This window comes from Tenrec ecaudatus, chromosome 6, assembly GCF_050624435.1.
Source record: "Tenrec ecaudatus isolate mTenEca1 chromosome 6, mTenEca1.hap1, whole genome shotgun sequence".
NCBI classification, from domain to species: Eukaryota; Metazoa; Chordata; class Mammalia; order Afrosoricida; family Tenrecidae; genus Tenrec; species Tenrec ecaudatus.
The window spans coordinates 11,050,302-11,181,024 of NC_134535.1; the positions used below are offsets into that span (position 1 = coordinate 11,050,302).

Consider the following 130,723-nt stretch of genomic DNA (forward strand, 5'->3'; position numbering starts at 1 on the left):
TGAAGGAAGAAGGCCAAGCCAGACTGAAGCATTGGTGACAAAGAAGATCCCAAGAATTGTCAAAATGCCAACTAAAATGTTTCAACAAATGGATGTGACGTTGAAAGCGAGTAGTCATTCATGACAAGGATTTTGGAAGATAGCCACCCGGCCTATTGACTGCCAGCGGTCACTATTCATGCCCACTCTAAAGAAAGGTGATGATGGAGTGCAGGAACTCTTGAACATCACCGTTCATATCACGTGCTAGCAGCATTTTGCCGAAGATGATTCATACATCAGCTAGGAACTTCCAGAAGTTCAAACTGGAGTAGAACACGTGCAATAAGGAATATTGTGACGGATGGCAGATGCGTCTGGGCCAAGAGCAAAGAATACCGGAAAGATATGCCCTGAATTTTATTTTCAACAGTGTGGGTCATAAAAAATGATGGACGCTATGAAGAATGGGAATTCCAGAACCCTTAAGTGTGCTCGTGTGGAAACCTGTACGTGAATTAAGCAAAAGTCCTTTGAACAGAACAAGGAGATCCTGAGTGGTGTGGAACCATCTGGAAAAGATGTGTTGTCGGGCTATATCCTTCTGCCTTACGTGTTCAGTCTGCGTACGGAACATATAATATATGGAATCGGACTGTGTGAAGACCCGGTTATGAGGAACAAAGGATGGTTCATCAGAAACCTATGATATGCATTTAACAGAACTTTGCCGCCGTCTTGAAACTCACTGATGAAGGTGAAAGACTATATAACCTTCAGTATTAATTATGCATCAATGCGAGGAGAGCAAAATACTCACGACTGGACGGAGACACAACATCATAACAAATGGAGAAAATGTTGACTTCAGATTTCTTTTCGAAACATTTTATTGTTAATTGGGAGTTAATACATATATCATTCCATAGTTCAATCGCATCAAGCAATATTGTATACTTGCTAACACAATCAGATTCCAAACCTTCTTTTTCTTTCTGGGCTCCTTGACATTATCTTCCTTTTAGCTCCCCCTTCCACCACTGTACCCCATGCCCCCCAAAACCCTTGTTTTATTTGCTGTCCCTAAAGGTGCATCAGTCCTGAGCTGCATATACAGAAAAACAGAACAGCATACAACACAACTTCAATTTTGATCTCCAGTGACGTAACAACTCTGAGGTACACCCTAATATGCACAAACAAAAGTACAGGAAATGCATCTTCATCTCTCCAAGGTTCTCTGTTTAGTACCCCCTTCCCCCCATCCCTAATTGTGGGTGGAGGGAGTTCACCAGAAGCTTATTTCCTATGTAGTTCCCACAAATGGCTCTTGGGCTCCCACTGCATCCATAGCCTTCGGCAAGTTACTCCTGTAACTATTTCTGACAGATTACCTATCTTGACTTTCGGTGTACCACACAATCTTAAATATATAAATGAACATACACAAATCTAACGTGATTAATGAGGTAAAAGAAATAGAAACCAAAATAGTAAGGGGAGGAGATATTTAGGAACTAGAGGATAGTTATGTAGTTCATCAGTACCAGACTGCACCCTGAATTTATCATCCGTTCCGTGTGGCCCTTCTGAGAGGGACTTCCCATTATCTTACAAGTGGGTTTGGAGTCTTCACTACGTCCACACCCGTTCACATTGATTCGGTTGCTTGTTTTTGAACTTCTGATACCTCTTCTTGTCGACACCTCAGGATTGCACAGGCTCGTGGGCTACGTTGCATCCCTGCTTGTTTAACTACAAGCCTTTAAGACCCCAGACACTCTATCTTTTGATAGCCGGGCACCATCAGCTTTCATCACTACATTTGCTCATGCACCCTTTTTGTCTTCAGGGATCATGTCAGGAAGATAAGTGTTATACAATGCCACAATATTAGAAGAAACCTTTCTTATACAGAGGCAAGATTTAAGTAGAATCCCAAAATCCACGTTCTTCCTTGCTGCATATGTATGTGAATACATGTATACATAAACATAAACATACATATATTTTTTATGCATAAACACATACTGATTTTCCTCCTACCCCACTATCATGTTTACTCGTCGTTCACCTCTCAATAGTTCCTCTCAGAGATCTATCAATTGAACAAACACAACCAGAAAAGCCCCACCTCCTCGCCATCAATTTTAGAACACTTACTATTCCCTTGTACCCATCACTGTTGTGTCCTTGCTCACCTCATGTCCAACCCACGCCACCTCGCACGCCCCCCTGGACCCATTGGTTCAGTTGTTGTCTCCATAAGATTGTTCATCTGCAAATCTTGTCCAAACAAACGCCAAACAGAAAGAAAAAACAAGTAGCAGCAATAAGACATACAGGAAGTCACAGGGCTGATAGGGGTCGCGACATAGAGCAGATGACTACCTATGTCATTTACAGAGAGGAACGTGTTGTGAACCATCTGTCCTGACCCCAAAGATTTCATTTTACTTGAATCTATGATTAGTGTCCATGGAAGCGGCACTTAAAAATTAAAAGGTTTTGAGGTTCTGGCTGGGAAATAGGCCCCCGGTGATTTCCCTCCATCCATAGTAGAGGGCTGGGAGGGAACTGCTTCCCAAACAGAGGGCACTGGAGAGCTGACTGTAGCCGATCAGAATGAAAACCTGACCTGAACAGTTAAAACCTTGTCAGTTGATTGCTCCCCCGATGCATGTCGGGCCTGATCTGGGTCTCAACATTTTTTGTGCTTTTATTTTGTTTGTTTGTTTGTTTGTTTTTCATATTGGGGCTCATCTCAGATATATGTTGCCATTCAGGGTAACCCTCTTGAGTTTCTGTTATATGTTTTTCAGTTTATGAAACCCAGGATTGTTGAACCTACAGAGACAGCAGTTAGACGAAGGGTTCCTGGGGGTACAATGGGGGTGTGGTGGGGGAGGGGAGCTGATGCCGAGGAGTTCAGGAAGGAAGAGAATGGTTTGAAACTGTACACGTACCCTTTGATGCGATTGAACTATGGAGTGAGATACTATCTGTATTGGCTCCCAATAAAATGGTTTTGGAAGAGGAAAAAAAGCACTTCAAGAAACAAGAAACAAAAAAGCCCCAGTCCTTTTAGGTGGTCCCGGTTCCCACTGTGTAAGAGAAATTGATGCAATTTGAAAGATAATATCCAGGAAATTGCTCTACAGAAACAAAACATCCAAAATCAATGAAAAAATATCAAAAGGTTTTCTTTAAAAATGTTAACTAGCAACGATATCACATCGAGAACCAGAGTGGGCCTGAATCAAAACATATTTTCTTCTTAAAATCATTTCATTGACGTATGGCTCACATAACATACACGTACGTCTATAGTTCAGTAGTATTACAAAGAACAATCATCACTACAGTCAGTTCCAGCACATTTTCTTCCCTCTTGTATTCATCATTAGCTCCCCATTTCCTACCAAACTCCCCCACCCCAATAAGCCCTTAGTTCAGCAGTGGCCTCTATAGCTTCACCATCCCAGACTTCATGAACTGGAAAATATACACACACTAAAAAGGACCAACAACAATAACAAAATAAGCCAGAGGCGGGGGGCGGGGGGAGGTACGGGTGGGGCACCCAATCAAGAAAAGCCAGGAAGTATTAAAAACCTAGAACAAATTTAAAATGGATCAAAAGGGAGATCACGTGATAGGTATCGCAGTTTAACCTAATTCCATGAGCTGTGGTCAGGTTTGTGATATTCTCGCCGAGAGCAAGGCTAGCGACATCCCTCAAGTGTGGTCAGCGGGCAACCATGGTATTTCAGCCACTTCGCATCCATGCCAAGCTGGACCCTGGCTGCGGAAGACTGAAGGAGAATTGCCGTCCTTGAATTAGGTCGTTGATGAAGAATGTGGAATGCCCCGTGAATCGCCAGAAGGGAAACCAGGTCTGTCTTTGAAGAAGTACAGCCAAAATGATTCTCAGAAATGAGTATGGCAAGGCTTCATCTTAGTACATCCTTTGGACCTGTTCTCAGGGGGAACCAGTCCCTGGAGAAGGACGGCATGCCTGGTAAAGTCGAGGGTGAGCAAAAACGAGGAAGGCCCTCCACAGGAGGATTGATGCAGGGGCTGCCACTACGGGCTTAGACACAGGAGGACGGGCGACAGTTTGTCATGCTACACACAGAAAGTCGCTGTGAGCAGGAATCGGATCAACAGTGCCTGGCAACAACTTTAAGAACTCCCCGACTGTCTCTTGTTTAATTTCCGAGGTTGCTTCAGACTTTATTTTCGGATCACAGTTACTTTTGACGGTCTGTTTTGGCGGGTATGTGGACAGAAACAGCATCAACAATCAACGCAGTTCCACTCATGTGACCGTTCTGGTAAATGGAGAGAAGGGTAAGAACGATTGTTGGGCTTTCCGTTCTCAGGCCAAGTCTTCGGACAGGTTGTTCTGGAGGAGAAGCCATGGCCCAATGCCCTATATTCCTCCTTAACCTTTTTTTAAGAACTCTCGGGTCACAAATCCATTAACCCTTTGCTTGCCAACCGAGGAGCCCATTCTACTCCTTTCTGATAACTTATCGTAGGTGCAGCAACAGTGACGTCATTGAACTTTTGGAGACTCTGTTTTCCTTACCAAGATCAGTGAGGCGGGCCAGAGCACAGAACTGAATAGAAGTTTGAGGATGGGAGAGAAAATTGATGTGAAATTTCTCTGACTTTGACTCAAGCCAGGAAGAGTTCAACAGTAAAGCAAAGGAGAAACCTGAAATGGGGCCGTTGGAGGAGGACAAACCCCCAAAGTCGACTCGACTCATAGTGACCTTATGAGCCAGGGTAGAACTGAACTGTAACATTTACATGGCTGTGATCTGACAGAGGCAGACTGCCACACCTTTCTCCCGCGGAGCAGCTAATGGTCCCATGGATATGAATCTCAAGGTCTCCGGTCTTAGCAGCCCATGTGGAATGAGACGTGGGTCATGTTGGAGGATTTGGCAGCTGTAGGGTCAGTGCTTTGTAGGCCTCATCACTCCAAACCAACCTGGAGCGATACTGTACCTTCAGTTACCCAGGAAGTCACATCCCTAGTGCTCACTGTCCAGGTCCTGGGCTTTGCGATGTGTGTTGTGCCAGCCCTGACCCCTCTCCCCTTACCCATGCCTGGACCAGAGAATCGGGGTGTTGTCCATTGTGTTCACATATGCATCTTCTTGTTTTCCAGATAACCACTCGGGCATCATTCAAGGTTCAGTCCCTATGCTCTCTCTTAGAGTGACAGAGTCTCTCCATCCCCTGGGTGTGAATTCCCAAACTAGCATTCCCTACAGAGTATTGTAGTTTATCCATTTCATGTGTATCTTTTTCACTAGATTGTAAGACATTCAAGGTTATGTCTTGGTTATCTAGGCCTGATGTAAGAAAAATACCACGAGAAAAAAAGCAGACATTTATCATTTCATCGTTTGGGAGACCAGACGTCCACGTGCATGCCATTAGCTCCAGGGGAAGGCTCTCTCAGCCAGCCACACTTTAACTAGCCCTCTCACTCCTAGGTTCCTTGGGGCTCCATCTTTTATGGCATTTATTTTTTTGCCGTTTTGCTTGCTTCTCTCTGTGTCTAAGCTGCTCTTTTATTATTTCTAAAGTCATTTGAGTTAAAACTGAACTACAAAAAGACAAACAATACAATTTTAAAATAGGCAGAGGACACAAACAGACACAGCACCAAGAGGACTTTCATGCAGCCAACAAACAGGCAGACATTAAGGTCAAGTGATATAAAAGAGTCCATAGACCATGTTATACATCTTGCTTTGCGGAGTAACAACTGGGGCCTTAACAGCTCATGAGCCATTTAAGATGCAACTCTTGGTCTCTCCCCACCTACAGGAAAGAGGGGTGAAGAAAACTGAAAAATGATTTGTGCTGTAAATCTCCACCAAATTCACAATGAAAAGGTGTGTGTGTGTGTGTGTGTGTGTGTGTGTGTGTAAGTAAGTCATTAGGGTTAAGACTTCAATAACAAAAAGACAAGTAACCCAATTTAAAAAGAGGAAAAGGATACAAACAGACACTTCACTAAAGACAGCCAAGAAAATATATGGAGAGAGTCTCACACTCAGTTTTAGAGAGATGCCAAATATGAACGACAAGGAGATCTCATTCCACCCTAACATTAATAATAAAGGGTTTTTTAAAAATCTTTGTATTGGGGGCTCATACAACTCTTATCACAATCCATACATCCATCCATTGTGTCAAGCACATTTGTACATTTGTTGCCATCGTTCTCAAAATATTTTCTTTCTACTTGAGCCCTTGGTATCAGTTCCTGGTCCCAACCCCCTTTCCCACCCTCGCTCTCTCACAAACCCTTGATAATTTATAAATTATTATGATTGTTTTTTCCTGTCTTACACCATCTGACGTCTCCCTTCACCACTTTTCTGTTGCCTGTCCTCCAGGGAGGGGGTTATCGGTTATAGATCCACAAACAACAAATGCCGGTGAAGGTGTGGAGAGATTGGAACCCTACATTGCTGGCAGGACGGTCACATGTGGTGCAACCCCTGTGGAAAAGTATATGGTGGTACCTTAAAATGTTGGAAATAGAAATACCATATGATCCAATAACCTCGCTTCTTGGTATGTATCCTATGAATTAAGAGCTGATACATGAATAGATTGAGGCACACTCTCATTCCTCACAACACTCTTCACCATAGAATTATGATGGAAACCACCTAAATGTCTATCAATGTATGTATATCTGTGTGTAGAATACATACATATTATGTATATGTATATATATACAGACATATACACACATGAGTAGTATGCAACATTAAAGGAATCCTGGTGGCCCTGTGGGATAATAAGTGTTGGATTTCTTCTTTAAGAATGGTGGTTCAAAACCACCATTAGCTCCTTGGGAGACAGCTGAGGCTCTCTGCTCCCAGAAACATGTCCAGTCTTGGAAACCCTACACAGGCCACTATGAGTCAGAATCAACGCAAAGGTACTGGGTGCGATGTTAAAGGCTAAGGATGAATCTTCGCAATGCCTCCTACTATGGATGAGCCTGGAGGGCATTATGTGGAGTGAACTCAGTCTATCACAGAAGGACAAACATTGTATGAGAGCACTATAGTAAAAAGTCAGGAAAAGGTTTTTCACGCCCAAAGAAACATGATTAATGGTGATGGGAGGAGAAATGAGGTTGAATTGCAAATTAAGAGGGTAGACCCGTGTTAACCGGAGTGAAAGAGAAAGCAATATACAACGAGGCCAGCCAAAAAATGATAGTGGCAGAAGGAGGTACTGGGAAGAGAGTAAGAGTTAAAGGCAAAAACAAAACAGAGTTCAAGGCAACAGAAGTAAATGTTGTTCCATACACATACTGCAATAACTGTGGTCTATGAGAGGATGCATGGATAGACAGCCAGGAAGGAGCAGGTATGGAAGGGAGAATGTGACTATACCTATGCATGTATTTTTTACATGAGACAGGCAATATTTCTACATGTATATTTACCTATGCTACAAATATATCCATAAATGTGAGGGAGCACACAGGAGGCAAAGTTATGAAAACTTAGATATAACCAAACACCTTGAGAGATTGGCACTGGGCCTGGGGGCGTTCATAAGCATGTTCTTGGGGGACACCGAGGTCAATTAGCATAGCGCAGTCCACACCGACAACATTCTACATCCTACTTTGGTGAGTTGCAAGTGAGATCTTAAATGCTCATGAGTGGCCATCTAAGGTGCAATCATTGGTCTTTCTATGTTTGTAGGAAAAAGGAGTGAAGACAATAAAAGATAGATGGAAATCAACAGTCTAATAGATGAATGGATCAAGCAAGCATCAGCCCCATTCACCTTGAGACCAGAAGAACAAGATGGTGTCTGGCTACCAATACCCACTGCCCCAGAAGATCCTAGATAGAGTGGAAGAAAAATGTAGAACAAAACTCGGAATTAAAAAAAATTAAGCCCAGACTTCCCAGTCGGATAGAGATTGGTGAAACCCCCGAGACTAGGGCCCTTGTCACATCCTTCAGTCTAGAGCTAAACTCACTTCCCTGACTCAATTATCATTAAACATGAGACAGGTCTCTTAGGGGAATAGTCACACTAGAGCGGAATGTGTGTCTTAGAACAATCAACCATTTGAAATCAAAAGGGCAGCATGTTCCCAAGAAAAAGTTTAGGAGGATCAGGAATGGAGCGGGGAGACACTCAGGAAGTAAGCAGAATAGGGGCTGTTACAGTGTGGAGATTGTGGTCAATGAGATGAAACAAAATGCATATGAATAGAATGGAAAATGGATTTGTTCTGTAAATCTTCACCCAATTCACAATAAAAAAGGTGTTCTTAGTATGAAGATGCACCCTACACAGATATGATCTTATGAACATAAAGAAAATCCTGTTCCTCGCAAGGGTTACATCCACGGGGCTGACCCCTTTACCATTGTTGAGTCTGACTCATACTAACCTTATAGGACAGGGTTGTCATTTTTACGCACGCAAACAGCCATGTCTTTCTCCAGCAGAGGGGCTGGTGGGTTTGAATGGCTGACCTTCCAGTTCGCAGCCAAGCACTTAACCACTGCACCACCAGGTCTCCCCCTCCTGCTGCCTAGCAGTTAATAAACAGTCATTGAACTGACTAGGATGTTGGCATCTTCCTTACCAGGGACCATGCGGTACCCAGAAGTTGCTGAGAACACGTTCACTACAGTAGGCTCCAGAAGAGATGCTATTGCAAAGCCTGCCCTCCTCCCCCGCCCTCCAGCAGGCTTGGATTAACACTGAGAGCCAAGAGTTGGTCACATAGCAACAATAGTAAAGAAGGAGCAGCCGCCGAATGGAGCAGAAGCTTGCTTGCCGCAGAGAGCAGAGCTATTTTGAGATGCTTAGGCAGAGCTGCAGTCTGATAGGTCCACACACTGAGGCTAGAGTCACCACATGCTATCAGCTTTAGGACTATCCGGCACGGAGGAAATGCCTCATTGGCAAAGCAGTTGCTTTTACCATCCCTTGGAGCACCCCTTGAGAATATAAAGGACCCAATTTTAGGTCCGTTTTTCTTATTTTGAAACCAATCAGATTTCGTTGTTGTTGTTATTGTTGTAACATTACCAAGATATGTTGGTAATCAGTTGTGCAGATGTGCTAATTCACACTCAGTCACTGTCTTCGAGTCAATTCAGTCTCCTAGCAACCACTACAGGACAAGGTAGAACTGGCCCCATGAGTTTCCAAGACTGTAATTCTTTACGAAAGTAGAAATCCTCATCTTTCTCCCAAGGAACAGCTGGAGGTTTCAAACTGCTGACCTCGTAGTTAGCAGCCCAACTTCTAACCACTACGTCACCCGGGATTGTTGACTATATATCCCAGCTAGAAAGTAGGACCCAGGCCTGAGCCGTGGTGGAGGAAGAGTTTAGGGCTCAGCTGCTAACCAAAGAATTGGTGGTTTGAACACACCTGGGAAAGCCCTGGTGATCTGCTCCCACAAAGATTAGGACACAGAAAACCTAGGGAGCAGTCTGACTCTGCCACATGGGGTTGCTATGAGTCAAAAACGGACACCAGGGCATTTATGCAGAACAATAGGCCCAATTTCCTAGCACACACATGAACCTCTGGTCTGGCCAGGGCTTCCTTTCCCAGTATCCTTTCCTCCCTGGGGACCCTCCCTCTCTAGTATGTGCTTCACCCTTGGGAATGGCCTCGAGACATCCAGGAGTTAAGTGCTTCTCACAAATTGTCCAACTTTGTTTGCTTTGAGGGAACCTCAACCACTCTGTCTGGTAACTCTTCACCTCTAAGTGTTTTGCCCCAAATAAATAGCACGCCATGGGAATAGAAGTGTCTTTTTTGAATCTGCAGTACCCAGCACGGCACAGTGGCACACAGATAATGCACAGGAAAGGTGGGTCTTGTGGATCAAGTGTGAAAGCCCCGTGCTTACTTTGGGTTCTGGTGGCACAATTCGACCCTGACAGTGGGACGCCGTGACTAGCCATGTGGAAAGGTGCAAGTTTTGTGGCTGCTTTTGTAGCTTGGGAACTCTGTATTTTAAGATTATAAGAACGATGGCGTGTGCTTATGTATACCATTTCCCTCTTCATTTATTCTTGTTTTCATTCATTCATCCATCCATTCTTTCAACAAACACTCATTGGCGCTGCATTCTGTGCCAGTTTCAGTAGTAGGTGCCAGAGACTCGAAGAAGCTTAAGATCTCCTTCCTATCCTAAGACCTAAAGGGTCAGTAGTATGGGGCCTATGTGTGTGATGAAAACATCTGGGCTCAAGTCTTTCCTATAGTTCATTTTAGGGTTTAATGAGGGACATCTCATTTGCTTTAGAAGACCCCTGGGTTTCCAGACCATTACTGAATACAAACATTTATTTCCATTTTTGAGCAATTTATGCAGAATCTGAGTCATGAAAGCCAAGATTTTCAGAGAGGGAAGTTGGTTGCCACGCTGTGGAACCACCACCACCACCTTGTCCTTCTCAGAGTCAGAAAGCCCTGGTGGTAGTAAAATAGATGAGCTTGAAGTGGTCCATGAGACCCATTTGTTTAAGAACTTTGAGTTGACTCCCTGCTATGTGCCGGGTCTTGAGTTAGGGGATGGGGAAGGATCTTCATCTCAGTTATCACAGGGAAAGAAAGACAACTTCCTTTCACTTCCTATAACTCAAACAGTTATAAGTAAAATGATGTGTTGTTCGGGAACAAAGGGTACTTGCCATAGAAGAGTATGAAACCAAAGCCGGACCAAACCCATTGAGTTGATTCCATGTCATAGCAAGCCTGCAGGACAGAGCAGAACTGCCCCTGGTGTTTCCACAGTGGTAACCTTTAGGTGAGCCAACTGCCTGATCTTTCTTTGATGGAATGGTCAGTGGATTTGAAGTGTCAACCTTTTGGTTAGTGGTTGAACACCTGTTTGCACTACTAAGGTTTCTTGAGGGAATGCTGCTGCTGCTGTTGTTGCTAGATGTCCATGTCAGCTCACAGTGACCCCATGTATGAAAGAACATGACACTGTTCAGTGAATCAGAGACCGTTCCCCTACTACATATGAATAAGGGTTTGTGGCCAAGTTTTCCAGAAGTTCACCAGATCCTCCATCCTCGTCTATAGTCTCTCTTAGTCTGGAAACTCCACTGAAACCCCTCCACTGTGGGTGATCTTAATTGTATATGAAGTCCTAGAGGCATAGCTTCCAGCATCAACCCAATTGGCGAGCCTCCACAGTCCACTGATAGATGAGTGGTGGGAGCAGCTATAAACAGGGCATAGGGAAACCAGGGAGGGTGTATTAGTCACCTAGTGCTGCTGTAACACAAATACCTCAAGTGGGTGGCTTTAAAGAATGAACATTTGTTTTCTCACAGTTCTGAAGCTGAAAGCCCTCATTGGAATTGGCCATCTCAATTCCTCAGTACTCTTTGGTTCCTCAGTAGTCCTTGTCTTGCAGACACTCTTCCCTTGACATGTCTCCTATCTCTGTAACCAATCCATTCTTTTTGTAACTCAGAAGTGATTAGGTTTAGAGCCCAACCTATGTGGGTATGATCCAATGATCATAACAAAGAAGATCCTATTTCCAAACAGGGTTACATCCATAGGAACAAGGGTTACAAGTTGAACACATTTTGGAGGGGGACACTGTTTAATTGACAGCAGAGGGTTTTACAGAAAAGGAATGTCTACACCAATATTGGAAGGGAGACTGGGAATTAGGCGGGTTGAAGATTTAGGATCAGTGAATGTTTCTGGCCGAAGGAATGTATGTGGGAATGTCCCAAGGACTGAGACAGCAAGGCACAAGCCGAAGAGAAATAATTCCACTTGAGATAAATGAGGTCGGTAGGTAGGAACCATTTTCAGCACATAGAACTTTATCCCAACAGCAAAGGGGAATCATTGAAGGTTAAAACAAAAGAAAACATCCTTTTATCATGTAGTATGAAAACTCCCCATAATACTCCTCTCTCTCCATCATTGTTAAAGGTTTGTTACATATTACTTCATCTTCTAATTATTTTTTTCTATTTACATTCTTTTTTTAAACAATTTTATTGGCACATGATCCACATATCATGCATTCAATAGTTTAATCATATCGAGAAGAATTGCACAATCATTATCACACTCAATTTTAGGACATTTTTCTTTTTCATGGTTAAATTGCTTTTAAAATTAGTTGTGCAATCACAATCAATTCCAGTGCTTCCTCCTCCCTTCCATCTACATTGCTTGCTCCCCAAATCCCCTCACCCTCCCTATCTCTGACCCCCCCACCCCCATATCCCAGATAAACCATTTTATCAGTTATCATGTCTATGCATCCACTCCTGTGCTTCACAAAGTGGGAAACCCAACAGGAACAATTAAAAAACTAAAATAATAATAATATAAAGATTAAAAATATAAGTAATGAGTATAAAAGAAAAGACTACCATCAATAGTTTCAAAGCCAGGGAAGAAATTTTTGTCATGGAACAAGCAAGAAATACTTGCACCTAGAACAAATTCAGATGGGGTCAAGAGGGAGGTCAATTAACCAAGTGTCAAGTTCGGTCCATCATAATCAAGAAGACAATGAGCTCATCTGATAGTTGAGCTATTTGAGACCCTTGCCTGTAGCCAGAGGTAATCTATTATCATTTATTGCAAGAATGCCTGCCATTCTGAAAGTTCCTTTCGGCCATCAGCAAGATGTGGCTGTCTCTGTGTTGTGGCGTGGCGCTGAGTCTGTTCCCACTTTCCGTGATCCTGTGCGGTGCCATTTTATTGGGTGCTCTTACAGTTCTTATAATGATCCATGCATCAATGGTGTCAAGTACATTTGTACATAAATTGCCCTCATCATTTCCAAAAATGTGTTCTTTCTACTTGATCCCTTGGTATCAGCTCCTCTTTAGTCCCCTCCATTCTCCCACCCTCCCGTCTTCATGAACCCTTGATAATTTATAAATTATTTTTATTTTCATATTTGACACTGTCCGCTGTCTCCCTCCACCCACGTTTCTGTTGTTCATTCCCCTGCATGGGTGTGTGTTTGTGTTGTACATAGATTGTTGCCATTGGTTCCCTCTTTCTCCCCCTTCTCCCCAGCCCCCTTCCCTCTACACTCATAGTATTGCTACTCTCATTATTGGTCCTGAGGGGTTTATCTGCCCTGGATTCTGTGTGTTGAGAGTTCTTACCTATATCAGTGTACATGCTCTGGTCTAGACAGATTTGCAAGACAGAACTGGGGTCACAGTAGTGGAGAGGAGCATTAAAGAACTAGAGGAATGTTGTGTGTTTCATCACTGCTATACTGCACCCTGGTTGGCTTATCCCTTCCTTGTGACCCTTCTGTGAGGGGATGTCTAATTGTCTACAGATGGGCTTTGGGTTTCCACTCTGATCCTGCTCGTTCGAGTTGAAATGGTTGTTTGTTTGGGAGTCTTCTGATGCCTGATACCTGAGCCCATCGAAACCTCATGATCACACAGGTTGGTGTGCTTCCTCCAGGTGAACTTTGTTGCTTCCCTGCTAGATAACCGCTTATTTAACTTCAAGCCTTTAAGACCCTAGACACTATATCTAATAATAGGGGGCGCCATCAGCTTTCTTCACCACATTAGCTTATACACCCATTTTGTCTTCAGCAATCGTATTGGAAAGGTGAGCATCACAGAATGCCAGGTTATTAGAACAAAGTGTTCTTGCGCTGAGGGAGGACTTGAGTAGAGGCCCAATGCCCATCTGCTACCTTAATACTTAACCTATAAACATATGTACATAGGCCTATATCCCTATTGTTAAATATTAATATATAACATATGTACACGCCTATATTTAGACCTCTATAAATGTCCTTTACCTTCTAGTTCTTTCCTCTATTTCCTTTTACTTTCTTCCTGTCCCACTCTCATGTTTGACCTTCATTTAGCTCTCTATACTTCCTCTCGGCTACATTGCACTTGGTCAAACCCCACCAAGCAGTCTATGCCCTCCTGGCCATCAATTTTAGATCTCTTATTGTTCCCTTGTCCCTGAGTTTGTTGGCCCCCCTCCTTTTCCCTCACCTCCTTTTCTCCCCTGTCCCCCCAGAAATATTGGTCCCATTGTTTTCTCCTTGGGATTGTTTATCCTGTCTTATATAGACAGACATGAAAAAAAGGGGGGAAACAGCCTATGAATACTTCCAGATTTGTCTGCTGACCCTTGTGTATGTTTTCCATTCGAGTCTGATGAGGTGCCAAGCCCTGCCCTCCAAGTCTGAAGTCTATTTTCAGGATCCCTCAGGAACTTTGTTGCTTTGCTCCCCTTGCTGCTCTGCTGAACTATCTTCATGTTATGCCCTGGTGCTTGGGGGGTTGACCGGGCACAATTCGCACACTATGACTCCAGTGCTGCCCCCCACCATAGTGCTGTGGTGGGGCCAACTCTACGGTTCTCTATGTACATTGGCTGCTCAAAGTGGGAATGTTGTCCTCAAAGCTTTGTGGGCCAGGATGCTGTCTACTCTTACTCTCTCTCTCCCTCTTAGTTTGCTCCTGTGTGGTCTGGGAAGAGCAGGTCCTTTCTTCCAAGGAGCCGCTCGTGGGTTCTAAGAGACAGCCTTTAGATTAGTAGTGGCCAAATGCTTAATTTCTGTCCCACCATACCTTTCAATGGCAGTCCATTTTATCTAGTCCTTTTAAATGACTGCCTAGTATTCCACCACTAGGCCATTCCACAGTCTTCTACCCATTCCCTTACAGATGGGCTGCTGGCTTGCTTCCATTTTTACAATCTTTTTCTTTGTAAGACATGACTGTGCTTCAGGGAGCATTCGCATCTGCACCTCTGTGCACTTGTAGGATGTGTCCTAATTCCGGGAATTTCAAAAGCTAGAACCATTTGGTGTGGACGTCACAGTTTGTATCATTTTCTGGTTCCACTAACTGTGTACGAAAGCACTACTTCTCTACAATCTTGCCAATGTTGGCTATTGAAGACATTTGGGGGAATATATTTTATTAAATGTGTGATCTAAATAAAGGCAGTGACGATCATTCTTACCAACGCTGATGCCATTCGGATGGGGAGAACAGTCGCTGTTTGCTCGTCATGGCTGTACAGTCACTTCCCCAACCCCAAGCACAGTCACAGGGCCACCTGACTGCAGAGCCATTCTTTTCTTGACGACAAGGGCCCGGGTCAAAATATTGCTGAGGCTAGATCTGTGTGAGTCCATTTTCTTATTTCCACATCGTTCAAAATCCATTTGATTGGAGGCAGACTCCATATTGGGTGTGAGGAGGAAGGACAGGGTGGATTAAGTGGATTCATGGAAGGCTCCCAGGTTTCCAGCTGGACAAGTAAGATAAACAGTGGAATTAGTCGTTCAAATCAGGACTACCAAACAAAAGGTAGCGATCCCGGAAGAAGGTCCTAGAGATGAATTAAGACTCTAGTACCTAGGGGGACGGACAACAGAATAATGGGTGAGGGTCAGTGTAAGACATGGGGGAAAAAAAGATAAATTATCAAGGGTTCATGAGGGAGGGAGTGGGGGAGGGGAAATAAGCTGATACCAAGGGTTCAAGTAGAAAGCAAATGTTTTGAAAATGATGACTGCAACCTAAGTACAAATGTGCTTGACACAATGGATGGGTGTATGGATTGTGATCAGAGTTGTATGAGCCCCCAATAAAATGATTTTTTTCAAAAAGATTCCAGTGCCTGTGGATCCTGTGAGTAGTACTTTGACTAGATGTAATTGATGGATTCACCAAAAGAGTAATACTTTTCACACAAAAAATAAAGAGTAATACTTTTCTTTATTCTCATGTCCACTATCCAAGGATCTCCTCCGGCAATCCTGGCACCTGAGAAGCCGGATTGATCATCAGAAGATTGCAGGATAATGTTGCTCTTAAAAGAAGTGTGAGGGCCCTTAGATAACGATGCTCTTAAAAGAAGTAGGAGAGTCCTTTAGGATATTTTAGATCCTGGAGAAGCCAGTGTGGTAGCTCACACTGCGAAATACAAGACACCATTACTTTCCGTTTAATTCTTCTAGCAACTGTCAGAAGAACAAACAAATTATTCTTGGAAAAAAATACAACTAGAATGCTCCTAAAACTTGAGAGTAGTGAGTCTTTAGCTTGCTGACTGAACCCCTCAAAAGCAATCATTCTACAGGGACATCTTGTTGGTAGAGAGTGAGAAAAAATGAGAGAAATCCTCAATTGGATTGACATAATAGTCACAGCAGTGGACCCAACTACATCAACAATCACAAAGATAACACAGGAATCGGCAATGTTTTGTTCTGCTACATATAGAATCACCATGAATCAGAACCAACACTGTGGCAACTAACAACAATAAGTCTTCAAGTTAGGTCCGATCCTTTCTATTTCAGAATGAATGAATTGTAAAAGCTAAAATCTAGTGAGGGTTTACTATGTGCCCAACACCATGGTAAACATTACTCACAAATTATCATGTCCAATTTCCACAATAATACATTACTTGTAAATTATCGTGTTTGATTTTCTAATCATGACACATGGTTTACAGATAATGAGCTTACTCAAATCACACAGCTGAAAGAGCCAGACTTTAAACCCTGGGCCGTCTATCTTCAGCACTTTTTATCTCACCTGCTCATCTCTGTAAGATTGTGTATTCCCCAGAGAATGAATAAATTTGAGTTCTTTTGGCTAGCTACAAACAGTTTGTTCTTCATGAATACATTTTTTAAATTGTTGTAAAAAATATACATAAATAAAACACAACTTTTGCCAAATTAACATTTTTCAGGCACAGAAGTTAGTGAAATCACTTTCATTAGTCATGCTGTGAAACTTCCACCCATAATTGTTGCCAACTTTCCCATCATGATAAACTAACACTCACTGCTTACTAAACAATGCTCCCCCGCCCTTTACTCTTCCCTTTTACCACTGGCCACACGTTAACTCTGGTCTTTATACATTTAATAGCTGTCCTTTTGTGGTTGATTGATTTCACTGAAGGTTTAAGGTTTATTCGTGTTGTAGCATGGATCACAATTCTCTGTCTGAGTCGTATTCCATTGTATGAATATGTCAAAATTTGCTTATGAACTCATGCATTGATGAGTACATAAGCTGTTCCCAACTTTTGATTAGTGTGACTAGTGCTGCAGTCAGCATCGGTGTACATGTGTCTGTCTATGTTATTGTTCTCAGATTTCCTAGGTATTGTGTTAGTTTGGGGCGCTGGAGAACCAAATTGATAGACACTCATGTCTATAATAAGAAAGAGCTTTCTATACAAGAGCAATTGAATATTGAGAAAACATCCCAACCCAGTCCAGTTCAAGTCCATAAGTCCGATATTAGCCCACATGTCTGATACCAATCTATAAATTCCTCTTCAGACTCATGCAACCCATGCAATGACTCCGAATGCAGGAAGGTCACAGGAAAATCTTGTGGGTCTAGTGGCAGTGGCAGCATCTCAGTGCTGGCAGGGGTCTCCACGTGGCTCCTTCAGCTCCAGGGCTCTAGCATAGCTCCATGTATCTTCTCAACAAGAATGTCTCCCAGGAAGTGTGCTTGTGTCCCGCCTCCAGGGAGCTATTTATCTCCTCAGCACCTCCAAATGAGGTCATCAAGCGATGACCTGATTGGCAGGCTACACTCCACCCCTTCACTCTGAAGTTTCAAATTGACAACAGATTATGTATGTAACTACCACAAGTATATACTGAGAAGTGGAATTCCTGGGTCACCTCGTTGTTCTGAAGCCATTCTTAACCTACATTTAATACCCCACGATCAATCAAATTTTAATGTAAGTTATATATAACCCCACCACCTGTCTGCCAGTTTGTCATACTATATGGTTTATATGTAGGTATAATACTGAAAGGAATGCCATCAGTACTTCGAATTCTAGCAGGTTTACCTGTGATGGGCAGGTTTTAGCAGAACGTCCAGACTGAGAGATACCAAGAAGGCTATGGCAACCTATTGTTAAAAAACAATTGGTCAATGAAAACCTTACCAATTGCAGTAGGACATTGTCTATGGAGTGCCCGAAGATGAGCCCCTCAAACTATGACTGGGGAAGAGCTGCTCCCTAAAGTTTAGTTGAACTTCATTACTTGGATGGAAGAGAGCGTTGGGGGCCTTCATTTGCTGGTGCGGCATGATGCAGAGTGAAAAGACACAGCTGCAAACATCCAATAGTAATCAGATGGTGGAATAGAGGAAATGTGACTCTAGCAAAGTTGGAAGTTGTCAAGAATGAAATGGAATGTTTGAAGATTCACATCCCAGGCATTGGTGAGCTGAGACAAGTGCTGGCCATTTTGAATAGGACAATCCTGTGGTTTACTGTGCTCAAAATGACACATTAAAGACTCTACATATAACCTCCTCTCTGGGGGATGGGCAACAGGAAAGTGAGTGAAGGGAGATGCCGGGCAGTGTAAGATAAGGTAAAATAATAATTTATAAATTATTGAGGGTTTATGAGAGGTGAGCGGGGAGGGAGGGGAAAGAAAAAAGGGAAATGAGGAGCTGATTCCAGGAACCCAAGCAGAAGGCGGATTTTGAGAATGACGAGGGCAATGAATGTATAAGTGTGCTTTACACAATTGATGTATATATGGATTGTGATAAGAGTTATATGAGCCCCAATAAAAAGATTTAAATTTAAAAAAGAACAGCATCACATTCATTGTCAAAAAGAACATTTCAAGCTCTATCACTGTCTATAAAAGGATATTATCCATATAATAATATCTGCCCACCGACAAGGAAGACCTGTAAATACGCTTATTATTCAAATGTATGTGCCCAGCGCTAATGCCAAAGCTGAAGAAACTGAAGATTTTACCAACTTCTGCAGTCTTAAATTGATCAAACATGCAACTATGATGCATTGGAGATTGGAATTTGAAAGTTGGAAACAAAGAAGGTTCAGTAATTGGAAATCGTGGCCTTGGTAAGAGAACTAGGCCAGAAGTCGCACGATAGAATTTTGTGAGACCAGCAACTTCTGCCTTGGAAATACCTTTTTTCAACAACAAAAATTGTAACTATACACCTGGGCCACTTGTCTCACATACAAATGAAAGCTGGTCAGTGAATGAGGAAGCCTTAAGAATTGGTGTCTTTCAATTAAGTATGTCATGGGCTTCCCAAAGAACAAACAAGTCTGTGTTGTAATAAGTAGACAGAATGCTCTTTAGAGGTGAGAATGATAAGCCTTTATCTCATGTATTTTGGACATGTCATCAGGGGGTGTCATCAGGCTGGAGAAGGACATCAGGCTTAATAGAGGATGAATGACAAATGGGAAGACACTTAACCAGGTCGACTGACTCAATGATTGCCACAATGAGCTCATTGAGGCAGGACCAGGCAGTGTTTCGTACTGTTGTACATAGGGTCGCTCTGAGTGGGCAGTGATTGAACAGCAGCTAACAGCAATCTATTTGTGGACCTTACCAGGGAGAATGCGCAGGAATCAAATCAACAACATCTGTGGAAAGAGATGATGAAGAAGCTCAGCGTCACCAGTTAGAACAAGGCCAGGTACCAACTGTGGAATAGACCATCAATTGCGCATATGCTAGTTCAAGCTGAAGCTGAAAGCAAGTTAAACATTCACATGGCAGCCAAAGTATCTCCTTGAGTCTATCCCACTTGAAGTTAGAGGCTATCTCAAGAATAGTGAGATATTATGACAATTAATGATTGAAAGAAAAGAGCAAAACATGTGTCAGAAGAATTCTGAACCTTGCTTTGGAATGTTGCGTAGCTAAAGTCCCATAAACAGACAAAATGAAAAAGTAAAAGAGCTGAATAGAAGATTTCAAAGGGCAGCTTGAGAAGGTAAAGGACTGTAATGAAATGTGCAGCGACCTGGAGTTAGAAAACCAAAAGGGAAGAACGTGCTTGGCATTCCTCAAGCTGAGAAAACGGCAAGAATAAATGAAACCTTAAGTTGTGATATCAAAGTATTCTATAGAAACTATTTTTATCAACTCAGGAAGCAGCAGCAGAAGATGGGAGGGATACAAAGTCACTGTAACAAAAAAAGAATTAGTCGATGCTCAATCATTTCAGGACAGCATATGATAAAGAACCATTGGTATTGAAGGAAGAAGTCCAAGCTACACCAGAGGCATTGGAGAAAACCAAGGATCCAGGAATTGATGGAACAACCATTGAGATGTTTCAACAAAAGGATACTACCCTGTGAGTACTTACTGGTCTGTGTTAAAATTTTTGGAAGGCAGCTACCTGACTAACTAACTGGAAGAAATCTGTTTATGTGCCCATTCCAAAGGAAGGTGATGTGACAGAGTTGGGAATTTCAAGACAATATAATTGATATCACACATAAGTAAAACTTTGTTGACGATAGTTCAAAAACAATTGTAGCAGTAAAACAAGGAACTGACAGGAATTCCAGCCAGATTCAGAAGAGGACACGGAATGAGGGATAGCATGGCTGATATTAGATGTAGGCTAAACGCAAAGAATTCCAGAAAGATATTTATTATATTTTATTGATTATGCAAAGGCAATTATTGACTGTGTGGGTTATCATAAAGCATGGATAACATTGCAAAGGATAAGACTATCAGAACAGTTCATTGTGCTCATGTGGAACCTGTACACAGACCAAGAGGCAGTCATTTGAACAGAACAAGCTGATACTTCGTTGTTTCGTATTAGGAAAAAAGGGAGTCAGAGTTCTGTCCTTTCGCCATATCTATTCAATCTGTGTGGTGAACAAACCATTCAAGAAGGGGGCATATATGAACAAGGCTGTGGAATCAGGATAGGAGGAAAGTCATGAACAACATACAGATGACACAGCCCTGCTCACTGAAAGGGGAGAGGACTCCAAGCACTTACTGGTGAAGATTAAAAAAGAAAAATCCTACAGCCTTCAGTATTGATTACATCTCAACATAAACAGAAGTCTTTACAACGGGACCAATAAGCATCATCATGGTAAATAGAGGAAAAACTGAAGTAGTCAAGGATTTCATTTTACTGGAATCTATAATCAATGCCCATAGAAGCAACAGTTAAGAAATCAAACAGTGTATTATCACAGGGTCAAATTTGCTGCCAAAGGCCTTGTAAAAGTGTTGAAAAGCAAACGTGTTCCTTTGAGGATGAAGGTGAACCTGACCCGCAGACTGCCAGAAGAAGGAACCAGTCTGTCTCGGAAGAAGCCAGGTTGGTGAGACTTCTTCTCATGTGCTTTGGACATGTTATCACGAGGGAACTGTCTTCCTGGAGAATTAGAGAAACCCTCAGGGAGATGAACTGACACAGGCTACAGTAATGGGCTCACAGAGAGAGGATTGGGAGGACGGTGAAGGATCCTGTCCTGTGTTTGGTGAGGTTGTACACAGGGTCGCTGTAAATGAAAACCAACTAGATGACAGCTAACAACAACATATGTAATCCAGGTTGATGATTCAGTCTTTGTATTATTTTTATCTAAAGCCTCACTTCTATAGTATTTACGTGATCCTCATTTTCCTAGCCATTCCCAACATGCCTGACTTTAGGCCAGAGGAACAAATTCCAGGGAAAGTCCCCGGATGTCCTGAATTACCATTGACAGTGGAGTCTTCTCTCTTGGGTAGGACCCTAACTCCTCTCTTTATAGGGTTTTCTCTTGTGATCTTCCTAAGATTTCCTTAAATAAATTCCTGTATCCGGTCCCACAGTTTCGCCAGGGCAATCAGATGCTTGAATGCTACTTCGACTCAAGCTTGGTCATTTGTAAAACTAGGCAAATCCCTTCGCCTTCCTAAGGTCAGAAGAATCAACACATTTGAATTGTGGTGCTGGTGAAGAATATTGATGCTAAAAAGAACACAGATCTATCTTGGAAGAAGTACAGCCAGAATGCTCCTTAGAGACAAGGATGGGGAGACTTCATCTCATGTGCTTTGGGCATGTTGTCAGGAGAGAACAGTCCCTGGAGGAGGACATCAAGCTTGATAAAGCAGAGGGAGAAGGAAAAGAGGAAGGTCCTGAAGTGGCTGGGTGGACACAACGGCTGCAACAATGGGCTCAGACATAGGTCCAATTGTGAGGATGGCGCAGGACCAAGGAGCATTTCCTTATGTTGTACATCGGCTCGCTATGATCGAAAGTGACTCGATGGCACCTAACAATAAGAAGAAAGGTCAGAAGCCCCTCAAAACACAAGGTGAGCAACCTCCCATGTGTCTACGTGTCTTTTCTGCCTTCTCCACTATAAATGTGAATTTCAAACTGTTGGAAAAGTAACCAAATCATTCCAGGATGTCAATCTAGACCATACTCCTAAATGATAACTCCACCTGGAAACCATTTCTTTTTTTTTTTGTTTTGTTTTGTTTGAAACCATTTCTTTTTAAATTTAATTTTTTGTTGCCACCGGGGGACAAAGTCACTATCATTTTCCATTCATCTGCTTTGCACCGCAGTTTGGGTAACTGAGGCCTGGCACCACACCCTGGAATCCACACTTGGGGGGTGACCAAGTTCATTAGAATCATCATGTCCTTGGTTCTTAACTGATTTTAAATGAAAAAGTGGCATAGGGGAAAAAGCTACTGTATACAAACATTTTTGGGGTGAAGACTATGTAGTATGGCAGAGACCAGGCCAAAACCAGGGATGCACATTGTAGACAGTGGTGGAGGAGGTGGGGAAAGGAAAACAAAAGGATGAATATAAGGAAGAAAAGGGGAGCGGGGGGTGGGGGTGGCATGGGGCACTAATCCACCCAAGGGGAGGGTATTGTTTATATCTCCACAGGGAAAGTGGGACCAGACTTCAACCCAGTGCCGCAAGGTGTGAATGCAATATCCCGGCGTGGAGTAGGGAACCGGTGGAGAGGACTGGGAGGCTGGCCCCAGCACCAGAAATTAAGTGGATTCCTGCCTCTCCCCCGAAAAGAATTTGTTTCAAAGGATGACATTGATTCTGCAGCTCCGGGAGATGGACATATCTGATCAGAGCACACGGGAGCAGATGAAGGGGCAGGAGGAGAGAGTGGAACATAGCCTGGCCCACCAGGCCGTGAGGATGATGTTCCTGAGTAGAACAGCCAGTCCACAGAGAGAACAACATGGCTGGCCCCACTATGAGACATGATGCCAATCAGTGACTAAGGGCGATACAGGGGACTGCACCGGAGACACAGTGTGGGAATTGCACCTGACCTGATCCCACCACACCGAGGCAAATCACTGGGGGAGTGCAGCGGAACAGCAAGGGAATGGAGTGGCAAGGTCCCCAGGGAATGCTGAAAGTGGACTTTGGGGCCAGGGCGTGGTGCCCCAACAGACTGGACTGGAAAACGCTCCTAAGGGCCAGCAAACGATCCCTGAACTAACTACAAGCTTTTCTCTTGTGAACTGTTTTGTTCTGTTCTTTGTCAGTGGTTTGTTTTTGTTGTTTTGTTGTCTGGTTGTATACTGTTGCTTTGTTTTCCTCTGTCTTGTTTTCGTGCATGTTAGTGTCTCCACAGGTCTGTCTGAATAGGACAGGCTGGATGAACTATCTGGAGGAAAAACAACGGGACCGACAGTTCCGGGGGGACTTGGGGTGGGGTAGGGGTAGGGGGGTCAAGAAGTGGTGTTAACAAACACAGGGACAAGGGAACAACACGGGACCCAAAATGGTAGTGAGGGGGTAGTGGCAGGCCTGGTGGGGAATGATCAAGGGTAAGGTTGCGTAGAGAAGAGGTATAGCTGTATCCCAGGTGGGGACGGAGCATAGTAGTGGGGCAGGAGGAAAGTCAAGGGAGATGGAGGAAGGAGCTGGGAGTCAAGGGGCATTTATGGAGGTCTAGACAAAGACATGTACATGCAAACATATATATGAGGAGGGGGAAATAGATCTAAGTGTCTAAATTTATAGGTTTAGTATTAAGGTGGTGGAAGGACCTTGGGCCTCTACTCAAGCACTCCCTCAATGCATGAATACTTTCTTTTATTAAATTGGCACTCTATGATGCTCACTCTCCTGACACCACTGCTGAAGCCAAAGCGGGTGAACAAGTAAATGTGGTGAAGAAAGCTGGTGGTGCCCGGCTATCAAAAGAGATAGTGACTGGGGTCTTAAAGGCTTGAAGATAAACAAGCGGCCATCTAGCTCAGAAGCAACAAAGTCCACATGGAAGAACACACCAGCCTGTGTGATCGCGTGGTCCCGAAGGGATCAGTTATCAGGCATCAAAGAACAAAAAATCATATCATTGGCTGCACACCTCCATGATAGGATCACTGAAGACAAATGGGTGCATAAGCAAATGTGGTGAAGAAAGCTGATGGTGCCCGGCTATCAAAAGAGATAGTGTCTGGGGTCTTAAAGGCTTGAAGGTGAACAAGCGGCCATCTAGCTCAGAAGCAAAAAAGCCCACAAGGAAGAAGCACACCAGCCGGTGCGATCACGAGGTGCCAAAGGGACCAGGTATAAGGTATCATGCAAAAAGAAAAAAAGATATGTATATGTATATATATATGTGTGTGTGTATATGTATATATATATACCATATTGAATGAAGGGGGATGAGCAGAGTGGAGACCCAAGGCTCAAGTGTCGGCCACTGGAGATCTCCTCATAGAGGGGTTTAGGAGAGGAGATGGGTCAGCCAGGGTGCGAGGTAGTTCCGATGAAGAACACAGCTTTCCCCCAGATCCTGGATGCTTCCTCCCCCCAACTACCATGATCCGAATTCTACCTTGCAGGACTGGATAGGGCAGAGGTTGTACGCTGGTGCATATGGGGGCTGGAAGCACAGGGAATCCAGGGTGGATGATACCTTCAGGACCAAGGGTGTGAGGGGCGATACTGGGAGGGTAGAGGGTGAGTGGGTTGGAGATAGGGAACTGATTACAAGGATCCACAAGTGACCTCCTCCCTGGGAGATGGATGGCAGGGAAGGGAGACTCCAGATAGGGCAAGATATGACAAAATAACAATGTATAAATTACCGGGGGCACATGAGGGAGGGGGGAGCGGGAAGGGAAGGGAAAAAAAAAGAGGACCTGATGCAGGGGGCTTGGGTGGAGAGCAAATGCTTTGAGAATGATTGGGGCAGGGAATGTGCGGATGTGTTTTATACAATTGATGTATGTATATGTATGGATTGTGATAAGAGTTGTATGAGCCCCTAATAAAATGTAAAAAAAGAAAGGAAAAAAAAAGAAAATGATTAGGGAAAGGAATGTACAGATGTGCTTTATACAATTGATGTATGTATATGTATGGATTGTGATAAGAGTTGGATGAGCCCCTAATAAAATGTTTAAAAAATCATACACAGAAAAACCGAATTTCATATTCATTTATTCATTTAAAAAACGAACAAAAATCACACACACATAAAAAACCAAAGTGAGCCCAGTAGTAAGGGAACATCAAGTGAAGAACATGGAATTTGGAAGATTTGAAAAGGCCTTTATCCCTCTCGGGAGATACAAGTTTGGGGGTTCCTTTGGAAACTTACAAATCCTTGCCACTTCCTCAAGCACCGACTTTCCCAAAGCCAAACACTGGGGTTTTTACATTGTGGGAATGTGAGATCTTGCTCAAATCCCTGCGCTACAAAACTGCTCTGTCACACAGTGTAATTCATGTTCACCCGTTCGCCCCCTCCCTGCTTACATTCATTACCTTCTGTGGAGTCTTTGCTGTTTTCCAGAATTACATGATCTTTAAGGCACCGCCTAATTGAATGTGCTCTTTTATTAAGCGAGTCCATTGGGAGTGGGTGAAAAGAAATACTCAAAAATATCCTCAGGTCCCAGGTGAACTCAGAAGAATTCAAGGCTCCCTGACAGTGCTACCTGGTAGTGGCATGTGGACACGTGGTGGGCAAGAAATAAATCTGCGTCTGGTTTTAAAACATCGTCCCACTGTTGTGATTTTGATTTTGACTATAAATAATGCTCACTGTAAAAATAATTCAGTAACATAAAGGGCTCCGAAGAGACCAGAGTTAAATGAGAAGGGCTCCGCATCAGTGTGGCTTTGGAAGCTAACTGTTCCCTTCGGGAAGACGATGGAGCAAAGAGGGGACGCTCGGGTCTTTGGAGTATCCCTTTGCCTGGAGGATTCTCCCGGGTACGCCCTCCTGGCCGCACAAGGGCCCAGGGCCCACAGCGCAGGACTGCCCCACAAGCGCTTCTACTCAGCCACCTGTACGGTGACTTGGCGCCTTCCCAGGCGTGGTTCCTGGGCTCCGTCACTCCCGGTTCCCACCGTTCCGACGCACAGACCCAGCCCAGGCACCTTCCCCGTAACTATCCACCGACTGAAAATAGATGCCGACTCCGCCCTCTCACTACCCACCCTCCACTTAAAATCCTCCCCTTTAAAGGGAGCCACCGGGTGACGCCGGGGGAGTTTGCGGAAGCGCCCAGCGCGTTGAGCCTCTGGGCGGGTCCCGTGATTGAAAGTAGCCCCGCCCCCGGCTCCTCTTCCCCCATTGTGAGCCGCTGGGGCCCTGGCCCCGCCTCTCGCCGCCTCCTTCCCGGGCCCCGCCCCGCCCCCTTTTTCACCCCCGCCCCCCCTTGGCTCATTTCCGGCCCGCCGCTGCTACCGCTAGCCTGTAAGGAGGATTCGGCAGAGGGGAAGAAACAACAGCCGCCATCTTGTTTGTGTGCTAGGCTCGGGGGGGGAGAGAGGGCGAGAGGGAGCGGGCGAGAGTGGGAAAGCGGGACGCCAGGCTGAGTGCGAGCTGCGGGAGTGTGGGAGTACGGAGAGCAGTTGGGCCGGAGAGAAGCGGCAGGGCCGAGACAGTGGCCGGGGGCCCGGGGCGCACAGGCTGAGGCGACCCCCAGCCCCCTCCCGCCCGCACACACCCCCACCGCGGCCGGAGCCGGGCCGGCGTCGACGCCTAGGGGGGACCATTACATAACCCCGCGCCCCGCGGCGCCTTCGCCCGCCGCCCAGAGCGGCCTGAGTGCAGCCTCGGGGGGGGCGGGCGCTCCCGGCCTCTGGCCGCCGGGGGTGAGTGCCGTCGCGGCGGCCCTATTTATCTGTCTGTCGAGGGAGGGGAGGTCGGAGGAGGCGAGCGAGCGCGAGGAGAGGCCGCCTGCGCCGCCCTCCGGAGCGGGCCTCCTCGGCGCACTCAGCGTCGGCGCGGGCGGGCGGGCGGGCGGACGCCGCGGCTCAGCCCGGCCCCCTCGGCTCCCTGCGCCGGCAGCTCCGCGCCCGGCGTCCTAGCCGCGCCTCCGCCGCACGGCCGCCAGCGCTGCCGCGCGATGTGAAGCGGTGGCGCCAGCCTGGCTTTCGGCTCGGGCGGGCTCTGTGCGGCCATTAGGGGCCGGTGCGGCGGCGGCGGCGCGGAGCGCAGCGGCAGGAGGAGGAGGAGGGCTCGCAGGGTGGGGGCGCAGGCCCGGGAGGGGGCACCGGGAGGAGGTGAGTGTCTCTCGTCGCCTCCTCCTCTCCCCCCTTTTCGCCCCCGCCTCCTTGTGGCGATGAGAAGGAGGAGGACAGCGCCGAGGAGGAAGAGGCTGATGGCGGCGGTGGCGCTCCGAGAGACCTCGGCTGGGCAAGGGCCGGCCGCGGCGGGCCGAGGACTGCGCCTCTAGAGCCCGAGTTGTCGGGACCTCGTCGCGGCGGACGCGCTCGGCGGCTTCGTGCGCTGCGCCCTCCTCCGGGCTGGGCCAGGCCCGGCCCCTCGCACTTGTCCCTACCTTTTCTGTCGAGTCCACCTCCCTTCCCAGTCGCCGCGACCCGGCGACGCGAAAAAGGAACTCCCCCCACCCCCACCCCCTCGGCCGCCGGCACAGGCCCCCAAGCCCACCCCGGGGAGCAGGGCGGGGGCCCGGGGCCGAAGAGGAGACCGCCCGAGCCTTCACCTTTTCCTCGCCCGTCGCTTCGAAAGAATTAAAAATGGCCGAGAATGTGGTGGAACCCGGGCCGCCTTCAGCCAAGCGGCCTAAACTCTCGTCCCCGGCCCTCTCGGCGTCGGCCAGCGACGGCACAGGTTAGTCCCGGCCCCGCGCACCTTCCTCCTCCCAATTGGCTCCCTTTCTCTCCCCGGGGCTCCCCCACTGCTCCCTCGAATGCCTGCCTTCGCGAGGTGTCTGAATGAGCTGCCGCCGGCGCCCCGCAGCCCTACCATTTTCTCGGCCTCCCGAGCCCTGCGTTTCAACACTGTCACCTCGCTGTGTGTTCTGGAATTAGGGCTCGGAAGTGGCTGCCGTGGAGACTTGGCCTTTATTGTGGCGGCCGGGCCGGTTAATCGGGGGGAAACGAGGGCCAGGGCCGGGGTCTGCCAGGGCCTTTTCTGCGCTGTGAGTTTTCATTTTGGGGGGAGGCGAGGGGTGGGGGAGGGTTGGTCCTAAAGGAGGAGTCGCCAGTGTTTCCCCCTACTTTCCACGCTTACCGCCTCTCTTGCACAAAGATTCCCTGCGGAGGGTTTGGGGCGCTATTTATTTATTTATTTATTTATAAAATCGTGGTTTCATTTCTTTTTAATTCTGTGAGTGCGAGCCAGGATTTCGAGTTAGACGTGAGGTCTGTACAAATTTGGTTTTACCTACCCTTCTTAGGTTTTTTGTTGGGTTTTTTTTTTTACCCCCTCCATCACCCCCTCTCCTTTAAAATTTTTTTTATTTGCTTTAGGAATCAATATGGAGCGCAGTTCATTTTACGTCTCCCAGGTCTTTGCTGCGAGACGAAAATGTCTGAAACCCTGGGATTCCAGGAGGGGAGGGACGCAGGTTTTGCACAGTTTGTATTATCTTTTTATTTGGTGGTTGTAGAGTGGGCAGGGAAAAATCAGTACGTGACTCCGCGGCGGGTATTGGTAAATTGAGGATAGAAGTTGGGAGAATCCCCAACTGCACCATGAAGAGATTATAGAAAAGTTTAAAAATGTGTGTGGGGGGTGTGTGCGCGCGCGCGTGCGTTGGGATGAAAGTAGGCTTGGTTTTTTGGATTTTTTTTTGTTTTATTCTTGTTAGCATTTAAGTATATTTGGAGATGGTGGATTTTTGTTTGAAAATCCTCCAGTTCTGTACTTCGTTCAATTGTGGACAGGCCCTTTTGTAAGGACAAATGCCGGAGACTTGGTCCCTGGTTTCCCCTTTCCCTTCTCACAGCTCTTGGTGGCCACCGACCTCCCTGTTGTAGTTGTTTGAGATGCCAGGATAATGAAAAGGAAGAATGGCTGGCCATCTGACAGTCCCCACGATGTTCCCCTTACTACAGAGCATCTCTTTTAAAAACTCCCCAGAACAGGCTCAACGTCATCCCTCCATCTGCCAGTGAGAGTGCATAATGGAGTTAAATGTACCCTTGGAGTTTGTGCACAACTTCTCCAGCAGGTTTTGAAGGCGGTTGCATTTCAGAGGGCAAAAAATGTGAAGAAAATGGCAAATGTTTTGAATGTCTTTGTTCGGTGGAGAAAAGATGATGAGTTGATAGATTGAAATTTGAAGAAAAAATTACTTTTAGTAGAAATCATACTTTACCTATGGCTTGTGACATAGGTTATGTATGAACTTCGATCTCTTCTGCCTGGAAGTTTCTGTAGTCTTCAGGGTTTTTTTTTTTTAAGCTGTTTGCTTTTCTTCAGAATTTATCCATGTACACACTGAATATTGCATTTCTGCACTTATTGAAGTGCCATTCCGGAGAATTTTGCAGAGCCCCACAGATGCATTTTCAGGTGTAGATTATTTCTGTGTTGTCTCTTGAGTGATTTTGCCCTGAAATTTGTGTATGATGTGGTGATGGAGTCTGCATCCGAGTCTGCTAAGTGACTTGGATCTTCTCCTGGAAACTTTGTTTTATTACAGTGCATCTGAATTGAGCCGCATACTCTTGGAGTAAAGGCAAGGCTTGCACCAAGGGTGTGTTCTGATGTTCTGCCCAGGTGTACGCCTGCATGCTGCCTATGGCCCGGTCTAGCTCTTTCTCCTGGTGTCTCACATGGCTAACACACACTCTTTTGGAATATTATGAAGTTCAGAGTGTATCAAATGGCCTTTAAAAAGTTTTATATGTGTATATACACATAGACATTTTATACATATATGTATAAAATTTTAATAAAAATAAACCCTTATTCAGACACTTTTAGTCCTAACAGTCTATTTTAACATTACTTAGAAATTTCGTAGTGGGTACGATTCCTCCCCCCTCCCCCTTTCCTATCTGTTCTTAGATTCTATTCCAGGAATTCTTTGGGATAAAAATTTTAATCCTAACTACGCAATCAGGAGTTTTTGTGGAGGATGCGATGAATCTAAAGAAAATATTGTTATCTGTAAATTTACTTCAAGTAGGGCGTGATGGTACTTTTTTTTTTTTGCTTCCAGCAGTCTTGCATAAAAGTTGTAGGCAATGTTTAATGGAGGTACCTCACTTTTTAAAACTGTAAATTTCAAACTTTTAAAACCTTTAACTGGAATTTGAGTTTTCGCCTGAATTTTCTTTATAAGTGTGAAAGATGTTGCTTTGGAACCAAGTATGGTTTTTATCTAAAGGTAGTTCAAATAAGACAACAGATCTGCACACCAGAAACTTTTTTTAATGATCGAAGCTTGCAACTTTTGTAGTGAATGTATGTGTACCTCTTAAGTGTGGAGTATGCCAACTTTATAGGAAAGAAAAGTGGAATCCAATTGGACTGAAACGGACAGGTTAAATGGTTACAAAACAAACCATGCTTAATTCCTGTCTTCTGAATTTCTAAGCTCTTCATTAGGTACTGATGCAGAATTAAAATGATATTTAAAACTCCTAAGATTTTTTTAAAGACATTTCCACGCTGATTCAAAGAACTTGAGTTAAGTTCTGGTTTATGATTTGGGATAAGAGGATGGGGCGCTACTTGTTGGCTTTTGCACCTATATGTTCCTATTTGAATTTGTCCATTTTATTTCATATGGTATGGCTAAGTCAAAGCAAATCATTTGTTAAAAGAATTAACTTCCTAACTTCTCCATAAAAGCTATTTATTTTGTAAAAAAAACTGGCCAGAAGAGATTAAAACAGGTAAATCTTGCATTATCCTATTTTTAATAACCTGTGATAGAAATAGGAAAGAAAACATGTTACCTTCATTGCTTAGTGGACATGTTCTGTCTTTGATTTTAACTAGTTCATGCAATAGGCACTTACAGAACAAACTAGAACGATGTGTTAAGTGTTAGGGTCTATCATGTGTCTGAATTACCTGCTTGGTTTTATGCCAATTTTTGGTTTTCATCTCAAAGGCACAAAAGAGAATATATAATGGTCCTGTATATTACTTTGTGTGCCTGGTGGACAACTAGATTAATGTACATAGTAGAAAAATGACAAAGATTTTTCAGTGTTTTACTTTATCAAAATACCAGTGAATGCTAGTGGTCCAGCAGCCTAAGGAGAACATTTTGGTGTGGAGACCGCTCCTTTTTCAGCTGTGAAACCTGTGCTGTAGGTAAAAACACACTGACTGCCATGGAGTCAATTTCCATGTGTAGCCCACTGTGCACCTGGGCTTTGGCTCCCTTTCAGATGTTAAGTGTGGCCCTGGTCTTGGAGTCTTTGAGATGTGGCTGCTTGGTTCAGTGTACTGGACCTGCGTATTAAATTGCAAAGCATATTACTGAGTTCCTTGAATATCTTTGGGTCATTGCTTGTTCTTGCATGTTCATTTAAGGGCTTCTTGAGAATGATTTGTGGTTGATTATGAAAGAAAATGTCTTTTGTTCATTTATTAAGTTGTAAATCTTACAGATGTTACAGTGGGGGTGTTCGTGTCCTCTTAGCTAGAGTTCATCATCTTTTACAGAGGCAAGGGATGTGTGGTCATGTCCATTGACTGGTCATTTGGCATGGTCTCTCAGTTTTACTTTGCTTGTCTGCCTTCTCTAGTTTACAGGACAACAAGGGGAGGCAAAATGAAACAAGGAGCTGAGAATAAAAGTGTTTGTAAGGCATTAAGTGGTAAATAGGAAAGGAGAGTGGGAAGAATGTTGCAGATATAAGTGGGAGTGTAAAATACTACTTACGATGTATTTATAAAAATGATTCAGAAGTTGTTCTGCCAATTCATGTACCCAACAAGTAATGAAAATATACAATATATGTATATGTCCAGATTTTAGATTCTTCTGAGAATTTTTTGGAATTGGATTTTTTTCAATGTTGGGAACATTAGTAAAATTCATGATCAGGTGAAGTGTATGTTATGCCAAATGTAAAAAAATTTAACATTGAATGTAGCAGGTGATTTTTTTAGTGTGGTAATGAGTTTTTAGTCCTTTGAAATTGCTCAATTCTAATATTTTTTAAAAGGTGTAAAAAGAATGGTAATTATTCTCTGGAGCAATTTGGATAGTGTTTACGTGGTAGGTTTTTTTTTCTTTGTTTTTAATGCTCCTTTCCCCCTCAACCCAAGGGGGGGGGTAATTAAGAACGTGTAGTTTATATGAGAGAAAAGGTAAAGTAGAAACAACTGGGAAAAAGTGCTTCAGAGAATGCATTTTGTAGTCAAGCTAGAGGTTAGATCCCAGACCTGCTTTTATTAACTGTGAACCTGGGTCCGCATTCTTTGCTCTCCCTGACTCCGCTCTCTTGCCCCTGTAAACCCTCCCTTACAGGGTTAATGGCAAGGAATCACATGAGAAACATGTTCATTGAGGCCTAACTATTCTTAACCTTACTTACTGATAAGTACTGGAAGGAACATGGTTGTGGTTGTTTCTGGGTTCTTTTTTGACTCGAATAAAGAGAAAGCCAAGTGCACAAAGCTGAGAGAGTAAAGTCTTACTGAAAATCCTGATGCAGAGTTGCCTGTGTATATGAAATTTGGTGGGGGTGGGTGCCATAAAAGGACACGAGAGCAGAAACAGGTAATACGGATAAAATGCTGCACGTGGGCAAAAACGTTTTTGGGAAAAGTCCATTATCCCACATCTTTGTCTGTAATGACACACTTTGGGTGTCTTGTACATGTGTAAATAAGTAAAATGAAAAGATAGGGCACGAGAATTCAGAAAGCAAAATGTTCTTCTGGAGAGGTTCAAAAGCGAAGGAATGGGTTTGTGCTAAAGAAGTGTGTGGTTCAGTGCTCTTTTTATTGCTGACCTAGCTAGCATGGGGGCCTTCTTATAAAGGACGAAGAAAAAAATGGGATCGTACAATACCTCTGAAAGCCTTGACCACACCCAAGTAAGGCCCCTCCTCACAAGTGAACCACACTTCCCCTGAAGACTTGTGTGCACTCTTGAGTGTTTTTATTGCACTTTTAGGTGCTCACTGTGACTCTGTGTATTGATTTTTGTGACCCACCTCTGGCTTATGATCCACAGTTTAAAAAACACTGACTTAAAAAGGGATCGGGAAACTAGTGGTTGCCCTGTATTGGGCCAATGTTTTCTGTAATCCATGCACTAGTCTTAGGTACAGAAATGCTCTCCCAGTCCAAACAGACTTGGTGACTTCTTGCAAGAAGTTTATAGACAAGGGGAGAAAAATCGACATTCAACAAGTCTGATGTGACCAGCAATATAATTGGGCGATACGATCAGTGTCCAAGGGGACCTAGCCTAATAGTTAGGCCCTCAAGCCTGGCTTGAAGAATAGGAATCTGGTCTTGAGATCTGAAGGCTAAGGGGCTTAAAAGTAAACCAGAGTGTGGCCTGCTCAGGGAGCCTGTTAGTTTCAGAAGACGGGGATAATAAAGACCACTAGAGGCGAGCAAGGGGCCATTCCTGCAGGACTTAGCGTTTTAGGTGTTGTAAATGGATGGTACAGCATTGAACAACAAAAGTGAAGAATAGCTTGGAAGGTAGCAGGAAAAGTATGGAGGCCTTTTAAAGATATTTTAAGGTTGTGCAGGTCTCCTGAATTAAGTAATCACTGCTTTCATTTTAGTGTGCCTTTAACAATTTTATTCAGCAAACATAAATGCCCGAGCAAGTGAATCAAGATGCCATTTCTGCTCCCAAAGCCTCTGCTTATGTACACCATTGTTCATTGCAGCACTACTCATGATAGCCAGAAGGGGGAACTAGCATGTCTGTCAACAGTTGAATGGATAGACAAAATGTGGTACATGCACACACTCACCCATAAAGACAAAGGAAGTGCTGGTGCAGACCCTTGTGTTGACCCAGGAAGGCATGATAGAGAGGAGACTGGAGAAGACTCATTGTATGGGGGACACTGAGCTTCTGCTAAGAGTGGTTTGAGAAATCTGGAAACAGATAATGGTGGTTGAAAGACATGTTGATTGAATGTAATCAATGTCACTGAATTGTACATACATGAAATGTTAGAATGGCAAATATTTTGTTTGCCATAATGCAAAAAGAAAAGATGTACTCTTAAGTTTGAGAAAATGCTCCGGCTAAAGGCAGAAGGTAGGGATCATCTCTGACCCGGTGAGTGTGGAGAGTTGAGGGAAACGTCACTGAGAAAATGTGTGTTTCATTGGTGCTCTAAAGGTAACTTACTTTTTCTTAGAAATAGGAAAGGTCGAGAGCATTCCAGGTAGAATAAATTTAAGTAGTTGTCTGATGTGGCTGGAACCTAGGCAGTGTGGTGGCAGTTTACATAGGAGACAGGTAGGAAAGGCTGTTGGAGCCTTATTATGGAAAAGATGTAAATATCATGCTGAAGAATTTGATATTTTATCAGGATAAAGGTTTTTGGAAGAGAGTGTCAAGACTGGAATGCATCGTTTCTCATTTGAAATGAGGTTATCATTCACCTGAGAAGTAAGACCCAACATTTGGACATGAATTGTCAGAAGTGCAGAAAATACAACAGATAGCAACTTGGAAACCACTCACACGCCCTATTATTTAGAGGGTTGCAGTTATTGGGGGGAGTTTTTTCTTTTTCCTCGGGGGATGTTTTGATGCCATCTCCAAGGATTGCCTGTGGGCATTCCTTTATATAAATGCTAGTCAAGTGAATTAGTCCCAGCCTTATTGGAAAGCCGCTCATCAGATTATTCCTGCTGTGCTAAATGAAGACATGTTCAATGATGGTTAGTTGAGTTGCATGCAGTTCAGATTCCTGGGTGATGTTACTTGTTACTGAGTTGATGCTTAAGGTAAGATTTTACATACGTAAATGTATTCATCTTGTAAGTGTGTCACTAGATTAAGAAATTGGTAAGAACAGAGAGTCAGTGTAAAGCTTCTAGCAGGCTCCAGGCCTCATATTCTTGATCTGGTCTGACTCTGCCTCTGAATCTGGAGCCCTTCACTTAGAGATGTTCAGTTTTTAAAAGAAACTTCAAGCCAATCTAGTCCCAAAGTACCAGCACACATTTTGAGTTGTAATTGTAGGTAAAGTTAAGAGTACATATATTAAAATCTACTTATCCTTTTACCCTGTGGATCTATTGACCTTCAAAATGCAACAGCTGCCAACCTCCATAGTTTTTTATCTTATGTAACTTACGTTATCATCTTTGACCAAAACTTGTATAAAATACATAGGTTGTTTCTAAACGCTTTAGGAGACTGTAAGACTGTCTGTCTTACCAGCATGAATATTTCATTTTGTTTGTCCATCTTTCTCCGTTCAATAAATGGAGTTTTCCATGGTTATAGGTTAATTTTTGCTCCATCTACAGAGTTTTGAGATGCTGTTTTTGAAATAAAACACTTGAATGGAGGTTAGGAAAGTTGTTTTAATCTGGTAAACACAATTCATTTGCAAAATTGCCTTCATTTAGAACAGTGACCGTTTAATACAGTTCCTCATGTTGTGGTGAGTTCCCCCCACCATAAAATTGTTTTCGTTGCTACTTCATAACTGTAATTTTGCAACTGTTATGAATTGTAATGTAAATATCTGATATCCAGGATGTATTTTCATTGTTACAAATTGAACATAAAGCATAGTGATTAATCACAACAATATGTAATTATATATTGTGAAATATTTATGTGTTTTCCGATGGTCTTAGGTGATCCCTGTGAAAAGGTCTCTCCTCCCCCCAAAGGGGTTGCAACCCACAGGTTGAGAACTGCTGGTTTAGAAGTTGCAATGTTTTAAAATTCCATACTTTTTAAGCACCCCCAACAGCTGAGTTAATGAGAATAAGAGCATCCCCAAAACTAATAAGAACAGATCTTTGTGGTATTACCAGTTTCAAGGTTTAAATATACTGCTGACGTAATGTCGATATCTCTTTCATCATCTTTTTTCCTTTTCCTAGCCTGGACTAGGTCTCTGGGTGTTCTGACCTCTTGTCAACCGGGACCTCACTCCCTCTTTCTGTTCCCTACTTGAGTTTCTTTCAGTTGCTGAACTTTCTGTCCATCTTTAAGTTATTTACACATCCTGTTCATTCTCGCCACACTTGTAAGCTCCAACTTATCCTTTGGTGTTACCACAAGGTTGGGTGAAAGAAATAAAGGTTTTGAGATCTGGAAATACCCATTCTTTTTAAGGCATGTTAAGACCACACACAGTAAACTACCTGAAGGGAGAAGCAGTGGGTACATTTTGTGTTCTACTTGAGAACAGACTAGTTTTAAAATACTCTAAATTGGTATAGATATTTTGTTTAGTGACCACAGTTTAAGAGTATAATGTGAATTTGACTTCAGCTTATCTAAAGTACAAAAATGAGTCTGCCTAGTCAACAAATAATGTTTGAGATTCCTAAGTGGATCTTGATTTTGGGACCATGGTGGGTTTTATTTGCTTAATTTCTCATTATCATAGAATTATCTTGATATTTTGGCTTTTAGGACGGTTAGGTAAGTGGAGTGTGCATATTGTAAGGTATTATTACATGGTTAAGTATGCTGTAAGGACCACAAGTAATATAGAAGACTTGAAGGATAACCTAAAAGAATCAATATTTGACAATGAAAGTACGTTGTGGAAAAACATTTTACAAATGGTCATTATAATTTTTATATGAGAACTTGGAATGCTGATTTATTAGAAACTGAGTAGGAAATGTCTTCCTGAAGGGTGGGGTGTGAGTCCATTCATTTCAGTGGTCATTTGTGTACATCACAAAAAGCACCCCCAAAAAACATTGTAATATTTTCCATAGAATACTTCAAAAGTAAATTTCATGGTTTTTTTAGTTCTTAATAGAGGAAGGGAGAAATAGATGTAAGCAAATTAAAAATTATGTGCACATCCTTTATCTGGAAAACACTTCTACTTTCCTCTCAGTCCATTGCAGTCTACATTTTACCTTAACCGCTTCACTGAAATTACTCATCTGTTCTCAAGTTGATTCTAATTCCTATATCCTAATAACCCTTTAAGACAAAGTATAGTTACTCAACCTGGGCCAATAAGTACAAATTTGTTCACATTGGAACCCATAAAGTCCTATAGTAGATCAGCTTTCTCTCCAGAATAAAATCTAAAATTTTGTTGCACAGTCTTCTAGATAACTTCTTGTGTTTTGTTAATTGATCTGGTCTGATATTTATGCAAGTTAAGATGGAAGCCTGAGAAGGGGGTGATTTGGATGAATGCGTGCATGCACGCACATGCACGTGTGTGCACACACATTACCCACTCTTCTCTCCTTGAAAAGGTATGAAGTTGAGGGTGTGCCAGTGTTGAAATCAAGGATTTGTAGTAATTGTGGCACTTAAATTTTTAATTTCCCTTTTCTTGTATCTTCTTACACATTGCTCTTCATTTTAGCCTGCTTTTCAACTAGCTTTTGGCTGCCAGCTTTCATTTACTATTTACAGTAAACTTTGGCTAAAGTCAGTCTCATGCTTTAGTTGCCCTTTTTGCATTATGCAGTTCAATTCACTGTTTGTGATCTTGCCACCAGGATTATTTTTTCTAAGAAACCCTTGCAGAAATAACTTATAGGGAAGGAATGGAAATTAGATGGCTAAAATGAAATCTACCTAGTAGATTTTTTAGTGTTAGCACTGTAACAGTATAGAATTGACTGAGTTTGGATGATTTTTCTTAATCCAGAATTTTCATTCTCATTGCTACAAGTTCTCTGTTTAAAAACGTTTCTTAAATTGTTCAATACAACGGCTAAGCAGGAGGTTCCTCATAAAGAAAGCACTGGGTTAGGATCCAGGGGGCTTGAGTAGATTCCATATACAATCATGTTGTATTATCTTGGGGGCATTTGGTTTTTGTTCTTGTTATTGGATGTTTGGGCAGTTGATGTTAACTTCAGTTGCTGTTGTCTGTAAGACGAGTGAGTGAATCAGTAATTTTAAAATTTAGGTGCTCCCTGAGAAGGGGCAGTAAGATGTCAAGACCTGAGGAAGATGTATATTCTGCTTTTCATGTGTATCTACCTTCAAGTAAATTAGGAACTACTGAACTAGATAAGTTTAAATCTGTTCCATTTGGTATAAAAACTCTTAAAATAATCCTATGTAGAAAAAGTTTACTACCTTTTGATAGAAGAGATAAATTGAACTTTGGGGTTCAGTGCAAGCCTATAGACTCCATGAGCATTACTGACTGAGTTCAATACCAGTGATGGCTGATGGCATTTGGAGATTATAAATAAGAGTTGAAGAACTGGAGGAACAGTCCCAATGGTTTACAGGTAATAAAAGGGATCTTACCTTAACAGTTTGATAGTCATTATTATCCATCTGTTTGATCAGGGGTCCAGTGGATATTACTTTTTAACATCATCTTCTAAGTTGTTGCTATTAGGTGCCATTGAGTTGGCTCCAGCCCACAGCAACCCCATGCACAACAGAACGAAACACTACACGGTCCTATGCCGTCTTCACAATTGTTCCTATGTCTGAACCCGTTGATGTAATGCAGCAGCTACTGTCCATCTCATTGAGGGCCTTCCTCTTTTTAGCTGCCCTTTGACTTTACTTAAAAGCAGATGTCCTTCTCTAAGGACTGGTCTCTCCTGACAACACACCCAAAGTATGTAAGACAAAGTCTTTGCCTCTAAGAAACACTCTGGTCTTACCTCTTCCAATACTGATCTGTTTGACCTTTAGCAGTCCATGGTATTTTCAGTTCGTTCTCCAGCACCATAATTCAAATGCATCGATGCTTCTACAGTCTTCCTTAGGCAATATCCAATTTTCACATGCATATGATTGATGCAAAGAATACCATGGCTTGGGTCAGGCCCAACTTAGTCTTCAAAGTAAAATCCTTTTCAATATTCTAAAGAGGTCTTGTGCAGCAGATTTACTTAATGGAGTATGTTTTTTAACTTATAGAGCAATAGAAAATAAAAAGATTTTAAATAAGAGTAAATACCCAATCAGATATAAATAATTATGGCATAGAATTGCTTGAAATATTTAAGTACTATCTATTCATTCCATGAGTATTTATTTAGTGTAGATAATATGCAAGGGGGGGGTTTCAGAAAGTTCATGGGAAAATTCTATTAACTTCTGGTAAATAGTATGTGTAACTACCTCTGAGGTTAAGAGTTAATTATGAGAATAATACATCTGAGGTGCCTAAAACAATGTCTGAAAAATGTTGCTCTCATTGCAAAACATTGTCTCTTAATATGGTAAATATCCCACTGAGTAAGACAAATAGTATGTGTATGTATAGTGGTGGTGCAGCGGATTAGGTATTCAGTTATTTACTAGATGGGCAGAGTTTAAGCCCACAAAAGATGGGGGCAGTCTGCTTCTGTAAAGATTTACAGCCTTGGCATTTCTATGGAGCACCATGAGCTGAAATTGACTACCACAGTGGGTATGTAACTTGCTGTTAGGTGCCGTTGAGTCCATTTCGACTCATAATGGTCAACCCTATGGACCACAAAACAAACCACCACTTGGTCTTGTGCCATCTTCACAATTGTTCTTATGTTTGAGCCCATTCCTCCCTTTCACTATCCTGCTGCTTTACAAGCATGATGTCCTTTTTCAGGGACTGGTATCTTCTGATAGCATGTCCAAAGTATGTAAAACAATGTCTCTAAGAAACATTCCTGGCTGTACTTTCTCTTAAAACAGATTTGTTGGGGGGTTTTTTGGTAGTGCATGATGCTTTCAATATTTGCCAGCACCACAGTTCAAACGCGCACTAGTTTCTTTTCCTTATTCAGTCTCTGATTTTCACAGGCGTATGAGGCAATGAGAAATACCATGGTCTGGTCAGATTCACCTTAGTTCTCAAAGTAACATCTTTGCTTTTCAACACTGTAAAAAGAGGTCCTTTTACAGCAGATTTACCCCATGCAACACATCTTTTGATCTCCTGACTTATGCTTCCAATGAACATTAATTGTGGATCAAAGCAAGATAAAATCTTTTGAGAATTTCAATCTTTTCTCCATTTGTCATGATGCTACCCATTGGTCCAGTTGTGAGGATTTTTTTTTTCTTTATATTGGGTTGTAAATCCTACTGACCAAATAAACCATGCTTACTTCCATCCAATCAGTGACAGCTCACAGTGACCCTATTGGATGGGGTAGATCTGACCTTGTGGTTTCTGAGTCTGTAAATCCATACTGAAGGATGGCTTACTATGTAGCAGGTACAGTTCTAAGCACTTTACTTATATTAACTCATTTAATCCTCATAAGAAACCCCTTAATGTGTACTTTTTAAAAAATCTTTATTGGGGCTCATAAGGCTCTTATCACAATCTGTACATACATCAATTGAGCAAAGCACCCTTATACATTCGTTGTACTCGTCATTCTCATAATTCACCTTCCACTTGGGTTCCTGGAAAAGTGTACTTTTTTTTAATAATACAAAGGTAGAAACTAAGTTTTTGCTTGTGTACGTTTGAATCATCTTTGTGGTCTCCTGGGGAAACTCAGTATTTGATTGGCGTTGCATTGAATCTATCATTTAATATTGAAGAATAAATATCCCTGCATATCCAGGTGGTTAGGATATTATTCTACTTAGCTAGTCTTCGAAGGTTTAGAATTTTTCATGTTATAAGTTGTATTTAGAATTTTATTTTTAACCATTTGTTGCTGGTATACAGACACACAATTTTATATTTGTCTTAGATCCGGTTAGCTTGCTGAATTGTCAGTGTTTTTAAAATTTTGTTTTGAAATTTCTATGTTGACAGTTATATCTGCAACAATATTGTTTCTTCCTTTGTAGTTATTTTATTTGAAATTTTTCACACATTACCCTAGAGAAATACTCTAGTGTCATAGTGAATAGATGTGGTTGTCATGGGTATCTTTGTCTTATTCTGATATTAAAGAGACTCCATTTCTTCAAGTCATTTTATTGGGGGCTCGTACAACTCTTTATCACAAGCCATCCATCCGTCCATTGTGTCAAGCACATTTGCACATATGCTACCATCATCATTTTCAAAGCATTTTCTTCCTGCTTGAGCCCCTGATATATCAGCTCCCCAGTTGTCTTCCCCCTCCCTTCCCCGGAGATTTTCTAATATTAAACCTCCTCCATCTTTTTAGGAGGATTTCTGGGATTTTCCCAGTTTATGATATTTTAAAGACATTGATTCATTTGGTTTGCTTTTTTTAATTGCTAATGTGCTCATGAATAAGATTGGCTTGTTATTTTCTTATACTGGACATGTGTGGTTGAAATGACTGGATTTTGTTTGAGGGGATGTTTTGTATCTTCTAGTGGTAGTTGTGTAAGATTGCACTGGCTTTTCCCGAGAGTTTGGTCTGTCATTCCTGTATGGAAAGATTAATTAATGATGCCTTTACTTTAGTTTTCATTTTAATAGAGAAACTAGCATAAGGAATTCCCATATACTATTGTCCTGCTTCAAGTTGGCTAGTATTTTACCACCACCCCCCCTTTTTTTTTTTCTCTTTGCTTTGTTTTGGGTTGTTGCGAGTGAGTGTCTTACAGCAAATCCCAGACACATTATTTCACCAGAAATTATTTGGTACACATTCCTCAGTAAAAAGGGTTTATTTTTAACATCATATTCAACAAAATTAAGTCTCTTAATATTATCTATTACTCAGCCTGTATATCTATTCTGATTCTTTTTTACATAGTCTTTTAAAAGTAGCTTTGTTTAATCAAGACCCAAATAAGACTGATTGTTGAATCTCTTGTTTGATAACAGCCCCCTTTTCTTTCATCCTTCCCTGTTCACAGAAGCCATTGATTTGTTGGTCAAAGTCCATTGCAATGTTTAGCCTATATATTTTTTCTTTTTCCTGTTAATTAGGTGGGGTGTGTGTGTTACATTTCAGACCATCCACTTTGTATTCAACAATTTAAACTACTAGCCAGATCCCTCTATTTTACCTTTCTTTATAATTTCATTTCTATTAAGATTTGGTGAGTATTTTCTCAGAATTTTTCATTTGTCTTCTAAATTATTTAATTTTGGTTTGGGTAAAATCATATACAGCCAGTTAGTTTTCCATTCAATATTTCAACATTTTTTGTTTGGTGGCATTGTAATCCCTTCAATGTAGCAGCAGTTTTCCAACTTCGTCCTGGGTTTCCCTGTTTCTAGTCTCCTCACCCTTTTCCTGAGCTTTGCTTTTGGAAGAATGCGGCTTTTGGTTCGTGTGTGGTTGGTAGTATTGAGGTGACACAGGTATTGTTTATAAGTCAGTGCTGTTTTGCTAAAAGTGGGTTTTGTTCTAGATTTGGACGATGTCTAAGGGCAACAGTCTTAGAGGATTCCACTAGTCCTTCTCACACCAGTAACATCTGATTTTTAAAATTGTGTTTTACATATTTCTCACATTGCAGGGCCTTCTGTAGTGATCCCAAATATGGTCAGTTTGGAAACTGGGTCACCATCTAATTCTGGTCTCAGGGTAGAAGAGGCTTTGGTTTGCTTCATCCTTTAGTCTTTTGACTGCTTTACTGTTTTTATTCACTCTTCTTTACGCTCTGGGTATTTAGGCAGGTGGTGAGGCAGAGTGAGTGACCAATTGTTGCATCTTAGATAACTGTTCACAAGCTTTTACCACCTCCGTTGCTATTGTTTTCCTCTTTAATTTATAGCTTTTCCTTTGATCAGTAATTTTCTAACGTTGATGTTTAGCCTCATTTTCATAATATATGACTCAAGTCAGGAAATGCTGTATTTATATTATTACTTTCTTTTGTGATTTCCTCAGAAAAATTAGTTTTTCTGTGTATGTTATTTACTTTTCTAACTACATGGGGATTATCTTTTTTCCTGTATGGTTTCTACTAAAGGATATACACATGATGGAGATTCCAGGAAAAAAATAGAATGCAAAAATTACACATAAGTATGATGTGTCAGTTTTATAAACTGTATAAATAGGCTGAAATAATGAAGAAAATGTATTAGTAAGTTTATTAAGCTATAATCTATTGAGTAGTAGGGTCATAGGCATGTTTTTAGAATGAAACATAAGGTATTCATAATGGACATTTTTTAAATGGAGGAACCTACAGTAATTTTCAAAAGAAAAAAAATGATCCTATAAAAGTATGATCACTCAACCATGAGCCAAATCATGTTCATTTCAATTCAGATATTATGACAGGTGCGTACTGTGTTGGACATTGGACACAGAGTTGATGTGTGCACTGGTGAGACACGTCTTCTCCAGGAATACAGTGTGAGTACTCTAGTGGAGTGAAGAGAAGGGATGGTGACACACACCCAGGTCATTTCAGTGCCTTCAATAATATGGTAAAGAGCTCTAGTAGGTAGAGCAGGAGTTGTGCTCATTTACTCAGAGCTAAGTTCTGCTAGAACCAAGAACATAGCCCCAGCTTACAGCTGGGTTCAGTTCTGAAGACATCTTCAGAAGTCAGATACCTCTTTCCCCAACCCTCCTCTCCTTTTTGGTTTTTAATCATTATTGAGTTTTTAAATTATTATTACCCATAAAAGGAACCCTGGTCAGCATTTTGAACATACCAGCTGCTCCAAAGGACATCGATGAGGCTGTCTATTACTATAAAGATTTACAGTCTGGGAAACCTTATATAGGAATGATAAGAAAGGAGATTGACTCTATGGCAGTAGATTCGATTTTTCTTCAGTTTAATTCAAAGATTCAGTCTGTCTCTGGGTTAGAAACATGTGTAAACTTAACAGATATTCCACCTGCAACATTGTATTAAGTACATGTTACTGACAAAAATCAACTTAACAGCAACCCTATAAGACAGAATAGAACTGTTACTTTGGTTTTCCTAGACTGTACATGTAAATCTTTGTGTAAGTAGACAGCCTCATGTTTCTTCTGAGGAGCCAGCCTGGTGGGTCTGAACTGCTTGAAAGTGTAGATACTCCACTCAAAGCAATTGTAGGTTTAAGTGTACCTGGAGAGCATTACTAACATGGTTTTTTTGCTCTCTACTATTTTTTTAATTAGTTGTAGGTTTTAAGTATATATAGCTCTGAAGTAGCCACAGTTTCTTTTTATAATGTGAAAGGTACTAACGAAAGAAAATTCAAGCATCTCAATCTGTATAATAGGGTTAATACCGTGGCTGTCAAAGGGCTGTCCCCTTTAGGGGACATTCGGCAGTGCCTGGAGGCATTTTGGGGTCTCACTATTGGGATAAGTATGCTACTACCATTTTAGGGGCCCTGGTTCTGCAAAACCTCTTGCAATGCACAAGATAGCCTGTCTTCGCACAATAAAGAATTTTCTGCCCAAATGTCAATAATGCTGAGTTGACAATTCCTGGGTTCATCTATAATTGGCACCCAATTTTATGAACAGCTGTAGGTGGACTTGTATGTTGTTGAAGGAGCTAGAAGCTTGTTTTCTTTACCGTATTCTAACCTGGTTTTAGTTAAGACTATCGTAGGCTGTGGATCATTTGAAAGCAGCTTCACTTACTTGTGTCAGACAGTGTGATCAGAGTAGAGTGGTGGACAGCCTGGTCCTTAGGCACTCAGGGAAGATTTTACAACTGGTGGGTTATTTGTAATAGTTCTTTATATAGCATAGTATAATTGTTTTCTTGATTTTAATTTGTGAATTAACCTCCTCTTAGGAAAGATGGAATGTTAAATGGTTTAATTTTCTGTCTTTTCCCCCACGACCAACATAAACTTCAACAACTTACTTGTAATGGGTGCTGTAGTAAGAGTTGATCTTTCTTTAGGTACTGTTTCTTAAGGGTTTAAAAGTGTTGGTATAACTCCCAAATGTGCCTTTTAATATTGCATTTAAAACAGCAATATAAATAGCATTTAAGTTGTATTCCATGGAGTATGGATATGATAACTATTGCTCATCAAGGACAAGATGTAGATTGGTTTCTTATTTTGTTTTATTCAAACTTTAACCTTTTTCTTTCTTCCTTTTCTTTTAGATTTTGGCTCTCTATTTGACTTGGAGCATGACTTACCAGATGAATTAATCAACTCTACAGAATTGGGACTAACCAATGGTGGTGATATTAGTCAGCTTCAGACAAGTCTTGGCATGGTTCAAGATGCAGCCTCTAAACATAAACAGCTGTCAGAATTGCTGCGATCTGGTAGTTCCCCTAACCTCAATATGGGAGTTGGTGGCCCAGGCCAAGCCATGGCCAACCAGCCCCAACAGAATAGTCCTGGATTGGGTTTGATAAATAGCATGGTCAAAAGCCCAATGACACAGGCAGGCTTGACTTCTCCCAACATGGGAATGGGCACTGGTGGGCCCAATCAAGGTCCCACACAGCCTGCAACAGGTATGATGAACAGTCCAGTAAATCAGCCTGCCATGGGAATGAACACAGGGATGAATGCTGGCATGAATCCTGGAATGTTGGCTGCAGGCAATGGACAGGGGATGATGCCTAATCAAGTCATGAACGGTTCAATTGGAGGAGGCCGGGGGCGACCCAATATGCAGTACCCAAACCCAGGAATGGGAAATGCTGGCAACCTACTGACTGAGCCACTGCAGCAGGGCTCTCCCCAGATGGGAGGACAAGCTGGATTGAGAGGCCCCCAGCCTCTTAAGGTAAGCATGGCTTTGATTTGTGTTGTATCGCTAGTATGCATTTCAGTGCTCTGGTGGTGGTGGGAGGGCCTAAGGCCAGTTGTTCTTGTACTCCTAACTGTTCAAGCTTCATCTTCTCATGTAGATTATTCCCCAGATACTATAAGCCAAGGGTCTACTGTGTTGTCACAACCTTTAAAGAAACCTCACAACAATTTTAAGTAAATAGTTACTTGACAACTGGCTAATGTTCTATACCTGCATAGATTGTTCCAAATCATTGCCAGCTAATTCCTGTTTCTATTGACACAAGTTCAGGAATATTTTCATCTCACTACCAAGCCCAAGTTAACCTTCATGGGTTGTTTTAAAAATATATTTGTGAGATAGCTGGTTTGACACAAGTCTCCAGAAACTCAAGTTCTATCATAAGAGCTTTATTAGGTCCTAGTTCTATTATCAGGTAGAACTTAAGGTCTTCTCATTTACTATGAGACCATTCCATGTGTTCCAATTAACTAGATTTTAGTTATTTTTTAAAAGGCTTTTCTTTTTAAAAAGCCCACTTATACAACAAATACTAATGTGTTTTGAAACCATTAAAAATGTGCTTGTTGTAAATAATTAAAGCTTAATTATAATTCATATTTTGGTCCTTCTTTCTCTATAGTTTGTCTATGTATTCCTTTTTCTTTAAATGGTATCACACGTTGGTAGTGAGTGCCTTGCATGTAGTTGCACAGTGAGTACTTACTAAATGAAAGAGAAGGAGGTGTGAGAGGTGGGCTGTAAAGAGGGTATGGTAAGAGTTTTGCATGGTGTCAGGAACACGCTTTCCCTGAATCTGAGTGGTCATGTGGAATTCTGTGTTTCTGAGAAATGAGGGTAGGAGCAAGCTCAAGGGTGAATTTAAGACAAAGGAGAGAATTTAGGGTTTCGGGAACTGAGAACATGTGGCTATATGAAAGCCATTAAACTGTTTTTGTTATTCATTAAAAATACTGACTAAATGCTTAATACATCCTAATGGAGGAAAGGATTTTATTTCTTCTCCCGGCCCTGTAGAATATCCTTCTCTGACACTTTCATGTTGTATTATGAGTATGGTTTATTTAGGAATGTGGAGTGAAAGCCACTAAGATGGGGAAATGTTCAATACCACTTGTAGGTTTTAGGAACAAACCAGTGAAGAAGAGACAAAAGTCCCTGTCCTTCTGATGTCTGTATTCAGAGGAGGGGGGCAAGTGATAAGACAGTGCACGTTCATCAAGTGTTTACTAGACTTGACAGGGAATTTGTGTAGGGCCATTGATTAAAATATGAAAACTTGCTGCCATTGAGATTATTCCAATTGATAGCAACCCCGTAGAATAATATGGAACCAAATCCAGAGAGTTTCCAAGGCTGTGTAAGTTTTTACAGACGCGGACTGCCTCATCTTTCTCCCTTGGAGTAGCTGGTATTTCCGCTGCCAGTTTTCTTGTCAGTGTTTAACACAGTGCTCTACTAGGGTTCGTATTATTTATAACAGCATCCTATAAATAGATTATTACTATTATACAACTGAAAAGAACAAAGACCTATGGGGGTTACAGGTAGAATTAGAGGTCCTGGCACTAGAACTCTTTCTGATTTAAGTCTATGCTGATCCCTGCAGTATAATGTGATTCTATTGTTATATGTTGACAATAAAACCGGTTAGCTAAAAACTGGTACAAACTTTTATTGATTGCTGTAACTTGTATATGGGGGATCATTGCTTGACTGAGACCTGTCACAGGTCTGTTTCTGTAATGCTCACCGTGGCTCCAGGACGTCTCAGCATATTATTGCCTTTCTTTTCTCTATACTGTAGGATCTGAAGGGAAACAAATCTGTACCCCCATTCCTAATTCTAGCTACCTAGCATACGGTAAGGTGTGTGCTACCCGCATCCAGACATACTCAGAACCAAAATGTGGTATACTTCCTGCCTGATGAAATTGACTCTATAGTGATCAAACCCTGAACCTCGTTCCGTCATCTGAGTGTTGGCCTTCAGAGTAACTCCCTCTTTTTTATGGAGGAGGGAGGAGACCTGATGCTACTTGAATAGTTCCTTTAAAATGAATGGGAAGTGGGGGGGAAGTGTCTTGGGTAGATAAGTAGTTAAGAAAGACAACTTATTAGGGGACCATTAAATGTAAGGAGGGGGGAGTCTATTGGGAGGAGTCCCTCTTGGATGTTGTATTCTGTGTGTGTAAATAAGAGGGTGTTATGCTCAGTCTTCTCATTTGCATGGATATGGATTTGGGTCTGGTGTATCAGGTTAGGAGGAACAGGTCCCAGTAAGTGATTCAACCCTAACTCAAGGGGATGGTATAGGAATAAAAAGAACAAATTGGGAAAATAGGATAAAGGATTTGGTGTCGATTCTGATAGATCACTTGTACACTATTATATACCCATTGCTCCACATAGCACCTTGCATGTTTTCCTGGGCATCCATACATAATGTGGACATTTTTAAAATCCAGTAGGCAGTTGGGAATGCCTGACTACAATCTAATTTTCTTTTTATTCTTTGATCAAACTCCGAGGCCACACATACTGGTTTGGATTACTGGCATGCCTGAAGTCCTACCAAGATTGTCCCATGTTGAGTATTACTAAATTATATATGTATGTCCAGTTTTGTAAAAAGGAAGAGCTGCCGTCTCCTACAGGCCATGTTTGAAATTCTGTAGTAACTGCTAGGGCAGCTAATAATTTGTTTTTGGTGCCTATAGCTGTTAGTAGCCTCCTGGTCATCACATTTTCCATTTAGGTGGATAATCTGTATCATTGTGGTCCAGGTAGGTTGGCAGGTAGTTGAACATCAGGAGTGCATTAGCTGTGGAGAAGAGAACAAGGTCAAATAGCTAGTTAAACACCGCCTTGCAGAACTGAAGGGCAATATCATCCTTCCCTATCCTTTTTGATGTGGGAAGAGGCTTGGGTGGTGAAGGGATAGGGATGTGCTTGTATTTTACTTTCTAACTCTAGCAGCGGAACTCTGAGGGAGCCCAAAAAGCAAAGGCCCAAGTCTGTTGTTCAGAGTGACCAGAAATGTCAGAATGACTTACTGCCAGCTTGACGAGCTATCTGCACAGTCTGTGTGTGGTGGCATCTCTAGATGCCAGGGACCACATAGGTCAGAATAGGTTGGAACTCACTCAATATAGGCTGAGTCCATGTGGATAAACGGAAGTAATAGATTCTTTGCTTATTAACAGGAGCTGTCAAGGTAGGTTGTAGGTTCTAGCATTAATTTACTCAAAAAATGTCATCTTAATGGTTTATATCTATTGAGCTTTTTATATTCTATTGTGAATTTTCATCTTATGGTGATTGATGGAAAGATCAGTTAGGTGAAATTATGTTAATTATTGCCGGGCAGTATTTCAACTGACAGTGACCCCATGTGTTACATATAAAACCATAGAGTTTTCTAAGCTGTTTGCTTGATGGGAGCAGATTGCCAGAGAATGTAAATACTGTTTTAACTTTTTTCTCATTTTCATTACAGAAATCTTTGATGAAAGTATCAGAGATTGATAGAAATTTGGAGAGTACAAAGAGTGCAAGATTGAAAGAACTGAGTTTCATTTACTGTGCTACTCGATTTTTTTTTTTTTTAAAGCCCTTAGATCAGGTAGCTGGTGGTCAAGTTTAGGGTGTCTAAACTCTGAGAGTTCAAAGCAAGATGAATTGTGGTTCTTGCCCTTTTGTACATCGTCTGGGAAAGAAGAGACACAAATTTAACCATTGCCACCTTAAAGCTTTGTGTAAGGATCTAGGAGAGTGGAAAGATTCCCCAGATGCAGTAACATGGAAAATGTATTTTAAATGGTGCTGCTGCTACTGCTTCTCACTTGGAAGCTTCACCCATCAAGCACACAACTACAAATGAAAATTAAAATATCCTCAAAAGCAACAGAGCACATTTCTACTTGGAATTGTTGAGTCGATGTCAACTCAATAGCAGCTGGTGTTGGTTTTGCAAACCCAGCGCTTTTTATCTGTATGGGTTAGCCTGAGTCACGAAGGAAAGGCAGTGTACTTCCACTTAGTTTTAGGGCAAAGGAAAAACTTAAGGCAATTGCTGGGAAGTGAAAAAAGTACTCTGCTCAGTTTCACTAGTAATGGGCTTGTGAGGTAGAAGGACCCTCTGGAAAGAGATCTTTTGAAGATCATGAAGGGGCCCTAGTAGTAGTCCTGCTTCTTCTTTAAGAAAAAAAGAGGTGACACCCCCTTACAGAAGGGTTACCAGGGAGATAAGCCAGTTAGGGTGCAGTGTAGCAACAATGAAACATAACTTTCTTCTGGTTCTTAAGTACTTTCCCTCCCCACCCCCTACTATCACGATCCCAATTCTACCTTACTAATCCAGCTAGACCAGAGGATGTACACTGGTACAGATAGGAACTGGAAACACAGGGACTCCAGGAGAGATGATCCCTTAGGGATTAGTGGTGAGAGTGGCAATACCAGGAAGGTGGAGGGAAGGTGTGAGAGAAAGAGGGAACCGATCACAAGGATCTACCTATAACCCCTCCCTGGGGGACAGACAACAGAAAAGTGGGTGAAGGGAGATGTCGGACAGTGTAAGACATGATAAAATAATAATTTATAAATTACCATAAATATGGGTTCATGAGGGAGGGGAAAAGGAACTGATACCAAGGGCTCAAGTAGAAAGCAAATGTTTTGAGAATGATGGCAACAAATGTGCTTGACACAATGGATGCGTGTGTGTGTGTGTTGTGATAAGAGTTGTACGAGCCCCCAGTACAATGATTTGGGGGAAAAAATAAGAGGTAAAGACAAAAGGCAAGGAAACCAGGGGAGTGGCGAGGGACCGGGGGAAATGAGTTGATATTAAGGGCTCACGTAGAAAGCAAATGTTTTGAGAATGATGATGGCAACAAAAGTACAAATGTGCTTGACACAATGGATGGATATATGGAGTGTGATAAGAATTGTATGAGCCCCCAATAAAATGATTAGGAAAAAAATTCGCCTGAGCAACTTGCTAAGATACTATATATTATGTTTTGTCTTTGATCCAGAAACTTAATGTTTGTTATCAAGATGGAATAAATGTATAAAATTTATCAAGCAAACATAAAAATGTTTTATTTAATAATGATACTATATTTAAGCCATATTTTAATGAAAATATAATCATACCAGAAGTCCTGATGAATAAATGGTTAAAGTTTTTTTTATATAAAGGCAATGAAACCTGTTACACAGTCTACACAAGCAATGCTGAGGGTATTGAAGTAAGACTATGACAGTGAACATGAAGCTATGGAAAGGATTTTAGGGTGTTCGTTACATGTGAGATTTGATGGTCCCTTGACAGGATAGGATCTGACAGAGAATGTAGGATGGCTCCACTTACAGGAGCAGTAACCAAAGTGCTCTCACTTCCCCGTCTTAGTGTTTGCTGTGTTGTTTTCAATGGGTAGGTAATTGACTTTCTGTTGGGAGCCAATGAGAGAGAACAGAATTGGAAGGGGTTCTTCTAATTTTATATTTAGAGCATAAAATTGACCACTGTTTGAATTGTTCAAATACTTAGAGTTGTGTTTTTAAGATTATAACAGTAAATTTCATTGTTATCAGGAAGAGCTAATGTCTCCAAGTGGACCTACATAAATAATAGCAGAAAAGAAACTGCTTTTAAAAGTGCGTGGAGGCTGTAAACCGAGATTGTTTTAAGGGTCCAGCAGGCTACTAACTTAATGAATGTTGTTAGATGCTTTGAAGTCAGTTCCAACTCATAGCGACCCTATGATTGATGAAACCCCACCTGGTGCTGCACTGTCCTCACAATGAGCCCATTATTGGAGCCTCTGTGTCATGCCTTCTTGTCCCTGCTTTCTATTTTACCAGTCCTTTTCTAAGGACTAGTCTCTTGATAATATGTCCAAAGTACATTAGACAAATCTTGAAATCCTTGCTTCTAAGGAGCACCTCTTCTTCCAAGACACATTTGTTGGTTTCTTTTGGCAGTCCTTTGATAGTCTTCACCAGCACCATAATTCAAATGCAGCACTGTTCTTCCATTTTCCTTATTCAGTGCCCAGCTTTAACATGCATGTAAAGCTACTGAAAATACCCTAGCTTGGCTCAGGCGCACCTTAGTCCTCAAAGTGACATCCTTGCCCTTTCGGACTTTACAGAGATCTGTACCGAATGCAAAGTATTACTTGATTTCATGAGTTGATGGTGGATCCAACCAAGATAAACTCCTTGTCAGCTTTATTCTCTTTCTCTATTTATCTCGATGTTGCCAATTGGTTGAGTTGTGGGGATTTTCATTGTCTTCTGACTATAATCCATATGGAAGGCTGCAGTTATTTATCTTCATCAGCAAGTGCTTCAAGTCCTCACATCCAACAAGCTAGATTTTGTCTTCTGCGAATCAAAAGTTATGTTAATAAGGCTTCCTCCAATCCTGATAATACAGCCCTGACACACACCTTTCCTGATTTTAAACCATGTAGTTTCCTATGTTCTGTTAGCACAACTGCCTCTTGATCTCTGTACAAGTTCCACATGAATACAAGGCGTTCCTAGAATTCCCATTCTTCTCAAAGCTATTGATTGTTATGATCCACACAGACAAATGCCCCAAATGCCTTGGCATAGTCAATAAAGCACAAGTCAATAAACACATCTTTCAGCCTAGATCCATCTGACATCACAGTGAAATCCTTGTTCCATGGCCTCTTCTGAATCTGGTCTGGACCCCTGGCAGTTCCTGTGAGTGTAGTGCTTCACTAGTTGAATGGTCTTCATCAATATTTTACTTTCATGTGATATAATGATATTGTTGTGTAATTTGTACATTTGGTTGGGTCACTTTTCTTTGGAAGGGGTACAAATACATGTCTCTTCCAACCAGTTAGCCAAGTAGTTTGTCTTCCAAATGTCTTGGCATAGATGAGTGCTTGCAGCGCTTCATCAGCTTGTTGATGTCAGTTGGTGTTCTGTTAATTCCTTGGGCCCTGATTTTGGCAAATAGCTTGTAGTGCAGCTTGGACAACTTCACTACCATTAATTCTCGATCGTATGCTTTCTATTGAATTGGTTAAATGTCTACCAGCTCTTGGTAGACTAGTTTTTCCGTCTTGTTTTGATGCTTCCTGTGTTCAGTATGTTGTCCTTATAATCTTTCAATATTGTAATTTGAGGCATGAATTTTTTTCTTGAGTTCTTTTCAGTTTAAGATATGCTGAGCATGTTCTTGTTTGAATTCCTCATTTTGCACATTTTGTTACAATAATTTATTTTGTCTTGAGCTGACCTTTGAGCTTTTCTGCTTAGCTCTTTTTAGTCATTTCTTCCACATGCCCTAACTGCTGTAGGATCGTGAGCAAGTTTTGGAGTCTTTTCTGACATTCATGCTGATCTTTTTTCTTTCCTGTCTTTTAAATATCTTTTTTGCTTTCTTCATGTCTCATGATCTTGGTGTCTTCCCCACAGCTCATCAGCTCTTCTGTCATTGGTATTCAGTGCATCAAATCTGTACTTGAGATAGTCTTGAAACTCAGGTTATATAAACCACAGGGAATTAATTGAGTGGACTCTGGACTTTGTGTGTTTTTTCTTGGTCTTTAAAAAAGTTATTGGCTTCCCTATGTAGAAAAATATATGAATCAAGGACAAAGAATAGAACATTAAAAGCCTGCACAGTAATCATATAAACAATGAAAGATCTCAATCTAAGAAAAAGGCAAACAATATTTAAAATTTCAGATAAAGGGAAAGTGGGTGCAACAAGAGATCTAATGGAAAGGTATTATATTCCAGTTTAAGTGCAATTAATTAGATTTTCTTTATAATCTTTCTGTCATATTGGGGCTGTTCACATTCCTAGTCTACGGGCAGTGGGGATTCACCAGGGACTCAATCCATGTAGCTACCTTGCAAATTGATTTTTGGCTTTCACTATCCAAAGTGTTTTGTAAACCAGTTGTTTAGAATTTAGGTACTGGCAACATTCCCTTCTCCAGGATTGGATCTTATTGTTTACCGTCCTTGGATCACACATGTTGGTGTATTTCTGTGTGGAATTAGCTGACTTCTCAAGTCAGTGGCTGCTATTTTGAGACAAGTCTTTTAAGACCTTAAAACACTGGTTTTCCTGAAAGCCGTGCTCCATCTGATTTCTTCACCTGGCTTTGCTCTGGTGCTCTTATCTTCAGTGACCTCACATGGGAGACTACTGGCAGGGCCATTAGTCACACGAACTAAATTATTCTTATATTAGGTTTATAATCAAGTGAAAGCTCAAAATCCATGGATGTAGCAACTCTGGTTTAAGAAGAGGATTTTTAAATTACTATTTATCAGCCAGTGCAGTACAATGTTCTTCATAGTAAACTTTGATTTGATTCCCATCACTGCCACTTACTGGCTGTGATCTTGGAGAAGTAATTTTGAGCACATTGTGCCTTACTTTCCCTTGTTTTTTTACCGCCCGTAGAGCTGTAAAGTTAATGACCTCATACATAAATCAAATGTTTAGACAGACAAGTATTTAAATAACATTTTGCTTTTTCATTTTCTTGGTATAATAAGACGGGAAAAGGAATAATAATGCTGTCCCGGTAAGATGGGTGGTCAAACTTAATTTATTTTCTGTTTCTTATGCTTAGATGGGAATGATAAGCAACCCAAATCCTTATGGGTCACCGTACACCCAGAGTTCTGGCCAGCAGATTGCAGCTAGTGGCCTTGGTCTTCAGATGCAGACAAAGACTGTGCTACCAAATAACTTACCTCCATTTGCAATGGACAAAAAGGCAGTTCCTGGTGGAGGAATGCCCAACATGGTGGGTAGTAATTTATTACAAACGTCTCTTGAAATTAACATGTTAAAAATTTTAAGAAAACTACTTTAAAAGTTTTTTAAGAATGGTTTTATTTTCATGACTTCTACTCTACACATCCTTTAAATACACTAATGTGTATAATATACAGGATAACCCTTGTGAGCAAGGAAGTGGTTTTACTTGCTGTTTTGTTCAGGGATGGTGTTTATCAAAATAGGAGCAAGCTGTGTTTTATGGACGTGCCATCCAGTAGATTTTGCTTGTGCATACTTCAGTAGGATCAGGAAAGTGGGACCTCCGGCAAAAGATCTCAGCGCTCCGTGACCGTATCTATTGACTGTATCTGAGACCACCAGACAGTGTAACTTAACACTCAAAAGGTTTGGGACTGTTTCTTTTAGGTTGGCTTCTGCTATGGAGAAATTCCAGATCCTGTGAACAACACAGTGAAGCCATTTCCAGTCATGAGAAGTGATCTTACTTAACTTCAGAAAAACCTATGCGATGATTTCCCCCTTCACACGTTGTAGTCTTATGTCACCTGTTCACTGAATGTCCGCAAGTCCAGATACCATACTGTATACTGGAGATACAAAGATGACTAAAGCCTGACTTCCCTGTCACCAAAAAGTACTTCGTTTATATACCTGTTTTCAAATTGGGAAAACTAAATTTCATTCTGTGTATACAGAAACCCTTTTACCTACCCAAAAAGCCCCTCTGGGTCTGCCAGGCAGCTCCCTGTTCATTAAAACCTAGTGTGAACATGATCTTCACTCTTACTCCTCTCTGCCAGCAGAGTTCACTGTGTCCGTGTCTTTTCTCTCACTCACTTTGCCTACTTTGATCATATCACATGGTAATTAACTTGCTTTCTCATTTGATTGCCCTTCTTGAGGATGGGAGTCATACGTTATTGAATCTTTCATGTCAAAAAAGCAAGTGGAAGGTGTATTATGTAGTATAGTACCATAATGGTTTTAATAGAAAATGTCTAAGTCCTTGTTTTATTTAAAGAGCTAGCAAACCGTGACAACTAACATTAAATGTGTCTTTATTGTTCTGTCCCTAAGGGTCCTCAGCAGGCCCCACAGGTCCAGCAGCCAGGTCTGGTGACTCCAGTTGCCCACGGGATGGGTTCTGGAGCACACACAGCTGATCCGGAGAAGCGAAAGCTCATCCAGCAGCAGCTGGTTCTTCTTTTGCACGCTCACAAGTGCCAGCGCCGGGAGCAGGCCAATGGGGAAATGAGGCCATGCAACCTTCCCCACTGTCGCACTATGAAGAATGTCCTCAACCACATGACCCACTGTCAGTCAGGCAAGTCCTGCCAAGGTGAGTGGACCCACAGGGCCAGTGTGTTAGGCAGTTAATGTTTCTAGGTACAAATGCAGTCAAGGTATTTGAGCCCATTTTGGAATCTCTTGATAGGATCTTAGTCACCATGATTATTGTTAGTTACTTTCAGGTCAGTTTCAACCAAGGGACCCTGCTATATAATAAGCCTCTTATTATCTCACAGTCATCACTATCTTAAAGCCTGTTGTGTCAGTCCATCGCGTTGAGGGTCTTCCACTTTTTTGCTAACCCTCTACTTTACCAAACATGATGTTCTTACTCAAGCACTGGCGCTATGTGCCCCTCCCCCTTCACTTCCCATACTTAGGTGCAAAGTACATGCCATGTGTACTCGAGTATAAGCCAAGTTTTCCAGCACATTTTTAAAACTGTTTTTATGGTAAAATTGGGTGCCTCAGTGGATATTCAGATCGGATTATACTAGACAATGTTTTTCCCATGAAGCAGGTGGTGAGTTTGACTTACTAACCTTATGTCACTTAGGCTACATAGAGTTAGGATAAAAACAGGCTGACTGCCATTGAATCGATACTAGCTCATCTCAACACTATCCCTTCAGTTTTCAAGACTATTTACTGGAGTAGAAAGCTTCATCACCTAATTATTACTATACAAGGTATTTCTATACATCTTTAGTGAAGAAGAAAAAAAAAACCCAAACTATTTCTACTTTCCTTACTCCTGAAACCAAGAAAAGACCACAAGGTTTCCAGGGATCTAAGTCTGGATTTCCTTTTGTTGTTGTTATTGACCCAACCTTTATATATATATAAATGTGTAAAAGCAGAATGTCATTTGGAGGGCAAAGGTGCACCTGCCCCCCAAACCATGGTATTTTCAGTAACCTAATAACCATGTGAAATTTGGACAAGGAAAAAGGAAGGCAAAAGAATTGATGTCTTTGAATTAGGGTGTTGATGTAGAATATTGGATATTATTATGGACTGCCAGAACAAACATATCTATGTTGGAAGTACAGCCAAGAATGCCCTTTAAAAGCAAGGATGGTGAGATTACATTTCACATACTTTGGACATACTCTCAGGAGAGACATTTCCCTGGAGTAGGACATCATGCGTGGTCTAGGAGAGGCTCCATGGAAGATGGCAACAGCTGTGAGGATAGTGCAGCAATAGGCGGTGTTTTGTTCTGTTGTACATAGGATTGCTGACTTAGAAGTCAGGTAATAGCACCTAATGCCAATAGCAAGCCTACTTTATTTTTAAGTTTATTGACTTGTAATACTTTAATATTTCGCTAAATGACAAAGTTAATACAACTTTTATATTTGCAATCATTACAGATCTTTATCAGCACGTATAGTTATGGTACTGGATTTTTTGGGTTTTTTTACTTAAGAGTACAGCATATTTTTGTGCTTATAGAAATATGAGCCCATCATAGCTGTATGATTTTTCACATATTCTTTTTGCCATTTTTGGCTCATTTTCACTCAAATGTTAGTATTAATAGGAACTCTCCTAGAGCGTTATAATGAAGATCCAATGAATGTGTGCATTTGTAACATTTTTTAAGTATTCAAGTGTTGGGCATTATTAATATTCAATATAGATGTAAAAACATAAGCTGCACTTTTGTTCTCTCCAGTGGCACATTGTGCATCTTCTCGACAAATCATTTCACACTGGAAGAATTGTACACGCCATGATTGTCCTGTGTGTCTCCCTCTTAAAAATGCTGGGGATAAGAGAAACCAACAGTGTAAGTGATACAATCTTTGTACGATTTCTACCAAAATTGTTTTTGGGGTATTCATCAGTGTTGTTGTTTGTTTGTTTGTTAAGTGAGATTTCTTGTGGTTGCCACTGGTTATTTTCCTTTTAGTTTTTCTAGTTTCCATTCCTCTCATATTAATGCTTGCGATTTCACTACTTCTGGCTGAAAGAAGATTCAAGGCCTTTTACTATTGATTCTTAGTAAAAACCACTATTTCTCAGATGCTTTTTTTCTACTAAGCCACATTGAAAGTGTTTAGGTTTTATATCTGCTGTCTCCCTCCAGTACTGCCACATTCCAATCAAAACAAAAAGATGGATGTGGAAGGTATTACATTGGCTATACTATTGGGAATGATTGATAGGTAAGATTTGCTCGAATCTATTCTGGATTCATATGTCCGTATTCAGTGCTCCTATTATACAAGAAAACTAGCTGAAGGAGAGGTACAGTAATTTTTAGATTATATGACCTTTGGTTTGATAAAGTGAATTTAACAAGGTGGCTGGTTACTGGATGTAAAAATCGCCAACTTTCAGATATATAGGAGAAGAAAGGTAGGGAAACTGCTCCATTTTAAATGGTGGCCAAAAGTATAAATAAGAAATACTTTATTGCTAATTTGTTTGCATACAAAATTGCATGTGTTACTGAATGAACACAAAACATTGATTAAATGGAAGAGATGCAACTCTTAAAGGGACAAGGGGTCAGTTTTGTAGTGTGGTCAATCCCAATGAGGTTATTTAGGGGAAATGACAATGGGAACCTAAAATTCATCTGGAAAGACAAATTTGTGAGAATAACCAGGAAAACCTTTAACAAGATGTTTCATAAGAGTTTCCCTCCAGTGAATTTAAAATAACAAAAATCACAAGGATATGACATCTGTACAAGAGTACATAGGTAAGTTAAGGAGGATGGGGGGGAGATTGCCGTATATTCACAAAGAATGTATTATCTGCAGAAAGCTGTAATTGAGAACAATTAGAGACGAAAAGGCCATGTGAAAACCAGATAGATACGCTAGTTTCTGTATGAATCCTGTGATAAGAGATTTTAATGTTCCATTTTAAACAGGAAAACTGAAAATTCATTGCTTTTAGCATAGAGCAAATTATTCTCTCTCTATGACCTAATTATATAGAAAATTAGGAATTATTAAAGAAAAATGGGTTTCTATAATCCTGGGGAAAAATAATAGATTGTTTTTAAAGTACAACTGTACCACTTTCCTTTGTAGAAATAAAGCATTAATAAGCAGATTAAAGATGAATTTGGAAGTATGTATATGTGTGTCATGGAAAATAAATACTATTATTAGATTAAAAGAAATCTAAATATAAATTAGTGGAAAATAGGGAATGACCCCCAAAAACATACAACAAAGGTCTTTAGATGAAATAAGGTATCATTTCTTTCATCACCTTGACCAAAGTGACAGTAGTTGCTATTGCAAGTGATATAGGCTTAATTGTTAATGGAAGCTTTGGTGTAGTTTGTTGTGGCAGTGAGCCACAACTGATTTTTGACCAATCAGTTCTGCAACTACAAGTTTTGGGGGAGGAAGCCGTGGGAGAAAAACTTATATGAACTAGATGTTCCATAATGATGTGACTTGTTTGTGGTTTTTGAAAATGAAAACATTTTGATCTTTCTGTCATTGTCTTTAAGTGGTACACCCATTTATTTTGTATTCTAGCAATTTTGACTGGAGCAGCCGTTGGACTTGGAAATGCTGGTTCTCTAGGGGTGGGCCAACAGTCTACCCCCAGCCTAAGCACTGTCAGTCAAATTGACCCCAGCTCTATAGAACGAGCCTATGCAGCTCTTGGACTACCTTATCAAGTTAATCAGATGCCAGCACAAGCCCAGGTGCAAGCAAAAAGCCAGCCCAACCAGCCGTCTGGGCAGTCTCCCCAAGGCATTCGTCCCATGGGCAACATGAGTAAGTTTTTCTCCTCTTCATAGTCAATATGAGACTGCTTGTGTTTCAGACTGCATTCTCTAAATGCAAACATTGCTCCCTCCATCATCTGAGTTTTTTTCTCTCTCTGCCTCTACTTTGTTAATTTTTTTTTTTTTTGAAAATTTAAAAATCGCAAAATATAAGCCCCCCCCCCCCTGCTATTGGTTTATGTCCACCTTGGTCCTTATTAGGGAGCTCTGGGGTCACAGCAGTGCAAATCGACCAGCCGCCCTATGGGAGAAGGATGAAGCTATCTGCGCCTGTTAGGGTTTAAAGTCTCTGAAATCCAAGAGGGGCAGGTCTACTCCATCCAATAGGGTCTCTGGGAGTTGGAATTAACTCGGTGATAGTGGGGTTTTTGTTTTTCATTTGATCCTTTTATGTAGATAATTGACTTTGTTATATACATTATTATTTCACATTGTGAGCTTTCTTTTCTATTTCTCCCATTTATTAACTATTGACTAGTACTTTATAACAGTGGCTTACTCGTAGACCTTTATGTTTATAGCTTTGGTGCTTTTATTTTAAATGTGTAGGGATGGGTATGATTATTGTCAAAGATTTTCAAGCATTTGGCTGCAGTATTCTTTTAAAATAATATTTTGAATGTACATGGTGAAAATTTTCTCATATTTCAAGTTGTAGTCTGTGTATATGACATCTAAGTGGTTTCATATCACTTGCTCAGTGCCATCGACTTAGTTGATGCCAACTCATAATGACCCTGTAAGACAGGGTAGAAAAAAAAAAAAAAGACTGGGTAGAACTGCCCCTGTGAGTTTCCAAGACCCTAACTTTATAGGAGAAAGCTTCATCTTTGTCCCAAGGAGTAGCTGATAGTGTCATATACTTTTTTATAACTTGCTCTTTAATAGTATATTGTGTTCATTTTTATTCAGTAGATGTCTGTCATTCTTACCTATGCCTGAAAGTCATCTTTCAGGTGTCCTTACATAGTACTTCACTACTAGCCAAAGGGTTGACAGTTTGAACCCACTCAGAGGCACTTCAGGGGATAGACCTGGCATCTCTTTCCAAAAGGCCATAACCTTGAAATCCCTATGGAGGAGTGTTGTTCTATAGGATGTCAGCGTGAGCACATACCTAACTCTCAGGCAACTCATAATAACAAATCTTACACTTTTAAGATTTTTTTCTCACAATTTGCTAAATGCTTGGAAGAATAGATAAGCTTATTCCTCCAGTTGTCTTTGGTGTGTGTATTTTTTTAATGGTTTGGATTCATTTTGCTCAATTTGTTAATTTTTACAAAAATTAAGCATTTAAGTTTTCTGATATTTGCTTTCACTGGATATTTCCTTCCTGCCCTTTCCCACGTTGTGTTCTGTTGCTCTGGGGTTTTTTTTACCCTCTCTACTTGAATTGACAGTTTAGGCATTTTTCTTTGATAACTAATACTGTGTCTTACAACTAAAGATTAGTTTTAAAGCACATCTTGAGATAACAGACTGTAACATTTTAATGATCCTATTTTCATAAACAGTGCTTAACAAATCTGTTATCTCAAAGTGTAAATTAAGAGTGAAATAGCAGTCCTTTTTAGTTCTACCAATTTGTTTGAGTTTTACAAATTTTAATTTTAAATGCCAGAAAATAGCAAGGGGTTTCTACTTCTTATAAGTCAGGTTTTACAGTCACTGCTAAAAGGCTTTGACTAGTAGTTAAAGCATGTGCTTTCTCCTCCCCTCCCCCGCCCCCCGACTACTGAAAGATTAATATTCCCTATTACTATGAATAACTTAGGTATCTACTGTGATCCTGAAGAGGCAGCAACACAGCAGGAATGTTCCCAAAGAAAAAGAATCCGGTCAGCAGTGGACTTTAGGAGGCTGCTAACAGCTAGAATTAAAATAGCATCAATGGTTGAGGGGGGTGAGGAGGGAGGGAGGAAGGAAGTGTGTGTGTGTGTGTGTGTGTGTGTGTGTGAGAGAGAGAGAGAGAGAGAAAAACCAGCCCAAGAGGATTAGAATACACATTGCCTGAGGTGGTGCTCAACCCAGCTCAATAAAAATAAAACTTCACTTTTTAACATAATGATAGAACTTCTAATACTATGCTAAAGAACAAGTTATAAAACAATATGAAACATCACTGAGATATCTCAGACACAGAGTATAACTTGAATAATGAGAGAATTTTTCACAACAGGGTGAGTGTGATGTGATGACTCCCGTGAGTTGCAGGTGCTAAGACACTTCAGTAGGAATGTTAGCACACTGTCCGATTGTCCTTTAGCATATCTTAGGTCCTTTGTTCCTGCCTATTTCTTCTTGCTCATTGTTTGGTCTATTGGTTCCCTTTAGTGAAAATAGTGTTCTCCCTAAAAGTATTTTTAACTACTCAGGGGCTTAGATAAGTTTCTGAACCCTTTCCCACAGTTTGTGCATTTCATTGTTTAATGACAAGCACTTTAAATATATTGTGATTATTGAATCACCAGTTTCTTTGAATTATTAGACCATGGGAGTCTTGTTATCAGTTCTTCTGTCTTAAAAGTACAGGCATCTTAAAAGTATAAGCATGTACCACTTAACATCCAGGGCCTGTTCTGTGAAAGAGAAAGGGGTTTGGCTGTTGTGCAAACACTGTATTCAAAATTTTTAGGAACCCACTTCTGGTTGCCCATGAAAGTTTTTCATTTTTAAGGAGGCAGCTTTCATTAAAATTAATTGTTGGAGAAATAATGCGTGTACCTATTCAAGATATGTAGGAGTACTCCCACCACTTATCAGTTCATCATGCTATGGTGTTTGCTGGTGCTGGAAGTGCTGTCTGGTATTTCACACGGAAGCAAAGTCACCCAAAGTGAACAGGTTTCAGTGGAGCTTCCAGACGAAGAAGGATTTGGGTCTCCACTTTGAAGGAAAGAGCTACTACTGATCGCTTTCGAAACACTCAGAACCAAGGGCCTAAAGGATGGAAGGAAAACATTGTTGGAGACAGTGCTGGAGGCCCCTCAGGTCTGGGGACACTTGAATTCTGACTTCAGAGGAGCTATTTTCTCCAAGTGGAGCCTACCATGGTGATGTGAGTCTAGTCACGCCTATGGGGTTGGAGTCTTTGGGATCTTCATTTGCTGATGAGGCACAATTCAAGGAGAAATAGTTCCAAAAATCTGGTACTGAATGTGCGGAGTATGAATCTGGGAAAAATTATCAGTGGTAAAAATTGAAATGGAACACGTAAAAATTGGTATAGTCATTAATGAACGAAAATGGACTGGAATTGGCCGTTTTGAATGAGAAAAGGCCTATGATTTATTATGCCGGGGGGAAAACATGTTCAAGAGGAATGGTCTGATATTGCCAGAAAGGATCCTACTAAATCCATCATGATATACAGTGCTGTGAGAGGATTATATCTCTCTGCCTTTAAGGAAATCCACTCATCCAACTATTATGCAAATTCATTCTCCAACAGTTAAATCTAGTGATGAAGAAGTGGAAGAATTCTACCAATGATTTCAGTTGGAAATTGTTCAAACATACCATCAAGGTGTATTGATAATTATTGGTAACTGAAATGCAAAAGTTGGAAACAAAGAGGAAGAAATTGTAGGAAAATACAGCCTTAGTAATAGAAATTACGCTGGAGATTGCGTAAAATTTTGCAAGACCAACTTGGCCATGGCAAATACCTTTTTTCAACAACACATAAAAGCAAAAATACATCTGGACTTCCACAGATGGGCTACACAGAAATGAAATTGACTACACCTATGGGAAGGCGTGATGGAGAAGCTAAATAACAGCAGCTAAAACCAGACCAGGGACTGACTGACTGACTGGAACTAGACCGTCAATTAGTCAATGTAAGTTTAGGTTGAAGCTGAAGAAAATTAGAAACAAGTTCATGAGAGCCAAAATGCTACCTTGAATCTATCTCAATTTTGAGAACATCACAAGAATGTATTTGATGCATCAGACACTGAGAGGAGACCTTTTAATTGTGGGAGAACATGATTCCAAAAGAAAGCAAAAGGTTATTTAAAAAAAAACGAGAGAAAAAAAACGATGAAAATGCTTGTCAGAATAGACTGAAATTTGCTCTTAATCGTAGAGTTGTAGCTAAAGCAAATGGAAGGAAAGATGAATTCAAAGACTTGAAAAAAATTCAAAGGGTAGCTCAAGAAAGCATGTGCAAGGAACCTAGAATAAGAAAGAAGGGATAACACTGAGCATATCTGAAACTGAAAGAACTCAAAAAAGTCAAGCTTCAGGGTGCAATTTTATGCTATGAGCAAAATATTGAATGATTCAGGAAACTTTCAGAGATAGAATACAGTTACTGTACCAAAAAGAACTAGTCAACACTACCATTTCAGGAGGTAGAATATGAACAAGAACCAATGGTGCTAAAAGAAGGTAAAGCCACATTGCATGCATTTGTCAAAGATAAGACTCCAGCAATTGAGGAAATACCAAATGAAATGTTTTAACAGCCTGAAAGAAGCACTAGAAACACTCGCTTGTCTACATCAGGGAATTTGAAAGACAGTTGTTTGACCAACTGACTGAAAAAATCGTGTTTGTGTCCATTCCAAAGAACGATGACCCAAATAGAAAGCTCAAACTATAGAACATGATTGCAGTAGTACTTAGGGAGCAGCCAGGTGTTCAGGCTGGATTCAGAAGAGTATGTGGAACAAGGACTATCATTGCTGGTGTCAAATGGAGGATCTTGGCTCAAAGCAGAGAATGCCAATAAGATGTTTGCTTGTGTTTAATTGACTGCAAAGGCGTTCGACTGTATGGAACATAATAAACTGTGGGTATAACCCTGGGAACGCTTCATTGTGCTTATGAGAAACGTGTACACAGATCAAGAGGCAGTTGTGCAAACAAGAAGAGCATACCGCATGATTTAAAATCAGGAAAGGTAGGGGTGTGTGTGTGTGTGTGTGTGTGTGTCAGGGTTGTATCACCTCACCATTCTTGGTCAGTCTGTATGCTGAGGAAATCAGAGAAGCTGGGTTATATGAAGAAGAATGTGGCATCAAGATTGAAGAAGGTTATTAACTTGCAGTATGCACTTGCTTGCTTGTTAAAAGTTAAGAGCAATTAAAGCACTTTGTAACATCAAAGATTAAAGCCTTCAGTATGGATTACAATGCAGTGTAAAGGTGGCCAAAATCCTCATAACCGGACCAATACATAACATCAAGATAAATAGAGAAGGTTGAGGTTGTCAAGGATTTTGTTACTTAGGTCCAAGATCAGTGCTCATTGAGGCAGCAGTCAGGAGATCAAATGACACACTGCATTGCATAAATCAGCTACACAGGACCTTAAAAAGCATCCAGGTGTTGCTTTTAAGAACTGAGGTGCATTTGACCCGGCATGGTGTTCTCAATTGCTTCATATGCATATGAAAGGTGGACATAGAAGAAAACCAAAGAAGATTAGTGCATTTGAACTGTGCTGTTGACAACTATAGAAAGTACCATGGACTGCTAAAAGGACAAACCCATATGCTTTGAAAGAAGTACAGCCGGAGTGCTCCCTAAAGGCAAGGATGGAAAGACTTCCTCTGACAAACTTTTAGGCATGTTGTCAGGAGACCTTGGAGAAGGACATCGTGTTTGGTACAGTGGAAGGGACGGTACATTTTTAAGGAAGGCACAGGACCGTGCAGTGTTTCCTTCTGTTGTGCATAGAGTTGGTTGCTGTGGGTTGGCGATGACTCAATGGCACCTAACAAGGGGTACAGAATTCTCGTCTAGCCCACTGCCTCTCAACCCACTATAAAGGTCACTGGTAAAAGTTCCTTCACCCCTACTTAGTCTGTGCACTTTTGAAAGTGTAGCATAGTTAGAATCCTGTAACAATTTGTTTCTAGTATGTTTCTAGTATTTTGCTCCTTTTAACATAAACTGTTTATAAATGTCTATAAAATAATGTATCAAAAGTGGAAATTGGTGAAACAATACCAGCATTTTTATTAACCTGCATTACTTTTGTTGTCATTAACAACTATTAAATAATCCTCCGAATATTAGTTTAGACATGGATGAATTTTGGCCGAAATGCTTTTCTTATATTCCTCTCTCAATGAGTACTTTGTATTCTCAAAATATAAGATGTATCCACAATTTAAGACATGGGAAATACTTTTTGAGGTTTACTTGAGACAAGAGTTCTATTGGATATCTCTGCTTTTGGATGTGTTGGGTTATTAAAAGTATTAAGTATTTTTTTCTCTGTTCTTTTTCTATTAGTTGTGAGCTTTTCCAAACCCTTACAGATTCATAAGGGGGTTATGTGTATCTTATCTTTAAAATATTTTATTAGGCTATAATACAGATTCATAGCATTCAATAGTTGAATCACAAAGAACGTGTGTGTATTTCCTTTTTTCTGTCATTTTGGAGTTGGTGTTTAAAAGATGTTATCTAAATCTTTTAATCTAGATGCTAGTCCCATGGGAGTAAATGGAGGAGTGAGTGTTCAAACACCAAATCTACTTCCAGACTCTATGTTGCATTCAGCCATAAATTCTCAAAAGTAAGTTTTATCCTCAGTTATCCCTATGTCATATTTCCAATGTTTAAGGTTCTGTATTTACAGTTTTATTGACAATATGGTTCACATAGAGGCTACAATTCTTCTTTTTTTTTGGCATTTTTTATTTGCTTTCTACACAATGTGTAGTTTTCCCGAAAAATAAAGGGAAATGGACTGCTTGGGGCCCTTCTTTAGCAAACCCACAGGTGATTGATATAATTATCTGGGTTGGGGTAACCTACACTTTTCTAAACACAATCTGAATGAAGTTAGGAGAGTTGCTATATTTAAAAATGTGTGCTCTTATTACCTCATCATGTAAGCTGTACTAGAGTGAGAGCGCACTTCTAATTTATAACACACAAAACTCCATCTTCCTCTCTATGCAGATAATGTATGTTTCTGTGTTTCGTTCACACAAGTATACGCATAGTCATTTTTAAGATCTGGGCTTGGTTTTCTACCAGCCTCCTCATAGTATAGTGCTTTGAAGGACCATAGTTCTTTTTAAAGGAGACCTTCATTACCCTGTCTCTCGTCATTAGACTTATGATTCCTTTTTTTTTTTTTAAGCCCAATGATGAATGAAAATGCCAGTGTGGCCTCTCTGGGTCCTATGCCAACAGCAGCTCAACCATCCAGTACTGGGATTCGGAAACAGTGGCATGAAGATATTACTCAGGATCTCCGAAATCATCTTGTTCACAAACTGTAAGATGTGGGCCTGTTTTATTCATGAAGAGTTAGGCAGTGAGCATTCCTTAACTCTGCTCTATACTTGTCCACGAGAAGAATCTTAGTGATTTTCTTAGAGCCTGGTTCTGGTGGGTGGCACGTCTGTTCCTGTCACTTTCCTCCCCTTCTCGTCACCTTGCCATTCTACCTTTGCACCCTCTTTAGTAGAAATCTTACTAGAATACTTGAACAGTGTATGAAATACTATTTCTGGCTTGTGCCAGGCACATAATCATTGATATATTATTTTTAATTGTTCATTATTGTGCCATTGCCTTTGTAAAAGTCATATTTTAAAAAGGAAAATTAGAGATGAGCTTATTCCAATATAATCAGTGGCAACATACATTTCTGTTTTAGCTAGTAAAACTTTTACGATATTGATCAATTGAATCGGGCCAGGTGGTGTGACAGTTTGTGCTCTTGTGAAGGCGATGGGCAGCAGGCACCCTGCCTCATAGGTGCTGCTTAGTTTAGTCAAAAGAATTCTTGGCCATTAAAGAAAAGAGAGCAGTACAGAATGACAAAATGTAAGGTACCCAAGATCAGAAAGATAGTTAAATCAAACTGATTCCTAGTTCTCGAGCTTTTGAATATCGTGCAGTTTTGTTTTTATTTAAACGTGGGGAAAATCGTGTTTCAATTCCCTTCCGCTTAGTTGAGGGGTCACTTTTGTTCCATCCATATTTGTTACTGATTTGAAATCATGTGACTAGCTTTTGGCTTCTTGATTTATAAATGTTTCATTTTCAAGTGATAGCACTACAAATTTGAAATTTGACAAGGAGAAAATTCAGCTTCTAATGAAATGAAATAAGAAATAACTACAAACTCTCATGAATTTTATTTAATGTTTAGAGAGAATAGATTATTGGGGATTGATCATATGATTGACTGCAAGTTTATTGTAAGGGTGCAACATTGGTCTCAACTTCCATTTCTATCTTCTTCATCTGAAAATCACAGTCTCCAGTCCTAAGGAAAACTACTGCCTATGAATTTTGAAAGTTTGTTAGTAGAAAATGAAACACTCAATCTAGAACAGCGGCTCTCATTCTGTGGGTTGCAACCCCTTTGGGATAGAATGACCCTTTCATAGGGGCTGCCCTATTCATAGCAATAGCAAAATTACAGTTATGAAGTAGCAACGAAAATATTTTTATGGTTATGGAGGGTCACCACAATGTGGAAACTGTATTAAAGGGTCGCGGCATTAGGAAGGTTGAGAACCACTGATCAAGAAGAATCTGCTCCTCTAAAGTTCTACATCCTTTTGGATTTTGTAATGCTTTTTTGCTTCTGTTCCACTTAGCAACTTTAAGAGTAGAAAGAATTGTTGCTGCTTGATGCTAGGACAAAGGCGTGGGCTGCTTCATTTCAGTGTTAACACAGAATAGATTTTTGCTCTACATTTAGAATGATAGGAACCACAGTACTTTCTTTTTCTTTTTAATCGTTTTATTGGGGGCTCATACAACTCTTACCACAAGCCATACATACATCAATTATGTAAAGCACATTTGCTCTCCACTTAAGCCCTTTGCATCAGGTCCTCATTTTCTCCTCCATCCCCACTCCCTCATGAACCCTTGATAATTTTATAAGTTATTGTTTTGTCATATCTTGCACTGTCCAACATCTCCCTTCACCCACTTTTCTGTTGTCCATACCCCAGGGAGGAGGTTATATGTAGATCCTGTAATCAGTTCCCCTTTCCAACCCATCCTCCCTCCACCCTTCCAGTATTGCCACTCACATTACTGGTCCTGAAGGGATCATCCGCCCTGGATTCCATGTGTTTCCAGAGGAACCACAGTACTTTCATGGTGTCATTCCTTCTATACTGAACGCAAAACCCTCTATTCAACTAGAGAGATGATTTTATTTTAGTGTTGTTCTGTATTTGCAATTTGTCCCGTTGTCTTTCACTTGATGTTTATAATAAACAAATGGGTAAATGTTAATATTTTCGTTTCTTAAATGTAATACATAGATACTATACAAAATGATGTACACTACTGTACATCAGTATACTGTAACAGAAAATTTAGGAGCCCTGGTGGTACCGCAGTTACAGTCCACCAGTGATTCTGTGTGATATAAAACGCCTGGCATTCTGCTTTAAAGAGATTCTAGCCTAGGAAATCTTGTGGGGCCACTCTACTCTGTTTTAGAGGAGCAGTAAAGAGTTGGGATTGACTCAGTGGCACACAGCAACAACAAAGATTTGAAAGACTCATGTTTTTCTGTTTCCAGTGTTCAAGCCATATTTCCCACTCCGGACCCTGCTGCTTTAAAAGACAGACGGATGGAAAATCTAGTTGCATATGCTCGGAAAGTGGAAGGGGACATGTATGAATCTGCAAATACTCGGGTGAGCATCCATTTTTCTTTTCTTCATACAGTAAGAAATCAGACCTGTCCTGGTGGTTTTAATGGGTCTTGTAATATTTACAATTAATCCTGGTTCTGAAAGGGTCCTGTTAGCTATTCCTATCTTACTCAGCATTGAAGTACAGTCACAAGAAATTGTCTTAAAAGGGGTATATCAAGTATGTGAAGTTTTTCCTCTTCATAATGTAATGCATTTAAGGGAATTTATCTCGTGGTCCTTCTAGCAACCTGGAAACCAGCTTGGTGTTATTTTCACTTGTATATGGTGAATCAGCTGCTTAATATACCATCTCGAGTGGTAGACTCTTGCCTATATCAGTTGAACTATCTTTTTCTTTAATTGTCTCTTAAAGCTCGTATCTCCCTTCCTATAATTGCCAGGATATCCTTGATAAACCTACTTTGGACTCCTGATTTACCATGCAGTTTCATAATCAGGCTGCAGTTCACCTGATCATGTGAAACATGAGTTCATGTTTGTAATAATATAAGACGATAGATTAGATTCTTTTACTTTTGGTTTCTCTTATGTTATCTAGGGGTAATTTATTTTTTCCTTCATCACTCTTATTTTATTGAATGTAAACAGGCCGAGTACTATCACTTGCTTGCGGAAAAGATCTATAAAATTCAGAAAGAACTAGAAGAAAAGCGAAGGACTAGACTGCAGAAACAGAGCATGCTCCCAAATCCTGCAGGCATGGTTCCAGTTCCCATGAATCCAGGGCCTAACATGGGACAACCACAATCCGGAATGACTTCTAGTGAGTACTGTTTCTTCTGCTTATGGAGATATTGGCAAGAAAAAGTGAACATTACATTAAGATTCTGATACTTGGTGCTTAGCATCTCTGGGTAGCCTAGAATCATTTTTAGATCCCAAGATAGTCTTCTCTCATAGATTTCCCTGGTTTTTATGATTTAGTGTCTTTTGTAAAATCCCATAGACTTCCACAAACCTTGTTCTAAGGACCCGGGCTTTCCTGGGAGGTAGTAGGTTCCAAGCATTGAACTCTGACGTGAGCTCCAAATAATGGGGAAGAACAAAGGGTCTCACTGTGGGAAAGGCTGGGAAACGGGTAATCCTACATTTGTAGAGTCAGAGAAAGAGGTTTCCTGTCGGAAGTGCCGCGTGAGCCAGCAGGTACCACCTCTCGGGAGGTACAAACCAGCGGTGGCTTCTAGGTTACTGGGCACCTCAGCCCAGGGTAGTAAAGCTGGGAACCATTGGTTGTCGGGCAGTGGCTTTCAGCAGCCTCATTTGTTCTTCAGTACTCTTGAGCATTTGAACGAGGGAGTAGAAATAAGGGCCTGCCGGGTTAAAATACTTGAGTTTGGTTGAATTTTTGTGGTTCTTGGGAAAGTTAGAGTCTTGCCTCTGAGCACATTTGAAAAAGCCTTGGAAAGTCTTTGAAACGTTTTCAGTTTTCCACAAATTTCTTGATGCTTCTTATATGATTTTAAATCCTCATTGGCTCAAGTGTGAAAAACATCTTTATTGAGACACACACTTCGATATGGTGCCACTGGACAGAGCAGTGGCCTCCTCCCCATGCAGCGGACCTGCTGCAGATTGTGATAACTCCAACAGCCGTATCCTTCGGAGCCTTGACGTTCCTTTCCCATCATCACCCCTGGTCCATTGGGAGACGAAGGGTGACTGTTGGGGGACCTCTGTGTTTTCCTGAAGTCTCATTGTCTTCAGGCCCCTGTTGGTGGAAGTGCTTCCTTGTAAGATGTTTTGTAGGTTTTGCTTTTATTTTTAGAAAGGACAACTGACCAAGTATGCTTTTGTAACTTTTTTACTTTTCTATCCTAGATGGTCCTTTATCTGACCCAACTATGATCCGTGGCAATGTGCCAAACCAGATGATGTCCCGGATGAGTGCCCAGCCTAGTAAGTTGTCAAAGAAATCTCCATGCCCATCACTGGAATCTCTGCCTCTGCCCTGTCCCAGCAGCAGCCTACTTGAGAAGCCTGAAAAGGCTTCTTGGAATTGTCATTCAGGAGCAGTAAACAGCAAGGGTGGGTGGTGAGGTGTTAGTTCTACGGGCTTGAGTGAATGGACAGTGCCCTTCTGTGGCTTCTGTCAGTGAAACATTCATTTACAGTTCTCAGGTTACAAACGGGTTTCTTTATTTGTCATCATCAAATGATATAAAATCAACAAAAAAGTTGGACTGCTCTTTAGTCTCTAATTCCATGTGGATGCTCGTTCTCATGCGGTGCATGTGTTCACAGATATGAATCAATTCGGACAGATGGGGATGGTTCAGCCACCGATGGGCCCCCGGCAAACCTCTCCTCTACAGCACCACGGACAGTTGGGGCAGCCTGGAACGCTCAACCCGGTCAGTTTGCTCAGAGTTGTCTGTTTGGCCTTTGACATTTAAAATAGCTCTTTGTGTACTTAACAAATTAAAATTCTCATACTTGTGGCAATAGTGACCTACACCTAACTTACTGATGTCCCGCTTCTGTAATTCTGTTGTGCTTGGTTCCTAATAATCAAGCGCATATGTATATTTGATAGGTAAAAATAATCATTGAGAGAATGGCGCTAAGTATACTGTTTACCACATACAATTTTGGTAAAATACTGAAATTCTTCCAATTTGCTCTATTTAGGTCCAAATACAGGCATGTACATATATTTATATATGAGGATGTGGAAATAGATCTATGTGCATAAATGTATGCATTTAGTATTAACGTAGCAGGTGGACATTGAGCCTCCAGTCAAGGACTCCCTCAATGCAAGAACATTTTTTTCTATTAAACTGGCACTCCATTATGCTCACCTTCCCAACACAATCCCTAAAGGTAAAGTGGGTGCATAAGCAAATGTGGTGAAGAAATCTGATGGTGCCAGACTAGCAAAAGATAATAGTGTCTAAGGTCTTAAAGGCTTGAAGGTAGCTCAGAAGCAACAGGTCCACATGGAAGAAGCACACCAGCCTGTGTGTTCACGAGGTACCGTATGGATCAGTTATCAGGCATCAAAGAACAAAAAATCTTATTGTGAAGGATGGGGGAGTGCGGAGTGGAGACCCAAAGCCCATCTGTAAGCAATTAGACGTCCCCTTACCGAGGGGTCGCAGGGAGGAGACGAGCCAAAAACATAAAACTTTCCTCTAGTTTCTGAATGCATCCCTGCCACCCCACTATCATGATCCCAATTCTACCCTACAAATCTGGCTAGACCAGAGGATGTACACTGGTACAGATAAGAACTGGAAACACAGGGAATCCAGGACACATGATCCCTTCAGAACCAGTGGTGAGAGTGGCGATACTGGTAGGGTGGAGTGAAGGTGGGGTGAAAAGGGAGAACCGATTACAAGGATCTACTTATAACCCCCCTCCCTGGGGAATGGACAGCAGAAAAGTGGGTGAAAGGAGATGTCGAAGGGTGCAAGATATGACAAAATAATTTATAAATTATCAAGGTTTCTTGAGGGAGGAAAATGAGCTGATGCCAGGGGCTTAAGTGGAGAGCAAATGTTTTGAGAATGATGAGGACAATGGATGTACAAGTGTGCTTTAGACAATTGATGTATGTATGGATTGTGGTAAGAGTTGTATGAGCCTCTAATAAAATGATTTTTTTTAATTTCTCTATTTACCTTATAAATTTATCCTATGGAAATAGCCATCAAAATGAAACAGAATAATTTGAAAAAAATTCCCATTAATTTGTACTTTACATTCTGTCATGGAAAAGCCACTATATCTTGAAGTGAATTGGACTCTTGTAAAAGAATGGTTTACATCTATAGTACAATTTATAATTTTTAAAAACTTAATAGAAGCAGCTAGTCCCATGCTCTTGGGGTTGTTTGTTTTTTTAGTTACAGACTGACTTTAGTCATCTTTTCTCTAATATTAATTTCCCCAAACCCAGATCCTCCCAGTGAACTTCCCCTCTGTTACAAAGGATTAGACCAGTGTTCTCAACCTTCCTCATGCAGCGGCCCTTTAATACAGTTTATTTTCGTTGCTATTTCATAGCTGTGATTTGCTACTGTTACAAATCGGGCAACCCCTGTGAAAGGGTCATTTGACACATACGCCCCAAGGGGTCGCGACCCCCAGGTTGATAACTGCCGGGTTAGAGTGTCAAGGGTTCAGTGTAGAGACTTAAGTATGGAGGGGAGCGGTTCAGAAAAGTACTAGAGAGGAGAGGTTAAAAGAATTGGCTGAGCATGAGCCATCCTGTTTGCCCCTGCCCTCACCCTGACAGTGACAGTGGTACCTGCAGTGTTTTTCAGCCTTTTCGTGATTATCCAGCGTTGCTTCTTGGGACTAATGTTTAATGTTTCATCTATGACCAATGGTTTTCTTCAGTTACGTATTTTTTACCCTTTGGTATCCCACATTTCCTTTATTAAAATAGTGCCACCACTTTATTCCTGTCCTTAAACTCGCCCTCCTCTTTCCATCAGTTACCCTCTCTGTTCTGATTGCTGAGATGCTATAAGCCAGGTCAGAGTATTTGGTGATGCCATCTGCTTTGCGTTTTTTTTGCAGCCTCTGGGCTACGGGCCTCGAATGCAGCAGCCTTCCAACCAGAGCCAGTTCCTTGCACAGACTCCGTTCTCAGCACCGGGAATGAATGTACCCAATATGCCTTTGGGGCAGTCCAGCGGGCAAGCACCTGTGTCACAAGTATGTCTCACAAGTGGAAAGGAGCAGGGCACGTGTTTGAAACTTGTTTGGGTTGAAGTGTTTTCAGGGAAAAGTGACAGCAAATCGTGACAGTTGATTCCTGTTTTAAAATAGGAACAATTAGGGCATATGTGTGATTGTGTACCGAGATTGCTCTTCAGCATAACAGTGATGGTAGCATCCTTTTAAATTGACATCGTAAGAATTGCGATGTAAAGGAGGAAGGACTGACTAAAGAGATCTCGGGGGTCCCGGAAGATTGAATCTACAACTTTCCCATCCCCTAGAGCAGCTCAAATTCTTTTGCAAAATGGCTTAACCTCTGCTTTTTTTTAGTGCTATATTGATTGTTATCCAAGTATAAACCCCTAGTAGTATTTAACACCTTTTGAACTAGAATCATTGCCAGTTTTTATTTTAATCAGTCTGTCTTAAATGTGAAAATTTCTGTTGTGAACTTAACATCTTTTTTTTCCCCCTCCCTATTTTAACAGGCACAAATGTCCAGTTCTTCCTGCCCGGTGAACTCCCCTATAATGCCCCCAGGGTCTCAAGGGAGTCACCTTCACTGCCCCCCACTTTCTCAACCAGCCCTGCATCAGAATTCACCCTCTCCTGTACCTAGTCGAACCCCAACCCCTCACCATACACCACCAAGCATAGGAGCTCAGCAGCCACCAGCAGCAGCAATTCCAGCCCCAGTTCCTACTCCTCCAGCTATGCCACCTGTGCCACCATCCCAGGCTCTCCACCCCCCTCCAAGACAGAGTCCTACCCCACCAACAACGCAACTTCCTCCTCAAGTTCAGCCTGCACTTCCTGTTGCCCCTTCGGCTGACCAGCCCCAGCAGCAGTCACTTTCCCAGCAGAGTACAGCGACGGCCTCTTCCACACCAACAGGCGCTTTGCAGGCCCCACAGACGACCTCTCCAGTAAGCAGACGGGTCTGGACAGAGTCATTGCAGCTATATGTCTGTACAATATGTATTTTTTTCTCTCTCTCCTCTCATCTCTTTATTGTCTCAGCATTTTCACCCAAATCACTTTTGCACTTTGGACTTTGCTTTCTTTGATGTGTACCTAGCATGGACTGAACTCAAAGATACTTGCTTATGTTTGACTTCTACTGTAGTGTGTTTCTTGTTGTATTCTGACACATGAAGGAGAGGTGATAAGCAGAGTCCCCCTTCTGTCATGAACTACTTACTGTGTGAGCTAGAGCAGGCCTTCATAAACGTCTTATTTGAGAGAAGTTTGCAACACAGAAAAACACTGTCAGGTTGAGGTTTTCCCATTGCACTCCTGATGTGCTGACCCCTGCGATTTCCCCATATGTAAAAAAAGAAACGCCTCCAACTCGTAGGATTGTTGTTAGTTTAGTCACTCCACATTTGTTATTATTCCCATGTCAAGACCCACAACTTCGAGCTTCTTAAACTCAGATAATATTGAAAGCACAATCTAAGGTGAGAGAATTGTCTTGAACAATTTGTAGCTTTTTTTGGTATGAGATTGGTTATCTATGTGCCAGAAATCCAAATTCTTTCTACTGATTAAATTATTCAGTCACACTGGTCAACTGGGAGGCTCACACGAAATAAATGCCATTTGGTATTAAACACAGCAGAAGCACCCATTAGAATGTCATGATTCAGATAGCCACTCAGTTCATTAGGTGATTCTCCTTTTGTGTACATTGGAACATTTTCCTACTAAACAAACTAAAAACAAGCAAAAGAAGATGATCCATCACCCTTAATTTTCTTCCCCTTCCATTTTAGTGTAAATAGCAGCTCTTAGATCCTCAACTCATACACTGCCCAAGAATGATAGTTACTGAAGGAAAGTTTGCCGTCTCAATCTACTAACCAGTGTTTGCAAGTCCTCTGTCTCCTATCATTAAGCAAAATATGTAACTAAATTTTCACTTAAATGAAAGCAACATTAGGTGGAAATGGTACTGGCCAGAAATCAGGTCACCCTGTTCTGAATCTTCATTTCTGCTTGTGTAATTTTTTTTTCTTGTCCAGCTTTCCCAGCCAGGTGTAAGCATTGAAGGACAGGTATCCAACCCTCCCTCTACGAGTAGCACCGAAGTGAATTCTCAGACTATTCCTGAGAAACAACCTTCCCAAGAAGTGAAAATGGAGGCTAAAATGGAAGTGGAACAACCAGAACCAGCAGATGCTCAGCCTGAGGATATTCCAGAGGTGAGAGTAATACAATTACTAATTTCATTTAACCAGTGCCTCACTCTGTTGTGCTATTAATTACCGTGGGGAAGAGTCTGACTCAGCATGACCACTGGTGTTAAGAGTAGAATTGCCCCACAGGATTTCCCTGTTTATAGTTCAATGGGAGCAAATTATCAAACAAGCTCAAACTTTTTCTTCCATGATGTTGTGGCTAGGTTTGAATCGCCAGCCTTTAGGTTAGCAGTCAAACACAAGCCGTTTATACCACCCAGGAACCTCGCAACCTCAGTATAGGTTTGTTTGTTTGTTTGTTTGTTTGTTTTTCTTAAGCATGTGACTGCAAAGTATTCTGGTAATTAGATCTCCTTTCACTGGTTTCTGTGTGAGAAAGGACATTCCCACTGAAAGTAAATAACATCCTGGTTAAGTATCACTAATTGTAGTTGGGTCATGGCAGTTCTGAGAAGTGCTACCTTTCCATTTAGACGAAATCAGAAGATTGTAAAGTGGAATCTACAGAAACCGAAGAGAGAAGCACTGAAATAAAAGTTGAAACAAAAGAGGAGGAGGACCAGCCAAGTACCTCAGCCACCCAGTCATCTCCAGCCCCGGGGCAGTCCAAGAAGAAGAGTAAGTCTCAGGCTCTCCTACTAGAACTGGGAAAACCAAGGACTAGGCCAAGAAAGGCCTTCCTGGGCCTCAAAAACAAACCACGAGACTCGTTTAACCTGGGGCTGGGTCTGTTTTATAAAAAGCCTTTGCCAACTCTAGTGTGATTCTCCACCTTGAGTTTAAAAAAAAAAAACCTAATGTCAATTACACCCTCTGAGGATAGAATTAGCTTCTGAGTAGAAGAAATAACAAGGCCCTTGCTCAGAATAATTTCATATGGGACATACCAGCAAATCTTTCCTGTACTTAGAACACATTTGGGCTTGATTTAATCAACTTAACCCTATTGTCCTAGCAGTTACACTTTAGATCCGTCATTAAAGTTGGTAAATGTCTCTTTCCTAGATGCTTTAAAACATCAGACATTTTAATGAGGACCTGTTTTTCAGTTCAGTGCTTCTGATTCCTTTAGCTTTGAGCTGAGCAGATGTAATGCCTCACTTGTCATACACTGTTGCCACGGTGAACACTGCTGTCTGTTGTTGAACAGCATTTCTCCCCTACCTGGGCTGTGTCTTTTATGATTCTTGAGATGCTCTTTAGAGGTTTACCTTAAATAATTTAATTGAAACTAATTTCAAATGTGCTTCTCTTAAAGTTTTCAAACCTGAAGAGTTACGGCAGGCATTGATGCCGACATTGGAGGCACTTTACCGGCAGGATCCAGAATCCCTTCCCTTTCGTCAGCCTGTGGACCCTCAGCTTCTAGGAATCCCTGTAAGTATGTGGTGAACCCGGGTTGGGGAAGGGGGGATGTAAATTATTGAGACATACAGGTAATTCGCACACTTTAAAATTCAATAAAATTGTTCATTCACCACCACAGGCAGGTTTAGCATATTTTCATTACCCAAAAAAGATGCTGTGCACATTAGGATTCATTCCCTTTTTCTTCAAGATCTCCTCGGTCCCAGGCAACCCTTAATCATCTCAATGGATTTACCTATTCTGTCTGTCAGTAGATTTTTACCTATTCTGGACATTTCATGTAAATGGAATCATACAGTAAATGACTTCCCACTGTTTATTTTCCTCAATGTGGTAGCATGAATCAGTATTTTGTGAATTTTTATGACCAAATAGTACTTCATTTATGGCTATATTATTTTGTTGGGCATATCATAGGATTGGAATTGTTGCTGGCCTGGTCTACGAGTCATTGACGTCATTTTCATTTGTTAAACTAATCTCAGTAGAGTGCAGTGGTGCCTCTGGAAGTACCTGGTAGACTGCAGGGAGAGTCCATGGTGGCTTCACTCGCACTGTGCTCTGCTCGCTGACCACCGACTCAAAGAGTGACACACACTAGCTAACCTGTAACACAGCCAGACCCCTGGAACATCAGGGAGATGCGCCGTCTGCCCTAACCTCCACAGGCTGGACATAGCATATAAATGGGGTCGTACAATGATAGAAGGACCACCTTCTGTATCTGGCTCTTTTTCACATACCTTATTTTATTTTCGGGGTTTATCCATGTTATGTTGTGAATCAGTATATTGTTCATGGGTAATGTTTGTGTCACTTGTTCTTCTAGGATTATTTTGATATTGTGAAGAGTCCCATGGATCTGTCTACCATCAAGAGAAAGTTAGACACTGGACAGTATCAAGAGCCTTGGCAGTATGTGGATGACATTTGGCTTATGTTCAATAATGCTTGGTTGTATAATCGGAAGACATCGCGGGTGTACAAATACTGCTCCAAGCTGTCTGAGGTCTTTGAACAAGAAATTGACCCAGTCATGCAAAACCTTGGGTATTGTTGTGGCAGAAAGGTAAGAAATTACTTTCAGATCTGCCTTTGACTTCCCTAGGATACCTAGGCAAATAGTGGCTGGGCTAAGAGAGTATGTTACTTCTAGGTTGGACTAGGTTTTCCTCTTAACTGCATGGTTGGCACTGTTATGCTGCTCTTGCCATAGCAATATTGGGTTACATTCCTGTACTTTACAGATATACTCTGCACAGATATTTTATTAGAAACTTGGCCAGTTCAAATCCTGATTCATTATACTGTGAGTTCATCTAAAGTAGAGACCTGATCATACACCCGTGTGCGTGCACTGTTGCCTGGATTTTACTGACGTGTGTGTGCATAAATTCCCATAGCACTCCACATGTCCAATGAGTTCTGTGGTATGTTAAGGAGGGATAGGCCTGAAGTAAAGCAATAGTTTGCTAAATTGCACACTGAAAATTTGTTAAAATGGCAATTTTCCTATAACATATTTTAGCACGTGGAGGGCTTTGGATGGTTTTATTTAGTTCTGTGAACCACCCTGAATACTGAAAGTGCCTTATCCTGGTTAATGTGTGAAGACTATGCATTGCTGGCTTTGATTACTGATTTGACGGTGGTACTGTTGCCATCCTTTCAGCCTCTGTACTATTGAACAAATGATTTCTTTTGCAGTTGGAATTCTCTCCACAGACACTGTGTTGCTATGGCAAACAGTTATGTACAATCCCTCGCGATGCCACTTACTACAGTTACCAGAACAGGTAAGGGTGGCCCTGTGTGGAGCACGTGTGCACAGGTGTCTTGTGTCTAGCTACGTAGAGCCAGCATACATGGAGACATAGTCCCTGAGAAAGTAGTTTGAGAACAACTGTACAACACAAGTTTGGGCTTTCTGCTTTTGCAGAATTAAAATTTTTTCTAATGGACAGGAGTCTTGCCTCAGGTTTCTTGGCTGAGGGGAACAAAAGGCCTTGTGAGTTGATGACAGAAGTGGGACTGTGTCCCAGGCCCCCAACTTGTCTTTCTAATGGACCATTATGGCTCACCATAGCATCACACAAAGCTGAGATGATTTTACGATTTTAAACTAATTTGTCTTTCTGCATGTCTGTGAAATGGCTGGTGGCTGTCTCCTTGCCCACAAACTACCCAGAAAACTTTGAAATCTAACTCATATTAGCCTGCTCCATTTGGCGGAAAATATTCCTTTTCTGATCAACCTAACCTAGTGGTTTTTGGAGGCCCTGTGTATGAAAACAGGACTGGGGCGAATTTGCTTTTACCCTCCAGTACACGTTCTGCCTCGTTCTGCCCCTACAACAGTGGGACTTGACAGATGATGGCGAGGCAGTGGGAAATGAGGCATTTCTGCCTTCAGTCTCCTGCCCAGTCAGTGCTGTTGTCACAGGTGTTACGGTCAAGTAGGTGGTGGCAGGCCTGTTTGCTTCCACCTCTCTGTAATGAGCCTCCAATACGCTTGCACTGTCATCATTTCTAGGACTCTGATAGTCTCACAAGGCCAGCCAGTTCCTTTCTCAAATGATTCTAAGTCCTTGGAGTTGGCTCTTGCCGAACTTGTGTGCTACAGATGGATTTTCTGGCTCTCCCTGAACCCTCCTTTAAGTCAGTTAAGCTTTTTTTTTTTTTTACAAAAATGAGTTGTTCTCTTAGTATTTCGTAGTAATTAGACTTAATACTTTTGTACTCAATGAAATCTAGGAAAGGTCACATTCGGTTGTCAGGACACCTGATGTTCAAGAAGCTTAGTAGCAGCTGGCAGAGATTTTTTTTCTCACATTATGATCTTGGCGTGCGTGTACTTGTGGGCTTCATACAGTCATTTCGATCTGTTTAAGTATTCTTAGTACCCTAGTGCATTTCCTCCACGGGCCCACACATGCTACACTGGATACCACGCTGCCCTGCTCTGGCCAGGCAACCTCCAGCGCCAGTCAGCACTATGCAATAGCAGATACCAGCATCTCAGGAAAGACAAGTTTTGGCTGAGGTTGGCTTCCTTGGCATCAGCTGGTGGTTTCCAGTCCCCTCTTTTTAGGTGATCGTTCTTGCTGCTGCTACCAGATGGGGTTTTTTTCTTTGCATTGTTTGAGGTGGGGAACTTTGATTAGGTGACCGTCAGATTAGCACGTCTCCTGCCCTACCCCCACTTTGATGATGTCTTAGTGACCGAACTGAAAGGGTGTGGGTCTGTGTCAGTGGAACTTTTTGTTTGATTTGCTGTAATCATTTGCTATTTGTGATCCCATTTGAGATATTTAATGCTAATCTGTGCTTTGCCTTGGCTTTCTGCTATTTGTTGTCCTGTCTTGCTTTTATGTTTTTTGTTGTCCGGCAATCCCTCATTTCTTCGTTTGTTTTGTGTTTTTTTTTCTCCCTCATGCTTGTCGTTGTCTGCACTTGGCTTTGATTGCAAACCAAAAACAAAACAAAAAATCAAAAAAACCAAACTCAAACTGTGGGGCCCATAAATCTGCATCATTGAATGTCCTTGTCGCCGTTGATGACCTGCTCTCTGCTCCCGTCCCCCTCCTTGGCCTGCTGTGATTGGTGGCTTCGTTGCTTGGCTTTGGCTGTGTTGTGTGAACGGAACAGTTCACCCCAGTATGGCCTTCTTGCCGACAGGTATCATTTCTGTGAGAAGTGTTTCAATGAAATCCAAGGGGAGAGCGTTTCTTTGGGGGATGACCCTTCCCAGCCTCAAACGTAAGTAATCACATTGTTAAGAAAAGTGCTGAATTATTCCTCAGTAAGATAGCAGGTGACTGCGCAGGTTTCTGGAGGGGAAGCTGATGTGAAGCCATATTGCCAGTATGTCAGCCATTGGCCACATAGGACCATTTGTGCATTAAAATTAAATAAAATTGCACCGGCCACACTTCATCTATGCTTAGTGGCTGCCATCTAGAGCAAGGCAAGGGAACATTGCCATCCTCATGGAAAGTTCTATTCACTAGCACTGATCAGCCTAACTGAGCAGGTCATCTTTTATAAGAAACTCATCAGCTTCTAAAAATGGCACTTCATCATTAACTGTTAAATCTGAGGGACGTTACGCAATCCAGTCTTTTTATACACTGCCACCCAGTCAATTCTGCCTCCTGGTTCCCCTGTAGGTCAGGTAGAACTAACTGCCCTGTGAGTGTTCGAGATGGTAGCTCTTTCTTGGAGTAGAAAGCCTCCTCTTTCCCCAGGAGTGACTGGTGGTTTCACACCGCTAACTTCAAAGTTAGCAGCCCATTGAGTAATTAAGCCACTGGGGCTCCTAATCTTCTTACAGGCTAGCAGAATTCTTAAAACACAAATAGGGAACTGAATTCAATAGCCTGTAAGAGTGTAAAAGTATATTAGTGACTTTTTAGAGACTCATTTGGGTTTTGGGCATCACATAAGAGCCTACTCTAAATCTGCCAAAACTACCTAGTGATACTTCTCATCACTAAATGCAATTAACTCCCGAGAGACTGTATTTCACACTTGGAATGTGTTGTCAAGACTGCAGTGTAGTTTTGATATTTTTAGGCTCTTATTTTCTGGTTTGTGCGATAGCCAAACATTACACAAGAATAAAAGTGGAATGGTGAGATTGTCATTGTAAACATGATCGTCGTAAAAAAGCCGCTTACAGGGGGAAAGTAGTTAAATTCTAAATTGAATTCTGAAGTTATAGTTTGCTTTTGCTCATTATTGCAGTAAAACATAGTAAGGTCTAGGAGAGCGGTCTAATGAGACATCTGACCTTCAGCTGAGCCAGAGAAGTCCACTTAAATGTAGGTTTCCTGGTGGAGGAAGGATGGCCAACCCTGCCTTTGCATCTGTAGAATGGCCTGCGAGAGGTTCTAGACCTCTGCAGTGCATTGAAAGACCCTCGTTTATGAACAGCATGTTTGTAGTGCGCCTGAGGGTCTGCATTTCTCAGTAGCCCCAGATTTTTCTGATACTGATGGTGGTTTTATGACCATTCCACCCTTGGCCAGTCAGAAAATGCCATTACCAGAGATGATTCTTGATTTTGTTGCCTGTATGGAAAAGTGTAGGTGTTTGCATGCCCTCCTCTTGTAAGGATGAATCACCAAAACCGATGGTCAGTCACTGTAAAGAAGTTGCTTCTAGACATAGCCTGAGAAAATTGCCCACTCCTGAATATAGTGAGGCTGTGAGCAGTGGGCTGTGTTGAAAAGTTAGAATGGGAAGCCACATGAAGTTTTTTTAAAACCACAGTATATTATGAAATACAGTATATTTACCTTTTTGGAGTAATTATTAGCACAAAATATTCTTAACATTGAAATATTTTATTGATGTGAAAAGTTGACTCTTTAGAAAAGGGGTATTATTTAAATCATGATTTGCTTCCCACTATAAATACCATCTTTTGAGCTCAGTTTAAGAACATTAAATTAGAAGAAGGCATAAACACCTAATAAGGCACAGTTTTTAAAAGAAAAGGAATAAAGAATGGGATGTTCTAGTTCTTCCTGTCTTCTTTATTTTCTATAAGAGAAAAAATAGGTTTCTTACCAAAAACATTCCTTTACATAAAAGTTGATTTTGTGTTAGTCAAGAATCTATTAATCTAGTGTCAATTCTTAAGAGAATTCAAAGAATCCCTTGGAAGTCTTAGACTTATTTCCTTTGAGTAGCAGTCAGATTGTTTATCTTTCTGTATCACTTTTTCTCATTATGTCCCCTCTTTTTTCTTTAGTACAATAAATAAAGAACAGTTTTCCAAGAGAAAAAACGACACACTGGATCCCGAATTGTAAGTAGTCAATTTGAATGATTTCTCTCCTCCTCCCTCTCTTTAGTTTGTATGGTCACTCAGTTTATCCGGTCCCCCAAATTTAACAGTTATCCTGGATAAACTATTATGACCTGCGCACAGCTGTTAGTTTTAGGGTGGTGGAAGACATAATTTTTAAGTGTAGCATGTCACTAAATTGAGTAATGTTTTGGTGTTTCTAAGTCCAAATGCAGCACCCAAACAACCTTAGCTCTGTTACATGTTTAACCCATGCCATCTGTTCTCTACATTTCCTGGAGCAGGGGTGTGGAGGCTGCTCATCAGAGCTCTGGAAACGTACTATAATGTAAAGATGAGACTGTGTGGGTGGTGTCATGATTGTTCACTGGTCCTAGAATTGACTTTGAAATTTACTTGTCTGTAATGCCAAAACAGAAACCTATGTCAATTCCTTGGCTGTCTTTTGAGGTGTCAAACGTCAAGGGAAATACTGGAGGTTTTGCCCTGGTTGAAAAGTCTGATAATTAATCTGGGGGATGGGCTTGCATTCCAGGTTTGTCGAATGTACTGAGTGTGGAAGGAAGATGCATCAGATCTGTGTTCTCCATCACGAGGTCATCTGGCCAACTGGGTGAGGCTCGCAGCAGCTTTCTTTCCAGGAGTCTGCTGTGACTGAGGACTCTTTCTCTTCTGTGCAATGACTTCACAGTCGCTCCTTTATTACCTGAAGATTGGGGGGGAAATAATTTAAAATCTGGTTTTAAATAAATCAAAAGTACAATACTTGTATGTGGTCTGTAGTACCAGGAACTAATAAAGGGTTTGCTGCAATTAGTTATGCCCGATTTTGAAGGCCATTTAGACTGCAGCAGAAAAGTTAAAAGAGAAATAGAGAGAAATAGCTTCTCGTGAATGGTACATTAAATGATGGCCTTAGTAAAGCTCTGGTTTTCACAACTATTCAAGGGAAATAATAGCAAAGTTATAATTGCCCATAGGTGCGAGTAGAGTTGCGTAGAAATGAATATAGAGTTAATAAAGTTGGTTTTCTTGGCCTCTTAAGTTTTGCTTCCGAATATCCATCACAGGCTGCACTTAATGGCATTTTGGGGAACGCCTAGTAAGTATGTCGTCTGTGAGTCCATCTACCGCACTCGGGTTGGGTTCTCGCTCCAGGAATAGGAATAGCTGTGTTCTGAAGGAAGGGATCATCTTCGAGTAGGACTCCATGCTGCCCCCTGCTGTTTCACTGTGGCTGCTGATTTGGAGATCCCAGGGAAACAGAGAGGCTAATTAAGAGAATTAGTCCAAAAAGTAGCACTGAGGAAATTGTAGTAGGTGTCATTAAGTAACTGCTTTTTGTTTTCGCTGTGACTTGTCTTTAAGTGTACCTTGTTTAGAGTGGAAGGAACTGGTAGTTATTCTTGCTGGACTTTGTTTTATAGTTTCTCTTCCTTTTTCTATATCCACTTGCATCTGTCCTAAAGTGATTCCATTTGCAGCCCTTTTATTCTGTGATCTAGTCTAGTCCTGTCTTCCCTTTTTCGTATCTCATGATTGTTTGTCATTTATAGTCTTTTTCTTACTGATACCAACAAATTTCCTTATTTTAGTTGTATCGACTTTTTAGTGTATAGTTAGAAATATTTCTCCTGGGCTGTCTTTTTAATCTCATTCCGAAGATTGTTTTTGTTGTAGGTGTTACTTTTAATGCTTCTTTGTTTAAGCAGAATCTTGGTTTTGTGTTTTGCTTTTTCTTTAATCGTTTTGTTGGGGACTCCTATCACAATCCATACATATATCCATTGTGTCAAGCACATTTGTACATTTGTTGCCATCGTCATTCTCAAAACATTTTCTTTCTACTTGAGCCCTTGGTATCAGCTCATTTTTCCCTCCCTCCCCCGCCTTTTCGCCCTCATGAACCCTTGATAATTCATAAATTATTATTTTTTGTTTTAGTTTTATCTGTGATGGCTGTTTAAAGAAAATTGGGCGAACTAGAAAAGAAAATAAGTTTTCTGCTAAAAGTAAGTTGTATTTTCCCGGGATAAATCTCAGCATTCCTTAGCCAAGTTGAGAAGATGCTTTATTTCAAATTGAACTGTAGTGTATTTTTTTGCTGTTGAATAAATTCATTAGACCTCTAAAAGACACAGATTTCGGAGACATTTCTCCTTATTTGGGGTACTTCTATGAGCCGCAAGTGCCATCCCATGATGGGTCCCTCAGTGCTATGCAGACTCTAGCCTTTTGGGATCTTCTTGGGGGCTGTTAGGTAAATATTCATCAAACATAGGCATTCGCTTTTGTATTTCTTTTATCTAAGAGAAAATGTTTAAAGTATTACTTCTGATACTTTTGGAACATATACAAAGGAGCTTCAAAAGATTGTGAAGTATACCCAAGAACTTTTGAAGGGCCTTCATATACTAAAAGTGGGTTAATACCAAGAACATGAATATGATCCCTCTCTTTTGTTTTTTTAAATAATTAACCTTTACTGCCTTGCTGACTTTTTAAACTATCTAGCAAGTTATCCTGGTTTTTATCGACAAGGGAGAAAGGACCTTTGAGATTGAACTTGAAGATTGGTAATTATAAATTTGTACCTTGGTAACTGTTGAACTTATATGTTGCTAGGGTTGCCATCTACCAGACTCGGTACTTTTCTGGAGAATCGTGTGAATGACTTTTTGAGGCGACAAAATCACCCTGAGTCAGGAGAAGTTACAGTGCGGGTAGTTCATGCTTCTGACAAGACTGTGGAAGTCAAACCTGGCATGAAAGCAAGGTATCTGGTCATTTCCGCATTCCCTTCTCATGCAGGTGGGCTGTGGATGAACCCCCTCTGAGGGCGAGAGAGAGAGTGTGGTTTTCCCTCCTTTCTGTTTCATGCAGGTTTGTAGATAGTGGTGAGATGGCAGAGTCCTTCCCATATCGAACCAAAGCCCTCTTCGCCTTTGAAGAAATTGACGGCGTTGACCTGTGCTTCTTTGGCATGCATGTTCAAGAGTATGGCTCTGACTGCCCCCCACCCAATCAGAGGTATGACTGACTGAGAGTCTTGGCTGCCTTTGAATTGGGTTAGATTTTCAAGTTGTGATAGTGGGGAAAGCTTAAGGGGGAAATGTTAGTGCATGGTTTGTAAACCTCAAGTGCCCATAACGGTTATTACTGCTATGAATATGGGAGGATGGGAAGCTCCCATGCCAGGCAGGGACTGCTCGCTACCACACATCCAACGAAGAAATAATTTCGCAGACTTCCCAAAAGAGGTCCTAGGCTATCCACTGACCTAACTGGCCATAATGTATGTGGAGCATTATTACTAACTAACTGAAATGAGCAGAGCGCCCCAGAGAAAGGGCATGCTTTCGCTATCTGACTTAGGTTTTCTCCCCTCGATGCAGGAGAGTATACATCTCTTACCTGGACAGTGTCCATTTCTTCCGCCCTAAATGCTTGAGGACTGCTGTCTATCATGAAATTCTAATTGGATATTTAGAGTATGTCAAGAAATTGGGGTAAGTATATTGATAGTGAATGCTCTTTGTTAAAATCCCTTAGTGTGAGACCTGGGGTTTTTTCTCACCTTGGTTTTCATCTCGCAGCTGTGTGGAAGCCCTTTTGTGGATAATGTTTCCAGGATGAAAGAAAAGGACACTTTGGCCATAATTGGACTCAGCCCAACCCCTAAAAGGCCTTTATGTTCTTGGTACTAGATGAATTTTAACTTGTTCAACTAAGCAATTAGTGACAGTTTGATTTGAGATTCGGGATCTTAAGCTGCATGTGTTGCCACCTGGAAGTCAAGAAAGAACATTAGACTGGTTTCTTACCTCTACTCAAGATGATCCGCCACCTCACCTTCCTCTTAGAATTTACACTTTTTTTTAAGTCTGCCATTGAAATTTGAGCTCTCTTGGCGCTTTCGGGTCAGTCTTTGGCTGCTAAGCACACCGAATCACTGATTCAGATTCACCAGCCACTCCACAGGAGAAAGATGAGGCTGTCTGTTCCCATAAAGATTCATAACAAAACCTCAGAAAACCTATATAGGGTTTCTGTGAGACAGTATCAACTCAGTGGGTAGCAGGTTTGGGGTTGAAGATGGGTCTGTTACTTCTTTGCGGTGTAAATCCTGCATTTGGTCTGAAAATGCAAATTTGGGATTTTTCAATTCCATTAAATCATCACCTCTATGACTAAAATTCACAGGATTGCTCCGTATCCTCCAAAAAAGTAGCCAGTGGGTACACTGGTATTCGTGCTCTGGGTTGTGCCCACCTCTGACCTTTTGGTCTAAAGCTGAGTTGTACGCTTTTCAGGTGTTGGCTCCACCTTGTGGCTTAAAGTGCGGCATTAGTTCCAAAATGGATGGCCCAGTTCCTTGAGTGTTCATTTTCTTTGTGTTGATAGCTACACAACAGGACATATTTGGGCATGTCCCCCAAGTGAGGGAGATGACTACATCTTCCATTGCCACCCACCTGACCAGAAGATCCCCAAACCCAAGCGACTGCAGGAGTGGTATAAAAAGATGCTTGACAAGGCTGTGTCGGAGCGGATTGTCCACGACTACAAGGTCAGTTGGAACACAGCTGAAATGAGATAATAGTTACATTTGCCGATCTTGTGGCTTTGCTTTGTATCTCTCGTTTAAATGCTGTAACAAAAACCTTAGATTTATTCTACCCTCGGTATCATTTGTTAAAGTTATGACAATGTGTTGATACTTTTGTTTCCCCTAATTTTTAAGGTGTGACAATGATTAATGATCATTAAACATTGAGTATATTAGTATTTACTTTTTGTTTGGGTATTTTGAATTTTAAAAGAATTATAGATCAGCAAAACAACCAGGATGGGACTGATTGAAAATTTATAAATAAGGCTGTCTCATGATACAAACTCAGACTACTGAATAAATAATTTTGTTTTACACATGGCAAGGAAAAATCCACTCGATATTTCCCCAAGCAACCCTGCAAGTCATTTGTCTCCATACAGTGTCCAGTACCTGTCTTGTCAGTGGGGTTGGTGGTGTGAACATCATTTTCAGTGAGAGACTGATCTTCCAGGAGGGGTACTGTGCATCCCATTCCCACTCTAAATGATAGCCTCTGCTGTGGTTCTAGCAGGCCAGAGCCAGAGAACCTCCCTGCCCTGATTGGTGACTGGAGGAAGAGGGCACTGGAGATCCAAGCCTGTTCACTGTTAATGTTATGACTCCTACGTGGGCCCATTCTGTGGGGAAGATGAAAACAAACCCTCATCTCTCTGTGTGGATATTTTTACAGGACATTTTCAAACAAGCTACTGAAGATCGGTTAACCAGTGCAAAGGAATTGCCTTACTTTGAGGGGGACTTTTGGCCCAACGTACTGGAAGAGAGCATCAAAGAGCTGGAACAGGAGGAGGAAGAGAGAAAGCGAGAGGAGAACACCAGCAACGAAAGCACAGATGTGAGTGGGTGGCTTTTTGTCCCTTGCACCCAGAGTGGACTTGATAACACGTTTCACTGTGAAAGCTGCTTCGGTCCCCTCAGATAAAAACTATGGCCATTTCTGTTTCGGTGATTTTCAACGTTTTTAACATCAGACCCACTGATAAAAGTTCATTTGTAGAACAGAAACTTGAAAAACAGATGGAAAATGACTGGTGTAGAGCAGGAGTTAGCCAACTTTACTTTCTATAAAGGACCAGGTGAAAAATATTTCTCACTGGCGTGGTCTTTGTTGTTGTCAGAAGGGGCGGTGGGGAGGGGGTTAACAAGCCTTTATAAACATGAAGCCCATTCCCATTTAAAACCACGCCGGCCCATAATTTGCCAGCCCCAATCTGGGAGTGGCTCATTGAGGAGTACCCTTGCTCAGTTATTGCCCTGGCATCTTCTGTAGTTGACCCATGAAGAGCTGGCTAGTTAGTGATATGCACGTTGAAGCTGTCCTTTAAATACTTTAATAAAAGAACTCTTAGCTTTTTAATGTAGCATTCATTCATTCATTGGGTGTTTTTCCAAGTCAAGAATGTGGAGTCAAGTCTTCTGTCACCCCAATTCCATGCCCTTCTAAATGTCCCTCACTCATTGTTCCCTGGAAACAATGCTGGGGCCATGCCTACCAAAACTCCAAAGCCACTATCAGTAACCCTGTGTAGGCCTTAGAGACTAGCTCCTTATGAGAACAGTCTAGTCTTTCTCCTGCAGAGTAGCTTAATGCCTAACTCACAGTACCACCAAGGCTCCTTGTGTTCACAGGGATCTACAAATTGAAGGCTGTTCTAGGCGAGGAAAGTACTGGGGAAGGAGGAGTTGGGGAGATTCCAACAGAAACATTCTTTTTAAAGGAGTACTAGAAATAGGAAGAGAGGGTCAGTGAAGAGCAAGTCATGAAAGACCTGAGCGGGTGGGCTCACCATCTTTCAGTCTAGTTTCCAGGGCACTTTCTTAGTGAAAGTGTGAACACCTTTTTGTCCTTGTGCTACCCTGCAGGTGACCAAGGGAGATAGCAAAAATGCCAAAAAGAAGAATAACAAGAAAACGAGCAAAAACAAGAGCAGCCTGAGTAGGGGAAACAAGAAGAAGCCCGGCATGCCCAGCGTATCCAACGACCTCTCGCAGAAGCTCTACGCCACCATGGAGAAGCACAAAGAGGTGAGAGTGGCCTAGGGGTGGGGAGCAAGGGCCAAGGTGATTTTGTAACACTTTCTGCCCAGCAGTTTGAAATTCGAACAGAAGGTCTTGTTGATGGGTAAGAGAAGGGGAGGGGATAAGGGTTTGGTGGTGATGACGGGAAATGTAAGGTTTGTAGCTGTTTGAAATATACTTATTGACAGTCGTGGCAATTTCAGCCTTATTTAATGCCTCAATTGGGAAAAGCCTGGGATTGATTGCTGGGGGTTGGCCTCTACACTGTGACTCTGTCCTATGGCTTGGTTTAGTCTGAAGCAGCTGTGAGTAATGGTCACCCAGTAAGAGTTAAGAATCTACTATTATGAATCTGGTCATAAGTTCTGATCTTAGTTATGCATTGGCAGAAGGAAGAGTAGAATCAATCAACTGTGAGGGTGTCGTGGGAGGAAGTGGACTAGCTAGGCTATCTTCCCTGCTGTGCTCACTTGGAGACCTGGGGAGCAGCTGGTGGAGTGGCTTGTGACAGGCCTTCTCTCTCACTCAGTGCTTTCTCAGACCCACCAGTGCACACCAGGTTTGGCAAGATCAGGCTTTGCTTTGGAGCATCAGTTTATTCGGTTTGTGTCTGCTCGGTGTGTGCTTTCTCGCCGTCTGTTCTTTTTCTAGAAATGTATCTCATCTCAAAAGACCCTCGCGTTTTAGCCGAGCGTTGCAAACATCGCAAGTGTTGCTACCAGTGTACGTACTTGTCCACAGTCTCTGTCGAGACTGCATTTAATTCACAAAGCCCTCGTTTCTCGAGGTGCTATTTTACCTTTTATTTGTCTAGTAAGAGTTGATTTAGATATATTCAAATTAATTTCAAATATATGTAGCACACCAGCTTTCTGTTACAGTTTTTATACAAAGGATAATGGACCTTAATGGTTGTTGATGATGAGTTTTCAGACTACAAAGAACAGAAATCTTGTTGAAAACTTGCACAGAAAGAACATCCCAAATGCCCTCTGTGTCATCACCAGTTAACATTTTACTGGTTTTTTTCCCTTGTAATCTCATAACCACGTGACTTGTGTCCCACCTTGGAAACTCATTAGCACAGCACCAGCCTCTAACGCCTAGTCCACATGGTCCTGCCAAGAGCTGGCAGCCTACCTCCTTCCCAATCACCTTCATTTCAAGCAGCCACCAGCTCTGTCCTTTTTCCTGGCCCTGGCCATAGTGACCAAAAGTTGGTCTCATTCTTTGCAGAATCTATCCATTTGGATTAGTCTGATTTGTTTCCTTGTGATTAGATTCTATTTTAACCCTGGACAGTGTCTTAAAATGTACTATTGTAGACAGAATGTCTGCTGTCCAAGTGCTCTCTACCTGAGCTCAACCTATTTGAAGAATTATAAGATGTAGAAGAAAATAAGCTAGAAATTGTAGGTCCACTGTAGTAGTCTGTGTTGAGAACTAGGGTGTGTGGTCTTGTCTTTAAAACCGATTCAACATCCCTTAGCTTTGATGGGGTCCTGCTGCCCCCCCATCCTCTATTCCTTGTTCCCACAAGTGGCACTCGAGTGCCAAGTTGGGACACCTGGTCTGTTTCACAGGTCTTTTTTGTAATCCGCCTCATCGCTGGCCCTACTGCCAACTCCCTGCCTCCCATCGTGGATCCTGATCCCCTCATCCCCTGTGATCTGATGGACGGGCGCGACGCCTTTCTCACCCTCGCAAGGGACAAGCACCTGGAGTTCTCATCCTTAAGGAGAGCCCAGTGGTCCACCATGTGCATGCTGGTGGAGCTGCATACCCAAAGCCAGGACCGCTTTGTCTACACCTGCAACGAGTGCAAGCACCACGTGGAGACGCGCTGGCACTGCACCGTCTGTGAGGTAGGTCCCTCAGGCATGCAAGCAGCTAGAGCTGCTGTTGGGGCCCTGGTTCAGGGTCAATGGTGATTTAGTAGGACAGGGTGGAGAGCACCAGCCTCACCACTGGGGCTGAAGAGACTAGTCACTGGGTGATGGAGGGACTTGGCACCCCCTGAAAGGCTTTAGATTGAGTTGGATCTGGGAGGGTTGACCTGCACTCCTGTGCTTTTTGTTCCAGGATTACGACTTGTGCATCACCTGCTATAACACTAAGAACCATGACCACAAAATGGAGAAACTAGGCCTTGGCTTAGACGATGAGAGTAGCAACCAGCAGGCTGCAGCCACCCAGAGCCCAGGAGACTCTCGCCGCCTGAGCATCCAGCGCTGCATCCAGTCTCTGGTCCACGCCTGTCAGTGCCGCAACGCCAACTGCTCCCTGCCCTCTTGCCAGAAAATGAAGCGGGTTGTGCAACACACCAAGGGTTGCAAGCGAAAAACCAATGGCGGGTGCCCCATTTGCAAGCAGCTCATTGCCCTCTGCTGTTACCACGCCAAGCACTGCCAGGAGAACAAGTGCCCTGTGCCCTTCTGCCTCAACATCAAGCAAAAGCTCCGGCAGCAGCAGCTGCAGCACCGCCTCCAGCAGGCCCAGATGCTCCGCAGGAGGATGGCCAGCATGCAACGGACTGGTGTGGTGGGCCAGCAACAGGGCCTGCCTTCCCCGACACCCGCCACACCAACCACCCCAACCGGCCAGCAGCCAGCCACCCCACAGACCCCCCAGCCCCAGCCCACTTCTCAGCCCCAGCCCACTCCTCCCAACAGCATGCCTCCCTACCTGCCTAGAACTCAAGCTCCTGGCCCTGTGTCCCAGGGCAAGGCTGCAGGCCAGGTGACCCCACCAACCCCACCTCAGACAGCTCAGCCACCCCTCTCAGGGCCTCCACCTGCAGCAGTGGAGATGGCAATGCAGATTCAGAGGGCAGCCGAGACGCAGCGCCAGATGGCCCATGTGCAAATTTTTCAAAGGCCAGTCCAGCACCAGGTGCCCCAGATAACTCAAATGCCCCCAATGGGTATGAATCCACCCCCCATGGCCCGAGGTCCCAGTGGACACTTGGAGCAGGGGATGGGTCCCACAGGAATGCAACAACAGCCACCTTGGGCCCAGGGAGGATTGCCTCAACCCCAGCAGCTCCAGTCTGGGATGCCAAGGCCGGCCATGATGTCAGTGGCTCAGCATGGCCAGCCCTTGAACATGGCTCCCCAACCAGGACTGGGACAGGTCGGGGTGAGCCCCCTCAAACCAGGCAGCACTGTGTCTCAACAAGCCTTACAAAACCTCTTGCGGACTCTCAGGTCTCCCAGCTCTCCCCTGCAGCAGCAACAGGTGCTTAGTATCCTTCACGCCAATCCCCAGCTGTTGGCCGCATTCATCAAGCAGCGGGCAGCCAAGTATGCCAACTCCAATCCACAGCCCCTCCCTGGGCAGCCAGGCATGCCCCAGGGCCAGCCCGGGCTGCAGCCACCCACCATGCCAGGCCAGCAGGGGGTCCACTCCAACCCAGCCATGCAGAACATGAACCCCATGCAGGCAGGCGTCCAGAGAGCTGGCCTGCCCCAGCAGCAACCGCAGCAGCAGCTTCCACCACCCATGGGAGGCATGAGCCCCCAGGCTCAGCAAATGAACATGAATCACAACACCATGCCTTCACAGTTCCGAGACATCTTGAGACGGCAGCAGATGATGCAGCAGCAGGGCGCAGGGCCAGGAATAGGCCCTGGAATGGCCAACCATAACCAGTTCCAGCAACCCCAGGGAGTTGGCTATCCCCCGCAGCAGCAACAGCAGCAGCAACAACGGATGCAGCATCACATGCAACAGATGCAGCAAGGGAATATGGGACAGATGGGCCAGCTTCCCCAAGCCTTGGGCGCCGAGGCTGGAGCCAGCCTACAAGCCTATCAGCAGCGACTCCTTCAGCAGCAGATGGGGTCCCCTGCTCAGCCCAACCCTATGAGCCCCCAGCAGCACATGCTCCCAAACCAGGCCCAGTCCCCACACTTACAAGGCCAGCAGATCCCTCCTTCTCTCTCCAATCAAGTACGCTCCCCACAACCTGTTCCTTCTCCACGGCCACAGTCCCAGCCCCCCCACTCCAGTCCCTCCCCACGGATGCAACCTCAGCCTTCTCCACACCACGTATCCCCACAGACCAGCTCCCCTCACCCCGGACTGGTAGCTACCCAGGCCAACCCCATGGAGCAAGGGCATTTTGCCAACCCGGACCAGAATGCAATGCTTTCTCAGCTCGCTAGCAATCCAGGCATGGCAAACCTCCACGGTGCAAGCGCCACGGACCTGGGACTCGGCGCCGAGAGCTCAGACTTGAATTCAAGCCTCTCGCAGAGTACACTAGACATACACTAGAGACACCTTGTAGTATTTTGGGAGCAAAAAAATTATTTTCTCTTAAGACTTTTTGTACTGAAAACAATTTTTTTGAATCTTTCTTAGCCAGAAGACAATTTTCCTTGGAACACATAAGAACTGTGTAGTGACCGTTTGTGGTTTAAAGCAAACGTGCAAGATGAACCTGAGGGATGGTAGAATAAAGAATATATTTTTGTTATGGCTGGTTATTGAGCCGGTCCTTTCCCCTGTGTGTGTGGTTCAGATGTGCACTGGGAGGGCACTGAGGTCTGTGACGCCAACCACGTGCTCTCCTCCTTGCACCTCCAATAGGTTTTATTATTTTTTTTAAATTAATGAAAATATGTAATATTAATAGTTATTATTTACTGGTGCAGATGGTTGACATTTTTCCCTATTTTCCTCACTTTATGGAAGAGTTAAAAACAAAAACAAAAGAACATTTCTAAAACCAGAGGACAAAAGGGGTTAATGTTACTTTAAAATTACATTCTATATATATATAAATATATATAAATATATATTAAAATACCAGTTTTTTTTCTCTGGGTGCAAAGATGTTCATTCTTTTTAAAATGTTTAAAAAAAAAAATCCTGTCCCTTCCCTCAAGTCAACTTTTGTGCTCCAGAAAATTTTCTATTTCGTAAGTCTTGAGCGTAAAACTTCAAGTATTAAAATAATTTGTACATGTAGAGAAAAAAAGACTTTTTCAAAATATACAGGGGCAGCTGCCAAATTGATGTATTATATATTGTGGTTTCTGTTTCTTGAAAGAATTTTTTTTTTCATTATTTTTACATCTAACAAAGGAACAAATTAAAAAGAGGGTAAGAAACGATTCCGGTGGGATGATTTTAACATGCAAAGTGTCCCTGGGGTTTCTTTGCTTGCTTTCTTCCTCTTTATCCTGCCTCCTCCCACACACACACTTTCTGTAAAACTTGAAAATAGAAAGCAAAAACCCTCAACTGTTGTAAATCATGCAATTAAAGTTGATTACTTATAAATATGAACTTTGGATCACTGTATAGACTGTTAAATTTGATTTCTTATTACCTATTGTTAAATAAACTGTGTGAGACAGACACCTGAGTCTTGTTTGACTTCATGCTAGCACAACGTCTGGGAATACCTTCAGTGTAAGTGGCCAGTGTGTAAAGAGTCAGGAGGGTTTGTCAACAGCCTCCCGCTGACTCGGTCAGCTTTGAGAATCACTTGGGAAAGGAAAATAGCTCACTGAAAGCTGGTGAAGTCTGTCCAATAGGTACTAGGGTTAGAATGGAAGGGAGGGGTCATCGTCAACAAAATATTACATTGGTTACAAACAAGTTCTTGAAATTAGAAAATGAGTATCGTGCTTTGGCACATAGGTCTTCCTTGCTTTTTGTCCTGAAGCTTTATGCCAACCATAGATGACAGTCTATTAAGGGTGACAGATCCAAGGACTATTCTCCCAGCTCCTATTTGTTCCATCACATCATCTGGCATAAGGATAGCTGTTCATGGAGTCTTAGACCTTGCATGAAACATGAGCCCAAGCTAGCCCTGCTCAGGCACTCCCTCCACCTTGGGCCAGTGGCAGCCCGAGGAGCACTTTTATTCTGTGCCAGGTAGTTAAGCACGGGCTGGAGAAGAAGGTAACATTGAAACTGAATAGATAGACCAGATCGTGTTTAAGGATAGAAGCAGAGGGAATAGGAAGAGCACAGCTGGTGGAGATGGGGGTTTGCTGGATAGGTAGGAGAAAGCATCTGAGTAGAGTAAGAACTGCCCAGAAGCATGAAAGAAGAAACAGATCAACTGGGAAATGGCTTCAAGTCCATTTTGCCTGAGACCAGATTCTTGAAGGTAGTGAATATCTGTGGAGCCAAAGGGATAACATCCTGTGCTGTTTCTAAGCACCAATCATACCACCACCACCACCACCCCTTTGGATAAGGCCAGAACATTGCAGTGCAGTGTTAGAAGTGGGGGGGGGGGGGGGGGGGTGAAATCATCAAATGAGAAAGCTTTTTAAAATAGCTGCTCCTTTCTAAACCGGGGCCGGGGATATTAATCCAGTCCAAAATCTAAGAAGCCACTAGCTTCTCTGGGTCACTATTGCGACCTTGGAAGGTCAGGCCAAAAAACAAGGCTGAGGTTGGGCTGATTCTAATACATCAACCCTAGGTCCTCGGCCCAGTAGAGGGGGCTAGCAGTATTCCAGGTGCTTCCATTTACTTAACGGAGTCCTCAAGAACAGTGGTTCTCAACCTGTGGGTCGCGACCCCTTTGGAGGTTGCTTCAATACTAGCAAAATTACAGTTATGAAGTAATGGAAATAATGTTATGGTTGGGGGGGGCACCACAACGTGAGGAACTGTATTAAAGGAAGTTTGAGAACCACTGCTCAAGAACATCCATCCCCATGTAACAAATGGCAAAAAGGCTCAGGGGAAGTAACTTGCTCAGGATCACACAGCCAGTAAAATGGCTGTTCAATGCCTAAACCCATACTTCCACTCCAAGTCCTCAGCCTCCTTTAATCTCAAGGAAATGATGTCTGCAAACTACACAAAGGCCCTGTAATTCGAAATTCAGGGTAAGAAGAAGGGAGGGGGAGGGGCTTCTCCAGGCTTTTTATTTTGCAACCAGAGAAACTGATCCCCAGGTTTCGTAGAATGTTACTGCATTCATGATGAGGTTACTCCAAAGGGAACAAAGACCAGCAGCAAAAAGAAATGTTTAGAAATAAATTGAACAAAAGAAGTGCAAGACTGGTACACTGAAAACTATAAAATCCCCTGTCACAGAGAAGAACTACATAGGCATTTTTTGTTCATAAGCTGTGAGCCACTATACCTCACAAACTGATCAACTGACTCAATGCAAACTATCAAAATCTGCTAGCTTTTGCAAAAAGAAATTGACAACATGATCCTTCTGAAAATGCAAAGGACCAGATTAGCCAAAACAACCTTGAAAAGAAGAAAGCTGAAGTACTCATGTCTCCAATTTCTACAAAACTTCAGTAATCAAGACTATTAAAGGCAAAAGGCACTATCACTGGAATAGAGCTGAGAAACACGCCCATATGTGTTTAATGTATTCTTCACAATGGGATCAGTTCTGGGGGGGGGGGGGGAGGATAATCTTTTCAACAAATGGTGCCAGGATAATGAATATCCATCCACATGCAAAAGAATCCTTGAATCCCTAACTCACCATATTAAAAAAGCTCAAAATACTTCAAAGAACTAAATGTAAAAGTTACATGCTTTCATAGTGATCTCAAACTAAAGCAGTAGTTCCTTAGCTGTAAGGAGGCCAGCAGTACAGTGGCCAAGCCCTTGCTGCTAATGGAGAGAGAGTTCAGTTCAAAAGCACCAGCAGCTCCACCGGAGAAATGTGAAAGTTTGCTTTGGTAAAGATCACAGCCTTGGAAGCTCTAGGGCAACTCGACTCTGTCCTATAGGGTCACTATGAGTTAATAGCAATAGGCTTACTTTGGATTTCTTAGATGTCACTCCTAAAGCACAAGCAACCAAAGGGAAAACTTAATTTGGCTTCATTCAGCAAAATGTTAAAGTTTTGTGTTCCACAGGACATTATTTTAAAAAAGTGAAAACTCAAAATGGGAGAAAATACTGTAAATCATATCTAATAAAATCTGTGCCACCAGAATATTCTTACACTCAGCAATAGAAAAGTTAACTCAATTTTTTAAATAGACAAAAGATTAAATAAACATCTTTCAAAAAAGATATACAAATGGCCAATAAGCATATGAAATGATACTCAACATCATTAATCATTCCAAAACCCAAACTCATTGCTATCAAGTCTATTCTGACTCAAAACGACCCTGTAGGACCCTGTAGGTTTTCTGAGACTGTAATTTTTTTTTAAAAATCATTTTATTGGGGGCTCAACAAAACATTTTCTTTCTACTTAAGCCCTTGGTATCAGCTCCTCATTTTCCCCCTCCCTCTCCCACCCTCCCTCCCTCCCTCACGAACCCTTGAGACTGTAACTTTTATGGGGGTAGAAAGCTTCATCTATCATTAGTCACTAGGTTAATGCAAATCAAAACCACAATAAGATACCACTACGTACCTACTAAGAGGATTGGAATAAAAAGGTCAGTACTAAAATTTGAGGATGAAATAATAATCATTTATAATTTGTCAAGGTGGGGTGGGAGGAAGAGAAGCTGATACCAAGGGCTCAATAGAAAGTAAATGTTTAGAAAATAATGATGGCAACATATGTACAAATATGCTTGATACACTTGATGTATGGATTGCTGTAAGATTTGTAAGAGTCCCCAATAAGTTGACCTTTTAATGAAATTAAATTTTAAAAGACTCTGAAATATTTTTTTTTAAATGAGGATGCAGGCAAATTGGAACCCTCATGCAGTACTGATGGGAATGTTAAATGACGCCAGACGCTTTGGAAAACTGGCCGTTGCTCAAAAAGTTCAACCATTCCCATATGCCTTGGGAATCCCGCTCCAGAGACACCCAAGACCATGGACCACTGGTCACACACACGCGCACACACAAATATTCCTGCAGTATGACTCCGTCATCACAAAGCAGAAGGAAATGCCCATCGACTGATGAATGGATACCCATACAATGAAATGTGACTCAGCCATGAAAATGAATGCAATACTGATTTCTGCTTCAACATGGATGATCTTGAAAACATACTCAGTGAAAAAAGCAGACACCTGGTGTGTGATTCCATTATATGAAATGTCCTGAAAAGGCAAATCCATAGAGACAGGAAGTGGATTAGTGATTGCCAAGGTCCAGGGCAGCGGTTCTTAACCTGTAGGTCGTGACCCCTTTGGGGATCGAATGACCCTTTCACAGGGGTCACCCAATTCATAGCAGTAGCAAAATGACAGTGATGAAATAGCAATGAAAATAATGTTATGGTTGAGGGTCCCCACTACATGAGGAACTGCATGAAAGGGTCGCGGCCTGAGGAAAGTGGAGAACCCCTGGTCTAGGGGGAAAGGGCATGGGGAGTGACTCCTGATGAGTATGGGGTTATATGGTATTGGGGTTTGGGCTTGATGAAATGCTCTGGAGTTAGCGGTGATGGTTCCACAACACTATTCTTTAAAACATTATATTTATGCTTTAAAAGGACATGTGAAATTACACGTCAATGTCAAACAAGAAAAAACAAATACAATAGCCGATATGGAGCCTGACCCAACTAGGTCCTCATATCTTCATTTCCTTTCCTCTAATGAGCTTAGCTTTTAACCCCAGAGAGGAAGATGAGCCAAACCATTTGCTGGATCCTATTGACTGCCCACACTTAGGAAATCGGTTTCCCAAGGTGTTTATTGTCCTCTTGGATGCTGTCAGTTAATCAAAAACCAAATCTCTAAAAAGTCCTATAAGGATGATGGAGAAATTTCCGGCTGTGAATGCAGCCCTCACGCACAAGTCAAACATGGTCTAAAGGAACGGTACTGGGAAAAGAAGGGGAGAAATGACCATCTGTACCCTGCTTCTAAGTGACAAGATGGGAACCATTTTTCATCTATGGCCTGTGTATAACAACGTGAAATGAAGCAAGAGCCAGGGACTGTCTGGCAAAAATTACACAGAACAGTGGCTCCAAAATCTTAGGGCTACTGGGTGCTCAGTCAGAAAAGGGAAAAAAAACCCCAGGTCCTAGCGATGTTCGCTTAGTTCTCATCTGAAAGCGCAGTGGGGACATCCTGCCGGCAGGAAGCATAAGGCCTTGACCTGCCGAGGCAGCTCCTTACAGGATTCAAACTTCAGTAAATCTAGGAGCATTTTTTCACAGCAACATACATGTATATTGAGCGAATCATGATAGTAATAGGAAATGTGGGGTTCAAGCCAGAAACTCCCTCACAGGATCAACATGCCTGCTTCTCGTCTGCATTGGGAAGGTGCTGCTGGGCAGAACCATGGCAAGCTGGGCCGTAACGAGCGAGCTGCCATGAGACGGGTCCTCCTGGCTCCGCGGGCTGACGACAGCGTCGTCAACTTGGAGCAAGGCCAGCCCCGGATCAACAGGCTCACGGCGCGGATCTCCGAGGAGGGTTAAGGAAATGGCCGAGGACGGGAACGGCCGCCCGTTGATGAGCCAAGACGCAGGACTGCAGCAGCAGCCAGCGCAGGATGCCCTGCCAACAAAGGCACGCTGATGCGGTGTCCGCCTTTCCAAAGGACGCGGACAAACGGCCGTTAAAACAAACCTGTGCGTTTGGCGGCAATGCGGACGGAGGAACGAGGAAGCCGACGTGAAGCGTCGTCGGTTCAAAACATGCCGAACTCCAAGACCTGGGCGCCAAATGCTCTGGCTAAAATCAGTGCCCCTCGCAGAAGCGCAGCCGCCGCTCTCCCCGGGCCGCGCTGCGCCAGGGCCGCCGGACTGACTGCAGACACACGGTCTGGCGTTGCGGGCGGCTGGGTGAAAGAGAGAACATTATTCTCCAGACTGTTGCTTCGCCTCGGAGCGCCGTCTACATCGGGCGGCACAGAGGGAGAACACCTTCACGGATCCTGCAGGCGAGCCTCGTCTTCCTCGGCCTTGTGAGGAGACAGCAGGCAGGAATCCTGCCCACAAGGCCCGTTTCATGCATGGGCTGGATACCTGCCGAGTCTGGCGCGTGGGAAGGACTGCTGTCCGTGGAAACCGTGCCGGCTCCACACCACACGCAGGGAGGACTTGCTTTGTCAACCAGACAACTCGTGCTGGCAGTGGGAAAGGCCACAGGTCTGCTGCGCAGATGGAGCCCAAAATGGGTGAATTGCATGTGTCGGGGGAAAACTCGTCTCCGTCCTGATCCACCATCTGCCACTGCATCACACACCACACACGCCTTTGCTGTGCACAGTTGCTGCGGCTCAACAGTGTGAGGGGAGCAACCGTGTCGGGCAAACGTCTGGGCAAGCGCAAGCAGTTTAGCAGGCGCCGTTGAAGGAGCGACTGGATGATCTTGACCAAGCACAGTGATTTTGTTTGTCCCTGTGGCGTTTAGACCACGCTCATGAAGTCCTACAAACTGCAGGATGAAGTCAAGCAGCTCAATTACCAAGAACCTTTCAGAGCTGAACGCCAAGCTGCAGGGCCCCAGCCAGCTTCTCAACGCCCTGCTTCCAGATGTGCAATCATTTGAAGCTAAATGAAGGCAATGACCAAAGATTCCAGGACAGGAACAGTAAACAAATGGAATTGAACATTTTGGCTACACCGTTCAACGTGGAACCAGCTGACATGCCTAATCACCTACACCACCAAATCACTCAGCTGCAACGCACCGAGGAGCTGAAAGCAAGGTACAACAACCTCCCACTGCTTAGGTTCCAGAAATGTTATACAGACAATGATGAATTTCCCCCTTTGGGAGACACGCACTAAAATATGCATCTCTTGGAAACAACTTACTGCTGTGAGCAATTCTTTTCAAAACTGCACTACAGGCTGCCCGACGCAAACTTGAAAACGCAGTTGCAAGCAGCAGCATCGATGCCAGCTAACAGCGCATGGCTCACCAAAGAGAAGCAGTGTGCTCATCGGATTAGGGGTGAGGTAATTAAACGACCCAATGTAGCAGGCTAATTGTTAAGTTGATAGTTTTGTGTGGCCATGAATAATGTTATAAATATATCCAAATGGCCCTTGACTGAAACTATCCTACACCCCTGGTCTAACAGTTTTAGGGCCTTTTGGTTTACAATTAATTATATGATTAATTAATTTTCGTGTAAGATGTGAGACCTGGCTTTTGGTTATTCTCCCCTCCTTCTTTGCCTATGAATAAGCAGTTACTCTAATGTCATTTATTAACAAGATGCTTCCTTCTCTATGGAATTGCTTTTGTGCCTTTGTCAAAATCGGCCATCCGTGACTTACATGTGCAAACCAAAACTTCGTAGAAGAACAATCAGGGGCAAGGTCGCTAGGCCTAGCTTTCAGCAATAGATTGAACATTAGCTTTTAGCAAATACGATAAACAAGAGCTCAAACAGCAATTGACAAAATAAACAAAAAGAACCTCATAAAAATGAAAAACTTCTCTTCATCAAAAGACTTTACACCAAAGGAGTGGAGACAGACAACTGGGTGGGAGAGTGTCTTCAGAAGCCCCATGTCCAGTAAGTGTCTAACAACAGATGCCATGTATGTTGCTGTTAGGTGTTATCGAGTCAGCTCGGATAAGCGCCTGTACGTACAAAAAAACGAACCATCCGAACCACTGTGGTGATGCTGAAGCCCATCGGGCAGCCACTGTGTCAATCCAATTGAGGGTCTTCTTTCCCACTGTCCTACTTTCCAAAGCATAAAGTACTTTTCCAGAAACTGGTCTCTCCTGAGAACATGTCCAAGGATGTGAGATGCAGTCTCACCATCTTCACGTCTAAGAAGCATTTTGGTTACACTTCTTCCAAAATTGATGTGTTGGTTCTTTTGGCAGCCCATGGTGCATTCAATATTCTTCGCCAGCACCATAATTCAAAGAACGCATCGATTCTTCTTCATCGTAAAATATATGACGGAACACCTCATTGTGCTTATGAGGAACCTGCACGCACGCAAAGAAACAGGTGTTCAAACAGAGAGGGGATACTATGTGGCTTAAGACCAGAAAGATGTGCATCAAGGTTGTACACTTTCACCATACTTATTCAGTCTGTGTGCTAAACAAATACCGAGAAGCGGATCTGTAGGAAATAAAGGACCACTCGTTAACATTCTGAGATATCCTGATGGCACCGCCTTGCCTGCTGAAAGTAAGGAGATTTGGAGAACATACTGGTGAAGATCAGTATAGATTACATATTAGCATAAAGCAAAGAAAAATCCTCAAACTAGACCAATAAGCCACATCATCATAAACAGAAAAGATTGAGGATGTCAAGGAGTTCGTTTTACTTGAACCCATAATTCAATGCTCCTGGAAGCAATAGCCAAGAAGTTAAATGCTTCCTCGCCCCCCTGTCCCCAACCATTATATTTTATTTATTATATTATCATTGAAAATGTTGTTGTTGTTAGGTGCTCTCTCATCAGTTCTCACTGCCAGTGACCCTATGTACGTACAACAGAATAAAACAATGCTTGGTTCTACACCATCCGTTGGTCATACTTGTATAGGGTTCTCTATTCCCTTCCATTGATTTATAGATTGGCGAGTCTAACTCTCCACCGATACAGTCTTGATTAATGTTATTATGTAGTAAGACAGATGAGCTGCGGAGTGACTTCAAGAATATCATACATGAAGAAAGCAAAAGGTCATTGAAGACAACAGGAAAGCATGAAACAGCAGTGTGGACGTCAGGAGAGACTCGGAAGCTTGCTCTCAATCACAGAGTAGCTAAAGCAAATAGGAAATGACAAAACAAAAGAGCTTGAGATATAATCAATTAATAGGGCCCTTCTAGCCATAATTCCTTATGTGATATATTATGATTCTGGACATTATGCCCCTGAGTATAGTCCCATTTCGGAAGGGCATCCTCTATCACACTAATGGACAGGGGTAGGGTAGGATTAAGACCTGACCTTAGTAGAGGGTCTGAAGCAAGCCACACCCTTTGTTTCCTTGGGGGAGGGGGGCATCTTTGACTTTACCTTGGTAGAAGGTGTGACTTAAGACCCATCTTTCATTTTCCTTGGGGGTATCGTTGGCTAAAAGATGCATCACACTTCCATCAAAGCCATTCTTCAGTACATAGAGGCCATCTTGGACACAGAAATGACAGGATCATTTGGAAAAGCATGTCCAAGAGCTCTGCCTAAAGTGGCCGAGGCCATCGAGACCAGATGCACCAGAAGCCATGTCCTGGAGACTCGGAGTAGCAGTGCCAAGACTGAGGGGTACCTTCTCCTCACCTGGCCCAGACTATGGAACTGGGAAACGGACAGAGCAACAGGAGACTGATGACAATATGCTTATTGTCTGGTGATCCTCACTTGTGGTAACCTATTAACTTCCCTAATAAACCCCTTTAACTGTGATTATTGTCTGTGAACTCCGTGTGCCCATGGCAACAAGTTCTCGAACCCAGCATAGAAACAGAGTGCCTGGGGAGAATGGGTTGGTGTCAGAATAGGCAAAGAAGAACTCAGTGTAGAGACAAATCAGATTCCTGCCTGGAGGCAATAGGGAAGCCAGAGGAGGTCAGAGGCTTCCCCCTCCCTGGCTGTTTACTGAAGAAGTGAACAGAAATTTTCAACTGGCCAGCTAGAGAAGGCAAAGTCAAATATTGTAATGAAATATGTACAGACTTAGAAATAGAAAACCAAAAAGGAAGAACATAATCAGCATTTCTTAAAAGAAAGAACTCTAGAAAAAAATTCAAGCCTTGAGTTGCAATATTGAAAGCTTATTTGAGAAAGAGGAGATAAAGAAAATGCAAAGAATATACAGAGTCCCAGGAGGATAAGGGGAAGGTGGGGAGAGAAAGGGGGAATCGATCACAAGGATCAACATATAAGCCCCTCCCAGGGGGATGAACAACAGAAAAGTGGGTGAAGGGTGACAGAGGCTGATGTAAGATATGAAAATAAAATATATATAGGAGGATGGGGAAATAGATCTATGTGTCTATATTCATAGGTCAAGTATTAAGGTGGCGGAAGGACCTTGGGCCTCTACTCAAACACTCCCTCAATGCATGAATACCTTCTTTTATTAAATTGGAACTCTATGATGCTCACTCTCCCGACACAACGGCTGGAGCCAAAGTGGGTGAACAAGTAAATGTGGTGAAGAAAGCTGATGGTGCCCGGCTATCAAAAGAGATAGTGACTGGGGTCTTAAAGGCTTGAAGATAAACAAGCGGCCATCTAGCTCAGAAGCAACAAAGTCCACATGGAAGAACACACCAGCCTGTGTGATCGAGTGGTCCCAAAGGGATCAGTTACCAGGCATCAAAGAACAAAAAATCATATAATTGACTGCACACCTCCATGATAGGATCGCTGAAGACAAATGGGTGCATAAGCAAATGTGGTGAAGAAAGCTGATGGTGCCCGGCTATCAAAAGAGATAGTGTCTGGGGTCTTAAAGGCTTGAAGGTGAACAAGCGGCCATCTAGCTCAGAAGCAAATAAGCCCACATGGAAGAAGCACACCGGCCAGTGTGATCACGAGGTGCCCAAGGGACCAGGTATAAGGCATCATGCAAAAAAAAGAAAAAGAAAAAAAAAGATATGTGTGTGTATGTATGTGTATATATGTATATATGTGTATATATATATCATATTAAATGAAAGGGGAAGTGCAGAGTGGAGACCCAAGGCCCAAGTGTCGGCCAATGGAGATCCCCTCATAGAGGGGTTTAGGAGAGGAGATGGGTTAATTAGGGTGTGAGGTAGTATCGATGAAGAACACAGCTTTCCCCCAGATCCTGGATGCTTCCTCCCCCCAACTACCATGATACGAATTCTACCTTGCAGGGCTGGATAGGACAGAGGCTGTACACTGGTACATATGAGGGCTGGAGGTACAGGGAATCCAGGGTGGATGATACCTTCAGGACCAAGGGTGTGAGGGACGATGCTGGGAGAGTGGAGGGTGAGTGGGTTGGAAAGGGGGAACTGATTACAAGGATCCACATGTGACCTCTTTCCTGGGAGAGGGACAGCAGAGAAGGGGGGAAGGGAGACTCCGGATAGGGCAAGATATGACAAAATAACGATGTATAAATTACCAAGAGCACATGAGGGAGGGGGGAATGGGGAGGGAGGGGAAAAAAAAAGAGGACCTGATGCAAGGGGCTTAAGTGGAGAGCAAATGCCTTGAGAATGATTGGGGCAGGGAATGTATGGATGTGCTTTATACAATTGATGTATGTATATGTATGGATTGTGGTAAGAGTTGTATGAGCCCCTAATAAAATGTAAAAGAAGAAAAGAGAAAAAAAATGATTAGGGCAAAGACTGTACAGATGTGCTTTATACAATTGATGTATGTATATGTATGAACTGTGAAAAGAATTGTATGAGCCCCAATAAATTGTTTTAAAAAAAGATATGAAAATAATAATCTATAATTTATCAAGGATTAATAAAGGAGGGAGGGTGGGAGAGGGAGGGAGGGAAATGAGCAGATATCAAGGGCTCAAGTAGAAAGAAAATGCTTTGAAAATGATGATGGCAACATATGTACAAATGTGCTTGACACGATGAATGTATGGTTTGTGATAAGAGATGTAAGAGTCCCCCCCAATAAAAATATTTAATAAAACACACACACATACAAACAAAAGAATATACAGAGTGAATCTCTGTACCAAAAAGAACTAGCCGACATCCAACTATTTCACTAAGTAGTGTGGTAGTTAGAATAATTTATGTCAACTTGATATATGAAAGTGTAGGGGTGGTATCCAACTTGTCAATCAGGTCACAACCTGACGGTGTCTCCTTGAAGGCGTGGCCTTCTCATAAGGAGGGTCCTGGGAACCTCCCCTTCTCTCTGCCTTCACCTTCCTGCTGGCCACCGAGAGCTGCTGAAACCCTGACATGTATTCACCGACCTTGGATCCACTTACCTCTCCACCCACCAGCCTGTGATCCTCCTGCATTCTGCATCACTATATGGAGCTGCAAGAGTCTGAAGAGGAACTTATGGACTGGTATCAGACTTGTGGATTTGAGTTGGACTGGGCAGGGATGTTTTCTTGATATATAATTACTTTTTAATATAAAGCTTTTTCTTATACATATGAGTTTCTCTGGATTTGTTTCTTTAGTCGACCCAGCCTAACACTGGTAGCATATGATCAAAAACAATGGCACTGAAGGAAGAAGTTCAAGTTGCACTGAATCATTAGCCAAAAACAAGGGTCCAAGAATTGATAGTATACCAATTTAAATATTTCAACAAACAGATGAAGCCCTGGAAGCACTCACTTGTCTATGGCAAGAAATTTGGAAGACAGCTACTTGGCAAACTGACTAGAAGAGGTCCATTTGTACCCATTCCAAATAAAGGTGACCCAACAGAATGCTCAAACTGTAGAACAATATGATTGTTCTAGATTCAGAAGAGGATGTGGAACAAAAGATATCGTTACTGCTACCATATGAATTTGGGCTGAAAGAAGACAACACTAGAAAGATGCTTACTTGTATTTTGTTGACTGCGGAGGTATTCCACTGTATGGACAATAACAAACTATGGGCAGCCTTGAGAAGAATGGGAATTCCAGGACACTTCATTGTGCTCGTGCAGAGCCTGTACACGGATCAAGAGGCAGAAAAAGAGACTGCTTTAAAATCGGGGAAGGTGTTGTTTCCTCTCACCCTACTTAGTCAATCTGCATGCTGAGCAAGTCATCAGAAAAGCTGGTTTAGATGAGAAGCACGTGGCGTCGGGAGTGGAGGAAGGCTTATTAACAACCTGTGGTCTGCAGGTGACACAGCCTGGCTTGCTGAGAGTGAGGAGGGCTGGAAGCCCTTGCTGATGAAGATCAAGGATCGCAATAGGGATGACAACTCCATGTAAAGAAGACCAGACTCCTCACAACTAGACCAGTGGGCAACATCATGATAAATAGAGAAAAGATCGAAATGGCCAAGGATTGCATCTTGCTTGGATCTTCCATCAAAGTGCTCAGAAGCAGCCGTCAAGGGCTCAAATGACACGCTGCATCGAGTACCTCTGCTGCACAAGACCTTTTTAAAGTGCTGAAAATCAAGGTTGCTTTGAGGACTAAACTTAGTCCAAGCCATGATATTTTCAATTTTCTCATATACCTGTGAAAAGTGGACAATGAATAAGGAAGACGAAGAAGAATCCATGCATCTGAATGAGGGTGCTGGAGAAGAATGTGGAAAGAACCGGAGACTGCCAGACAAACAAACACATCTGTCTGGGAAGAAGTCCAGCCAGAGTGCTCCTTAGAAGAAAGGATGGTGAGACTTGGCCTCGCATACTTTGGACATGTTCTTCAGAGAGGCCTGTCCCTGGAGAAGGACATCATGCTCGGTAAAGTGGAGGGGCGGCCAAAAATGAGGAAGACCCTCAAGGAGATAACCATAACACGTCTCTCCTGACAACATGTCCAAAGTCATGTGAGAAAGCCTTGCCATCCTTTCTTCTAAACAGCGTTCCGGCAGCACATCTTCTGAGGCATCGGTTTGGTTTTGGCGGTGCGTGGCGCTGTGAATATCCTTTGCCAGCACGAGCATACAAACGCATCCATTCGCCAAGGACCTGTGGGTTACTCATTGGTCTGCTGAGAGCAAAGTTAGCAGTTCCAAAACACAAGTCATGCCAAGAGAGAGAGAGAGAGAGAGAGAGATGAGGCTCCCACAAAGAGTCACCGTCTCAAAAAGAAAAAGAAAGCAAGAGAAGTTACAGTCTCAGAACCCACCAGGGCAGGTCTGCTCTGTCCTGTAAGGCCTGTGCGTTGGAATGGCCTCTGAGGCGATGAGTTTGGGTTTATCATTAGTCATGTATACTATTGTTGCAGGACTTCTTTTCCGGACCTTCGCATCTGCAGATGTCTTATGACTGACTGTTCAGAACATTGCCACATTATTTTTCTCAACTAAATCAAGAGCTTCAATTTCCGGAAAACAAAAACCCAAAGGCTGACCACTTTGCTAACGTCAATAGGCAGGTCCTGGAAGCAGGGATCTATATCGAAGATGTATGAGGGGAAAACAAAGGGCCATATGGCTAACTCGAGAATTTCTGACTAGAACGCTTCCCCCATTCACAGGAATAAGCCTCGTGATCCAGAACCTCCCCAAGTGGGGTTATTACTGCAACAGACAAGATACCATCGCTGTCCAACTCTGCTACATCATCAGAGTAAATTCTTTGTGATTTGTGGTTTTTCTCATATGTGTATGTATTAAAATATCTGTCTGGGTATATGTAATATTTCCAATCTCTAAAGAAAGAGATCAGATTTATAAAGATACTGTTAATAACAACAACTGAAACTTTAAAAAAAAAAAAGAAGTCTTCAACTTACATCAGAACTGACTTATGACAGAATTGTTGGAACAAAGTCCTTCTGTAGGTATGGGCCTACCTGTACTAGGGAGCTTCAAAAAAACTCATGGAAAAATTCCATAATCTTTTCATTCAATTTTTCCAATAACTCTTTAAAGCACCCTCGAATATTTGGGAGGAATAGTACAATCCATAACACCATCTAAGGATTTTTAGAGCAATACTTTGAATTTCTATTTTCATTTTCCTCCAGTTTTTAATTTCAGTGTCCCTCCACAGCCAGAGCACAGTCCAAGGCACAAAGTGTCTGCTCAATAAATGTGAACAGGATGGGTGAAAGGATGGGTGACTGACAGATAGTGTAAATGAAGGGGAAACAAAGAAGCTCTTGGATTCCGTGGCTTCTCTTGCAAAACACTGCAGCTACATCTCTGTGTGTGTGTGTGTGTGTGTGTGTGTGTATCCATCTTCAATTCATTCCTTCTGAATATTCCTATGATGTTTTCCTGTTGTCTTTTAGAAACAATTGAAAAATTCTTATATGAACTATCAGGAATGGCAAGCCTGGTCCAGCCGTTACTATGGAAACAGCAGAATCCTTGCTCAAACAGCTCCAGAGGAACCCAGATGCTCCTCTGATCAATCCTGTTTCACTTTCCTTGCCTGACTAGAGGGAGTGCACAAACATCTGAAGGACCTTCAAGGGCACTCAGAACTTTGGACCTTAATTTCTCCTCCAAAAACTCACTGCCACTGAGTCAGTTTGGCTTCACAGTGAGCTCAAAGGAGAGAGGAGAGCTGTTCTTTTGCATTTCGAGACTTCACAACTAAACAGGAGTAGGCAGCCTTGTCTTTCTCCCACAGGGAGGCCGGTTAGGTCCAAACCAAGGATGTGTGGTCAGCAGCTGACGGTGCTGCCCACTCCACCATTCGGAAACCGTCCAATCCCAGGGAAGACCTGACACAGAACCAGCCTGGGTTTCATTCTCCTGTACATGGGGTCACTAGGCGTCAGAACCAACAACCACACCACCACACATGGCTAGTGGCTACCATGCTAGCTAGCACGGCCTAGACATCTCTAAAGTTAAGAAGACGAGAGAGCAAATGCCTTGAGAATGATTGGGGCAGGGAATGTATGGATGTGCTTTATACAATTGATGTATGTATATGTATGGATTGTGGTAAGAGTTGTTGGAGTCCCTAATAAAATGTAAAAGAAGAAAAGAGAAAAAATGATTAGGGCAAAGACTGTACAGATGTGCTTTATACAATTGATGTATGTATATGTATGAACTGTGAAAAGAATTGTATCAGCCCCAATAAATTGTTAAAAAAAAAAAAAAGAAAATGATGATGGCAGCATATGTGCAAATGTGCTGGACACACTGGATGTATGTACGGATTGTGATAAGAGATGTAAGAGCCCCTAATAAAGGTATTTTAAAGTAAAAAAAAAAAAAGTTAAGAAGACGATACGCCTACTCTTCTCTAACCAACCTCCTCAGTATCTGACATACTACACTTGTGACCGTAGCTACAAAAAAAATCTATTTTGTTCACGATGATGTATATGTGACAGTAACAGATACTGGATGGCTGGGTGTGTGGGGAGAGCAAAACTTGTGATGGTCAAGGTTATGCGTTAACTTAGCTGGTTGTGGTTCTCAGTGGTTTGGCAGTTATGTAACATACATAGCCATTCTTCATTTTGTGGTCTGATGTGGTCCTCCTTTTTTGCATAATAAATTGGCCTTTGGACTCTAACCATGTCCATAAGTGAGGAGTGAGTGCGTACTGGACCGGAGCAGTTGTGAGATTGCATTATGTTGGTACATGAGGGAAACTTCAAAGTCTCCCCAAAATAAACATGGTTGGAGAGGAAAGAAAGATAAGGCCAAAAGAAGTTCAATGTCCTTTAATGAATACAAGTCCCCACACATACACACACAAAAATGCAGTTCATAAGTCCGCATGCACTGGCAGTCACCCAGTGAGCCTCCTCACTAAACACACCAGAAGAAGTGTTGGTTAACACTAGAGATACAGAAAAAGATATAGATGGTCAGAGAAACTCATGTTACTCTTCTCCCAGAGAAGAAAGTACTGGATTCAACAACACAGATTCCAGTCCTCGTAAAGGATTTCCAAGACATCAGATGAGGCTTTGAGCCCTTGGCTCTCAGGCTATAACAATGGCCAACCAACATCACTAATCAACCAGCTTCCCCGGGGCTTGAATTCCTGGCCTAAAAGGCTGACCTATTAGTGCAAAGTAAAAGGCTAGCATTGTCTCTTTGGCCTCTGCACCCTTGACTGCCTTGTGTGTGTCTCTGAGAATGGAGGGTTCTCATTGCGCAGTGTTTGGTATTAGAATTTGCTATCCAGGTTCAAGGCCCAAGACTGGTTGGCTAAAATAATAAGCATCCCCTGGTGGGATCTGATTGAAGGTCAGCTAGCCTTTCTCAGATAACTCCCTAGCTTTTCTGTGAGTACCATCATTACCCCAGCACACAGAGGAAAAAAAATGGAGGCACAGGAAGTTTAAATAATTTGCTCAAAATTATGCATTGAACAAACAACAGTTTCCTAAATGGCTTTTTTTATATTAATGTTGATTTCCAACAAAACAGTAAACATAATTCAATAAGGGGTAGGGGAGAGAACACTCTTTTCCATAGATGGTATTATGTTGAGCTCTACCTTACACCAAATATAAAATTTATTTTGAGCTAAAGCATAGATCTAAATGTGAAATCTAAAATCATATCAATCACTCTGGAAAACATAGGATAATATCTTTGTAGCCATAGGGTAAGCAAAAAGTTTCTTAGAACACAATAATGCACTACTCATAAAATAAAAACATGATGAACTGGAACCAGACAAGTCACAGGCCGGATGAAAATATTTAGAGCACCTATAGATTCAGAGTCATGTCTATGAATTTGAGGACAAAGAACTTATATTCAGATTATATTTTAAACTCCCATAACTCAATCATAAGAAGATAACACCTCAAAAAATAAAGAGCAAAGACTCAAACATTTCACGAAAGATGGCCTACAAATGACCAGTAGCATGTGAAAATATACTTGATGTCATTAGTCATTATGGAAATGCAAATTATAAATACCATGAGAGACAACTACATATGCATCAGAATAGCCAAATTTTTGAAAATTAACAAGCACAAGTATTAGCAAAGATATAGAACAAGGAGAAATCTCATACACTGCTGGGGGGAATATAAAATGCTTCAAACATTTTGGTTAGAAAAAAATTGTTAGTCTCATATCAAGTGAATATACACGTCCCCCCAAGTAATATACACACACACACACTCGCACTTCCGACACCACGCAGCAGCACCACTGCTAGATATTTATAAAGAGAAATCAACTAACCATGTCTACACAAAGACCTGTCTGTGCATGCTGATAGCTTTATTCATAGCAAACAACAGAAATCACACAAATGTGTGAAAGGGGAGTGAGCAATGCCTTGTGATAAGGTCACACTTGCATTGTTATCCGGCAGTACACAGGAACAAGCTTCTGACAGACATAACATGGATAAATCTCAAAAGAATCAAGCAGGTGAAAGAAGCCGGATATACGAGGCTTCTGTGACTCTGTTTGTGTAACATTCTGGAAGGTGGATTTTGACAGGGAGCAGTGCATATGTGTTTCCAGGGACAGGACATTGAAAAGGGCAAAGAGCACAAAGGGACTCATGGGATGATGACGGCCCTGACTCCAGTTAGTTACCTCAGCGTATGTAGCTGTCAAGCCTCTTCGAATTACGGATCTACAGATGTAACCTATTATCTAGTGAATTATATTTCAATGGAGTTGATTTTTTTAATGCTACAAGGAGACACCAATTTATACTCAGTCGGCAGGCTCAGATCAGAAGACTAAGAATGCCAAATGTTAGGGAGCGTGTAAAGCAGTTGGAGATCTCACATAGCTGGTGGAGCGGTCAACAGTAAAATCACCTTGGAAGATTTGCCATTGCCTATAAATATCTACCTATGACCTAGCAATTAAATTTATCTTGGAAAATAAAACTTCATGTGCACCCAAAGCAGCTTGACTCACAGCAAGCAAAAATTGGAAACAACTCAAAAATATCTGTCACCAAAGGCATGGATAAACAAAATGGCACGATGAAATAAAAACATGAAATGAATTACTGGTGCATGCAGCAACATAGCTAAATCTGAAAAGCTGTATGCTGTGCTACAAAACCAGCATCAAGAGACTACACACTACATGATTTGTTAATATGAAACCCAGACAGGAACAACTTAGTAAGCTATGATGATTAAAAAATATTGTGATGGTTACCAGTAGAGCACGGGGTAGAAATATTACCTATAAATTATCCCTCTGTTTAAATGCCGTGAGTTACAGCAAGGATTTAGTTAGTATGCAAAACACATGCCGTCCGGTCCTGCATACTTGCTAAAGGAGACTACAGAACTTACTTTCCGCTTCTCAGCCACACAGAAAACAGTCAAATAATGGTAGCCAAAATACATTTTTTAATTAGTTTGAACATTTCGACAATTTTTGGAACTGCGAGAAATTCACCGAGCTTCATGAAAAGACAAGATTTGCAACAGGATCATTAGTTTGTTTTGTTCAGTTGTTGTGTAAAATACAATGTAACATTTGTTCGTAATGGAACAGTGAGCAGGTGGTGCTGTGGGTTGGGCTGCTAACCACAAGGTCATCGGTTCAGACCCACCAGCTTATTCAAGAGTGAAAGAATTTGCTTTCATGATGACCTAGTCTCAGACACTGTAAACAGAGTCGCTATGAGTCTGAACGCACTTGCGGGCATTGGCGGGGACAGGAGGCAGGTGGATGTAACTGACTTTACGGCAGTGGCGGGTGGGGGGCGGTGGCAGGAGGCAGGTGGATGTAATGAAGGAACATTGGTGGAGTAATAGTTGAGCACTTGGCTGCAGATCAAAAGGCCAATGGGTCACACCCACCTAGATAGACGGAGTCTCCCAGGGAGAAAGACCTAGCAATTGCTTCCATGAAGATCACAGGCAGGCTAGCAAATGCCACAGGGAAGTTCTACTCTATCACAGGGACTTGCCATGAGTGGGAAATGACTCCATCTTTTTATTTATTCATTAATTTGTTTACATGCCCATTAAATCTTCCAAAATGGGGTTCTCTCACCCCACCCATCTTTTCTCCTTTCTTCCTCAATAGTCTATCCCTCCCCTCACCCTGTTCCAGTGGCGGTGAAAGCATCTCAAGGCTGCCGGCATGGGTCTCCACGGGTTCCTCAAGCAGGAAAGGGAAGCAGAGAGTGTGGCCCACCTTCCGGGAGCAAGAGAGGAAGTTCCTAGAATCCTTATGAGAAGGCCATGCCCACAAGGAGGGATCATCAGGCCGTGACCTGATTGGCAGGCCAGACTCCACCCTTTCACTCTGAATATCCTCAAGTGGACATGAGATTATGGAGCTACCACAGTCATCAAAGTCTTGTCTTTTGGTGTATAAACCACCTTTTTAACTTAGTTTTTCCTTATAATAGCAGTGTTATTCAATATTTGTAACTTTTCAACCTCTGATTGTCTGGGTTCTTTGTTTTGTGGTTAATGATTTCACACCTTTTGCTACAGTAGCTGGTTTAATCACAATTTTTCCTCAAAAATGTTGCTAATGTCGACTTCTCCATGTTGTATTCAGATGCCAAATCAGACAAGAGGCAACTTGATTCAAATTTCACAATAATTTCTTTCTTTAGTTTTATCGTGGTTCTCAGTCTTCCTCTTAGCTCTACTGTTGGTATTACTAACTTTCTTTGGATCCATAGTTATGAAATTTTACACAAATAAATAGCAAAAAAAGCGCACAATGACAAATGATTTAATGTACTATATGTTGTCTGAGTGAGACTGGCACTTAGACTGAAGTGTCGCCCCCCTTTCTCTCCATGGCAAGATGTGACACATCACTCTGACTCTGTACAGGTTTTCTCAAGTCAGATTTTCAGTTGACTATTGAGAAAAGTTACAAAATGTGTTGAAGGAAGTTCCCTAGTGATTTCCATAGTAGTTGCACAACTCGACAGGCCCACCAACAATGTCCAAGTGTTCTGATTTCTCTGCATCCACTGCCGCATTTATTATGGTCTATCTCATTGTTTTAAGTTGTATTTTTCTTATTGTCAATGATCGTGAACATTTCTTCATGTGGTTATTGGCCACCTGGATGTTTTATCTTTGGTAAATTGTCCATTCCTATCTTGTGGCTATTTTTAAATTGGGTTATTTTGTATTTTTCTTGTTAAGATGTTGTCATTTCCTATAGATTTGGGAGATTAGCTCTTTATCTGATATTTATTAATGAATGGTTTTTCCCAATCTGTGGGTTCTCTGTTAACTGTTTACTGGTGTCTTTTGATGTACATGAATGTTGTATTTTTAGTAGGTCCTAGTTCTTCATTTTGTCTTCTAGTGTAGACATTTTTCATTGTGTTCACTTGTGTGCTTATGCCTAAGTACTTGACTGTATTTCTGGATTTTCAATGCTAATCCTCTTGTCTTCATATCTATCATTATACCACTACCAGGTTATTTTGATCTCTGTGCCTATACAATAGGTTTTCAAGTCTGGGAGTGAAGGGCCTCCTACTTTGTTTTTATTTGTTTAAAATTTTTTAATTAAAGATCATTTTATTGGGAGCTCTTACAGCTCTTATAACAATCAATACATCAGTTGTATCAAGCATATTTGTACATGTTTTCCATCATTATTTTCTTTGGAAAAAATTTACTTTCTATTGAGCCCTTGGTATCAGCTCTTCTTTGTTCCCTCCTTCCATCACCGCCCCCCCCCCATTTAAATTTTTCAACAGTTTTATTGGTAAGTAATTTACATATAATAGTTCAATCATTCAATCATAACCAGGAGAATTGTACAATCACCCCCGCATCAGCTTTAGAATATCCCCCCTCCAGTTATTAAATCACCTCTTAGATGAGTTATGCAGTCACAGTCCAATCTAGTGCTCCCTCCACATCCCGTTTTCATTAGTCACTCCAAAAACTCCCTTTCCCTTCCTATAATCCACCCCCACCCCCTGTATTCCCTATATCCCCTCGTATCAGTTATCCTCATAATGCAAAACCCCTCCTGTGCTTCACAGCTGGGAGAAAACAATAAAAATTAAAATCAGGCTAAGGTGGTAAGGATAAAACCATAATAGAATACAGACAAAAATACAAATAATGTTTAAGAAGGAAAGGCCTCCCAGCAACATTCAAAAAGCCAGGGAAGAAATTTCTGTCATGGAACCAGTAAAAGAAACTTGCACCGAGAAGAAATTTGGGTCACGTCTATAGGATGGTCAACTGGCCAAGTTTTAAGGTCAGTACAGCATAATCAAGATCACAATGGTCTCTGCCTGATAGTAAGGCTGTCCCAGACTCGTACCTGTGGCTACAGCACATCTGCCAGTGGGGTTTTCTGCTTGTGTTTACTGTTAGGTACATAATATCCATGTCTTGTCAGCATCGCCATATGCTTTCTTTGTCTTTTCTCTTTTGAGTTGAGATTTTCCTGATTTTTAAAAATTTTATTTATTTTATTTTCCTGATTTTTTATTTGGCTAATAATCCTAGAGTGTATCTTGGCAACTTTTGATATTATCTTATGGGATTCTGGGACTTGTTTAAATCCTATTGAGGATGTTAGTTTGTTGTTGTTTTTTTAAACCATTTTATTGGGGACTCATCACACTCCATCCATCCATTGTGTCAAGCACATTTGTCGTATGTGTGTTGCCATCATCATTTTCAAAACAGTTTCTTTCTACTTGAGCCCTTGGTATCAGCTCATTTGTTTTCCGTCTCCCCACCCCCTCCCTTCATCATAAACTATTTTTTCTCTTTTAATTTTGAAAGTTTTAATTAATTGCTTAAATAAAAAACAACATTAAAATAATTTCTACTTGTAGGTACAAAGGATGGATGGCAGACCTTGAGTCTCTGGTAATTCTGAAAAGATGAACATGATGTATCCATGGTGTGCTGAGAATATGTCAATCTTTTCCACCAAGGACTTTTATTGTGCTTTGTTGAATTCTCTTGGCTAGAATTTTATTGAAGATATGGTATTTTGATTCATTAGAGATACTGGTAACTTTCAATTCTGGTGATGTCTTTGCCTGGCTTAGGTATCAAAGTTATCATAGTATCCTGTGGGTTAGTTTGTGTAAAATTGGTGTTTATTGGCTTCTCTAAATGTTTGGTAGAATTCCCAAGTGAAACTATCTAGACCAGGACTTTTTGATATTGGGAGGTTTTTGTGTTTTTTTACTACATCTATTTCTTCTCATGTTATAGGCTTGTTGAGATATTCTACATAATTCTGGGGAAATTTATACAAATAATGCATTTCTACAAATGTTTCTATTTCTTTTCCATTTTCAAATTTGTTGGAGTACAATTTTTCACATATTGTGTGATTGTTTTTTATCTCGTTTGTTTTTGTTGTATCACCCAGTTCTTATTTGTACAATTTGCTTTTTCTCATTCTCTTCCTTTGTTAGGTTTGCCAGTAGTTTATCAATATTGTTAATCTCTCTGAAGAACCAACTTCATCTTATTGATGTTTTTTCTATAGTCTTCAACTTTTCTGATTTATTTCTGTTCTTCTCTTATTTCTCTTCTGCTAGAATCTGATGGTTTGTTTTGATGGACTTTTTCCAATTGTTGTAGTTGATGTATTAATCTGTTTAATTCTTTCTACTTGGTTGATATGTGCAGTTATTTCTATGAACTGTCCTTACAGTGCTGCTTTTGCCATGAGCCCAAGGTTTTGATATATTTTGTTCTTATTTGAGGGAATCTTTTGTGTTATTTCTTCAATAACTCATCAGTTCCTAAATAAAATGTTCAATTTTCATGTAGTTGGTTTTTTGGAGTTGATTATTCTGTAGTTGATATCTAGTTTTATGGCACTGTGATCTCAAAAGATGGTTTGTGATCCCAAAAGATGACTTGTCACAATGTTTTCACATTTACTGATGAGTGTTTTAGGATGTAAAATATATTCTATTCTAGAATAAGTAGCATGGGCGCTAGAGAAGAAAGTGAAATGAATTTTTGTTGAGTAAAGTGTTCTATACATATCTATATATCTGTATCTTTGTTGATTTTCTTTCTAGTTCATCTTTAATTGAAACTATGTTGAAGTATCCTAGTACTATATTATGATCAATTTGTCTCTTCATTTCTGAAAGAACTTGATTAATGTATTTTGATGGTCTTTCATTTGGTGCATATAAATTATGTTTATACTTTCTTGTTCAATTAGAGATTTCATAATTATAGAGACCTTTTTTGTCTCTCATTAGTCATTAACTTTTTTGTCTGTTTTGTCTGAGATTAATATTGCTACTCCAGCTTTCTTCTGACTGCTGTTACCTTGATAAGTTTTTCCATCCTTTGATTATCAGTCTTTATCTTTTTATCTAAGGTGCGTTTCTTGAAAACAGCATATTAAAAAGTTCAATTTTTTTATCCATTCTGTTAGTCTTTGTCTTTTAACTGCTGAATTAAGTCCATTTACATTCAATGTTGTTATTAATAAATATGGTTTTGTTGGTGTCATTTTTTTTAATGGTGTTACTGGTTTCCGTTTTCATGGTTATTTTTTGTGTTGTGTACCTTTTGTTTCTTGCTTGTCTTGATATTCAGAATTTATTGTTTTCTTTTTTGTCTTGCTTATATGATTTTCATCTTTTGTTCAGGTTTTCGTTTTTTCTTTTATTTTTTTTTAGTTTTTTTTCTTTAAAGGTTGTATTTTGTGATCTTTCCAATTTCAAAATAGCATTTTTTTATTTTGTGAACTATTTGATATGTTCTCTGTTTGATCATTTATTGGCTACTCAGGTCCCTCTGCTCTTTATTATCTTCATAGTGGAATGTTGTATATGGTTCTATATTTTAATTCATTTAGTTTCATTTCACTTTTAATATTGCATAAACAGAATGTTTTCCCCAAAATAATTTATTTTGTTGTTTTAGGCTGCTGTCTGTTGTTATAAGTTTTCTGTCCATAGAGTCCTTTAAATATTTTTTTATAAAGGTGGTCATGTTTTTATAAATTCCTTTAGCTTTTCCTTATCTATAAATATTTTTATTTCTCCCTCACATTTGAGGTATACTTTTGTTGAAGATAGAATTCTTGGCCATTTTTTTCTTTCAGAATTTTGACTATATTATTCCATTGTCCTTTTGCCTGAACGGTTTCAGCAGAAAAATCTGAACTTGTCCTGATCACTTGTCTTTTATCTATAATTCTTTTTTGCCATGCTGTTCTCAGGATTCTTTCCTTTTCTTTAATATTGGAATTTTTTATCATTATATGTCAAGATGATTTTCTTTGAAAGTCTATTCTGTTGGAGTTCTTTGAACTTGCTGCATAGTTATGTTCTGTCATGATGTTAGGGAATTTCTCCCTTAGTATTTCATCAACTATTTTGTCAGTAGTTATTATTTCTTCTTTCTGTCCTGGGACCTTTATCAGGCTGTGTTGTTCCTTTGGATGGTGTCCTACAATATTCTTAGGTTTTCTTCGGGGTTTTTTGTGTGTGTCATTTTTATAACTTGTCTTCCTGTATTTTGTTTTTGAGAGATTTATCTTCAAAATCACTGTTTCCTATTTCCATATGTTGTTTTGTTTGTTCACAATGTTGCCTAGTTCTAATATTTTGGCGTTTGCCTTTTTTAGTTTATTATTGAAGTTGTATTATTTCTAATTTTTCACTCATTTTGTCAGAATGTTCCTTTAAGATATTTCTGAGTTCTTGAAGTGTGACTTATGTTTCTTCTTTACTTCTAATTTTTCCTTCAGTCACTTAAAGTAACTAGAGACAATGGCTGTAATCTCCTTTGTGGGAGGATCTGTAGTCCTCTCCTCCTCCAGGAGCTCCTCTGGGTTTGTTATGATCCACGCAGTCAAATGCCTTGGTAGTCAATGAAACACAAGCATCTTTCTGGTATCTGACATCAGCAACAATATCCCTTATTCCACATCTTTTGGCAACTCCTTGTCAATATGCTGCTACAGCCACTGTTAGATCTTCTTTGGAAAAAATTTACTTGTGATATCACTGATATTGTGCTATAATTTGAGTATTCTGTTGGGTCGCCCTTCTTTGGAATGGGTACAGATATGGTAGTGGGCAAATTATCTGTCTTCCAAGTTTCCTGGCATAGACAAGTAAGTGTTTCCAGGGCTTCTTCAGCTTGTTGAAACATTTCAATAGGTATTGCATCAGTTCCTGAAGCTTTGGTTTTGGTTAATGCTTTCAGTGGTTTGAACTTCTTCCTTTAACACCAATGGTTCTAGCTCATACACTACTTCCTAAATGGTGAACTAGTTCTGTTTGGTACAGTGGCTCTGTGTATTCTTTCTATCTTCTTTGGATGCTTCCTGCATCATTCAATATTTTTTCCATAGAATTTTTCAATGTTGCACCTGAAGGCTTCAATTTTTTCTTGAGTAATTTCAGTTTCAGACATGCTGAGTGTGCTCTTCCTTTTTGGTTTTCTTAACTCTAGGCTTTTGCACCTTTTATTATAGTATTTTAGCGCGGGTATAGAGGCTAGAATTTACAATGCATCGCAAAAGAGATTATAGCGAGAAGGGCCATATTAAATAACTGATTACATCTCAGAGGGTCATAGCTTAGTGATGGTGCCAGATGTGTAAATTAAAAGAACAGCAATGTCATTTAATTTTTCTTGGAAAATGTCTTGGAGGATGAGATTTTCAAGCTGGGTCTTCAAGGTAGAACTGAGTTCCCAGGTAGATAAGGACAGGAAAGAGTTTCCAAGTGGAGGGTTGCATACACAAAGGCCTCAAGATGACGGCCTTTAACCAAAACCTGACCCCTCTCTAACGGGTGCACAGGCAGAGTATGAACTGGTATATCAAAGAGAGCAGGAGAGGGAGACAGTTTCATAATACACAAGTCCTTCGGGGTTCTAAAATGGTGGTAGCAGAAATAGCAACATCAGAACCTACTTCAGGGGATTACATTGAATCAAGACTGATCCCTATGAGGTGATGGTGGGACGTATCTCTACTCCCCACCTCCAACCCTCTTTCCCTTTTTTTTAACCAATTCTGACACAGTTGGAAGGCTCTGCTTCTCTACTGGGTTAGATAACCTCTTTCAATAGCCCCACAGAACTCACAAATCATAAATTTACAGGTAAGTGTTTTATTAAGGATTAGGGTATAACTCAGATCAGAATCCTCAGGCCATAATTCAGGAAGCATAGAGGCAGTCTCTCTTCTTCAGCACAGGGCAGCTTTCTCAGCTCCTCAGTCTCAAGGGCAGGCCTCCTCTCAAGTACAGGACAGACTGACTCCTCTTGGCTCTCAAGACAAACTTCTCTTTGCTCACCAAGAGTGCAGCAGGGTCCCTTCTGGGCATGATTGCCCCTTCCAAGACGATTGCTGTCTTCAGTGTTACCGCTCATGACCTGTGCTATACCTTTTAACAGAACATTTCTTCCTCCCTTCTGCTTTCTTCCTTTTGCATCTCTTTCTGCCCCTATGTCTAACAACCTCTGTGAGGTTGGCTGCTAAATGCACAAACTTCCTTCATCAGTTTTGAGGCATGGTTCTCCCACCAGGGCCTTGGACCAACTAATCTCCTCGCAGTGGACCATAGATACAACTCATTTTATTTGCAGTTTATCGATCAGTTCCTATAAGAAACGTATCATCACAGGGAAGGCTGCAGCCCAGGTGAGACGAAAAGCCAGGTATTTATTTTTTCACAATTTGCCCAGGAAATGTCCATCAACTTGGTCAAAAGTTTAATAAACAAAACCCTCTAGGACAGAAACTAAGGGAAAAGTAATGCCTGAGGGCTTAGGGAAAACATTTCTCAAGCTATTTTCCCAAATAATCAAAGTAAAAGGCTACATAAAGGAATTCGTTTCACCATAACTTGGTATGTGATGGGGAAAACACAGATTTTATTTGTAACAGTTTTTATTGAGGTATAATTTACATTCCATGACATTTACCTATCCTATGTGTATAATTCAGTCATTTCCGTCACATTTACAGTGTGGTGCAGCCGTGATGACAATCCGGTTTTAGGAGGTTCTCATCGCCCCACAAAGATCCCTACCACTCTTATGCAGTCAGCCCCAGTGTGACTTCCAGACGCAGGCAACCATTGATCTGCTTTCCTTCTCTATAAATATGCTTTGTCCACTAAAGACGAAATAAAAATATAAAGAAAAAAACTTTTTAATCACTATGAGTTAGAGGATGATTAAGATTGAAGGCTTTCTTTGTCACCACTTCCCTTAATCCAAAACATAAGCACCTGGAGGTCTTTAAGACATCTGTAACCCAGTGGCCATGTGGGAATTTCTACTCAGTCTTTTTTTCATAAGTAACACTCAATAGATTCACCAGTTTGGCGAATGGTTAGTTCCATTAATCAATGTTGTGTGCATTTATCACTAGTTTCCTGTGATAAAATGTGTGCACTTTCCAATTTAATTGTCATCAGTGAAAGAAAAGGATGTGCTCACAATTCAGTTTGTTGCATGAGACCCATAGTTTTGCTTTGCACCAAGATGTTGTTATCAGCGGCCATGGAGTCAGCCTTGACTCATGCGGACCTTGTGCAAGAGACGCATTGAGTTTTGAGTGAGTAATTTTCTAAAGCAGATCACTTAGACCTTTCTACTCTTCATGGGAGTAGAAAGCCTTGTCTTTCTCCCTCACAGAGCAGCTAGGGGTTTTCAACTGCTGACCTTCCCAGTTAACAGCCCAACGCGTAACCACTAAGCCACCAGGGGCTCTGAGATAATAGGGCCGTATTAAAGGAACGTTGCTGCTATCTGCTAGCACTGCATCATATGCAAGGAGGAGGGGCTATCCCATCATCATGGATTTATAAATGCATATCTTCCTATTCTGTATCAGGAAGTCAGCTTTACATATACTAACACAAGGGTCTTTGTGTTTTAAGTTGATGGAGAAATGGCATTACAATGAAAATGTCCCATGAACTTTTTGAAACCTTGGTTTTGAGTGACCGGCTCAAAGGTGCAAAAGGTCCGGTGGGTTGTCAAGAGGACCGAATTAAACATTCCAAAGCACCTGGCCTAAGTATGGATTCATCAACTATTTTACTCTAAACCTAGATCAGCAATGAGAAAACAGTATGATGTAGTGACAGAGACAGGTTGTTTGTTTTCCCAGCTTCTGCAGAACTGGTGTTCTTAACGTTCCCGTGCTCCATTTCCTTTCTACAATGGGGAAGGACTCCTCCTGTCTTGTGCTGTGAGGATACACGAGTTTATAGAATCAACACCTGGCATGCATGGGCAATGTTCGAAAAAGTAAGGCCCTTCTCCCTTTCAGAGTCCTATTGCTGTTTGGTGCTATCCAGGCAATCCTCATAGTGCTACAGCGGCTGGGGGTGGGAGGTGAGGAGTACTTCTTGGTGTGTCTGTTGTATTTGTGTAGACCTCTTGTGCAGATCTCTGCATGTATTATAAAATCTACTGTCATCAAATCGATTCACATCAACTTTTGACAGAGTAGAACTGCCCTAAAGAGTTTTCCCATTTTTACAGGGGCAGATTGCTAGGTCTTTTCTCCCTTGGGGCAGCCCATGGGTTAGAACCGTGACTCCTGGGTTTACCATCAAGCATTTAAGCACTGAGCCACCAGGGCTCCTTATGAATAAACACACCCTTCAAACTGAGTATCTGACCCAGTGCCTGGCGGTAAACTGCACACTTCCAGAAAACAATGCCACCAAATTAACTGCCCTTGTCCTAGAAATGAACAAGTTTGGTTCTTTTAACTAATACTTCGAAGTCCCTACTTACATTTCTCATGCTCTTTCCAATAATTTGCTAGGAGGTAGACCTGTCAATGGGAAGGACAGAAAATTATTATTTGTCACGGATGTCCTCAGATTAAGTGCTACTTAGAACCCCAAAACACTCCCATGGAGTTTTCATAATCCAATCACCCAGATTCAACTACCTTCCAGTTTTGACTTCCCCTAAATCACTACTCCTATTTGGTTCTGGCCTAAAACTAGCAGGAAAAATTACTCGGAACCCCCACCCCCACACCAAATAGCGTGCTAATGGCCCCCTGGGTTGCTAGGACAGCGTTAGTATGGTGGAAGGAGGGCCATCAGTCAGGTGAATTAGCGTCTAATAGCCAGATGCTCTGCTGATGAATCACGGGATGTTCACAGTTTCAGGGAGCGCTCTCTTTCGGCTCACGCAAAGCAGCTTCGTGTCTTGAAAACATCGGACACACTCCATAGTAAGGCTTCTCGCTGCGCCCTTACGGGACACTAGCACATGACCTTCTCCTCCGTAAGAGAAGTAAAACCGCTTACTGGATGAGTTCGTGGTGAGGAATTCGATATGACAACGTGACTGAAAGGGGCTCCGTAAAATTGCAAACCCCTACTTATAAATCAGTTTTTCCTTTCCCTAGCTCCCCCTCCCCCAACTCTTCATGTTTCCCCGGGTCTTCCCTGGAAGACTGACCCATGTTCGATGCAGGCTGCAAGTCCACCTTGCTTTCTTCCCTGGCGCAGCAGACTGCGAGCCAATGAAATGTCCTGGGCTCCCTGGCGGGCGCCCGGGCGGCCACCCTGGAAGGGCGGGCTTCAGCTGAAGTGCTTCACGAGGCAGTTAGCCTTCGTCCGCCTCTAGGCTGTCTCCCTTTCGGGTCTTCCCGCCGAGCCGTGGGTGCAAGGGGCCCCGCGTGTCCTCGGGTGCTAACTGCCCGGGCGGAGCACCGCCACCTCCGCTCCGGGTGGAGGACCCAGGAGGGTCCCGTCGCCCCGCTCCCAGACTGGGACGCCTCCCCAGCGCGAGGGTCCTAGCCCGGCCGGCCCCCAACTCAAGAGTTCTCCAGATCTCGGGCTCCCACGGTGCCCCGGCGCCTCCCTTCTACCCGGACGCCCAACGGGACGCGGCCGCCCAGCAGTCCAGCAGGGGCAGCGGGCCGCGCCGCCCGCGGGCCGGCTCGGGTCGTCGCGTCGGGTCGCGCACGCGCACGCGCACGGCGCGCGGCCTTCCGCCGGGACGTCGGGCGGGCGCGCGCGCGGAGACGTACGCGAGCGTGGCCGGCGGTTGGCGCTCGGCTGTCTGCCGCGGCGCGCGGGGGCCACGTGACCACCGGGCCACGTGATGCGGGCCCAGTTCCGCGTTCTTTCCCCTCTTCGGTTCCCGGACGCCCCGACGGGCAGCGGGCTGCGAGGGGCAGCCCCATTAGGGCTGCTCAGCGTCCCAGGACGCAGGTGACCGGCGGAGTGCAAAATCAGGAACGCTGCGCCGGGCCTGCTGTGGGCTCTTCCCAAGACGACTGCAGGGTAGCAGCAGGAGTGGAGTCACAATGGTGACCCCCCAGATAGCTTCAATTAGGCCCAGAGGATTGTACCCATGCGCTAGATTTAAGCTGGCCCTAGGAGACGGAATTCAGGGCAGGGCAATGGATTTGTTTTGTTTGGGGGTTAGTGCCAGTAAAGGGACCCCTAATGGCGCAGTATTTACAGCCTTGGAAACCCTGTGGGGCAGTTCCAATCGGTCTTGTAGAGTGTGAATCTGAAGCAACTGGAGGACAGCGGGTTTGCATTCAGTTTTGCTTTCAAATGGCAACAACGATAGCGATAGCATTAGGAAGGAAGTGTGGGTCGGTTTTGGAGAAGTAAGTGAGGGAGGTTTTGGAGAATTGAAAGGATTCTCTGATGGTTTGAAGCATGACAGATAAAGACGGAGCAGTTGAGCGAGGACCCAGGAGGGAATGGGGATGTTGGTGGGGCCAGGTACTGAAACTAGGGACATCCTGTAGAGGAGCAGGGTTAGGGTAAGGGAATTAATGTTCTGTTTGAGGGTTTTATGACGTGAGGTTGAGCTGTCATCTGGACAGATGAGTATGAGTCTGCAACTCAGAGGACAAAGATGTGTGGACCGACAGTGTAAACAGGTACCATAAAATGGGCTCACGACGGCACTGAGAATGACAGTGATCACTTCAGGTGAGAAGTCTAGAGACGAGCAATGCGAAGAAGCAGTAAGGCAGGAGGAAAACCAAAAGGGAGCCAAGACAGGACAGCATTTCAGGGTAGTCAGCGATGTAAACTGCTGCCGAGAGTGAGCCTTGACCCATGCGTTCCACATCAGAGAGGCTCTAAGTGAGCGTGACAGACCCAGTCTCATAGGTGTGTGGGGACAGACAGACGGAGAGGTGTGGGAAAGGAGCAAAAGTCACCTGTGTCTTCTGACGGGTCTGAGTTTATTTTGTTGTTTTGTTTTTTAGAGTGGGTGGAAGAAGAAATGGCGCCATGGCAGGGGACAGAAGAGGTCGGTTCAAGAGATGTAGTTGTATAGGACAGGTCACACTAGAGCATTTGTGTTGCTTTTGGGAATAAACCAGTAGAAAGCAAGAGACCAGTGAACCCAGAGAGGAACAATGAATCCTGAAGGACACTCTTGACCCTGAAAGGAGAGGACTGTGTGAGGCTCAACTGTAAAGGGATGGCTCAGACTAGCCCAAAAAGGTACCTTTGCTGCCACCTGAAAGCCAGGCCCAGGAGCTCTGGAGCATCACTGTTCCACAGTGGTCACTGTTGCTTAGCAACTGGGATTCAGGAGTATTTCAACTGAATTCCTAATTAACAGTTATTTCCACTAGTGCTAACTGCCCCCATCGCTGCTTTCCTTCTTCAAATCTGTTACTCCCAACTCTTTTGTTGAAATGCTTGAATTGGAAAAGCAATGTTTTTATTCTCTGCACTGTTTGATGGTACATGTCTTGAGACATGAAAAGAACTACATGCCACTGGGTGAGGCTGGGCTTTCTAGAGAAATAAAACCAGTGACACTCATACATGTATAGAAAATAAATTTATATCAAGAAAGCGGCCCACACAGCTGCAGAGTAGCAGGCTGAGTCCAGCCCAGATCCACCGGTCTGATGCTGAGTTGAAGTTTCTTCCCAATTCATAGCTACAAATGCTGGGAAACCAGGAAGCCGGAAGATGAAGCAGAAAGCAGGACAAAGTAAGAGCTGGGAAGACTTTAGGCCTGTGGAAGCAGGCAGCTGATAACTATATAGGAGCCAGGCCAGCAGGAGGAAGAAGGGAGAGAGCGAACTCTCCAGTCTATATATAGATGTGAAATAGGTCCCAAGTAGACATTATCAGGTTCTGACCTGCACCTTTGGTCAAAGTATTCAGATTGAGGAACCTGGGCAGCTATGCTGACACAAAACATCACAGAGTCAAGAAGGATATAAGAATCTTATCCCGTCTAACAGGGAGGGTGCTAAGAATTGCAGGAGTTAGATCTTCAGTTCAGGGTTCCTCAATGAATTCCAACTGCCTTGCCCACTTCTCCGCTGTCTCCTAGCTATTTCAAACTAAGCAGAACTCTTCTTCCATCCCGTCACCCACCCAAACACATTTATTCCTCTCTTAGTTCTTATTATGACAGAACATGATGTTATTAGCCACCCAGTTCAGGCCTTAAACCTCAGAATCATTCTGGATCTCTCCCTCTTCCAAAACCACCACATAGATAAATGTTGGATGCCATCAAGTTGATCTTCAACTCATAATGATCCATCGCATTATAGAGCAGGAGTGCCCTATAGGATTTCCTAAGCTGTAACCTGTATGGGGGCTCATGCCCCAGGTCTTTCTCCTGCAGAGCAGCTAGGTGGATTTGAACCTCCAATCTTTTGATTAACAGTCAAGTGTTTAACCATGGCACCACCAGAACTTCTTAGATACTTAATTACAGCTTCCAAAATATTTCTCCAATTCTTCCACTTTCTTGCATGCTCAAGTCCAAGCCACCACCATCCTTCCTTGGGATCATGACAGGCACCTAACTGGTCTCCCTGCTTTTTCTTTTGACCCACCTCCAAGGCAGTCTACAAACAGCAAACAGTGAATGAAATGTTGAAGCGTGTATTGAATCAATCCAATCCCCTGCCTCCAATACTCAGAGGTTTTTCATTGCATTCTCCTGCTAGCTGGGGCTGTTCTCTATTTTTCTTCTAAATTCTGTGCCTCTGCTCAGAGTGCCCTTTTTGCCCTGACGCCTTGCCAATCTTGCAAGTCAAGGTGTGTTTCCTAGGTAGCATTCATCACATGCCATCCAACTTCCTTCTGGGTTTCCTGCTCCCACACAACCCTCCTAAGTGTCTCCTCAGCAGTAACCAGATGATTGCTGACTTTCACTGTCTCTGCAGGAGGCAGGAGGCTCCATGAGGGTTGAGCTATTCATCTGTTTCCACAGAGCCTGACACAGTGCCTGCCTGGCACAGAAATAGGCATGAAATGAATATTGATGGATAAGATGATTTGTCACAAGCAGATTCTCTATATGAGACTCAGACTGTGCTTTTAACATAATCATAAAAGGTGAGGGAAGTGGGGGGGGCTAATAAGCACAAGAAAGAAGAAAATCACCCTCTCACGTCCTTGCTTCCAAGATGACAAAGAAAAGGCATCACAACAGTCGTGTTAAGAAAGGCCGCGGCCATGTGAAGCCCATTCGCTGCCCAGACTGAGCCCGCTGTGTGCCTGAAGACAAGGCCATTCAGTTCGTAATAAGAAAATAGTGGCAGCTGTGATTGTCAGAGACATTTCCGAAGCATGAAGCATACGTGCTTCCCAAGCTGTATGTGAAGCTGCTGTCCGACTGTGAGTCGTGCCATTCTCAGCAAGGTGGTCAGGAACCAGTCACGTGAAGCCTGGAAGGACCGAACCCCCCACCTCGATTTAGACCTGCAGGTGCTGCCCCACGACCTCCTCCAAAGCCTATGTAAAGGTTAGAAGCAGAAAAACCTGGAAGGAAATAAAATGGAAATTGTTCTTTAAAAAAAAAGAAAGAAAATATTCTAAAATGGACTGTGATGGTTGCACAATTCTTTGATATGTTAAAACTACTGAGTTGTATGATATGTCAATAAAACTGTTCTAAAATGAAAATAACAATAAAAGACTAAGCAACTCATAAAGATTGCTCTTGACCGGGTATTCATTTTCCAAGACTGCTGGAACTAAAGACCAGAAACTGGGTGACATAAAAACAGAGCTTTACCCCGTTCCAGTGGCAAAACGTCCAATTCAGTATGTGTCTGTCCATTCATGCTACCCTTTAAGTCTCTAGGGCAAGTTCCTTTCAGGTCTTTCCCATTTCCTGGAAGCTCCCGGCCTGTAGATGTATCTTCACATGGCCAGCCTTCTTCCTTTTCTCTGCATTTCCTCTCTTTTATAAGGCACCGCTAGATAAGATTAGAACACCCTACTCCAGTACCATCCTGTAAACGCACTGATCCTTCAGTCGTCTTCATATTCAGTGTTCAATTTTCACATGCACATGAGGCACTTGAAAATACCCTGGCTTGGATCATGAGTGCCTAGTTCTCAAAGTAGCATATTGAGGCCTTGTGCAGCAGATTTGCCAAATGTAAAACATCATTGATCACGTGACTGCTGCTTTCATGAGCACTGGTTGTGGATCCAAGCAAGATGAAATCTTTGACTTCAATCTTTTCTCCATTTATCATGATGTTGCCTACTGGTCTAGGATTGTGAGGAGTCTGGTCTTCTTTACACTGAGTTGTCATCCATACCCAAAGGCTGCACTCTTTATCTTCACCAGCAAGTGTCTCAAGTCCTCTTCACTTTCAGCAAGTAAGGTGGTGTCATCTGCATATGGCAGGTTAATAAGCCTGCCTCCAATCCAAATGCCACCTTCTTCATATACTCCCAGTTTCTTGAATCATTTGCTCAGCATTCAGATTGGACAAGTCTAGTGAGAGATACAACCCTGATACACACCTTTCTTGATTTTAAACTTGCAGTATTCCCTTGTCCTGGCCCCGCAACGGCCTCTTGATCCATGTACAAGTTCCTCGTGAGCAAAATGAAATGTTCTGGAATTCCCATTCTTCTCAAGGCTTTCCATAGTTTGTTCTGATCCACACAGTCCACTGGCATATCACAGGTCAAAAAAGCAACCTGCATCCTAGTGAGCTGGGTAGTGTCAGGGGTCTTAAATGCTTGTGAGTGGCGATCAAAACTCAGGTTTATCTACTGGGAACCAAACCAGATTCCTAATTGAAAGGAGTGAATCTTGACCCACCTCCTAGCCAGTGAAGTACCACTGCCCCTTCTTTTCTTAGATAATCTCACTCAACTCACTGCCATGGAAGTCGAGGCTGACTCAGTGACCTGAGACATGGTAGAACTGCCCCTGTGGAATTCCTAGTTTGTACCTCTTCCTGGGAGCAGAAAGCCTTGCCTTTCTCCTGCAC

The 130,723-nt window shown here is 42.1% G+C and overlaps 1 protein-coding gene and 1 long non-coding RNA gene across 2 annotated transcripts; one reads left to right on the forward strand and one right to left on the reverse strand.

Moving 5' to 3' along the window:
- Window positions 1-26,599: 26,599 nt before the first annotated feature.
- Window positions 26,600-95,464, forward strand: EP300 (EP300 lysine acetyltransferase). The gene is made up of 31 exons (XM_075553626.1): window positions 26,600-27,975; window positions 45,197-45,834; window positions 54,507-54,683; window positions 55,757-56,018; window positions 57,651-57,764; window positions 59,482-59,727; window positions 66,182-66,275; window positions 66,849-66,986; window positions 69,267-69,384; window positions 69,994-70,168; window positions 71,224-71,301; window positions 71,647-71,756; window positions 73,936-74,073; window positions 74,568-75,005; window positions 76,104-76,283; window positions 76,754-76,898; window positions 77,539-77,657; window positions 78,478-78,717; window positions 79,356-79,444; window positions 81,327-81,407; window positions 83,407-83,463; window positions 83,999-84,076; window positions 85,408-85,475; window positions 86,089-86,239; window positions 86,347-86,493; window positions 86,859-86,972; window positions 87,868-88,033; window positions 88,749-88,913; window positions 89,942-90,103; window positions 91,681-91,962; window positions 92,180-95,464. The coding sequence occupies exons 1-31, from the start codon at window positions 27,882-27,884 to the stop codon at window positions 94,373-94,375; spliced, it is 7,260 nt and encodes a 2,419-aa protein (XP_075409741.1). The 5' UTR covers window positions 26,600-27,881; the 3' UTR covers window positions 94,376-95,464.
- Window positions 95,465-121,604: 26,140 nt separating this feature from the next.
- On the reverse strand, window positions 121,605-125,431 carry LOC142451870 (uncharacterized). The gene is made up of 3 exons (XR_012785003.1): window positions 124,936-125,431; window positions 124,255-124,294; window positions 121,605-122,617 (listed from the first exon to the last, which is right to left on the reverse strand). It is a non-coding gene; the product is annotated as an uncharacterized LOC142451870 (long non-coding RNA).
- Window positions 125,432-130,723: the final 5,292 nt, after the last annotated feature.

Coding starts and splice junctions, on each gene's coding strand:
- EP300 (XM_075553626.1), top strand. CDS start 27,882: ATGGCCGAGAATGTGGTGGAACCCGGGCCGCCTTCAGCCAAGCGGCCT. Junction 45,835..54,506: donor GAGGCCCCCAGCCTCTTAAG/GTAAGCATGGCT, acceptor TCTTATGCTTAG/ATGGGAATGATAAGCAACCC. Junction 86,240..86,346: donor AAACCTGGCATGAAAGCAAG/GTATCTGGTCAT, acceptor TGTTTCATGCAG/GTTTGTAGATAGTGGTGAGA.